Source organism: Notolabrus celidotus, chromosome 22 (assembly GCF_009762535.1).
Source record: "Notolabrus celidotus isolate fNotCel1 chromosome 22, fNotCel1.pri, whole genome shotgun sequence".
In the NCBI taxonomy this organism is placed as follows: domain Eukaryota; kingdom Metazoa; phylum Chordata; class Actinopteri; order Labriformes; family Labridae; genus Notolabrus; species Notolabrus celidotus.
The window spans coordinates 2359883-2478744 of record NC_048293.1 but is presented as its reverse complement, the minus strand read 5'-3'; the positions used below and the strand labels follow the sequence as shown (position 1 = coordinate 2478744).

Below are 118862 nucleotides of genomic sequence, written 5' to 3'. Positions count from 1 at the left end.
GGATCCACTATTTCCCGGGACCTGAGGTAGACCTCCCACATAGACACAATCAGGAAAAAGGCCCAGCAGAGGATGTACTTCCTGCGTCAGCTCAGGAAGTTCAACCTGCCCCAGGAGCTGCTGATCATGTTCTACACCTCCATCATCCAGTCTGTTCTGTGCACCTCCATCACTGTCTGGTTTGGATCTGCAACCAAACTAGACAAACACAGACTGCAGCGGACTATAAGGACTGCAGAAAAAATCATCGGTGTCGACCTGCCCCCCCATCCAGGACTTGTACCGGTCCAGGGCCAGGAAACGGGCAGGTAGCATCACCGCTGACCCCTCACACCCTGGACACAAATTCCTCAAACTCCTCCCCTCCGGCAGGCGCTACAGATCACTGTGCGCCAAAACAACCCGCCATAAGAACAGTTTCTTCCCCCAGGCTGTCACTCTGATGAACACTAAACCATAACAGTGTCATACCTGTCAGATAAATACTCTCTGTAAATATACATGTAGATACACAATGCAACAATGCTCCAAGCAGAATTCCATATTTCTATTTTTAAAATTATTTTAATTACTATTATTTTAATGTAAAAACCTCTGCAACTCACCACTGCACTTTATCATATTATTTTAGTCTGTACATATTAGTCAAGCCTATTTGTTGTTCTTTTGTATTTATAGTTGATGTTATTGTTATTATATTTTTTAATTTTTATTTTTATGCCTTATTCTTATGCCTTGTACAAAGAGAGCACAGTTTACCAAGTCAAATTCCTTGTGTGTTCAAGCATACCTGGCCAATAAAGCTGATTCTGATTCTGATTCTGATTCTGATTCTGATTCTGATTTTCACCAGCTTTAAGGCGTTTTTCGACTGCAGGAACTTTACCCCCGGTAGATAATCTCCCCCCTGAAAAGCCCCTGCTTGGGGGGTGGTACTTTTCAAAGGTCCTGGGACTTTCGGCTGAACATAACGGTGTTTGTGGAGTTTACACAGTTGTTGAAACACAGAGGGAGTTCCTGGGAATGCATACTAGTTTAGTTTTTATTAAGATTTCAAAATATTATCTAATATATATATTTTTTCCATACATCACTGACCACAGGAACTCTTGGTCGAAATGCACCTTTAGTCGTTTTTCTATAGCTTTTTTATGTGTTAGGTAGTACTGCCTGATGTATATCAAGTTCAAAGACCATGGTCTCTGTGCGTGAGGTAAATATGTCTGTCAAATTTGTATTTAAGTGAGCAAATAATTCAGATCATTTATAGTTAGCTGTTATAACTTTTTAAAACCGAGAAATCAGAGTTTTGGAGAAACAAGTTGAGCATTTATCCACTGAGATTCGTTTTTCCGACAGTACCTGAAGGGGCCATCGTTCACCGCTGTGTGGATGCAGATTTGAGACTCCGGAGGATGAGGAGCGGCGGGGACGCTGCTGCCTCAGCTCCGCCGTGAACAGACACATCCCCGCTGTCAGTGTGAGGAAACAGCCGCAGCCATGGCCTCTGACAGTAAGTAAAACCGTCTGCTCACCGTGTCAACGCATATTATGGTAATCTGCACAGTGTCAGTGCTAGAGATGGATGCACTGGTTTCTTCCTAGAGGTTTGGTTGACGGAGAGGGAGAGGATGTGCAGGCCAGTTTATTCTCTCTATACTCAGATATCTCCCTTTTTCCTAGTTTAATCTAAACATTGATATTTCAGGGTTTGGATCAGTCTCAAATCAAAGAAAAAAACACATTTCTTTAATATTGCTGCTTTGAGTACACTGTGTGGTAGCCTACTCACTGGAGAGTTGATAGTTGCCTCATCATGGCCACTTCATGGAAGGCTATTTTTACATCTCCTGCACCGAATTATGTGATACTCCAAAACGAGTAAAAATTCTATGCAAATCATTACAGTGGTGATGATGACACTACATCTTTTTTTAGTGAGCTGTTTCATAATATAGGTCTGCTGAGGGCAGGCTGCATTTAAAGAGACAGTTTTTATTTTGCAACAGTAAATTAGTTCAATGTCTACCACTCTGTATTCCAGTGAAGGAGGCTTTTACATATAAATACAAGATCTCTGAATGTAATGTAGTTCAACCCATCAGGTTTTTAATCATATTAGAACTTGTCTTTTTATTTTGTACATTTATTATGCAACAAACACACATTTTATGACTTTGATAGTAACTGTTCTGCTGTGATTCTCTGCTACATTGGCTGAAGACAGTGCTGAGAGTCCGGTTATACAGTGGATAGAAAAAGTCTCCACACCCCTGTTAAAATGTCAGGTTTTGTGATGTAAGAAAATGAGACCAAGATAAATCACGTCAGAACTTTTTCCATCTTTAATGTGAACTATAACGTGAACAATTCAATTGAATTTAAAAAATATATATTTTAGGCGAAGAATAAAAAAAAAAATAGAAAATATGGTTGCATAAGTGTACACACCCTTTAACTTATTACTTTTTGAAGCACCTTTTGATTTTATTTCAGCACTCTTTTTTTTTTGTAGTTTGTATTCTTCCCCCTAATAGATTTTAGATTTTTTTTCAGTTGAATTATTCACGTTATAGGCCACATTAAAGGTGGAAAAAGTTCTAACATGATTTATCTTGGTCTCATTTTTTTACATCACAAAACCTGGCATTTTAACAGGGGTGTGGAGACTTTTGCTATCCACTGTATGCTCTGTAAAAGAAAACGTTATCATATTGGAGTGTACTGTAAAACACAGGCTGTTACCTGTAGTTAGACAATAACAATGGTCTTGCATGTTTGAAGAGTGTGTTATGAAAGCTGATGGGTAACCAACAAATGAACTATATGGAGGAGTTTCCTAAAGCATGTGAATGTTTTTACTTCCTATCTTTCTTGACTCTTATCAACACCAATGAAACTATATGTAGAATTAATTATGCAAAGGCTGTCTTAATTCCTAAACTGGAATACCTTATATCTCTGCAGATTTCTAATGACATCAATCTTTATTTATATACCGCCTAAATCACAACAAATGTTATCTCAAGACAAGTCATACACTATGTTATATTATTAATAAAGACCCAACACCAAGACAGGATAAGATCCAGTCCCCTCTTACAGACAGGACTCAGTCTGATCTCATCTGAATCCACCATGAGCAGAGCACTTACAGCAGCAAGGACAAACTTCCTTTAACAGGCAGAAACCTCCAGCAGGACCAGACTAATGTTAGACACACATCTGCTGAGACCGAGTTGGGGTTGAAAAGAGGGATAGAGGAGATGAAAAGAAAGAGAGAGATGATAGTGGTGAGACGGATAGTAGTAGTTGTAGCCGCTGGCACATCAGCAGCTGAAGTCTAGAGCGTCCGCAGCCCCTGGACCCCTACAGCAGTGACTCATGTGCCTTTCCATTTCCTCAAATCAAAGAGTTAAACATTTTTCATGATCTATTTTCAAACCTGAATATCCTGAAAAAAAGTTTAAAAATAGTTTGCACACAGAAACGCTTTTGATCAGTAAAAGCCTGAGTCGTCCGCACACAATGATAGCTTTGTTCACCATCCCTAACTTTACTTTAACAGCCTGATTAAAGGACTGTTAAATGAAGACTACACAGACAATTAAAGGACTGTTAAATGAAGCCTACACAGACAATTAAAGGACCATTAAATGAAGACTACACAGACAATTAAAGGACTGTTAAATGAAGACTACACAGACAATTAAAGGACTGTTAAATGAAGCCTACACAGACAATTAAAGGACCATTAAATGAAGACTACACAGACAATTAAAGGACTGTTAAATGAAGACTACACAGACAATTAAAGGACTGTTAAATGAAGACTACACAGACAATTAAAGGACCATTAAATGAAGACTACACAGACAATTAAAGGACTGTTAAATGAAGACTACACAGACAATTAAAGGACCATTAAATGAAGACTACACAGACAATTAAAGGACCATTAAATGAAGACTACACAGACAATTAAAGGACTGTTAAATGAAGACTACACAGACAATTAAAGGACTGTTAAATGAAGACTACACAGACAATTAAAGGACTGTTAAATGAAGACTACACAGACAATTAAAGGACTGTTAAATGAAGACTACACAGACAATTAAAGGACCATTAAATAAAGACTACACAGACAATTAAAGGACTGTTAAATGAAGACTACACAGACAATTAAAGGACCATTAAATGAAGACTACACAGACAATTAAAGGACTGTTAAATGAAGACTACACAGACAATTAAAGGACTGTTAAATGAAGACTACACAGACAATTAAAGGACTGTTAAATGAAGACTACACAGACAAAGGGCATTATTGTTACACCATCTTTGACAAGAGCACAGACTGACAAAAATAATCTTAAGAATAGAAACAGGGTTTACTTGTCCATGCCAATACTTGTGCCCTCACTGCAACTAATATTCATATTTTTAAACTTTCCAATATTGAAGCCAATAAAATGAATATTGTAAAGGCTCATGAAAAGTCAACAATAAGTCAATAATACAGATTTTCTCTCTGTTTTTTCCTCCATATGTTTGTTTCTTATTATAACATTATTATTATTCTATAGTGGTTTATATATAATCATGTTTGACTACTACCTCATTTCTTTCTTAAGGTGTATCAAATTCAAAACAAACACACATAATTACACAAAACACATAGTGGTTTTGCGATTATAGATACATAGTAGTTGCATACATTACATAATGGTTTCATGATGACCGAGTCCTGGGGGGACAGGGCCTCTAGGGCGCGCCTGGAGCTATCACAGGGGGCTCAGCGGTTTTTGATGAAAATACACCTTTCTTCACTGCTAGAAAGTCTCCCTACATGGATAAAGTATGAAAAGATGAAGTATCAGTCTAGAACATGCCTCTTGTTTCTGACAGCTTCTGTAAGTTTCACTGTGTTAACATCACTATGGAGGTTATGTATAAACAAACTTATCTCTCTAATCCCGAAGCACACATGAGATCGTCACAACCCGTAACACCTGTTATCGCCTCTCTGTTGTTTATCAACCACAAGACCAACAGTTTGCGCCTTCTGACTCAAAAACCTCTACTGGATAACATGTCATATTGACACTTGAACCTTTCAGTTTCCCGCTAGAGTACAGGATGTTGGAGCTAGTGAAGTTTGTTGTACTCGTTCCAGTTGGATCTTTTTAACCTCCTCCTTAGACACTCCAAGTGGATGAATGCCCTCAGAAGGGGTCATCAGTAAGTTTCTTTTTCTCACATTTATATGGCAAAAAGTTATCTCAGGACTTCTACATCAAACCAAACCTAATTATCATAGTGCATTTTCATTTGTAGTTAGTGCATCATATTTGAAATATCATCATCTTACTTCAGGGACTTCTGTTTTAAAGTTTTGTTCCACTTCTTTAAAGGGGATCACTTAGAGAACAGCCTGTGAAGCTCAAAGACCCTGAAACTAATGCAGCTTAATTCAGCCAATTCACAATACGGCTCTTAAAACCACGTCTGAGGAAGAGGGAGATTTAACATTTTTAAGGCCAGACAAAGTCATTATCCCAAAATGTCAAAAGACAAGAAATGTCTGCACCATTAGTGTCAGTAGTGAAGTGTCTGGGGTGGGAGTGTCTTTAAATGTGTAAGATAAACAAAGTAGAGACAGGGAGTAAGAAACTAACGTCACTACATAACCAGAGGGGTCCCTGCAGGAGGAGAGAACGCTTGAGGGAAACAAAGACTAGGTTTTATAGACTGTGAACTAGGGATATGCACGTTTAGTTGTCCACTCCCTAGTCAGCACCAGGATAACCAGTCAGTTAAACCAATTACCATATTTATTATTGAAGGCCCACAATGCCTCCAATAATCAATAAATGGTTAATGGCTCCTATCAAAATGCTATAATGCTGTACTGCCTGTTTGCAAGCACAGATGACAGATGAAATCTTGTAGTACTAAGCAGTTTGTCAGTGTTTTGATCTAGAAAATGGGGATAAAGTTGTATGTAGGCTGTGTTTGGTTAAAGGTGACATGTCATGCTTTTTTCATCAATATATATTGGTCTAAGAGGTCCCCAAAACATGTCTTTAAAGTTTATGCTCAAAAAAACACTTTGAAATCAGATTTTGGTCTGCCTGAAAATCCCTCTTCTTCAGTCCTCCTCAGAACACTCTGTTTTCTCTCTGACCACGCCCCCTCAGGAAGTGGATGTGCCCTCGGCTCTCCAGCACGCTGATCTAATGTTTACATGTTGGCTGAATATACACGGCTGCTCAGAGATCACATTACTTCATCTGATCCAGAATCTGATCCTGATGGAGAGGCGCCTGTAGCAGGACCTTCCTGAAGGATTGGTCATAGATTTAGTGTTTCTTGTTGTTTTATTTATCAGTATGTCGACGTGTGTCTTGGTACACAGCTACGAACATATAGCTATGTGGCTATGCTAACTAGCGCTAGCACTTATCCATGATGAATAAAAATCATCCACAAGAGTAAGTAAAGAGTAAGGGAGTAAAACCGACCTCTAGCAGAAAGGCAGCAGGACCTTTCTGAAGGATTGGTCACAGATTTAGTGTTTCTTGTGTGTCTTGGTACACAGCTACAGCTATGAAGATGTAGCTATGTGGCTATGCTAATTAGCGCTAGCACTTATCCATGACAAATAAAAATCATCCACTAGATCTTCAAATCTGCAGATGTGGGGAGTAAAACCGACCTTTGTGTTTATTAAGACAGCCTACAACTAGCATGCCTCCCTCCTAAGCTCCTTGTTAGCACACATTTGTGCAGGTAATGAAAAACAGAGGGGGGATTCAGTATTATTTTATACAGTCTATGGGCTGAACAAGCTCCGAGCTCTGACTCCGTGACAGACCGGATATTGTTGTTACGTAACAAAAACACTGAAGTCTGAAACGGCTCGTTTCACACACATTTACAGAAAGGTGGAGAAATCAGAACAGGGGCAGAATGGATTCTTTTCATTCTCGGGGGGTTTGTAGACATGTCAGGGAAACATATTTCAGGTAGAGAACCATTAAAAAGTCCATTTTGCATGATATGTCACCTTTAAACATAAGTGTAACAACTTGAATGGGCAACGAACAAAATGCTTAGTCATGGGTCAGCAGTGCATAGTCACTGGTTAAAGGTCCCAAAAGTTGTATGTGATGTAAAACATTAGCTTGGATTTATTTACACACTGAGACAGAATCCACTAGTTGTGTCGCTTCTAATGTCAAATCCTTATTTGTTTTTCTAATGACGGAAACTGTGAGATCTCTTTGATCACATTAAATACCAGCAGAAAAACAACACAGAGACATGTGTCGCACACAGCTGGATGTAGCTTGTGCCACATTTTTACTTCACCTCTTAATCTGCTCTCCTGTTTTGCTGTCTAAAAATTGTCATGAAGTTAAAGATGTAGTACAGCATCAAAGAACTCCTCAGTGTGCACCTTTAAACAGTAGGAAGCATTGAGCTGTGTGTGTATGTGTGTGTGACGCGCTTCTTCTTCTTATGGCCTAGTTACAGACTGTTTCTATGTCTTATTCATGGCTCTCTCTCCTCCCCTCGTCTCTCTCAGACTGCCGGCTGACAAGCTGAGAGAAGCGAGCGCTCTCAATCGGGACTCGTGAGAAATATTTAATGCTGCTGTGTGTGTATCAGGAAATCGAAACAGGCTTGAAATCCATGTTTGTTCTAGTTAATACCGGCACTGGTGCCTATTGACGTGACTATGCTGCCTTTAATTCAGCCTGATGGGAATCCCAGATTCATCTCGCTTTCATTTTGTTCTCACAGCCGGTGAGAGTGGAGATTTCTCAGAGGGGTAGAGACTCAAAATTGCTGATGTAAAACAGCAGGTGAAGTTAATCATCGCCATTTAGTATTGTTCACAGGAGAACGTCCCTCTCACAAACAAGCTATTATCACAAGTTTTCATATCAGCAAACAGTTGCCTATTTACACATACAGTGAACTCAGATGAATATCACACATTATAAGAGTTTTATTTGCTCCATTTTGGTCTCTACCAGAACTTGAGCAACTGTCTTACTGTGTTGCTCTGTTTATGGTCGGGAGCAGGAAGTATACAGCTTGTTTGTCTGGGCTTACCATATGTAATCAATATTTTTACAATAACAATATATAAAAGGACACTGTGGAAACAGTGTGAGGGGTGTCGCTCATTGTGATGAGCATACAGAAAAGCTAAGAGCTAGGAACACCTCTGGTTCTTCCCAATGTCTGTAACATTGAGGAACAGTATAAAAGTATAAGAAAACACACTTCTAGTAATAATTCAGATTTGTTGATACGATACAGTACGATACGTTACATTACAACATGATAGAATACGTAACGCTACAGTACGATTCGATACAGTACGATACGATACAGTACGATACGATACAGTACGATAAGATACAGTACGATACGATACAGTACGATACGATACAGTACGATACAATTCAGTACGATACGACCCAGTACGATACGACCCAGTACGATACGATACAGTACGATACGATACAGTACGATACGATACAGTAAGATACGATACAGTACGATACGATACAGTACGATACGATACAGTACGATACGATACAGTACGCTACGATACAGTACGCTACGATACAGTACGATACAGTACGATACGATACAGTACGATACGATACAGTACGATACGATACAGTACGCTACGATACAGTACGATACAGTACGATACGATACAGTACGATACAGTACGCTATGATACAGTACGATACAGTACGATACGATACAGTACGCTACTATACAGTACGATATGATACAGTACGATACGATACAGTCCGATACGATACAGTATGATACGACACAGTACGCTACGATACAGTCCGATACGTTACAGTACGATACGTTACAGTACGATATGATACAGTACGATACTATATGGTACAATACTATACAATACGATACAGTACAATATGATACGGTACGACACAGTACAATACGATACAATACGCTACGATACAGTACGATACGATACAGTACGATATGATACGGTACGACACAGTACAATACGATACACTTTACTGTTCTCTGTCTAGGACTCAAGAGCTACAAACATCACAGACCATTTGGAAGCAGTGGCCCTTGGAAATTGTGTTGCTTAAAAAGATAGTTGGACATATTGGCGGTGATTCTGCCCTTACTTGAATGTTCACACTACAGACTTTATGGCATGTGTTTTAGTCATCTTTGTTTGTTTGAATGAAGACACATTTTGGACTTGTGAATGTTTGAAATTGTTGTTGTGTGTAATGTACATATATGCTTCCATAATATAGAGGCTTTCATTAAGGACTTGTCTTGATTAGAGGAACACAGTCTGGGTAGCACTGGTTGGGTCAGGTCAAATCTATTGTGTTTTGACACTATAATGGCCCTTTTCCACCGGCCCGTCTTAGCCCTACTCTACTCGACTTGGCTTGACTACTACTACTCGGTTTGTGTTGTGTTTCCACGGGTGCCGTACCTCGTGTCAGATACCAGTTTTTCGTACCTGCTCTGCTCTGGTTCCAAGAGAGCTGAGCCGATGTTAAAAGGTGACGTCGACAGACTGTCGGCCACTGATTGGTCAGAGAATGTCGTCACCGAAGAGTCATGAGCGCGACGCCCAACACAGGAATCAAACCCGCCATTGAAAAAAAATCAGAACAATGTCTGCACGCAAAGTTTCTCAGCCTGCGACAAAAAGGCCACAGACTGAGCAGCAAGTACACCATTGCCTCCATGTCCTCCATTGTTTGTGATTGTTGTGTTTGTGTCAAAATGACGTGAATACAGTTTCGTGCAGCTGTGTTATGACGACCCCGCCCACCGTGAGTCGGTACTCGGGCTGGTGGAAAAGGTACCCAAACCGAGTAGAGCCGAGCCGAGTCGAGTAGGGCTGGAACTGTGTAGTGGAAAAGGGCCATTAGACTCCTTTAAAATCATTTTCTTATTCCAGAGAATTATCATTTTGAAAATAAACGTTTAATATTAGCAGTTGCGTTCCTTATTGTCCCACACTGGACAATACAGCGGGTAACTTTCTCGCCTTCCTCTGTGTTGTTGTGTCTTGGTGGTATTCAGGAAGACGTCCGCCTCGCCCAGTGGGAGGCAGGAAAGCTGTGCTGATTGACGGGTCATACAGGACACAGAGCGGCTCAGAGCACAGGATCAGAGTTTCACTGGAAGAACTAGAAGTAGAGACTGAAGTTAGAGAGAGTTTAGGTGAGAGGTAAAGCTGGTTTTCTGCATGAGTTGGGATTCTTAATGTGCGGAGGGAAGAGGGGAGCGAAAACAGGACCATAGGGAAACAAAGGAAGGTGAGGACATGGCTGGAATACGAGGAACTAATGGGACCAAGTTAGCAGTTCAAGAAAACAGGACGACTGATAGAGATTGTAAGCTTTGAATTTTTCTGTTTTGTCGCTGAAAATCACGACATTCAAGGAGATTTGTTGTTTTGCAGACGACACTGTAAAAGCAAGTGTTAAAATTGGAACACATGCCTCAAATTGAGACTTCCATGTCTTTTTTTATGTCCATTAAACATCACTTTTGGTCCAGTAAGCACATCACTTTGATAGATTTAGAGTTTTGATGCTTAGACTTTTGGTCGATTGGCTTTGGCTCAGTCATAAAGGGAGTTGCATTCAAATTGGCAATTTGATCCCCGTCTCCTTCAGTCTGTATTGCTTTGTGTCCTGTTGGCAAGACACTGAACCCTTATTGCTCCCAAGGTGAAGCTACTGGTATGTGAGAATGTGGGATTGTGGTAAGTTCGATCTTGTTGGTAGATTATTAGTGTGAGAACTTGTGTGTAAAAGAGTGAATGTTTGGTGTCAAAAGACTGGAAAAGGTTATTTTTAAGTGTCGTTGTTTTACCATAACATTTAACATCTGTGTGAGAAAAGATCAAACAGAGAAAGTCCTACATAGCTTAGACACCATAGTCATAGATATACTCAATGTTAAGCCTTACTTTCGCGTATGCATCCGGCTGAGTCATAGTAAACATGATTGTAAATCTACATGACAAGGCACTTTGCATGTTATTGGAGGATACTGCATAATGCTCAGGCAGTATTCAACTACTGTGGGATGTCCATCACTATGACACTGGCCAAACCAAGCGGCCACCTCCGGTCTCAAAATATGAAGTCAGTGTGGAAGTGTTATAAACTGCAGTTCATCAAGCGTCCACTTGAGGCTGGCTGCAGAAACACCGGAAACCACATACACACCCATTCAAAAAAGACGATCTTTACAGCAGAAATAAACATGTTTACAGCCTGGATCAAAAAACGGCTTCAGTCTACGTCACTAATTTCTCTATCGGCACACACTGTACGGGGATTGAATTTATTTCTAACGTGACGGTTCAGAAGATATTAAACTTACGAGTTTTTGCCCAAATAAGGACATGACTGACTTGATTGACAGGCGGGAACACATAGCTGCTTGCGAGGAGGCTCAAACCCCGCCTCTTTACCTCACACTAAGTTTGGTTGAGTTCAGCATTTCCTATATGGCTCAGGAAAAGATGGGTGATGTCACGGATACTACGTCCATTATTTATACAGTCCATGGGCCAAACATTAACTCATCATTTAGGCCATGTTGCTATTTTAAATTAAAAGTAACAATAAACAGTAAAATAACAAATAAAAAAGAAATCTCAACCTGTCTGAGTAAGGAGCAAAATTATGGTTATGATTTTATAAAGTTGACTAAATTTGTGTTACTTTGCAAGAAGACCCCCAGAAACAGCAGGTCTGATCTTACATGTGTTATCCTCCAAAATTAAACATAAACATAAACATAAAAGCCTATTGAGGCTTTAACTGCACATTACTGCTCCCTTTAAACCTCCAGTTTCCTGCAACACAATGAAAAACAACACAACTATCGCTTTTATCTCTCCATCAGTGATGACACAGCAGGTGTTTTGGCACTTCAGCTCACATGATGAACAGTTGAAATGCAGCCTGCAACCAGCAGATGGCAGCTCAGCTTCAGTGTAGTAAGAGTATGTTTGTGGTGATAGAGCTACAGCTGCTCTTCCTCTGAGGAACATTTCTAAATTAATGTAAAGATTGTGGTGAGAATATTTCTAATATAATAGTCTAGATAGAGATGACATCAAATCAGCTTTGACACCAATCAAAATGCTTGTGACATGAACTGTAGTATGGAATAATTAAACACTTTGTGTCAGTGGTTAAATCTGTTTTATTGATAACAATCTTGACAAAGCAGGACTCTGTTAAGACACCAAGTTATTCCTGTAGCTGACAGAAATATGCAGCTAAGCATGAATATTCTACACATCAACAACAACCTGTCCTGATCTATCACAGATACAAATGGATAACTTACATTCAGTGTGAAAACTTCACTGCTTTACATGTACATTGTTTACACATACACAGATTTAAATAATGAAATCACAGTGCAGTAATGTTTCTTGATTTGTTTTTTAAGGTGAGATGCAAAAGTGTTATTTAGGGTGCATGTATGCATCATAGGCACCTCTCTGTGTACATTTTGTAAATAGTAAATGGCAGTTTTGATGCCTTGTTCTGGATGTTCTTTCTAAGTGGAACCAACTTGAATTTCATATTTATTCATCATTGTATTTATTTATCATCTCATCATCTCAACCCCGAGACACTCTTGTCTGTTTGGCCAATCAGGACGTACAGACAGGCAGTGCCATGGTAACATGAGACCTTCTTGCATGTGGGTGGGAAAAGGCACACTCATTATACCTTAAGAGAGCCACTGGGCTGTTTCCAGGGAAACTATGATTTTCAGGTGTGTGTGTGTGTGTGCGTTGTTGTTGTGTGTGTGTGTGTGTGTGTGTATTTGTGTGTGTGTGTGAGCATTAGCCTTGCGGTCAGTGAGTTTGAGTCAGACTGAAAAACCAATGTGCTGATGTTTCTGTGATGATTTGGCCTCACGTCCCGACAACAACAGCTCGGCTCTTGTTGTGTTAGTGCACCGAGGTCAGTAAACGTCACGTGTCAGCTCTGGAGTTCAGGGTGCTTTTAATAGAGATGGAGATAGAGTGGGGAGGCAGGCTTAGAAAGTAACATCAGTGTAATGTCAGCTGGATGAAGGCCATTCAAAAGCATTTTCATACATGACAGAAAAAAACCTCCCATAGAGTTGCAAAGTGAGAGAAGGGTCCTGAGATTGACAATGTTTATTCATGTCTTCCATAGAGGATCTCAGGTATCTGACAGATTGAGCACTTTCTTCAGCTTTTTAACGACAACAAACTCTCAGTTAGCATATCAGTGCAGCGGATGAATGGCAGAGTAAAAAAAGTGTCTTGTTCTATGATTAAGAAGCCAATTTCACAAACCAGTGGACACAAATATTTAACATATCACAAACACTACATGTCCTGAGATGAATTTCAACAGGACAACTCTGATCGTAGAACTTGTGTATATATATTGTAGTAATTGGAGCCATCTGTAAACTTACTTAAAAACAGATTTTTAGAAAATTTTGTTGGAATTTGTGTCCAAAGAATGTGTGGCAGTTTATTTTGCAGGCAGTCTGGAGGGCCTTACATTTATTTTTAATGACAGTGTACCTTTCAGAGTAACTAATTAAGTTTTTCATCATGTTGTCTCAACAAGAAGGGTATCTTACTGAGCCCATCATCCTGTTTTCTCCACTTTGTCAACATGTCTAGTGGCACTGCATCAAGTTTTTCCAGTATAAGGGTCCCTTGTGAAAAACTAAAATGTGTTTTCTCCACTGAAAGGGCACTTAATGGTAAATGCCACTTTATGTTTTCTCCACTGGAATCCCACTACAGGGACCTTCATCCTGTTTTCTCCATTTTATCAGCATGCACTACTGCAAGTTTTCTCCAATAGAGAACGACCTGTGGAAAATTGTAAGATCTTTTCTCCACTACATGGGCTCCCTACAGGGACCTTCATACTTCTCCATTTTATTGACATGCCTTGTGGAACTATAGCAAGTTTTCTCCACTGAAAGGGCACCCGGTAGAACATTTTAACATGTTTTCTCCACTGGTAGGACATCCTAATGGACACTCCTCCTGTTTTCTCCATTTTATTTGCGGCCTAGTCGCATTGCATCAAGTTTCTCCAATATAAGGAAGCCTTATGGACATTTTAAATGTGTTTTCTCCACTAGAAAGGCACCCTACATGGACCTTAATCCTGTGTTATCCATTTTATGGGCAGACTAGTGGAATTGCACAAAGTTTATCCAATATAAAGAAGACTCTTAGACATTTTTTTACATGTTTTCTGCACTGGTAGGGCACCCTACAGGGACCTTCATCCTGTTTTCTCCATTTTATCAGCATGCACTACAGCAAGTTTTCTCCAATAGAGAACGACCTGTGGAAAATTGTAAGATGTTTTCTCCACTACATGGGCTCCCTACAGGGACCTTCATACTTCTCCATTTTATCGACATGCCTTGTGGAACTATAGCAAGTTTTCTCCACTGAAAGGGCACCCAGTAGAACATTTTAACATGTTTTCTCCACTGGTAGGACATCCTAATGGACACTCCTCCTGTTTTCTCCATTTTATTTGCGGCCTAGTCGCATTGCATTCAAGTTTCTCCAATATAAGGAAGCCTTATGGACATTTTAAATGTGTTTTCTCCACTAGAAAGGCACCCTATATGGACCTTAATCCTGTGTTATCCATTTTATGGGCAGACTAGTGGAATTGCACAAAGTTTATCCAATATAAAGAAGACTCTTAGACATTTTTTTACATGTTTTCTGCACAGGTAGGGCACCCTACAGGAACTTTCATCCTGTTTTCTCCATTTTATCATCAGTCTAGGCACTTTGAGTTTTCTTCACTGCAAGGGCAACATAGATGGCACCAACAGAATGGCACTCAAGAGGGTACTTTGACAGCCCTACGGGGTCCTTTTATTGAGTTTTCTCCAATAGATGGTTGCTTTAAGGACGTCATCATGTTTACTCTACTAAAAGCACGACCCTACAGGGCTCTTCGTGGTATTTTCCATTTTATCAGCAGTCTAAAGGTCACTGTTTTAAGCTTTCTCCACTTCAAGTGCATCCTTGAGAAGACTTTCGTAACATATTTTGTTTGCAGCAGTTTTCTTCCAAAGTGGGAGCATCAGGGGAAGCAATTGCCCTACCGGACCTCTGAGTCCACCAATTCTTTTGACTCAAAACCAGAAATAACAGAAAAAAATGACATCAGGAAGAAGTCAGCTTCTTAACAATCAAACCCCTCTGAAAAGACTTATGTCATTGTTTTCGAGAGGGTTTTGTTTTTCACTCCCACAGGACACGAAACAAGCATTTTCAGATTTCTCTGTGGGAGTGGAAAATGCCTGGTACAGTGGGGATATAGACCTAAACAGAGAGGAGAAACAAAAAAATTGGCACGGACATGTTTTCGCTCGCATCTAAATTTATTACTACTACAGAGGGATAATCTGCCCGGATCCAACAGGCTTTTGAGTTTATTACACGGAGATTGGGGACAGATCAATCAGCTGTGTGGTATAGTAATAATCTACAGGCAAAAGGCCAGGACACACACACGCAAACACACACACACCCACACACAAACACACACACAGGCTTACAGTCCTGAAACTAATTACCCATATTAATGAATGACCTTACAGCGAACTAAGAGAGACAGCGGAGGCTCCTTTTATTCATCACTTTAAAAGGAAGAAGAAAAAAACTACAAAGCACCATATTCTTCCTTTTCAGGATCTCTTGTATCTCTCGTTAATGAGTGATAATAACGTGGCCTCTGCTGCCGCTGTGCCTTCTTCTTCTTCTTCATCTTCTTCTTCTTCTTTTTCTGTTTTTTTCTCATCTTAATCTACGCTCACATCAAAGTGCTCTCTTTTCCCCTGTGGCGCTTCTCACTTCAAAGCTGGGGTGGAAAAGTCAGCAGCTGCATAGTAATCAGGGGATAAGGATTTGGTATTCACACATACATACACACACACACACACACACACACACACACACACACACACACACACACACAAAACCTTTCACAACCAAGATTAGTGATTGTGAAATGTTTATGGTTTTCGATCTCTCCATCTCATTAGCCTGATCTGATGCCCCTGGTTGACTTCTGAGACTTAAATCCTTGTTTGCACATTAATTCAGTTTAGTTTGCATTTAATATATTTGCACATTCAACAAAATGTTTCATCAATAACCTCCATGCGTCCTTTTTTTCCTATCTCTAACTGATTCACTGATGGTGTAATACTGCAGAGAACTCACACTCCACAGAGAGTCTTTGGATATATTGTATCTAATGGATATTAATGAAAACATTCTTTTCTACAAGAAAAGTGAAACAATAAGGCTTAAAACTTTACATTTTCTGAAATTTCTGTTCAGTTTAGTTGATTTTGACACCAAAAACTCGTCCTCTGACTATTCAACACAATAGACTGTATTAAACCACGGAAAGAACAACTGCTGTTCTAAAGTGAAGCCAAAGCTGGAAGACCCCCATCCTGCTCCCTCCATTATAACCGATGGGACATGGGCTAAAGTAGAAAATTAAAATACTTGTAGAATACATTTTTAGCAAACATGCTTTCTGTCATATCAGTTTGAGTTTACTTTTACTTAGTTATTCAATGTATTAAAGAGGAATCATGATTGACAGCTCTTTTGACAAATGTAGGCTCCTGTAGGGATCTTTACCAGATTAGCAGAGTACAGGAGGAACACAGAGACAACGCTAAAACAAGAGTCATTGAACTCTCATTAACTGCGAGTGTCTGCTGTGTTCTTCTATAGACTAGACCCATCTGAAGTAGGGATGCACCGATCCTACTTTTTAGTTCCCGATACCGATATCGATACCTGGGCTTTGGTATCTGCTGATACCGATACTAGCTGATCCGATCCTGGTATTGAGTTAACAATCTCTATTCCTTAATGTGAGGATAGAATCATGTTTTGGCAACTTCAGGCTTTTCTGACTTGATGGTGAACTGTACCTGGGTTCCAAGTGCTAAACCAGAGGCTGGAATCCCTTAATTTCAAGGATCCGGAACAATTAAATCCAATAACTTGTCCGTTTTTTCACAGTCGGCTACAGCTGACGTAAACTTCCTCCTTTGGGCTTCCATTATATTTTTCAGCGCAACTGCCATCCGTGGAAACATTACCACTACACATGTTGCAAGTTTCTGGCGGAGTTGTTAGCAAAAGAAGCGTGACATGCACCTAAACTACAGAGTCTCTGTAGTTATCCTCCATCATACTCCGCCGGGCAAAAATGCACAGACTGGCCGGCACTGATGATGTAGTAGACGCTAGTGGTGCAACGGATCATCGTTGATCCGTGATCCGTACGGATGCCTCTCCACGGTTCGGCACGGACGTGGTCCGCAGATCGGTTGATGAGAAAAGTTGCGCGTGTTCACGTGATGACCGCATGTTCAATCCACACTCACTCGTCAAGCGCAGCTGTAGTCATGGCAAGTGAAGGAGCAGAGGAACTTGAAAACCCTCCTGCATCTTGTAAGTCACATGTATGTGAGCATTTTGGTTTCCCTGTGAAATACAGTGAATGCTGAATGTGCTTGAGCCACGTTATGAAACTCCGCTGCGCACCCACTAGACCAGAGGCCGTCAATACGCGGCCCGCGGGCCACACCTGGCCGCCTATTTGTGGCCCCCGAACTGTTACTCCTTCACTCTGTGTTTTGGTCGGGTCACCCCGTGTTTACCGGGACTTGTCTCCATGTCAACGATACGCAGACAGGCTGTTACTGGGTCACTTAGAGTCCACTGCTGCGAGTGCAATTTTTAACTTTCACTTTTGTTTCTGGAGCAGTTCACATATTGGCACTTTGCCAACTGTAGGACCCTAGAATGCATGAAAACGGTGTGTTCACAGTTTGCAGCTCAAAGAAAAGTGGACGGTGATAATCGGCAAATGAAAGAAGAATGGAGTGAAACTTTTGAAGTTCCTCTGCTCCTTCACTTACCATGCCATGAAATGCAGTGAATGAGGCAGGACTGGGCTCACAGATAGGTGCTTTGCACAAGCAGTACATTTTGAGTTGAATCTTGTTTTTATTTAATGGGCAAAAGTTTACAAGGGGTTTTACAAAATAAATGGAGGGACAAAGTTATATTTGTCTTATCTTCTTTTTTTTTTTTTTTTTTTTGCTGATCCGAAAAATGATCCAATCCGTGACTCAAAACCGTGATCCGATCCGAACCGTGAGTTCTTTGATCCGTTGCACCCCTAGTAGACGCACATGGCTGTTGTAAACACAGAAGAGCATAGAACTGAGATGAATAGATCTGCCATATGGATCGGCACTATATATCGGCCCTTTGTCACCGATACCGATCTAGCTTTTTGAGTCCGATCTAGCCGATATCCGATACCAGGATCGGATTGGTGCATCCCTAATCTGAAGAATCTTTAATGTGTTGTCACTAGCTTAAATGTTTGATTATAGGATGGGGTGTGACATCAGCCCTGCGGCTCCACCAATTAGATCCCTTCTGCACAAGCCATGACTCTAAAATCTGTCACCAGTGTAATATATCAGCCTCCATTATGGCAGTATTTTGGCTTCACTTCTCACAATGAGAGGCGATGAAGGCAAGCTGTCCATATTAACATCCTGTAAGGTGTTCAGAGGTTTATGATAAATATACTGTTCCCTATCATATCCCATATGTTTGTATTGCTGGTTATGTTGCCTTGTGCTCCTGTGATGGGCACTTCCTCGATTAGTACTACTATAGGATGGTTTTGTTGTGTGTTGTGTCGTAGAAAGACAAGCAAACAGGGGTTGATGCATTAGGAATGAGGTGCATCCATGTTTGTGTCCTGTGTGTGTTTATGTATGTGTGTGCAGCAGGTGTGAGGCCAGACATTTGACCCGGGGTTTCTTCCTGTCCATCTGCATGCAGACAGTAGGAGGCTCTGAGTCTCCAACACTGAGCTCAGTGTCTGTCTGTCGGAGCAGCTGAGAGGGAAACTCCAGTTTACAGCCTCACCCGAACACACCACCCAAACACTTACTGTTGCAGGGTGTTTATTTCAACAGGGTGTTTTTCCTCCCGACATTCAATTAGGGCATTTCTGACTCAGTCTGGAGAGACATGATCCACATTTTTCTCTGAAAAATGTTAAATTTTTAGTTTCACTCACTCATCTCACTTTTTGCTTTGATGTATTCAACCCCAGTTTGAAGCTTTAAGGGAAAAACAGCTAGCGGACCGGACTGTCAAGAAAAAAAACTCCCCAAACATTTATAGTGAAATAAAAATAACCATATAATCTTTCTATTCTGAATCCACATCCTGTATGAGGGAAATCAAACAATGTGTAGTGTTTCACTCATAGCATGTCAGCTTGTTAGAATGCTACTTTGCTCAAATTTGGCATGGGGGTATATTATCATCCCTTGACATTGCTGTGGCTTTGCATCTTTACACATCTAGCAGACAGGCTGACATTGGTATTTCTTTGGAGCAGTTTCTTTGACCGCCTGCCAAACTCTCACTCTACTTCAAGCTTTGATTTTGATTCCACTCCCTCTTAAAGGTGACATATCATGCAAAATTGACTTTTTAATGGTTCTTTACCTGAAATATGTTTCCCTGGCATGTCTACAAACCCCCCTGAGAATGAAAAAAATCCATTCTGCCCCTGTTCTGATTTCTCCACCTTTCTGTAAATGTGTGTGAAACGAGCCGTTTCAGACTTCAGTGTTTTTGTTACGTAACAACAATATCCGGTCTGTCACGGAGTCAGAGCTCGGAGCTTGTTCAGCCCATAGACTGTATAAAATAATACTGAATCCCTCCTCTGTTTTTCATTACCTGCACAAATGTGTGCTAACAAGGAGCTTAGGAGGGAGGCATGCTAGTTGTAGGCTGTCTTAATAAACACAGAGGTCGGTTTTACTCCCCACGCCTGCAGATTTGAAGATCTAGTGGATGATTTTTATTTATCATGGATAAGTGCTAGCGCTAGTTAGCATAGCCACATAGCTACATGTTCGTAGCTGTAGCTGTGTAGCAAGACACACGTCGACATACTGACAAATAAAACAACAAGAAACACAGAATCTGTGACCAATCCTTCAGAAAGGTCCTGCTGCAGGCGCCTCTCCGTCAGGATCAGATTCTGGATCAGATTCAGAGGGTTGAAGTAACGCGATCTCTGAGCAGCCGTGTATATTCAGCCAACATGTAAACATTAGATCAACGTGCTGGAGAGCCGAGGCCACACCCACTTCCTGAGGGGACGTGGTCAGAGGGAAAACAGAGTGTTCTGATGAGGACTGAAGAAGAGGGCTTTTCAGACATGCCAAAATCTGATTTTAAAGTGTTTTTTTGAGCATAAACTTTAAAGACATGTTTTGGGGACCTCTCAGACCAATATATATTGATGAAAAAAGCGTGATATGTCACCTTTAAAGCTGGGGTTGGTAGTCAGATTTAGATCAACTTTTTGTTCTACTGATTAAAATGATCTTTATGTCCTGATGGTAATCAATACATAATGTGTTCTTAAAAAAAGAGGTAAAAAAAAGCTGGTATCTACAGCCGGAGTAAACCTGGGAAAACACCAACCAATCCCTGCCACCAGGAGCCAAATTATGAAACCAATCAAATCCCGCCTTGCCGTTCTGCCCGCCTCCTGCATGTACATTTCCCCGGCGTGCACTCCTCCGAGTCCCCGTCCCCTGCCTCTGCTTCCCCTGACTCTACTCACTGCCCCTCTCACTCGACCTCGGGCCTGTCCCCTCTGACCCGATGAGGTGCTTTGCTCAGGACTGTAGTCCGGATCAGAGTCTAAAAAGCTCTCACCACGGGGGCTCAGACAAGCAAAAGAATTAGTAACATTTAGTAAGTCCTACAGAAAACATATATGTGCTGTAGCGTCCGTCCGGACGCTGTAGGGATGACGAGCTGATTGGTGAACACGTTGAGTTTTACTAACCGGTCACTGTCGACCGTGATCACGCCAACAACAAAACAACAATCAATGTTTGAATGAATGAAGAACTTCTCCTCTTGTCTCTCCTCTCTCCTGCTCGCTGTGAGTACTAACAGCAGCCATGTTTGTTTGTGTTTTTAACTTTCACTATGAGAATGTTTTGGTGATTTCTTACCGCTGAGTGAGACATGAGTTGACGTAGTGCAAAACACAAACCATGTGCTGAGGACTGGTTTGGAATCAGTCACCATCATATGGTCTTGAATCAGCTGCACTCGTGCATGTGAGCGTGGTCGTCGTTTTGGAGGAGATCTGAGCGGCTGTGAGGGGAGGGGTTAGATGGAGTCCTGAGGAAATGCTACATTCAAATTCACGCTAGTTTTCCGTGACTACCAACCCTAGCTTTGAATAACATGATTATTGACCTACTTCATGCCCTGCTTTCTTAGCTAACCTACTGTAGAGCTCAGTGCTTGCTTGGTTGTGTAAAGTGAGCATATCAGAGCTTGTTGTTAAAGAAAATAGTAACTGCTACTTGTAGTAATAACTATGATGACAATTCAGAAACCCAACAGTCTATACTGTAGTTCAGGACAGGGACTCAAGTCTGACTCAATCCGGGATTTTCAGAACTTGGGACTCAACTTTGACTGGAACACTCATGACTCCAACATGGACTTGGACCCAGACTCAGGTATTGACTGCATTAGGACTTGGATGATGCAAAGGAGGACTTGGATTTCTGTATTGATAAACCTTTTTAACTCTTTTGTTATTTTTCCCCAAGATGATCCCAGAAAAGTAAGTAAGATGTTAAAGTTAGCCCACTTAGACTGTTGATTAGCAAGCTAAAAGTAACGTAAGCATCTCAAGTGACAACAACTGGGTCTAAGATGTTTGGTTAGTTAGCATACTGATTGATATCGGTTGGGCTGCATGTATTTTTTAGGTTTGTTAGACACCTGCAGTGATCCCTGTTACGCAGATGACACCCAGCTCTACCTCACCACTAACCCCTCGTCCCCTCTCCCACCCACCTCCCTCACTGATTGCATCTCTGAAATAAAAACCTGGTTCACCCTAAATTTCCTTACATTAAACAGTAATAAAACCAAGGTTCTCCTCATTGGCACCAAATCCCCTCTATCCAAATCCAACAGCTTCTCCCTCACCATTGATAACTCCTCCGTCTCACCCTCCCCCCAGGTTAAGAGTCTGGGTGTCATCCTTGACAGCACATTATCCTTTCAATCACACATCAATAACATCACCCGGACTGCCTACTTCCACCTTCGTAACATCAATCGTCTTCGCCCCTCCCTCACCCCCCACACTGCCGCCATCCTTGTCCACAGCCTTGTCGCTTCCCGTCTGGACTACTGCAACTCTCTCCTCTTCGGCCTCCCTCACAAATCCCTCCATAAACTCCAACTGGTCCAGAATTCAGCTGCCCGTATCATCACCCGAACCCCCTCCATCCACCACATCACTCCTGTCCTCCAACAGCTCCACTGGCTCCCTGTTCAGTTCCGTATTCTTTCCCCCATTTCAAATCACAACTCAAAACACATCTGTGCAAAACCTCCTACTCCGTCTGACTCCAATTGCTCTGTCATTTTGTTATTGTTTCTATTTTTTCTTACCCCTTGTTAGTTTATATTGTTTTCATTTTTGACTCTGATTTTGTTTCCTTTAATGTAAATTCGTGTATGTATATATTTATATCTGTGCGGTGTCCTTGAGTGCAGAGAAAGGCGCCTTTAAATAAAATGTATTATTATTATTATTATTATCCCTGCAGCAGAAACAATGAGTGCATCTCCCATCAAGAGAGGCCCAATGCGTCATTTACACACAACGCACACAGATCAGGTCAGATACACTGACAGTGTTTTATCTGATATGTGTTTTCTACACATCCAAAATGTCTCACACAGCCATACAAGCTTTAAACAGTCAACAGTTTAGAGTCCATCTTATACATTTTCAGGTAACAGGGACTGAACTCAGATTCTCCTTTGGTTACTCAGACTAAGATTTATACTGATTCTTCTGTGGTGACTCTGACTCTGCTTTGACTTGGACACTGACTCAAGGTTGGGTGACTCAGCTACAACACTGCAAACAGTGAATGCCCTGCAGAGCTGAGAAAGAGCTGAAGGAGTCGAAACATGAGGTAAAATGAGGTGCAATGCATACTTCTCTTCTTTTACGTAATGCAAAGTCCTTATTGTTGATCTTAATATATTGATACATCTCCTTAATAGTTCCCATCTTAATAATAGATGGATTAGAAGCCAACACACAGCAGGAGGTAGTAGCTTATCCAGTTGGCAAATGTGACAAAATTGTTGCTTTTTCTGTGGAATGATGCACATTGATGCTGAAAATAGGACAATGCTGTATGTAGACTTGACAACATGAAGGTTCAGCCAGTTCATAGGTTTGCATAATGAAGACATGCTTGTTAGATTTGTTGCAAAGAGTGCTGGTTGTTTCTGCGTTCCATGAAACATGCTAAAATGAGCTTGTTTGCATGTCTGTGAGCTATGTTAGCTGTAATCTTTTAGTGCAGCTGCAGGTGACAGAAATAAGATCACAGTAGTTTTAGAAGTGTTTTGACATGAACAGAAGTGTCGGTCAAGTGGAAAATTAGATCTGACAGTGGTGCTACACGCAGTGGAATTCATCCTCTGGGTATAAATGATATCTGCACCAAATTTGTAGCAACACATCCCTCAAGTCATTCTGCTAGTGTGGGTAAAAACTGATTAAAAAGAACATCCCTTCAGGTCTGAACAGGAGCGCTTTCTCTGTCACTGCCGTCATAAGTGTGTAGGTGAGGAAAGAGGAGGCGGTGGTGATGTTATTTTTTTGAAGTGAACATGGACAGAGTTATAACCAGTGCAGAAGTGTTCCCATGCTGCATCTGCCATGTGTTAGCGCTTCCAGACATCTCACTATGTGGGAGTGATCGGCAGCTGAACATGAAGAAAGTGGCTTCGCCTGTCTGAACAAATATTCTGTCAGAGATATCAGTGTGTTTTAAAAGGAAGACACACCTAAAAAGCTGTATTTATGTATATTTCACAGTCTAAAGTTGGTGGACAAGGTGATTCTGAGAACATAGGTTGTCACCATGCAGATTGGTAAACAGTTTGTAGCCAGGATGGTATGAGTTCTGTGTTATTACCATCCTGTGACTCGTCAGTTCTCACTCTGAACTAATCAAATATGTCAGCTTAGTCTACGGCCCTAAGCTTCAGTATAGTCAATTTGGGACATGCTGGACTTTGTGGTCGTTACGAAATGTGCAACATCAAGTAAGACTTTAAATATAAAGCAGCACAACTACGGGTAATAGTTAAGAAACATTTGTTGTGTAAAATAAAGCTTATTGGAAAAGATCTTTCACTTTTTGTTCCTTTAGATGTGCATTAAACATCAACATGTGGTTGAAGTTGAAATTGATGTTCAAAGAAAAAATGTATGGTTAGGTTTACAAAAGAAGTTCATGGTTGGGGTTTAAAATGCAAGTTACATATCCAACGTAGGTTACATGTCCACACACGAACACAATCAACTAGTGCTGTATTTACTTTCAATGTTGGTAGAATATTGGAAATGAACCATGTAGAAATACAAACCCAGCTATTTGGAGCCTGTTGCAACAAGGGATGGACAATGATTTTCCAAGATTCGTTCACTTTTTAAAAATCGAAGACTTACTTTGAATATTTTCTCATTATAAAAGTACAATTTTTCCTTTTTCCGACGCTCGAGCGAAAGAGACAAGATGGGTCACCAACAGCTCTATTGGAGTCACCCTAGAAAATTCGGACAGGGATCCCGTTCCTGCCGGATATGCTCGCACAGACATGGTCTGATCCGTAAATACGGACTTAACATGTGCCGCCAGTGCTTCAGGCAGTACGCTAAAGACATCGGTTTCGTGAAGCTGGACTAAATGTCTGAACTTCCCAGATGGCTACAGGGACCTGTAGGATGCTGAAAAAGATGGGATCATTTGGCAAATAAATCTTTTTCTTTTGTCCAAAAAAATAAAAAATAAATAAAAAATAAAAATAAAAGTACAATTTTTCATCCTTTTTTCATCGCCTGGTTGTAATACGGTATTCCCACCAGATGGTGGCTTTAGAGCGTCTTAAAGCTGTTTGCTAACTGCATAAGCAAACAGGAGAAGAAGAATGCTACCTGCATTAAATAGCAAAAGAAGAAGAAAACATTGGCATTTTTTTCCGTTTCTGAATCTCACACTTCTACACATAAAGATCGAGTCAGCTGCTGTCAGGGCTGCTACTCGCAGCACCTCGGCCTGCTGCTGGTTAACGTGACTGGCGCCCAAACAGACCGTTAACGGAACAGGTGTGTGTGTGTGTATGTGTGTGTGTGGGGGAGGTTGATTATTCGAAGAATCGTCGAATTGATGCCAATGATTATCGAATAGTATTTTGGCTTGAAATGCCCATCACTAGTTGCAACACAGCTCAAATAATTCCTTTAAGATTTTGGTGTGGCACTTTGGGTGGACGTTTCGATGTCAAGTGGGGCCCAGGCCACTCTGGATCCGCCCCTGCTGCCTAGCCAAAATGACCTGACCCCATCCAGCTCTTTGAGTACACCACAATATAAATGAAGGTGCCTGCTTTGCATTATGGATGCAAACACAGGACCACTCAGACGACTACATGAGCGTGATTAAAGTCAGATGTTCCCTGACAAATCCACAGAGCTGCAGAGTAACATCAAGTTTCATGATCAAACATAGTTTCACACCACGCCACCACAACAGCCCATAATGACCATTGGTTGCTCGGTTGATTCCTGCCACTTGGTAACACGAGCTCTGGTCTCACTGCCTCCGCTCCGAGTGTGCATCACAGCTTGTTATCTTCATTTAATGTTTTTAAGAGCTAATTTAGGCAGATGAGGGTCCTTGTTAATTTGCAATTAAAGTCTCATGATTAATAAGCGTTTCAAATAATGAACCTGTGAAGGTCTCTAGATTAATTAAATGCATGTACATGTTTACATTGACAGCCCTGAGATGAACATCTAAGAGGTCAGCATGGACTGTTTGTTCAATTAATTACTGAAACTTGATCTCCTGACCCATCCGTTCTCCCCAGACTGCCACGCTTAGCAGACTTCCACTGTCACACTGTGTCACCTGACTTCAACCCAGCATTAAGAGGACAGCATACAGAAATGATGCCTGAGGGGTTCCCTTAGTGTCTTTGCTGTAGAGGTCGGTACAGTGGCCCTAAAGGCCAATAGTGATAAATATTTCAAAAGCGCAAAATAAATTTCACTTTACAAAATAAATTTCACTTTACAAAATAAATTTCACTTTACAAAATAAATTTCAGAGTCACAAAATACATTGTAACACTTGAAATGTTGCGCTAGCTCTGCTATGTATCCAGTGTAAACAGGAAATGATAAATGACTGATGCCGGACAGACTTGGGTTTAGCCAATCACAAACAAGTACCATGGTCCTACCCTTTCCAGTTTGTTGAAATGTATTTTGTGATCTCTAAAATGTATTTATGTTCTGGGAAATTTATTTTGTTAAGTGAAATTTATTTTGCACTTTTGAAATAATTATAACTATTGGCCTTCAGGGCCACCGTAGGTCGGGCCCCTGATGTTAATATTCAATCAATCAATCAATCAATCAATCAATCAAGCTTTATTTATAGAGCACCTTTCATACAAATCAAATGCAACCAAAAGTGCTTTACAGCGATTCAAAACAAGAAAGAAGCAGAAATGAAACAATGGCAAGACATATTAGGGGAAGATAATAATAATGATAACAATAGAAATAATAAGAATACAAATTAAAAATAAGAACAACATAAAATAAAATAGAGACTTATGCACACCAAAATAAAATATGTGTAATTAAAATAAGTTAAAGCATCAACATTAAGAATAAAAATAGTTAAAATAAATAGATTTAAAAGGTAAGGATAAGAGTTGAAAAATAAAACTAAGGCTAAAAATATCAATAAAACTGAGTAGATAAATAAAAATTAAATAAATGAATGAATAAATACATAAAAATAGAATAAGATAACAGTTCAAATTACTAAAATAATAAAGCAACATTTAAATCAATATTATAGTAAAAGGTAGGTAATAAAATTGTTAAACCCTACATAAAAGCCAGACTGAATAAATACGTTTTTAGTTTACGTTTAAAAGTCTCAATAAATGATATTGGATTAACACTGGTTGGTCATGCAGTGTTTTGGTCAATGGTTGTGCCATATTACCACTATAGCAAGTAGGGATGTACATTTTAAGTATTTTCCGGGATCGATTTTTGGAAATGTTAACGATCAATTATCGATTAATTGATTAAAAAAAAACATTATTATTCTTACGTCAAAAAAAAGAGCAAATACGTTGTCTTCCCCCTAAATTATATTTTCTACAGCAACAAAATGCATATAACTGACGGGATTGAATACGGGTACATGTTTGACACGCAGAATATCAACGAACAGGCTCATTCAAATATTCTACGCGGACATAATCTTATAAAGTGAAGGCTGAGACTACTAACAGAAAAGTACTTCAGACTCTCAGTGTCCAGTTTTCTGTCTACTCGTTCTTATTGAGAAAAATAAACATGTGTATTCGGTCAGGTGTCAGCCAGGAGCCCAATCGGGTCAGAATCAGTCCAGCTGCAGAAAAGCTCAGACGGATCTGATGTTGCTGCTCTGCAAACATAGCGTACCTGAATTTCCCACCTGTCTGTTGCCTTCGTATCCAAAGGTTAAAATGTCCTGTTTAAACCTGTCACTCTTCGTGCCCGTGTTGTTGTTGGCAGCAGTTTTGTATTGATCCTCTTTTAAAAAGCGCACGTGCAGACCTGACGCACAGCCGCAGCCGCCAGCTGAGCGTCTCCGCTGTGCGCAACACCTTTAACAGCTGATTCACATCCAAACATGCTTTAAACTTAAAACACCTCCCTGATAGATGAGTGTAATATGAGACCACATGATGTTTGTTCCACGTGATGGAAAATTGATAACAAAAATGCGTGTTTTGAGTAATTTCTTAACAATCAATTAATCGATAATCGATTAATTGTGGTCATCCCTAATAGCAAGGTTTTCCAGATATCCCAACAGTTATTGTACCGGACTATGAGTACTTGAAGATGCTCTCTGTTGTCTTTGGTAGATATTGTCCAGAACTTACGGGGATTTCTTGGCACTCTTCAGCAAACGCGAAGGAAGAGAGGTTACTGCTTCTATTTCAAAGGGTTCCAGGAGGCGTTATACATCTATTTTTATTGGTGTAGGTGGGTTTTCGTCTGCACCTTGTAATGCATGTTCTTCTCTCTATTATGTAAGATTTTATTACGAACACTGGTGCTTATGCCATTGGAGACAGAGTCATAAAATATAATGGAGTCTACTTCATGTAGTTAAGCAAATACAGCAGTATTGTTTCAGAACCCAGCTGCAGTCATTGCTTATCATTTTGTCACTACACACACACAAGTGTGTTCACTGTTGCTTGGCGGTGTAACTGGACTAATAAGCCACATCTTAACAAGGTGGGAGATTCTTTTCCTAAAAATGACAGAGAGAGGCAGCAGAGTGAAAAACAAAAGCCTGTGTATGAAATAAATAAAACATCTTCAAACACACACACACACACACACACACACACCTACGCTGTCGAGTCCTTCTTTTGGCGTCATCTCCCAGCAGGATGTGTACTCGTCTCCGTTTGCTCCCATTGATTTCGCTCCGCTCTCTGAAATGTTACCCTGGAAACGGGAGACGGCGACCTCCCGCTGTGCATTTCTGTTCATCTGTATTGAGTCTCAGCCGCTTCATTGAGTGCAGAGTAGTACGCCTTGTAGCACCTTCGCTCCCTTTTCATTTCTGCCTCTCCACATCAAGCTCTCCCTTCCTCCTCTTTTCCCCCCTTCAGTTCTTGTAACTCTATTTTTGTTTTCATTCATCTGTTTCCCGGCTACAACTCTACTCACTCCTCTCACTCTATTTTAGTCCAGATGTTTCTCTGGGTCTCTCATATCTTTGATTTCTCTGTTTATATCTCTCTCATTATTTCATCGATAACACTTGTCTCCACTGCCTCTTCCCCTCACTCAATTTTCTGTTTGGCTTCTCTTACTCTCTTTTGCTGTCGATCCCAAATTAACATTTCTTATAACTACATTGGAGGTAGCTTTGAGGACTTGTCTTGGCAGTTTTGCCATTCCAGTCACATACAAAGCAAAATTTTAATATAGTTTACAATATGTGAACCTGTCATCTCTAGTAGTTAGGTGAAGCCACCTTGATCAACAATGAGTGTGCAGATTCAGCTCTGCTCAGTATGTTCCTACCTGCTTGGGAGCTAATTCTAGCATGCCAGCTGTCGGTACATAGACTAATGTCAAATAACAAACAGCAGGAGCAGGTGAATACGTTTGCAGGTTTTTATACTACATTTGTATTGAAACCTTTAAACATCTTTAAAGTATCTTGGAGCTAGGGCGCCGTTGGTTTAGTGGTCTTCCCCTACTCTTTACTCCCCTCATTTCCTGTCTCTCCTCAGCTGTTCTATCCATTAAAAGGCAAAATTTAAAAAAAAACTGAATTTTAAAAAGTGATTTGGAGCTGCAGAGAAAAAGCAAGGCCCATATATGTACAAAGTGTAATTTATTTTTCGTTTTTCCTAACCAGAAACAAAGGGAGCTAAGTGAACAACATGCCAATCTGTCCTAATCTGAACCACAAACTAACTAGTTTAAAATAAACCTGAAAATCATTGTTACCCCGAAAACCAATGAATATGCTACGTTATAACCCAACTTATTCATTACATGATAGACTCAATGCAGTCCTCTTCAGAACTGACACATCCTCGGTTTAGTTGACCAATCTTGTAAACATCAGCGGGAAATCAACATCACAAACAGACTCAGTAGCAGCAATTGTTTCCCTTTCAAAGTCAGTCCTCCTACTATCCAATTATACCAATTAGTGGACTTATTTAAATCTGCAGCAGCAATGATGTCATCATTAGTGAGATGGCACATATTTTCTGATTTGTTTTATCATGCTCAATGTTGAGCTCACTCTAGTCTACTCACTATGAAGGGAGTAGGGGGTAGGGAATGAGTGTGGAAGTTTAAGGTGTTAGATAAAATAATATCAGGATGAACAATCGTTTTACTCTGACTCTGATGTTGATCAAAGCACCAAGGGTAACTCAAATACTAAAGTATCACTCATTCTGTCTGTGTGTATCACATGTACCATGCGTACTGTGTGTGCATGTGTGTGTGTGTGTGTGTGTGTGTGCGTGCATGTATCCAGACTGTCTGTTTGTGTGGTCTGATCAGTGTGTCATTGTGTGTCCCCTCTCCCTCTCCCTCCTCCTGCCAGTCACCCCAGAGGCCATTGGTTTCCTGTCCGCGGTGGGGGTCTTCATCGTGGCGTTGGCCGTCCTCTTCCTCTTCATCAACAAGAAGCTGTGTTTCTCGCGTGTTGGTGGACTGCCCTGTTTGGAGCAACATGCCCGCCGGAAGAAAGGACGTGTGGGAATCCGCCAGGGGCTCGGTGAGTGACCGACAAATATAGACTGTCCTCACTGAAATGACAAACGGATTTGTTTGTCTGATCATGGCAAACTCTGTATGTGGGTGGTCAGGGGTGGTGGATACAAATGCTGCTTCAAAAAATACATATTATGGTTGCATTTCCATAAATAAGACTACAGGAATCAATAATTACAAATCCAATTTTTAGCACTTTGACTTTTCAAGGCTAGCTGTACAAGTCTCTTTTAGCTTTTCAAATAAAGATATCAACAGAAAGGCCTACCTTACCCCATCAGAAATGCCAACCCTTCACTGTCATAACGGACTATCCCGCCTTGTCTGAATGCCCTACCCTGCTCCATCAAAAGGGTATACCTTCCCCCGTCACTCTGGCCTACAGTTCCCAAACAGCCTGACCCATTCCGGCCAGTCAGGATGCACAACCCTACCATTCTCTTCCAGAAAAATATGCCCTGCCCCGTCAGAATGGCCTACCTTGCGTGTCAGAATGTTCATACCCCGCTTGCACCATCAGCCTGGCTTACACTGGACTGTTAGAATGTCCTACCATGCACCATGAGAAAAGCCTGTACTCTCTCCTCAGAATGTCCTACCTGGCAACATGAGAAAAGCCTGTACTCTCTCCTCAGAATGTCCTACCATGCACCATGAGAAAAGCCTGTACTGCCTCCTCAGAATGTCCTACCTGGCACCATGAGAAAAGCCTGTACGCTCTCCTCAGAATGTCCTACCATGCACCATGAGAAAAGCCTGTACTGCCTCCTCAGAATGTCCTACCTGGCACCATGAGAAAAGCCTGTACTCTCTCCTCAGAATGTCCTACCTGGCACCATGAGAAAAGCTTGTACTGCCTCCTCAGAATGTCCTACCTGGCACCATGAGAAAAGCCTGTACTCTCTCCTAAGAATGTCCTACCATGCACCATGAGAAAAGCCTGTACTGCCTCCTCAGAATGTCCTACCTGCCACCATGAGAAAAGCCTGTACTGCCTCCTCAGAATGTCCTACCTGCCACCATGAGAAAAGCCTGTACTCTCTCCTCAGAATGTCCTACCATGCACCATGAGAAAAGCCTTTACTCTCTCCTCAGAATGTCCTACCATGCACCATGAGAAAAGCCTGTACGCTCTCCTCAGAATGTCCTACCTGGCACCATGAGAAAAGCCTGTACCCCCCCCCCCCCCCCCCCCCCCAAAGAGTGGCCTACTCGGCACCATGAGAAAAGCTTGTACTGCCCCTTCAGAATGGCCTATCCTGCTGCCTCAAGCTGCCCAATTATAATACCCTCTTCTGGCCTTCTCTGTCCTCTGAGATTGGCCTACCTTTCCTCCAAGAGCTGCCACCCTGCCCCATCAGAATGGTCTACCTTGATCCATCACAGTGGCCTACCCTACCCCATCAGAAGGGCCTGTCCTCACGTGTCAGCCTGGTCTACCCCTGCTTTTCAGACTGCCCTATCATGGCTGTTAGACTGGCCTACTTTGACCTGTCAGAATGGCCTACCCTGGCTAGTTCTAATGCCATTCTTGCCCCATCAGATTGGCCTACCCTGTCCCCTAATCATCCAGCACAACTTCTATTGTAAGATGGAATTATATAATATATAACTATGAGCAGCAGCTTTTAATCTCCACTAAACAAGAAACTCTAAATGTTTGGCTCAAAACCAAGCACTTTGATGTGATCCAGCAGAACTGTAGAAGTCTGTGTATTTCTGGTGTCTTGATCTTGAATGCTGTCGCTTTCTCGTCAAGGCTCACCCATTATATAAGCTGAACTATCTGAGTGGGAGAGAGGAGAGAGAAAAAGTATGTGACTCCTGTATGCATTACGACTCCAATTAAACTATTCAGTAACAGAGAGAGAACGTGGGTGAGCTTGTGTTTGTACAGTGGTTCAGGTGGGCGAGCATGTATGTAAGAGAGAAAGAGTCGAGTGAGTCAGCTGCATACTGCTACAAAGCCCTGCTGCTCTGCACAATAAAAATATTAACATTATACAACCTTGAAGGAAAATTCTGTGATGAGAAGAAAGTACAGAGAAACACGGAGAACCGGAAAAAGTCAGCTTACATTTTTTAAATCTTTTCATCACCAAGTGAAACTATTTCTTCCCTCCCTCTTGAAAAATATCCCTGACACTTGGAGCAAAGGTCGTCAAAGCTTCACAAAATGTGAAACTCAAGGGTGACATCATGTTTTGTATTTGCATGAGCAACTGCACAAAAGCACCAGGTTTACTGTTTCTGTGCTTAATGGCATTTTTTAATTAAGATGAGCAAATTAATTCTGGTGCAGACTTACCTCACTAATGACGAAAACCCCAACCTCAAGGCTAAACTAAATTTTAAGGCCACCTGGTTATATAATCTCCTAATTATTTAATAGCAAGTTGCAATAAGCGTGTTCCTAACTTGCTATCATTGCAACTTAAAGCATGCTTGAGGGAAATCTTCATCATCTTGGGAGATGTTACTATTCAGTCTGCTGTGACTGACATGAGAACAGTGAAACAAATCTAATGTCTTTGAGTGAAATACAGAGATGGATCCAAACCATGTTAGCGTAGAAGAAAGCTTGCTCTAAAGTAACAGCACCTCAACATCTAGGACATTTACAAGTGTTGTTTAAAGGTAAACATAAGTAACTAGTAATGCAAAAGGGTTGTTTGTTTTGGGACAAGAACAACTGGATGTTTGTCAGATATGTTGCATTCACAGCAAAGTTGTCAGATTAGGCATCAAAAATGATTTTTTTCAACCCCCATTTTAATGGCCTCAGTCAAAGCAAGAGTGACCACAATATTAGAAAAATTCATCTTTGACTTGAAAAAGTAGTTGACCCCAATACTGTGCTTTCTCCTTGGAATAAATGCAGATATTCCTCTTTCTGTTGCAGCAGTTTCACAGGGTATAGATATGACCTACTTGCCTGAATTGACAGGGTGCTCTTTATATTGAAAAATGATATCAAAGAACTAAAAACTACAGTCAAGAAATTTTGAGAGAGCGAGTGTGGGGGATGACATGCACCAAAACATGTCTAGACTGAGAATCAATCATACAACCATTAAGATGATGACTACAGCTTCTATACATAGGGCGCCCACTCCACCAACTGAGCCTAACCAGCACCCTAGCATTGTTTTTTTTAAAGAAGACATGCCAACAGCAGGATAGAATATCAGCTTCTACTTGTTAGTTAGTCTGACCTCCCTCTTTGCTTGTCATGTTATAAAAGAGTCACATCCACCAGGAGCACGGTTGGACCCAGGTGACTCAAACACTAAGCAAACAAAGTCCTGTTAGTTCCTCACCTGCAGCAGGTGGAGTCTCTGGTATTTCCAGTTAGTTTTCTGAACAAACAATACATCCTGTTGGAAGTCTCTCAATACAATCTACTGCTCTGAATCCTTTGGTGCTTCACAAGACAAGGTAGGGGCTCTTACTGCATGTGTTTTAACTAAAAGGTCATCCAAACAGCATGTTATAAATGTAGCTTTAACCTGGAAGCTGTTGGCCTGATTGTATGGCTGTGTTTTAACAAAGAAAGAAGAAAAGCTCATGTGTCAGTTTCACTAAATTAAAGTTTCTCTCTCTAAGTATTTCATAAAGTGACAGTGAAATCTAAATGACCCAGGAACTAAACTAAACATCATTGTTTGGAGTTGATAATCCTTTATATCTGGAATTATCTGAAGGCTTTAACAAAATATTTTTAAAGGAGAAGTACCATAGTTGGGGAAAATTCAACTCCATTTAAATTTGAATACCTTTTATTGAAGAATACCTCTAAATGGGAGTTTTTAAAAACATACTTATTCACTCATTGCTGTTCTGTCAGTGTTATTTTAGTTCTACAAAACTCAGTGTACTGTGTGTTTATGTAAACAGGCGTTCTTCAGTTGTCACTTTATGGGGCTGTGCAGGTGAATACATTGGTTGAAGATACTAACACCAACTTCATCATGGTTTTCCTTGGACTTACTGATAAATACAATGAAAAAATAATTTAATAATACAAATTTGTATATTTTGAAAAAAGTATATTGAATGTAACAACAAGAGAATAAACCAATCAAATGTTATCTTTTGCTACTCTACACTGAAATATGCCTCTGTAATAACTCACTATATAGACAAATGATCAAGACTTGTGTCATCATCAGCTGGAAGGTCAGATGATTCAGAGGAAAGGAGAGAGGGGGAAAAAACAAAAAAAGTGAGGGATTTTAAACACATAAGGGGCTGAGTGAAAGAAACGTTGACCAAATTGAAGAAAACAGACAAAGCAACCACAAATATAACATGGTATGGACTTTGGGAGTGTTTCAGGACTGGTTGAAGGAGAAGATATGTACATGTTATACTACTACATACAATGTTTTGACCTTATTGTCAATGAAAATGTGAGGTTTAATGTGATTTTTGTCTCACCCTGTTGGAATTCTATTTCACATAACCACCTGCTTACTGTGCAATATCCCTTACAAATCAACTTTTAAGGCAATGTTGCAACAGGCTGCTTGTATGTTCCTTTATAATTCAATGTAGCGCATTTTCTTTTGTTGCTACATTAAATTGGGACTATGGACAAGCATCTTATTTTTGCCACTTTGAAGATTTTAGGATTTATACAAGTACTCTGCTGCTCTGGTGTGTCAATTTTTGAAGCTAAAGCATATTAAACAGGCAAAATAATATCTTTTGGATACGTAAATGTTAATAAGGCAAGGCAGCTTTATTTGTATAGTGCATTTCATACACGAGGGCAACTCAATGTGCTTTACATTGAAACATTAAAAGCATTGGAGACATTCAGACAGGCATAAAATAACATAATTAAAATTACAAATATAATAAAACAGAAAAGAAAAGGAAAAATAGAAAAATATTAAAAATTACATCAAAATTTGAATTTATAGTGAGTTAAAATAGACAGGAGGGCAGTGTCAAATAAAAAAAGTCTTAATCTTTGATTTAAAAGAGGTGAGAGTTGGAGCAGACCTGCAGCTTTCAGGGAGTGTGTTCCAGATATGTGGTGCATAATGACTAAACGCTGCTTCACCATGTTTCATTCTGACTCTAGGGACTGAAAGCAGACCAGTACCTGATGACCTCAGAGGTTGAGGTGGTTCTTTAAGTAGCAGCAGATCAGCAATGTATTTTGGGCCTAAACCATTCAGTGCTTTATAAACCATCAGCAGGATTTTAAAGTCTATTCTCTGACAGACAGGAAGCCAGTGTAGAGATCTAAGAACTGGAGTGATGTGGTCTACTGTTCTGGTCCTTGTTAGGACTCGAGCAGCAGCATTCTGTATGAGCTGCAGCCGTCTGATGGACTTTTTAGGGAGTCCTGTAAAGACACCGTTACAGTAGTCTAGTCTGCTAAAGATAAATGCATGGAGGAGTTTTTCTGCATCCTGCTGAGACATAAGTCCTTTAATCCTTGATATATTCTTAAGGTGATAGTAGGCGGACTTTGTAATTGTCTTAATGTGGCTGCTGAAATTAAGGTCTGACTAGATGACTACACCAAGGTTTCTGGCTTGGTTTGAACATTTCATCTGTGCAGATTGAAGTAGTCAAGGCAGTTAAGATTGGTGGAGATAGAGTAATGTGTAATGTGCATGTGAACATGTATGTACACTACCAGTCAAAAGTTTGGACACACCTTCTCATTCAATGGTTTTTATTTATTTTAGACATTGTAGATTAATACTGAAGACCTCTGAACAACACAACTGATGGTCTCAAACACATTAAGAAGGCAAGTCATTCTACAAATGAACTCTTAACAAGGCTCATGTTCATTAGAAACCATTCCAGGAGACCACTTCATGAAGCAGACTGAGAGAATACCAAGAGTGTGCAAAGCTGTCATGAAGGAAAAAGGGGGCTACTTTACAGAATCTAAAATATAAAACAGATTCTGCTTTGTTTAACACTTTTTGGTTCATTCAATAATTCCATATATGTTCTTTCATAGTTTTGATGTCTTCAGTATTAATCTACAGTGTTTACAATCATTACAATAAATACAAACCCTTGAATGAGAAGGTGTTTCCAAACTTTTGACTTGTAGTGTTCGTGAATGTGCGTTTTTGCAATGTGATCACTGAGCACCACGACTCCATGCTGAGGTCTTCCGCCTATGAATAGCTCCAGAAGACAGAAGTTAACCGTCCAATCAGCCGTCGCCCGCCCACTCAGGCAACAGCTTCCAATTCTGTAGGTAACCATGGCGATCACACAGGTAGAGAGAGGGGTGACCTGCACTTTAGAGGACGTGCCGATCGCTCCACCAACGCATCACTCATTCAGCTGTTGCTATCTAATTATGGTCAAATAATGATGCGAGTGGAGTGACCCTGCTCTCTGCTAACACTAACAGCTTTCTTTTTTTTTTATCAGTTAGAGAAAGGCTGTGAGATAGACAGAGAGGGAGAGAGGCTTTACATTACTTCTGTTCTTGTTTGATTGATTTACATCTCACAAAGAACAGCTGTTGTTCAGACGTTATACACCTGAAAGTCCAGAAGAAATGAAGAGGTTATTATTTAGATAATGCATAGATGTTGTATTTTTTAGACTACAAGTTTTGGAAATTTGTGTCCTAACATGCTCTCCACCAGTCTTTCACATCACTGTCAGCAGACGTTACACTACTCTGAACACAAAAATTCAGCTCGGCGTTGTTCGATGGCTTGTCAGGTGATTGCCAGAGCAGCACTTCATAAGAGAAATGAGGTGTGTCTGTGTGGAAATGCAGCAGACACTGAAATAGACTTACTCCCACACATGTAGAGATGAAGCTGAAGTTGTCTCTAACTGTGTCCGGAGTCATTTATCATACTGTTTATTTATTCAGTCTGGCTTTTATGTAGGGTTTAACAATTCTATTACTTAGTTTTTACTATTATATTGATTTCAATCTTGTTTTATTATTTTATTAATTTTAACTGTTTATTTGATTTTTATTTATTAATGTATATATTTTTTTTAATTAACTCCTCAGTTTTCTTGATATTTTTAGCATTAATTTTATATTCAACTCTTGTCCTTACCCTTTTTTTATTTATTTGTTTTAACTATCTATATTCTTAGGATACATTTGATGCATTAACTTATTGTAATAACACATTTTATTGTTGTTGGTGTGCATTAGTCTCTATTTTAAAGTCTTTTTTTATATGTCTTGCCATCATTTTATTTTTGCTATACAAATAAAGCCTGATTGATTGATTGATTGATTGATTGATTGATTGACTGATTGATTGATTGATTGATTGATTGATTGATTGATTGATTGATTGATTGATTGATTGATTGATTGATTGATTGATTGATTGATTGATTGATTGATTGATTTCATGGTCATGTGCTGTGCAATGAAGTAAAGAAGCTCAACATACATAGCAATAGTAACTAAAGAGGGTGGGACTTAGAATTAGTATTTCAAGAATGAATAATGCATTAAGTTCAGTAGACTGTTTTTTGTGTGTGTTTGTTTCTTTAAATATGTGTTGAATCTCTTTACTTCCTTGTCTTCCTCTTTACTTCTTTCCTTTCTTCTCGCTTCCTTGTCCCCTCTCCTTTCTATTCCTCTCTTTCCTACCTAGTTTCATTCCCTATACTTTCCCCTCTTCTCTTCTCCTCTACTTTTGTCTCCTCTTCCTCGTTTCCTCTCCTTTCCTCCCCTGGCTTTTTTCTCCCAGTGTTTCCTCTTTGTCACCCCCTGCTCTCCCTGTGTTTACCCCCCTCCAGTGAACAGTTACGGCGACGATGAAGATGAAGTCAGCTCCTCTGACAGTGAAGACGAGGTCCTGAAGCAGTTTGAGATATCTGTCTCGCGCTCGCAGAGTTTCCGTGCGGCAGCCACACAAAGCAGCGAGCAGCAGCAGACCCATCAGACGCAGCTCACTGTGGGTCGGCGACACAAGTTCACCCGCCTGTCGGACCAGGAGGAGGGCAGCACTGAGCCGTCAGACTGTGAAGGTGGGCTGATTGTTCCTAAACACACAGTTTGACATCAGTGGGGGAAAATAAACAAATAAACAAGCACATTTACTCAAGTTTTTAACATGATAGGATTTCAATAGTTCAATGTTTCTTATTCACATGTTTAGAATTCCATTATTTTGCATTTTTAAAACAGTATAAAGTCCATATTAACAATGCAAAACCATTTTACCCTATACATTTGGGATTTGGGAATTAAATGAATGCTAAAAATAGAGCTAGAAGACAGCTCCTCTTCTCTGCCTGCTTTTGAGATGTGATGACATCAGTCTGATTAGCTGCCACTCTGGGCTTCTGTAACAACATGCTAGTTTCACATGGCTTTCACATTTTTTTGTTTGATTTTCTATCACATGGAACAAACATCATGTGGTCTCATATTTGGTTCAGCTATCAGGGAAGTGTTTTAAAGGTGACATATCATGCAAAAATCAACTTGTCAATGTCTACAAACCCCCCGAGAATGAAAAGAATCCATTCTGCCCCTGTTCTGATTTCTCCACCTTTCTGTAAATGTGTGTGAAACCAGCCGTTTCAGACTTCAGTGTTTTTGTTACGTAACAACAATATCCGGTCTGTCACGGAGTCAGAGCTCGGAGCTTGTTCAGCCCATAGACTGTATAAAATACAACTCAACTCCTCCTCCGTTTTTCATTCCCTGCACACATGTGTGCTAACAAGGAGCTTAGGAGGGAGGCATGCTAGTTGTAGGCTGTCTTAATAAACACAGAGGTCGGTTTTACTCCCCACGTCTGCAGATTTGAAGATCTAGTGGATGATTTTTATTTATCATGGAAAAGTGCTAGTGCTAGTTAGCATAGCCACATAGCTACATGTCGTAGCTGTAGCTGTAGCTGTGTACCAAGACACACGTCGACATACTGACAAATCAAACAACAAGAAACACTAAATCTGTGACCAATCCTTCAGAAAGGTCCTGCTGCCTTTCTGGTAGAGGTCGGTTTTACTCCCCACGTCTGCAGATTTGAAGATCTAGTGGATGATTTTTATTTATCATGGATAAGTGCTAGCGCTAGTTAGCATAGCCGCATAGCTACATGTTCGTAGCTGTGTACCAAGACACACGTCAACATACTGATAAATAAAACAACAAGAAACACTAAATCTGTGACCAATGGTTCAGAAAGGTCCTGCTGCAGGCGCCTCTCCGTCAGGATCAGATTCTGGATCAGATTCAGAGGGTTGAAGTAACGCAGGTCTGTGAGCAGCCGTGTATATTCAGCCAACAAGTAAACATTAGATCAACGTGCTGCAGAGCCGAGGCCACACCCACTTCCTGAGGGGGCGTGGTCAGAGAGAAAACAGAGTGTTCTGAGGAGGACTGAAGAAGAGGGTTTTTCAGGCAGACCAAAATCTGATTTCAAAGTGTTTTTTTGAGCATAAACTTTAAAGACATGTTTTGAGGACCTCTTAGACCAATATATATTGATGAAAAAAGCGTGATATGTCACCTTTAAGATTAAAGCATGTTTCGATGTGAATCAGCTGACTGAAGGAGACGCTCAGCTGGGGTCTGCGGCTGAGTGACAGGTCTCCACGAGCGCTTTTTATCTCCGCCACCGGACTGATTGTGACCTGGTTGTGCGCCTGGCTGACACCTGACCACGTTCACATGCTTATTTTTCTCAGTAAGAACGAGTAGACGGAAAACCAGACGCTGTGAGTCTGAAATATGTTTCTGTTCTGTTGCAGCAAATCCACATGTTGTAGTCTGAGCCTTCACTTTATATGACTGTATGTCTGCTGACATTATAAGCCTGCTCCACACGTTGATATTCAGCTTGTTTGAACACCTCAATACGATCTGTAGCTATTCAATACTGTCAGTAATATGCACTGTGTCGTGAAGGAACATTTGATTCAGGGGAAAAAACGCATTTGGCATTGTTTTTGACATGGAAAACGTTCAGGGTTTTTTTAATGATTAATCAATAATTAATCGTTAATATTTCCAAAGATCAATCACGGAAAATGCTTGAAATTTACATCCCTTATACATATCTATTATTTCTTCATACCATCTCCTCTGATAGATCACCTTTATTCATTTTCATTACAGCTACCAAACGCAGACAGACATGAGCGACCTGCCTGTTTAAATGAGCAGCAGGTTGGTGGGTGGTGGTGACATTGTTAGGTTGGGGTCACACTGTCTCAACCCTCTAATTCATTTTCCCTCTTTAACCAACATGTAAGCTTTGTAGCAACACACACACACACACACACACACACACACACACACACACACACACACACACACACACACACACACACACACAGAGGCGGATGACTCACTCACCTCAGCCTGTTGCCATGGTCAGCACTGTATGCAGCCGTTGATATAACAGTCAGATCGACCTTAATGAGGCTGAATTGGAGATAATTGCTATTGATTGGTCTCAGGTACAGCCTGTTCTCAGAGTGTTTGTGTCTCAGGAAAGAACAAGGTTTGATGGATTAGACAATATCCCCCTGTTAACACACAGTGTCTCTAAATGAGGTTTAGGTAACTTCTTTGAGACCTACTACAGTCAGTAAGAGGGTGCACCAGTGTGTCCTCTGTTCAATGGTTTCTCACCTATCCTGGATTAAAGACGGTTCTCAGTCTGGCCTCAATCTGTGATCATTTTGACATTATTTTAACATTTAGTCTTGTGGACAGAATCCTAAGATAATTTTTATTCTTAAGTTGTTTTTTGCGGCTGTTTGAAGACAAAAGCTATAGCTATGTAACAACATGCCGTATATGGAGTACAGTACTTAATAATTTGGGCACGAATTATTCCCTATTTTTTAGGGAATTTTCTTCTAAAATCAATCCATCTGAAGCATGTTTTTCTTCCTTTGTGTTTGTATCAAATTATGTGTTAACATCATAGACTGTATAAAATATGGATGTAGTATCTGTGACGTCACCCATCTGTTCCTGAGCGCTGTTTTGAAGACAATCGACGGCGGCAGCCATATTGGAAATGCGGAACTCAACCAGGCAGAGTGTGACATAAAGAGGCGGAGTTTGAGCCTCTTAGCCAACAGCTATGTGTTCCCGACCGGGAGTCAAGTCAGTCATGTCCTTATTTGGGCAAAAACTCATAATCTTAATATCTTCTGAATCATCGCGTTAGAAATAAATTCACCCCCGTACAGTGTGTGCTGATAGAGAGATTAGCTACGTAGAGCCAAGCCGTTTTTGAACCAGGCTGTAAACATGTTTATTTCTGCTGTAAAGATCGTCTTTTTTGAATTGGTGTGTATGTGGTTTCCAGTGTTTCTACAGCCAGCCTCAAGCGGATTCTCGATTAATTACAGTTTATAACACTTCAGCATGGGCTTCATATTTTGAGACCGGAGGTTGCCGCTTGGTTTACATCAACGTTCTGTGCTAAGAACATTGCTAGAATAAGCTTAGCATCATGTCTGAACCTATCTCTATCCAGAGACTGAAAGCCTCTGTGAGTTTGTATGTAATGAAAATTAGGTCAACATATTATTGACCTAGCCTTAATATTTTTGGTAGAAGTTCGGGGACCAATAGAGGACTTATCTAGGCCAACCATGGAGCGATCTGAGTGTATTATTATTGTCATTATAAACAGGCGAGGGCTGTTTTTGCTATATTTACTTTTAATTAATCTACTTCATTAAATTCATCAGTATATTCAAGATGATACACACTAGCCTCAATGGATAGCATATAGTCACATGTTATTTGACACCCATAACATGAACAAAACAAACACAACATGAATGAAAAGATGAACACAAGAAGGAGTTGGGTTACTGAGGCTGCTCTACAAACACACATTCATCACATACACTGTGCTTACATGGCAACCTCAAAACAGGGTCCATGTATTTAGATAAGAAGCTTCAATGTTGATCTTGTAATTGTTTTGAAAATATCTGGATTTCTAACAGTGAAGATGTTGAATCTCTTGTCAAATGAGAAATCTTTCCTTGCGGAAATTAAGATGAACAATCTATATGACCAACATTTCACAATGTCTAACATGTATGGTGGGAAATGGTTTGTTGACCTTCTATATCATTAATCCTTGAATAAGTGAACCAAAAGGTAAAAATCTCAGTTTTGATAGTGGAACAACCCACAACTTGGGGTTTTTTCTCCAAAAGCTAAAGAATCAGTCAATACTCAACTCAATTATTTAAATCAGACAACTGGGTCAAATTTTCTCTCACACTCCTCACCGAGTGAACAAAGGGCCTAATACTGACCTTCCTCCTCTGTTTCCTCCTCTCTGCAGAGATGGAGACTCAGAACCGACAAAGTTTCAAGGACCCGCTGACGGCAGCGGCAGAGGAGAGAGAGAGGGCGTCCTCGCTGGTTCTGGAAAAACCTGCAAGTCTGGAGGTGTTGGACGTGAGGGCCAGCCCCACCCCCAGTATGAGGCGGCAGGCAGCGGACGGCAGCGAAGAGACGGAAAAAGCACTTGAAAATGAGAAGAATGATGCCACGGACAGCTCCTCCACCTGGAGCCCAGAGGTACTGCAGAATTTAGAAACAGATACTCTGAACAATTTCAGGTGAATTCAGCTAGCCTTAAAGGTGTGTTTGCCCTAAAAACTTTCTTATACACTGATCAACGTCCAATCTGGCTTGTGTCTTCACTGATGAAATTTTGATGAAACAGTTATCCCACTGCACCAAGAAACCCAATGATATACCCGTTCATTCATAAGAAACAGCAATGATGAGTGGTTGAAGGAGCATAAAATAACGCAATTCCACTGTCTCAGATTCCATTCTTAGTTTCTTTTTGTTCCTAGTCTCAGTGCATCCAAATGTGAACCAAAAAAAATATAAAATCAGATATCAGAAATACTTTATTTATCCTGGTGGAGAAATTCAGTCATTACAGTTTCTCTATACACAATAAGTTAGAATATCAAATAATATTAAGAGAAGAAGTAATTAATGAGAAATAAATACAAATACAATGAAAATAATGATAATAAAAGTATGAACAGAAGACAGAATAAGCTCTGTATAAAATCAATAGACGGTTGAAGTCCCCAGAGTTCAGGAAGAGGGCACTCTGGTGGTCTGTCTGGAGATCAGGAAGAGGGCACTCTGGTGGTCTGTCTGGAGTCTGGCTATGGCAGCCTTGAGAGCGTTGGACGCAGTAGTCGGGTTGGCAGAGGGGGGATGTAAACAGCTACCAGTATGACATGTGAGATCTCCCTGTGCAGATAATATGGTTGGAGGCCCACAGCGCTCTCGCTGCTATCCCGGTCTGCCCGGACAGACTGGAAGCCGTTGATGGAGACGTTGTGATCGGTAATATCCTGATGCAGCCACGTGTCTGTGGAGCATAACGTGACTCCTGGCTAGTTCTTGTAGCTGGTCCATCTTATAAGCCAGAGATCTCACGTTGGCCATGATGAGAGAGGAGACACAGCTCCTATCTACTTTCCATAAACCTGATATAACACCACAAGAAAATAAATAGTTTCCTGCAATTCTCAAAGTTGATACATCAAAAAAAAACAAAAAAACATAGCTATCAAGCAAAGTTAGCCTGCTAATCGTGTTAGCTAGCAAACAAGTAGCAAGAAATTAAGCTTTTTCAGATGAAAAGCACTTGATATATATTCATTACTCTCAACCAGGCTTGTGTTTATAGTGTTAATGTTTATTTCAATTTGTTCTTGATGAAAACAAAACTTTAATGCGAGAATATAAGAAGCCCGCTAACATTGCTAGCCTAAAAATCAAGAAGATTATTAGATGCTAACAGTTCCTCTGGTTTGCTAGCAACACTGTAAAACATTATAGCCACTTCTTGAGGGGGCGTGGTCAGAAAGCTCATTCTCATTTAAAGGCACAGACACAGAAAACAGCCTGTTCTGAGCAGGGCTGAAGAAGAGGGTTTTTCAGGCAGACCAAAATCTGATTTCAAAGTGTTTTTATGAGCAATAAACTTTAAAGACATGTTTTGGGGACCTCTTAGACCAATATATGTTGATGAAAAAGAGCATGATATGTCACCTTTAAAATAGATTAGAAACAGTAATTCTCCTAGCTTATAAAGAAAAGTAAAAACAAATTAGTCAAGGTATTTTACCTTAAGAAAAACTTGAAATTTAAATTGAAACAACAGAGAAATGTGTGTTTGTTCAACTAGGTAAGACAAGTTTTATAACTGCAATACAACTATATCATTCATTGTTTTAACTAGCAGTATAAAGTTGAATCAATGAAATATCAAAAGTTAATTAACATACATAACTTAAACTACAATATTGTGACAAATAGTACATTATAGTTAAAACAACTTTTTTAACTTTAATTTTGGATTTAAGACAATGCTAGTTTTGAAGTTGAATGAACTTACATTTCCAAGTTAAACCAGTTTGAAATGTCTTACAGTGAAGCAGTGACCATCAGACCATCAATTTAAACCAAAAAAGCTTCAAAAACATAACTGAACATCTGGATTATAGAAATGCTTAACAATTTCGTGAATAAAATAATGTTTATGTTCTCAGTCTTTGCCCTCAGTTACTCAGTTACACTACTTTGAACCTGCTGGAAGGACTGAAAACCCTCCAGAGGAGGATGACTAATATGAAAAGCCACCATTAGCTATTTTCATCCCCGGTATTTTCAAATGTAAAAAAAAATAACTAAATGTGAACAAGAGGAAAATTGGGTGGTTTTTATTCAATTATGTTTCTCCTGACTGAAGCTTTTTTCTGCTTTTAGTTCCTGGAAATAAGCGTTCGCTCTCGGTAAAAGTGAAGGTTTTAAAAGTGGAAGTAAGAGCCTTGAATGATTGTTGTAGAATTAGTCAGGAAGCAGATGCTGTTTATAGATCAGTGGGATCGCAGCTGCCTCTGTAAATATCATAATGCTTTGCAGGTGTGCGAAGAAAAGTTTGTCAGCAGCAGATCACCAAAAACTTTCAAAAATCCAAGGAAGGGATTACTTAACAGGGTCAGTGAGGTGATGGTGGCCCTGCTGTTACCCATCATGCTTGGCAGAGGTATCATCATTACACGGCTTTAAGAGGATTATCACTCTGCCATGTTATCCTCTCAGGTTTGATTTGGAAGGGAAAAAAAACAAACACAACCCACCGAGGCCTCGAGGTTTTGTATAAATAGTTGATATTTCCTTCGCTCTCCACGCTGCGTTGGCTAACAAACAGAAGCTCATGAATAATAATCACTCTGAGTGTGTGTGTGTGTGTATAAACAGTGTGCATAAATAAGTGCATAGATCTACTCGACATGTATTTCTGTGTGAGTACGGTGTGTGTGTTTGTGCGTGTAGGAGAGTGGGAATGTAGATTCTAACAACCTCTCAGTCAGCAAATCACACTTTGAAATTTGGAGCAATCTGTGCAGTAAACACCTCCCACACACACACACACACACACACACTCACACACACATACACACACTAATGGAGACTCATAGTGCAATCCAGAAACGCTTCATAAATAAGAAATGAGTTTGGATTAGTGGAGCTACAGAAACGAGGGGAGAGCCATGTTGTAGCAGTTTATTTACAGTTATGTAACTGTTGTCATTGCTAATGTTTCAGCTTAATAAACACTACCGCTGATAATAATGCTTATGACAATAACGCTTTAATGAGTATCACAACGTGGTGTGCTTTTACAGGCTGTCACTATCTGGTTGTTGAAACACACGTTGGTATAGATTGACCCATATTTAGCAACATGAGTTATCAATACTCATGTTCACTTCAGTGATGTGGGAACAAACACATATAGTAACATAAGGATCCTTCGTGCTGTCTTTTGTTGTATTGTAAGAAGTGATTTTAATCAGTTATACAAAACCAGGTCCCAGTGAAAAGTACATCTTTTACAACAACTGGTGTGCATCACTTAATGTGCCCTTCCATGCTGTTTAAGCTGGTGACAGGTGTCAATTTAGTATGTCTCAGAATGGATCTGTGGGTATGCTATTCATTGTTGAGGAATTGTTGATACACATTTTGCACCGTGAACTTTGTGCATTGACTAGAGGGTTAGGATGTCAAGGTGCTGTCTTATGACAAAGAAGAATGTCCCAAATGTACACACACTATCATGTCTCTGATATGTCTGTAGGCCTCACGACTACCTTTTAAGTCTCCTTTACTACTGCCATGCTTCAACTATACAGATGTTGTTGTTTTTAGGTTGTATCAATATTACCAATGATAAAGGTACTAAGTCTGCACAGCATTACTACCAATGCGAATATGTCTTTTGCTAAATCCGGACACTACCACGAACACGTGTTGCAAAACGATATGAAATGATACGTAACAAAATGATACGTAAGGGAAAGATACGATATGATACGAAACGATGATACGATAAAATATGAAACTAAAAACAAAACAATTTGATGCGATAAGATATGAATCAGAATCAGAATCAGAATCAGAATCAGCTTTATTCGCCAAGTATGCTTGAACACACAAGGAATTTGACTTTAGTAAACTGTGCTCTCTTTGTACAAGGCAGAATAGGAATAAGAATAAGAACTACAATAAAAAATAAAATAAAAATATAATAACAATAACCTTAGCTATAAATACAAAGAAACAACAAATAGGCTTGACTAATATGTACAGGCTAAAATAATATGATAAAGTGCAGTGGTGAGTTGCAGAGGTAGAGACGCTACGAAACAATAAGATATTAAATGCTACGAAATGATAAGACATGAAATGAAACAATTTGAAACAATACAAAACAATACAAAACAATATGAAACAATATGAAACAATACGATACATAGATAAGATAATTAATAAAACCATACGATACGAAACTATATGATACAATGAGATGTGAAATCGTCTCATCGTATATACAATATATACAATGTGAAACGATACGATAAGAAATGATACGATACCAAACGAAAGGAAACAGTACGATATGAAGCGATACAATACCAAACGAAACGAAACGAAACGATACTAAACAAAACGAAATGAAGCTTATCAAAACTAAACAATACAATAAGATACGAAACAAGACAAAAGGAGTCATGAAAAACACTTTATTACCTTCATTGAGAATTTTTTCATTGACTTAAATGCTGCATACATGTAGCTACCATTACACTAGCACTGACAAAACCAAACAGCAACGTAATATTAACTACGAAAAAACAGAACTGCTTCTGCCTCATTAATACGACTACCACTGATACTATTTCCAACTGTGCAATAACGCCGTTTCTGTTACAATTTGCAACCAAAATAAAATCAACTACTCATACAATCTCTGTTACACGACTGTCAAACTGCATATAGGATAGTGGTTGGTTGATTTGCTGTTTGGATGCTTGTGAAGAACCTTGATTAATAAGTCAAGACTGGGTTGAGGTAATACTCAATATATATGTGATGGAAAAGCTAATGTCGTATCTTAACAGCCCGTGATGTGTAGATGTAGAATGAACCTCGTGACACTGGCCACTAGTAATCAGATTTATTACAATCAAACAGCATCAGCATCAGTAACAAGCTTGGAGGACGACCGGGCCAGATGAAGTCGCCTCTCTTCTGTCTCCACTGTCTGGCTTAAATACTATGAAGGTGTACTCAAATTAGAATGAGGGTGATCTTCAAACATGTACATATATGGACTCTTCAACACAAGTTTCAAGTTTGCTGCTATTTGACTCCTTTTTATGGACGCCTTGTTCTGAGCATTTACAAGGACATCAGCTGTTTACTGTCAACCATATATTTGCCTAGGTCAAAGGTGATCTTTTTTTAAGGCCCTTCCTAGAGACTTGTGGAGCTTACTATTGTAACTCATTCTTGTGGGTCCCTGGAATTATTTTAAACAACACAGAATAGCAACATATACTTAATCTTATGTGGTTGAATATCAGATACTTCACTAACTTTTTCTTTGAGACTGGAGGTGGATAGATTTAAAAGAATTTGGGAAAACTGGATGGAGTACATAAAACCAATTAGGTCAGATTTTATCTGAGATGTCAATTGTGGAAAAGAAACCCTAGTTCATAGCTACAGAAGTTGGAATGTTTTGTTTCTTTTGATTTTATTTATTTATTTATTTCATTTGACTTTTTACTATATTCGCTACACTGGTGTCATAGTAAAATTCTGTTCGTCGAACTGGCTAAAATACATGGCAGAATGTAATTAACCACTATGTCCTGGGCATCATTTTATTTGTGTACATGAAAAGGTACAGTCACTTTATTTTGATTTAAAGTAAAAGACTGAGGAAGTCTAGGAGTGTCATGTTTAAGTTAAAGATAATGCATTTGTAAAAGAAAATAGAAAAAAACACTCAGTCATTGTGTACCAACTGTATGTAGAGTATATGGTATAATGTTCAATAAAAAAAATAGAATAAAAAAAATAACATGTCAAAAATCCCCATCACTAATAGAACTAATGGTTAGTATTTGTTGCTCAGCTTGCAGGGGGACAAATAGTAAACATCCACAGCTGCAGCTCAGGTGAGAGTGTGCCTCTGTGTTTTCCTCTTTACGTGTAGACCTCCTGACCTGCACATTCAATAGACTCGAGCACGCTCATTATTTTATCTCCTCTGTGGTTACCATGTCGACGGCGACACTCAGCCTTGCTCTGTCAACACTCCACACAATCGATGTAGTGTTTGCACACTGGATGGGGGGCTAAAATTGGTTTCACTAAGGAGAAGAAGAGGAGGATTATTTCTCCTTTATGAGAGGGTTTCTCTCCTGAATGTTTGAAAAAAAAAAACCTTTCTGTAGTTCTGTCTTTAAGTTTATTCTATCAAGTGCCTTAAATTGTACTTTTGTATTATTTTGAGGTACAGGTACTTTCCTAAAGCATTACATTAATGCTTTTTATGCTTCCACTTCACTACATCACAAACTCTGTAGTTAATGACCTTTTCCTTTACGACTTCCCTTATGATGCACTTAGCAGATTCAGATCGGTGTTTTTATTTGTATTCATTAGTTAAGCTGTTAGACATAATAAAAGGCAAAGTTAGCTCCATCTTAAGCAGCTGCTACATAAAAACAAAGATTTGTGAGGCTACTTCCAGTTAGAAAATATTATTAAAATCAATAACCACCTGCTCACTACACATTATAACGCTTATTACCACACTACCATCTCAAACAACACAAGTTGGCACAAAATATTGTTCTGAAAATAATTTTATTTAATTTAAAAATATTGATTTATTCAGAAAAAAATAGCTCCTCAAATTCCATGGTTGGTAAATCTTCTATGGCAGCAGTATATTCCAGTCAGCGTACTTGGGGTTAAATTAACATTAAACTGAATATTTTCATTCGCATTGAAAATATTAGCCGGTTCATCTGTTATATATCATGTTAACCTGAACATATCCATTTATGGGAAAGTTTAGACAAGGCCAAGTACATATTGTTTACTATAGTTTGTTAGCTTGCTAGCTCCGTCTTCTTCAATTTGGTCAACATCTTTTTCATTCAGCTCCTTGTGTCTTTCAAACCACCCCTCACTGTTTCTGCTGTGTTACCTTTTTCTTTTTCCTTGATTTCGTTGGTGACTGGTCAGCCATTACCATAGACTGTATAAAAAAGGGAAGTTGTATCCCTGACATCACCCATCTGTTCCTGAGTGCTGTTTTGAAGCCAATTGTGTGAGGTAAAGAGGCAGGGTTTGAGCCTCCTCGCCAAAAGCTAGAGTGTTCCCACCTGTCAGTCAAGTCAGTCAGGTCCTTATATGGGCAAAACTCATAATCTTAATATCTTCTGAACCATCGTGTTTGAAAAAAAATTCATACCCCCACACATTGTATGCCAATAGAGAAATTAGCTACGTAGAGGCAAGCCATTTTTTTGAGCATGTTTATTTCTGCTGCAAAGATCGTCTTTTTTGAATTGGTGTGTATGTGGGTCCAGTGTTCCTGCAGCCAGCCTCAAGCTGATTATCGATGGATTGCAGTTTATAACACTTCCACATGGGCTTCATATTTTGAGACCGGAGGTTGCCGCTTGGCCGTTACCCACAGATATGAAAAAATATAATGTTTTGTTCACCGATTTAAAAATGCTAGCTTAAACTTTTTTTGCCACAGTGACAACAGGCAGAGGGAAATGTGCCAGATTCTTTTCATAGGTTGATTTAATTCAATTACACTTAATTTGATTTGATTTGACATGCAGGATCAGGCTGTTCCTGATAACATACTACTGTGGAAAAATACCACACTGTTGCTAAAGATCACTGGCCTATCAGAATCAAGTATTTAACACAGGCGGGTTATAAGGTTAAGTATCTATTGGCCAAGTAAAGTTTGCTAGTGTAATGTGAAACTGGCAGTGTTTGAATGCTACCATTAACTGTTGACTACCATTTGCTGATAATCTATGGAATTTATTGTTCATTCAAGTTCGGCTCATCGTCCCTGCGGACCTTCACTCTCAGTTGTCTTTCGATTGTTTACCAAAAGGAAGAATGGTTTGGACAGTTTGTCAGATTACTTAAACTTGACTTATTCAACAGAGAAAAATGTACGCATTGTGAAGATGATGTCTGGTCCTGGCTTTTTTGGTTTCATCATAGTTCAATTATTTCAAATTTTTCAAAGGTTTTAAATTAAAGGTGACATATCACGCTTTTTTCATCAACATATATTGGTCTAAGAAGTCCCCAAAACATGTCTTTAAAGTTTATGCTCAAAAAAACACTTTGAAATCAGATTTTGGTCTGCCTGAAAAACCCTCTTCTTCAGTCCTCCTAAGAACACTCTGTTTTCTCTCTGACCACGCCCCCTCAGGAAGTGGATGTGCCCTCGGCTGTCCGGCACGTTGATCTAATGTTTACATGTTGGCTGAATATACACGGCTGCTAATAGATCACGTTACTTCAACCCTCTGAATCTGATCCAGAATCTGATCCTGACGGAGAGGCGCCTGTAGCAGGACCTTTCTGAAGGATTGGTCATAGATTTAGTGTTTCTTGTTGTTTTATTTGTCAGTATGTCGACGTGTGTCTTGGTACACAGCTACGAACATGTAGCTATGTGGCTATGCTAACTAGCGCTAGCACATATCCATGATAAATAAAAATCATCCACTAGATCTTCAAATCTGCAGACGTGGGGAGTAAAACCGACCTCTACCAGAAAGGCAGCAGGACCTTTTATGAAGGATTGGTCACAGATTTAGTGTTTCTTGTTGTTTTATTTGTCAGTATGTAAACGTGTGTCTTGGTACACAGCTACATCTATGAACATGTAGCTATGTGGCTATGCTAATTAGCGCTAACACTTATCCATGATAAATAAAAATCATCCACTAGATCTTCAAATCTGCAGACGTGGGGAGTAAAACCGACCTTTGTGTTTATTAAGACAGCCTACAACTAGCATGCCTCCCTCCTAAGCTCCTTGTTAGCACACATTTGTGCAGGTAATGAAAAACGGAGGGGGGATTCAGTATTATTTTATACAGTCTATGGGCTGAACAAGCTCCGACCTCTGACTCCGTGACAGACCGGATATTGTTGTTACGTAACAAAAACACTGAAGTCTGAAACGGCTGGTTTCACACACATTTACAGAAAGGTGGAGAAATCAGAACAGGGGCAGAATGGATTCTTTTCTTTTTCGGGGGGTTTGTAGACATGCCAGGGACACATACTTCAGGTAGAGAACCATTAAAAAGTCCATTTTGCATGATATGTCACCTTTAAAGGTGTTTCTTTTTATTTTCCCTTCTTAGCAAGAGCATCCTCATCCTCCCCTCGATGAGGTCTCGTCTCAGCCAGCCAGCTCCTCCCCTCGACCTCCCATCTCTAAATGTGGAGACCTGGTCCTCTCTCTGGAGTACCGCCCCGACACGGAGAAGCTGCTGGTCACTGTGCTCGCTGCCCGGGACATCCCCGACAAGGCTCGCAGTGGTATGGACTCCTGGCAGGTGCACATGGTCCTGCTTCCCTCCAAAAAACAACGGCACAAGACGTCTGTTCAGAGAGGTTCACTGCCTCACTTCAACGAGACGTATCGCTTCTCCCGCGTGGATCCCTCTGACCTGCACATGTTGGCCATCAGGTTCAGGCTGTATGCGCTTGGAGGCAGGATGTCCCGGGAGAGGATGATGGGTGAGAAGGTGCTGCGTTTAGGCGGGCTCGACCCAGATGGAGGAACGATGGAGACGACGCTTGTTTTGGAGCCTCGCAGTAACCTCAAGGTGTCTTTGCTGCAGCCAAAAATATAACATTTACAATTTGTTTTTGAGCTACGGGGTCAGATTTGTCACCTTGAGTTTGTTTACTGCTGCCTCACAGTGTTTGTTCCTTTGTTTTTTTCAGAGCGTTGACTCCCAGCTGAGCCTGTCTGCTGTGTCTCAGAGTGACAGCGCTTCGTCCACTCAGTCTCTGACCCATGGTGGCGTTCCTGAGCTGCTGGTGGGCCTCTCCTACAACGCCACCACGGGGCGCATGTCTGTAGAGCTCATCAAGGGCAGCCACTTCAGAAACCTGGCCATCAACAGACCACCAGGTGTGTAATAAACCTCACACACAAAGAGACAAGCACTGAACTCAAACTCATTCAAAACACATGGGTATCATAGTTTAACTGATACTGTTTCACAAGTATTAGTAACTCAGAAATATACTGTATGGTAAGATCTGAATAATTCATACAGGATGATGTTTTTTATGTAAGACATTACAAAATGCCTCTTACTGAGCCCTCATGGGGCCAGCTGAGAGAAAAGCGGAATCCAGTTTCTGCAGTCGCCAAAATAAATGAAACACCATTGCACAAATGTTTCACACAGTTCACATATTTAACAAAAATAACATGGAAAAAACAACACTTAACAATACACATAAATCCAAAATAACATGTTAACCCCACTGAAGGTGACCTCACCTGTTGTAATTCTGCCACCTTCCCATAAAGTCATGTTCTTTAGTCCGAAACAAGGTGACTTGTCTTTTACCTTCTGATGACACCTAAGATGAAGCTATTCCACAGTTTTTTTTAACACGTATACTCTTATTTGACTTTAGAAAGTGATCTGCTCAGCTCCTGATTGCATTTAAACTGCTGTTTAAAGGTGACATATCACGCTTTTTTCATCAATATATATTGGTCTAAGAGGTCCCCAAAACATGTCTTTAAAGTTTATGCTCAAAAAAACACTTTAAAATCAGATTTTGGTCTGCCTGAAAACCCCTCTTCTTCAGTCCTCCTCAGAACACTCTGTTTTCCCTCTGACCACGCCCCCTCAGGAAGTGGGTGTGGCCTCGGCTGTCCAGCACGTTGATCTAATGTTTACATGTTGGCTGAATATACACGGCTGCTCAGAGATCACGTTACTTCAACCCTCTGAATCTGATCCAGAATCTGATCCTGACGGAGAGGCGCCTGCAGCAGGACCTTTCTGAAGGATTGGTCACAGATTTAGTGTTTCTTGTTGTTTTATTTGTCAGTATGTCGACGTGTGTCTTGGTACACAGCTACAGCTACAACATGTAGCTATGTAGCTATGCTAACTAGCGCTAGCACTTATCCATGGTAAATAAAAATCATCCACTAGATCTTCAAATCTGCAGACGTGGGGAGTAAAACCGACCTTTGTGTTTATTAAGACAGCCTACAACTAGCATGCCTCCCTCCTAAGCTCCTTGTTAGCACACATTTGTGCAGGGAATGAAAAACGGAGGGGGGATTCAGTATTATTTTATACAGTCTATGGGCTGAACAAGCTCCGAGCTCTGACTCCGTGACAGACCGGATATTGTTGTTACGTAACAAAAACACTGAAGTCTGAAACGGCTCGTTTCACACACATTTACAGAAAGGTGGAGAAATCAGAATAGGGGCAGAATGGATTTTTTTCATTCTCGGGGGTTTGTAGACATGCCAGGGAAACATATTTCAGGTAGAGAACCATTAAAAAGTCCACTTTGCATGATATGTCACCTTTAAAGCTGAGAGTTTATTTTTCATCAACAACAGGGCGTTGTCTGCGTAGAAGGATAAGCAATTCTTCTAAAACAACTGATGATCAGTCCTTGTTGTAGCACATAAAGGGAGAATAAAATGGGCCCTCATACCAATCCCTGTGGAACCCCACAAGACAAAAAAGCTGTGTCTGATTCAAAGTCCTCACATTATGTTGTATTTTTTAAACATAAAGAACATTTTGAGACAAATCCAGGAATTACTGCAAACCCACAATCATCAAAGAAAAGAAACATATTTTAACACCACATATTATTTAACAAAAGTTTAACATAAGGACATTTGAGATTGGGGGAGTACATTTGTAATATGAGAATAAAGTCAGTATTTTAGTCTGTGGTTAGCCTGTATTTTATGGCTTTATTCTCATAAATGTTTTTTCAACTTTTACTCACATAACTTGATTCCCAATAGTCAGCATCACAGGAAGAAAATGTAAAAGCTTAAATGTTGGATAATTGTGTTTTTATGTTCTTCTCACCTCCACCCTCTCCCCCCCTCTGGTGCAGACACCTATGGGCGTTTGACTCTGTTGAACTCAGTCGGTCAGGAGATCTCTCGCTGTAAGACATCTGTGCGACGCGGCCAGCCCAACCCCGTTTACAAGGAGACGTTCGTCTTCCAGGTGGCACTGTTTCAGCTGTCGGATGTCACCCTGCTGGTCTCCATCTACAACCGGCGCAGCATGAAGCGCAAAGAGATGGTGGGCTGGATCGCTCTGGGTATGAACAGCAGCGGAGAAGAGGAGCAGCTCCACTGGCAGGACATGAAGGATGGTCGAGGACAGCAGGTCTGCCGCTGGCATGTCCTGCTGGAGGCGTAACAATTGCAAGTTCTAGGTTTTTTCTTTTCAGGTGAATGGAAGTTTATTTAGTGCAGGAGAATGAAGAGCCTTGATTTGATCTTTGCACAGGATGATATGTGTGATTTTAAAGTCGATGGATTCAAGGACTTAGCTTTTTCTCCACTATTATCCCGTTTGTCTAAAGCTGCACCAACGTTAAGCCTGGCTGATATTTTTCTGAACATGGGGACAAAATCCATCTGCTTTTGGAGGCCACAACTTATAGTGAAATATTTTTGTTGATGAATCAGGAAGTAAATTAATGAAAAGGAGAAAGAAAGGCTTCAGTAAGGTTACATGAAATGATTTCAATGAATTTGGATTCACTCATGTGGCTGATTCAAGTCCACTACTGTGGCAGATAAAGATGAAGTATTTCATTGGCATGTAAAACCTTTCAAATCTGAAGGTTTCATGGAGAAACTCACTTCTCCTCTTCAATGAACAGCTTTGTAGAATGTCCTTCGGCCTCCACAAGGAGCTGAGAATCTGTCCTTCACTGTAAGCTCTTATCTGTAAAGCAGCTCTCTGTGAGACCATGCAGCTGCAGTTCTGATTGAAATGCTGTGTTAGAGAATACACACCAATTACAGGTGTGGTTCTGTGTTCTGTTATTTCTTAATCTTGCTCTTATTTTACTTATGGTCGAATCAATTGAGGTGCAAACAAACCACACAGAAAGACATATAATGACACAATATTCATCATTAGTTCCTCATAGAAACACTTGCAGGTTTGTCTGTAACTGAACACGAGATCTTTACTACACCTCATGCTCCTCCTCTTGCAACAAGTAACCACACTCCAACTTTTTTAAAGCTACAGTCCCCCTTATATGACAGTTACTTTGTAGTCATGTATCCTCTGATAATGTTATCGGACACTTAGGAAGACAATCTGAGTCTGTAAGAGACAAAAACAAGCTTCCTCACCGGACGTAAAGCTCACGTGATGAGCTTGAAGTTTGTGTCAATTTTTGGCGCCCCCTGTGGACAAACCTCGTCTGACCACTCAAAGCACTTTGACACTACTCATCACATTCACCTATTCACACCACAGCCACACTGATGCTAGAGGATGCTGTAGTAAGGGACCATCAGTATTAAACTAATCCCATTTACACGCACTCTCACTGTTGACTGTGTCACTGGGTTCAGGGTACTTTGGCATGTGGCAGCAGGAGCTTGGATCAAACCACCAGCCTTCCAATTAAGATACAACCCACTTTACCACTGAGCCACAGCTGTCCCTTATGTGTGCAAGTAGTGTTTGTAAAAAACAAAATTCCCTTATGCTTTCTTTAACAGTCAAAATGTAAAAATGTATAAATACAGTTGAATCAGCAGCGTGCTGATCATCACTTACTCTGACACCTAATCCGCGGCAGCAGTTTCTGGCATTAGAATAACCCTACAGAACCATACCACCTCTATCCTAATGGTATGGTTTGCTTTTGTAGATCATAAGGAGGCATGGGTATTAATTCCTACTGTTTCATAACCAGCTAAAAAAATCCTCACAGGAGCTTTAACTTTTTGACTTACACACCTAAACACATGAAAGTAGGATAAAATACAGGAAGTACCCTTTAAGTTTCAATGCGTTAAAAGTCAACATATCTACTAGCATGTGTCAAAAAACAAACTAATGCTAGACGAGGGACAAGTTTCCACTTGACGTTACCAGGTTGGGCTGCATGTGATAACACAATCTGCCACACCTCTTGTACAAACAGAAACACAAAAAATCGCAATTAAGATGAGTCAATTTGACATTTTCTACTCTTTTCTTCCAAAGGTTTTGTAGCGATATTGACCCAAAACGGTGACAATTACTGTGGACTCCTCCTGAACCTGTTACTAAAGCATCCCCCTTTACCTAAACCGAGGCAGACGCTTTTAACATTGATTATCTCCCAATCTGTGGGACATGTGTGAAAGTTAAATTCCAGAAAACGTCAGGGCCTGATGTCTGAAAGCAACAAACATGAGGTAATGGATGAGGTAATGTTACCACTGAGGGATCATGTGAGCATACGACACTGAGTACAGAAACAAACACGAGAGTAGAAGTGAAGATCTCTTATGATTCAAGGGGAGTAGGAAGGTGCCTCATTCATATTCAACACTCATTCATATTCTTCTGACACATGTGCTACTACAGGCAGGAAAACAGGCAGCTGGAGACTCTTAACCCCGTTGGGATGAGAGCTCCCCCCCCCTCCCTTCAGCCTCTTTGACACTGAATGATGTTATTTGGCCCCAGCTCCATCTCCTTCACAGGGCAAAGCTCATTTCAACACCCATCAACGCTGAGCTGAAAAGAGGCTTTAAATATCTCGCTGCAGCTGTTAATAACATGCAATGAATTACCCTGGAAGTGTGTGTTTTTTTTTCTCCGCTCTCTCTCTGCGGTTAATTGGTAGTTACAGCTGCAGATACAGTGTGATGACGGTAATGCTGCTGCTAATGCTCATCCTCTTCCAGTCGGAGCATCATTGAGTCACAAGGCTGCAGTTCAGTCCGGAGGGGGGATTATATTTGTTTGTGTCGACAGATACTGTAGCTCCAAACCCCTCAGGGGTTTACACACGAGAGCAGAGATGTGTTTATTTGAGCGTCTGTTTGTCTTTGGTTGGTTCTCTGCAGGCAGGTGACGACTAAGCCTCTTTAGAAATGTTGAATTGCAGCGCGGCTTGAAGAAAGAAATCGGAGGAAATGGCAAGAAAATGAGTCAGAAATGAAGGTTTATGGGTACAATGAGATGTAATTACTTTTGGAGAGTCATGCATAACAAATGAACTGGAGGCTGATGCTCAAATCCAAATTACATATTTGAATTAAAGGGTCAGTTCACCCAAATCACAAATTACCCTTTGATACACATCCCCAGGGGTACTGAGCAGTCCAGATTTTTGTATCTCTACCTTTAATACATGAATAACATTTCAGTTTTGCTCCTTAAGGCACATAGATGAAATCTTAATTTACATAATCCTCAGATGTCGCTGTTGACAGTTTTTTAGTTTGACCCCCTTTCTTAGGAATATCAAATATGGATCTGACTTTATGGGGTTTATAGAGGTTTATTTTGGAAGCCATGGTTTGAGGAAGATCATTGTTGATATTTGGTTGGACACAGCATGGTAACAGCAGCCCCAGTGTCAAATGTAGCCTTTTTTTTCCCTCCCTTGGGTCCACCTGAATAGGCATTGTTATTGTTATTTGTGTCAAATTAACAATGCCTCACCTGGTCCTAGTCTTTCTTTACAGTGACAACAGTCATTTTTCAGATGTTGCATGATAGGAAAACCTAGGGCAGTGCTGTACACCAGATTTTCTCACCAGAGGCATGAATCCTGATGCCTCTATAGGAGCTACAAAAGCAAACCAGAACATTAGAATAAAGACTGACTGCTGCTATGAAGTTGTTTGTCATGTCTGAAATTGCCGGGGGTTAGGTGCCAGCTGTAGTTATTGACTGAATGCTGCCAAAAACACCCTTTTTCACATTTTCTGTGCCATTTCCACCAAGTCAAAAATAGTAATAAAACGTAGTCATGTGCAGGACAAAATTAGCAAAGAGAAAACCAGTCCCACTTTGTCCACAGGGGGCGCCAAAATCAACAAAACCACAAGTTACTAACAGGAGCTTGAAGTAGAAAATATTGAAAACAGAGTAGAAAACAATTTTCCCTCCAATTTTGAGATATTATCATAGATATTTTAAGTTGTGTTCACAGTAAAGGGGCAATGTTTGTATCTGCTCAGTTGCATCAAATGGAAATGTTCTCTTTTTGCGTTTTAAGTTAATTTTCCTACATTTTCTCAGACATATTTTGCATCTTTGGAAAAGTCAGGAGCTCATGGATTTCATCAAGTACAAGTTTATAGAAGTTGAAAAAAGTTACTTTGTCATATAATTCCATTTGTTGTCCAAGGAACGAGAAATAATAATACAGATTAAGATTGCAAATAATACAAAGATGCTAAACACAAAACATTTTAATATCCAACACACCTGGCTCAATATGGTTAGTTTTTACCACTTACCCACCACAGTCACCACATTATACATAACAAATTCCATCTCTTCACTTTGAACCAAGTTTAACAAACTGAAGGTCACACACAAATGATCATGTTCGAGTGCTTTTAAAGAACGCACAGTTGATCCACCACGTCAGAGCCACTGTTCCTGTGAGAGCACAATGATTTATTACGTCGTGGAATGATTCAGGGAAGCTTTCAGCAGTGAAGACAAGGTCTTTAATTCAGAGATAAATAATATGTTGAAGGGCACAATTTAATGGATTCATTTCTATATATTTTAAGAGGAAATGTGCTGTAAATGCTGGATGTTTTGTTAACTGTGCAGATATGTAAAGATGACTACTTCAGGTAAAAATGGAGCATATGGTGAAGAATAGGAGTGCTGCAACTGGCTTGAAGTTAAATACGATTTCCTCTCAAGGTTTTAGATTTTGTTAAAGGTATCATATCACGCTTTTTTCATCAATATATATTGGTCTAAGAGGTCCTCAAAACATGTCTTTAAAGTTTATGCTCAAAAAAACACTTTGAAATCAGATTTTGGCATGCCTGAAAAACCCTCTTCTTCAGCCCTCCTCAGAACAGTCTGTTTTCCCTCTGACCACGCCCCCTCAGGAAGTGGATGTGCCTCGGCTCTCCAGCACGTTAATCTAATGTTTACATGTTGGCTGAATATACACGGCTGCTCAGAGATCACGTTACTTCAACCCTCTGAATCTGATCCAGAATCTGATCCTGACGGAGAGGCGCCTGTAGCAGGACCTTTCTGAAGGATTGGTCACAGATTTAGTGTTTCTTGTTGTTTTATTTGTCAGTATGTAGACGTGTGTCTTGGTACACAGCTACAGCTACGACATGTAGCTATGTAGCTATGCTAACTAGCGCTCGCACTTATCCATGATAAATAAAAATCATCCACCAAATCTTCAAATCTGCAGACGTGGGGAGTAAAACTGACCTTTGTGTTTATTAAGACAGCCTACAACTAGCATGCCTCCCTCCTAAGCTCCTTGTTAGCACACATTTGTGCAGGTAATGAAAAACGGGGGAGGGATTCAGTATTATTTTATACAGTCTATGGGCTGAACAAGCTCCGAGCTCTGACTCCGTGACAGACCGGATATTGTTGTTACGTAACAAAAACACTGAAGTCTGAAACGGCTGGTTTCACACACATTTACAGAAAGGTGGAGAAATCAGAACAGGGGCAGAATGGATTTTTTTCATTCTCGGGGGGTTTGTAGACATGCCAGGGAAACATATTTCAGGTAGAGAACCATTAAAAAGTCCATTTTGCATGATATGTCACCTTTAACGCTATTTCATTGTTGATTCTATTATTTTTTTCATAAATTTCCTCAAAAATTAAAACAATGGAAACTTCAAAGTCAAAGATGACTGTTTAGCCAGATAAGCCCATTTATTCAGTTTACCCACAAATTAATACTGTTGTTTAAATGATGGGCTACCACTGCAGGTTGTAAGCTTGTGAGCTTGGCATGCTAATATCAGCAGTATGTGCAGAGAGTCACATTGTTCAGCTAACTTTTCACTGTTTGGCTCTTTGTTTTTAGTTATAGAAAGGAGATAAATGCAATCTCAACCATTCCACTGTTTGGATTCTGTCTATAACATTAAAATCCCAAAGACAAGCTTTGGTATAGTTTGCTAGCTGAGAGAGGAAGGGGGCTAGCAAACAGTCAGTGTCTCATGTACAATACAACTGTGACAGCTAGCTAGCTGGAGCCTTCAGAAAACAGTCTATTTGGCTCTGTTTGGTGGGGTTGGAGTTCACTGAGATAAAACATAAACAATGGGAAGTTTTGTTGTAACAAAATGTATTGGCTGTGCATTTGAAATAGTGCATGATAAAACATGATCTTCCTGTAAGTGTAAATGATGTAAACGAACAGTCGTAGAGCAACCCAAGAAAATAACATTTAAATCATATTGTCGCATCTCAACTCTGGTCTTGACTCTCTACCATTACATTAAACTTTTGATCAGCAGACAGGTCTAAAGACTTGTGCCAAGACTTTCTATCAGCACTCCTATTCTACAGGCTTCACCAATGGCAGTGTGATAGTGACATGAACTATATTTACTGCACAAACTGATATATTTTATGCATGTTGAGTTGTTGTACAGAATCTATATTATCTATTCTATATTTTTTAAAATAGTAAATGTGTTCCTAAGTATATCCCAGGATTTTTATTATATTTGGACTAAACGTCTGCATGCTCAGTTGGAGATCCCTGGTTGTATTATGGATGTGAGACAATCAGATTGTGCTGCAGATGTATTATGGTTGTATATACTCTGATGAAGTGCCTGTAACATTTTGAGATGAAACATATCCACCATGACAAAGAGATGATCCATATTTGCATGAAGCCTTCTTGTTGTTCCCTGTGAATGCTGCTGTAGGACTGCATGCATGGAAGGTGACTACAGGGCAAGCCTCCAAATGTGAAGACCAGGACCAGGGCTGAAGTCCAAGTCAGACCACTTTAAGTTAATCAGGTTAAGTTTACACCAAGTGAACAATGGGTCAAAATCAAGAATGCATTAGAATGAATACAAACTATGTTCTTTTTCACTTTCACTGTAGAAACATACATGTTGTATAGATGGTTTGCCAAAATCTAGACTTTCTTTCAACCCTTATGAGCATGTCAAGCTTGTAAACTCTGAAATGTATAGTTTAAATCCATTATATCCATCGTCTACTTGCAATAACAAAAAAACCAAAACACCATCTCCTTGTGAATTTCTTGAAAACACTTACAGTCTCCAGATATTCTGAGATTTTCATCAATGAACAAAACAGAGAAGTCTGGGACGCCATCACCATCAGACTGTAGATATTTCACGGCTTGTATGGTCCGTAGCACTTCAGCCCTGGTCCAGGCCGTGCATGCTGAGCCCCAATGGCACCCAGAAAGCACTTTTTGTACCAAGTTTTGTCGTTGCCAATAAAACCCAGAAGATCCCTGCTGTGGGAACGTCTGTCTGCCATCTGTTTTCTTGAGTTTCTCTCCCCATCCTGAGCTCTGCTCAGATGTCTTAATTCTGAGAATGAGGCCATGTTTAACAACAAAAACAACAACACAGTTTATCCCCCCGTGATTAGTAGTACAGGTTTCCAGTTTGAAGCAGGAAATCACAGAGTGGAGGAGAGATTAAGGAAAGTATTTTGGGGTTTGTAAAGTATTTTGGGTGAGTTAATCCGGATCTTTGGTAACAGATGCTTTGGCTTTTTAAAATTAACCCACAAACATGGATTTACAGCTTGTTTTTGTTGCTGTTTATTAGCTGTATGCTATCAAGTATCACTTATCCATTACTCCCTCTTGAAGTAAACACTGGGCAGGAATGTTTGCAGTCTACCTTTTGATTCTACCCAGACACCAAAAAATAATAACACATTTCTCTCTCATATTTTAACATTGATTCACTGTAATGAGTCATTTGTGTTCGCAGTATAGTCCTGTAAAATATCATTGACAGAAATAATAGCAAAAGAATGGTAATCTTATTAAGTGTGATGTTATAAATGCTGTGTTTATCACCGTATTTATATAGCATGACAAAATCTGATATCACTTTTAAAGAGGGTACAGGTTAAAGCCAGATCCTTTTTGAAAGACTTTGGTTTTATCTTGTTCGTATGAAGCCCTGAAAGGACATGGTTAAATGATTTTTATTCTCTGTTTTCTCGAGATAACAAGTTAATTTCAGTTGTTTTCTCAAGATCTCAACTTATTTATCTCATTATCTCGAGAAAACAACGCTTGTTATGTGACCACTGGGTTGATTTTCAGATCGCCAGAAAATCCTCTTATAACGAGATAGTGGAGCTTGTTTTCTCGAGATGATTGGATAAATTATCCCGTTCTCATGAGAAGTCGAGATCTTGAGAAAACAACTATAATTAACTCGGTATCTTGAGAAAACTGAGAAAATAAAAAGTATTTAACCATGCTCTTTTAGGGCTTCCGTATGTTTGGTAGGACTTAGCATTTAAGTAAATTGATTTATTCCCCTGTCCCGTGTTGTAAGCTGCTGTAACAAAAGAATTTCCCCCAATGGGGGATCAAATAAAGTATATCTTATCTTATCTTATATCTTACATCTAATTTCGGATAAAAGCTTAAAACCTGAATGCACCATAACTGTTTTGTTTTTTTTTCTAGTCTCTGACAACGGTGGGAAAAGCTAACAAGCCAAATTGAATTTGATGAATATATTTTACCACTAAAATCTCTCTGAAAACTGTCCCAATAAATATTCAACTAGTCATAATGTAATGGTTTAAAGGGATATTTTAGTTTTTTTGAAGTGGGGTCGTATGAGTTACATTACACTAGTACTCCTGCTAGCCATGGCGGTGTATCCGTGCTCATGCAGTGGAAGAACACCGGTCTGCATGGTGCGTCCGAAAATAGTGCCAAAACAAAGGGGGTTTCTGGCGGCAAAGTCAAGAGCTGCAATTTTTTCTAGTAGAGCATGCAATTGCACCTTGATGAGTGCCTGGACCATATTTTCTTAACTTAAGCAAAAATATGCAAAAGAGGTGTCCCCGTCCGCAGAGAATTGTAGCCTAGCTTGCCTGCCGGTCCTCTGGGAATTTTCTCATTAAAGGGGAAGAGCTCTCAGGCACTCATTGTGGCTAACAGGAGAGCAATAGTGTAATGTAACTCATATGACCCCACTTCAAAAAAACTGAAATATCCCTTTAAGAACATGGTTTTTTAAAAAAAATGGTCAAATACTACACTATAATAAAAAATAGAGACACATGATAGCTTGATAACCTACAGAAAAAATTAGATTGAGGAAACGTCCTATTTTGAAATGTGAATCAATAAATGAAGTAACCTGAGAGGAAAAGTTTCAGTGTTTTGACTTTCTGTATTTAAATGTTCCCAAATCATCATTTGAGAGGAACAACATCTATCAGGAAGACGTTTCCCCGTCTGTTGCCATATCAAAGGTAACACGATCACACTGCAGGAGGAGATGAATGCAGGTAGACGAGGATTGATGCTGTAGCGTCATCGCCGTACTTTACTCAGTCTCCTAGCAACAGGAAACATCAGCCTCCGCGAGGACCAATGAGGGCGCGCGCGGAGAGGAGTGTGTTGTGTCTTGTTGCTGTGAACGAGATATTTTAGGAGGCTGGAGAGCAGAGAGTGTCTCACCCCGGAGGAGCGCAGAGGCTGTGTGTGTGTGTGTGTGTGTCTGCAGGAACCGAGGAGAGCTCTGACTTCACACCGAGCAGGAGCGTCGTTGAGTCGGTGTGAGGAGGGAGGAGGATATCCACGGAGAAAGAGGCTTTAGCTGGGATTTACTGACCCTGCTGCTGCTGCTGCTGCTGCTGGACAGAATCATTCAAGGTAAGACGCTTTGAGAGGTGTTTAACGGATTTATTAAATGTAGTTTGCATTTTAAATGAGAGCTAATCTTTCTTAGCTTTGCATTAGGAAGGTGTTTTTATTAACATGGAGAGAAAGGTGAGGGTTGTATTGAAAACTCATTTTCGGGGATAAAATACAGATAAAATATTAAATAAAACGAAAATATAATATAATGACATAAAATAAAGCACACTGGAAAAATAAAGACTTTTAAATAACAACATTTGAAAAATACAATGATTTTAATATATGTTGTTATTACTGTAGTGAAATATTTTGATACCCATAATATGAATGTCCTGGATTTCCATGTTAAGTGTTTATTGAGGAGATCAGGTCTACTGAGTCAGTGAGCTCTTTTAAATCCCTTCTTAAAACATACTTTTTTGATCCTCCATCTGAATTTTATTTTATTTTATTTCATTTTAAACATCTCAAGAAATATATTGTGTTTTTACTAACTGCCTGTTTTATTTTGCTGCCCATGAAGCACTTTGTAACTCAGTTTTGAAAAGTGCTCCAAATAAAAAAAATGTATTATTATTATTATTATTATTATTTATTTATGGACTGATACAGAAATAAAACAAACAGACCCCCATTGTATTACTGTATTACATTAAATTGCTAAAAAAAAAAAAAAAACGTATAAAAAGTTGATATTTTAGTGACAATATGCAAACTAGAAGTCTTGAATTAACATCATGTCAGTGATTCAAATCCAGTTGTTTTGCCCCATAAAATGTCACAAGTCATGCACATCCCTAACCAATCTTAATTTAATTTAATTTGGTTGTAATTCAGGGAATAAAGGGTTTATTCAGTCATGACCTCCTCCACAGACACTTTTCCTTTCAGTGGAAATCTTCGCTGCAGAGCAACATTTATAGCGAGTGTTGCATCCAAACACACACACTCTTCCCACGCAGCCTCCCTCTCTTCATGAATCCATCATCGTGCATCATTCTCCCACAGATGAAATATTCAGGCTGCAGTTCAATGTTAAAAACTGCGTGAGTCACTGCAGCAGCTTCAGGGGAGAGCCAGCGCCAATGTTGTGCAACGATAAACCTTCCCACTCTGTGTTTGTGATGAGGCGATTGATTGACTTGTGGTGTTTTAGATAACGTTCAATCTACGCACGCACTCAATATAACACACACATCACCTCACACACGAGGGACCCTCTCTTCTCTTCTCCTCTTCCTTCAATTCAAATCAGATTCATGCCCTTTAGTGCAACATCAGAGGGTCACATAAGGATATTATACAGCAGTGCATGTTTGTGTGTAATAGTATCAAATGAAATGCAGATGTGTGAGTAAAAATGACTAATTTTTAATGACATCACATTTGGTATAAGCAGAATAAATGACACTTCCTTGTTTGTCATATTAAGAATATTTCATCTTTCTTTTTGTTAAAATTGTCATTTCTAGGATGCTGTTTGTTAACTGTTTTGTTTAATTTGTTGTCTTCTTCTTTATATCTTTCCTCTGTGGTTATTTCTCCAGCTTGCAGGTGCACACAGAGTTATTTTTGATTGCATGATTACATGGTGTGTTGTTTACAGAAAGGGGGCTGCTGTCTGCTCCTGTGTAAACTGCCTGATGACGGCTTCACGCCAAAACATGTCGATGTGTTAAATACCATACGCCTTACATGGAAAATGAAAGAAGGATTATTTCAGTAATGCTTTAAAATGACATGAATTTGAATTATGTCTTCATTGTTCGGCGTTAAAATGATCCAGTGTCAAAGCGCACAGAGGCTGCACAGATTTAATGAAGGATGATGAAATTCAAGTTGAAGAGGATCAAATTCACACATCAAATCGTAGCTCTGCTGCTGCGACGGTCGCATCTTCTTCAAGGATTTGTTTGGTTTCTGCATTCATGCTCGGTTGTTTTGGTCCTCCTCGTCACCCTCCCCCTCCTCACTCATCTCTCTCTCTCTCTCTCTCTCTCTGTATTCCCCACAGGAGCCTGAGGGTGATGTGGAGGCTCAGATCAGCTCAGACACTCTGATTCAAACTCCGGTCATAGAGCTGAGCGCCGGCTGTGGAGCATCAGCAGCAGGTAGTCAGAGCCACTATCTGTTACAGCAATGACCTCACAGAGGGTTTCCACTAGACTGACTTTACTGTACTTTAGAGGATTTGTTGGCACCATTGGGACCTCATATGTTTCCATGGTGAGGTTTTAACCACCTTGGGGAAATACATCAAGCTGTCATCACACAATGACATGTTATCGGTTATCACTCAAAAGTCTGTCATGGGGTACATTCATGCACTAAAGCTGACAAATCCTACATCTTCTTCATCTCTAACTGTGTCAGTCTGATGTCTATTGTGAGGCAGTGTACAGTCGGTTCATCAGCGCTCCTTTTGTTGTATAGCTGATGCTGGCCAATAAGAGCAATATAAAGGGTTATGGTAGTGTAGGTGCTCTGTTATGAAACACCTCGACCTCTTGAACCTGCAGGTACAAGTCAAATTTCTCTCCACAGAGTCTGAATGCAATAAGGAGATACAAGCACAAGCCTAAAAAATTTAATGTTTGTCTGGTTTTATTTAATTCTGTTTTATCTGCTTAACTAATGGTTTAGTATAGTGAGCAGGGGTTATGCAAATTAGACTTCCAACATAGTGAGCAAGACCCAAGCGTCAACCTCCGGTCTAAAAATATGATTCCAATGCGGAAGTGCTAAAAACTGCAGTTCATCGAGTGTCCACTTGAGGCTGGCTCCAGAAGTACCGGAAACCACATACACACCCATTCAAAGAAGCCGATCTTTACAGCAGAAATAAACATGTTTACAGCCTGGTTCAAAAAACAAGTGTAGTCTGGATAGCTCATTTCTCGATCGGCACACACTGTAGGGGGGGTGTATTTTTTCATAACGTGGTCATTTTGAAGATATTGAGATTAGGAGTCTGACAGGCGGGAACACTGTAGCTGTTGGCTAGGAGGCTCAAAGCAGCAATATGGCTCCCATCGACGATTGGCCTCAAAACAGTGCTTCAGAAACAGATGGGTGACGTCACAGATACTACGTCCATATTTATACAGTCTATGGCAAGACCCCTAGGTGAAGCAGAGGGGTCCTGTTCCACCTGAAAACTTTAAACACTTTTGCTATTATCACTACCTTTAATGGGAAGCTAACATTTTTTGCCACAGTGTCAACAGGCAGAGTTGAAATGTGCCGACTCCTTTCAGTGGATTGCTTTGACGTGACGTGTGTGATCAGGTTGTCTTTGCGTCTCCACTTCAGAATGAATCACCATTAGACCAATCAGGATCGAGTATTAAATACAGTCAGTGATTAATAAGAAAGCTGTGTAATAATCATATTTACGTCTCTTTCTGCACTACTTTGTCATTTCAAAGTGCTGTCAAAATAAACACACCTTGTCTGAATCAAACATGTTTGTAAAACTGTATAAACCCCCATACATGACACAAAAGATGCCAAAGTACAGCTGAGGTGATCTGAAAGGCTACGTGATAATTCGTTGTGGGGTTATCAGTACAAGTGACACCTGTCACATTATGCAATCATGGGTTGATATGGATTATTCAGGGATTGGTGTGGATTACAGAAGCTTTTAAGGTAACCCTAAAAACCCTCATTAATCTTGTTTCACAGCTGACTCTCATTGTTTGTAGTTCATACCAAATGATCCACATAAAGCAGGAGAGTGGGCTTTTAAATCCTGTTTGTTCTCGTAAAACTGCTGTATCAAGCGCCAAGAGGGAATTGTCACTCTGACACCCCTCGGTGTATTTTTAGAGCAGTATAATAGGTGTTATGTGACAAAAAAAACACCAATTTGAAATCTTGTTACAGATTAATATTCTTCAGCAGCCTCATTTCAGAAATGTTGGTGTCCGTTTCAGCCCTCAGATTGTTATTGTTGATATGAAAAGCACCTTCAGTGAATGATAACCTCAGGGCAGCTCATCACCAGCTTCATTTCATAGTCAGTTGATCAAGTGGATCTTTCTTCAGGGTGATTACTGAATGATTCTTCTACTTATTCACTCATGAGGTCTTGAGAATCAGCTTTATTCGCCAAGTATGCTTGAACACACAAGGAATTTGACTTCAGTAAACTGTGCTCTCTTTGTACAAGGCATAAGAATAGGAATAAGAATAAGAACTACAATAAAAAATAAAATAAAAATATAATAACAATAACCTTAGCTATAAATACAAAGAAACAACAAATAGGCTTGACTAATATGTACAGGCTAAAATAATATGATAAAGTGCAGTGGTGAGTTGCAGAGGTAGTTTTACATTATAAAATAGAAGTTAAATAATACAAAAAATAGAAATATGGAATTCTGCTTTGAGAATTGTTGCATTGTGTATCTACATGTATATTTACAGAGAGTATTGATCTGACAGGTATGACACTGTTATGGTTTAGTGTTCATCAGAGTGACAGCCTGGGGGAAGAAACTGTTCTTATGGCGGGTTGTTTTGGCGCACAGTGATCTGTAGCGCCTGCCGGAGGGGAGGAGTTTGAAGAATATAAGGTGTTTTATTGTGTCCTTGTGCTTACTGTCATTGTTTTGAATCTCAGAAGAATCAATCATGATTTCTAAAATAGGTGTAGAGTAAGAATCAGTGTTTTGTTATCAAAATTATGGATTATTGTTTCAATCTCTGTGTTTTCCTCAGAAGCCCCTTCACTCTAAGAGAGACCAAACCATTCAACAACGTCGAAAGTTGCTTACTTCAAGAGGAAATATGCGGAGGAGGAGGATTTACACGGAGGCCTACATGGATATTTTCAAAAAGTAAAAACCTCTTCTCTTTATTTGTTTGTTCCTCTTCATTGTTTTACTCTCCAGATCGTGTCTGATTCACATGGGGACTAACTCGGTGTTCCTTCCTATCTACTCTCTCTTCAGTTATTTTTCACTCTCATGTTCCTATTTCCTTTTCGTCAATCCTGACCCTCACTAACTCCCACACTGATTCCTTTTTTTTTTTTAAAGAATGTATTCCTCTTTCTCTTTATCTGTTGTCCTTTGAGTCCTTCAGCTGCTTTAACAGCACACACCAGAGCTTCTAATAATAGGCCACTCTTTGTCTGCCTCTATGCAGATGAAACCTCTCTGTTCGTGTTAAGATGAAAAGAAACACCACTCAGTGATTAAACCAAACAGACAATTCAACAGCAGATGTGTATACTCAAAGGTTTTTCTCTCTTTATTGTTTGTTTCCTTCGAACCGGCTAATTAAGTTCCCCAGGTTGGTAGTCTCAGCCCACCCAGGCATGAAATTACTCAGACTGCCGATTAAGCTCTGTCGCTAGAGCTGGTGCTCCATGTACAGAGGCTACAATCCTCAACGCACTGGTCCCAGGAGTATTCAGTGCATGCTGTCTCTCTCAAGCTGTCCTACCTAATTAATTTTTTTTAAAATCAGTTAAAGCTAATAAAACAAATTAATGTATGTGAAGAAAGAGGACGAGGTGATAAAACAAGGGAATGATCATTAAGTTTTAGCCTGATTTAATCTGGAATATTAGCAAGACAATGACTAAAAAACAGCCTGGTTATGCTAGCAGAGCTCAATCGCTAGCATACTAGCTACTCTTACAGTCTTGTTCCTGTTCTTGAGCTAATTCATGTTCTCTGTTTTTCTTTAATCAGAAAAAAATACAGAGCAGCAACACAAGATTAGGTAGCATTGATAGTTTTCTAAAACTTAGCTAGCTTGCCCCACCTTCTTCCTGTCCACAGGGGGCGCCAAATCAGACAAAAGCAGAAAGTTCCTCACAAGAGCTTTAATTACAGCTGACATTAATTTCATAAAAACTGGTTTCATATAGATTCAAGGTTGTTGGACATAGAGTTTGCCTAAAGCCAAAAACATTAACATTTGTCTTGAGTCCTTTTTGAATTGATTCACCTTGAGATACGCATCATTTACACCCTAAAATGTTTTGGTTGTGTCATGGAAAAAACACAATTTAGTTACAAAATATATGTTTCACTTCTCGTGTCCTGGAGCTTTGATCCTGACACTTAATCTGATTCTACATACTAAAAAATATCACCTTACTCATTTGAAATTGCCCTTCTTCTATGTTCTTTTAATTGTCTGGTGTCAAGTAACCATTTAAGAGCACAAATTGATCCCTTGTCTTTGTTTTTGCTACCTGTAGCACCTGATACTGCAGGAGGACCGGGGCTGCATCCTGAAGCTGTCCCTGGAGAAGCTGAGGTTCCTGGAGGACCCGGAGGCCTACCTGCGGCGCTCCGTCCTCATCAACAACCTGCTTAGGAAGATCCACCATGAGGAGGAGGAGCTTGAGGCCGAAGAGGAGGAGGAGGAAGAAGAAGAAGATGACATAGAAATGGAAGAAGAGGAGGAGGAGGAGGATGTCATAGGAGAGAGGGGGCAGCGGCGGCTGTTGTACCCGGACCGGAAGAGGGTGAAGGTGCTGGTGATGGACTGCTGCTCTCCTGCGTTCAGTCTGGAGGAGCTGCAGCATTACCGACTGGTGCCCTGTTACCCGTCAGCCGGGTGCCTGTTCAGCCTGGGTACCTGCCCGGGCCTCGCCCCAAACCACCAGGTCCTTCTATACAACCTGGACGACAACGGGTGACTGTCCTGTCCTCACTGACATGCCTCTTCTCACAATTGGAGAATGAACATCAGCACTCGTTACAGGCATGCAGACTTGTTACGTCCCTGTTATTTCTCGAGGGACAGGTGTGGTAAGGGTCTGCTTTGCTCGTCGCTCGTGTGTAACCACCACTTGTCACGTTGCTGAGATGCAGTGGTGGATTCAGACTCTTAAAAACCCTGATTTTTTTTTCTGGTCCAGGATCAACAGGTTCTCTAAAGTTGATGTCAAATGCAAACTCTGTTGCAGCCTCACTGCCATTTATTATAAAGTTAAAGAACCTGGAGCAGGCAGGAATTTTTTGCTGTTGATGTCGTGTTATTGATTTTCACTGTTTTTTTGTTGCTCATGTGAATCGTGAGCATATTCAGGGATTTACAGACTGCAAGCTACTTTTGATGCACCTTGGCTTGCGTGGAGAATTTATGCTGATAAGCTTCTGTTATCTTTTTATGCTACTGTGTGATTTATGAAATATTCTGTGTAACATTCCCTGGACTGTGTGAACTGTCAAACTATCTTAAGACCTTACATTCTCTGAAAGTTATCAACTGCCTGTTTGAAGACTGTTTCTGTGTATTTGATGTCCTGTTCTCATTTAACACACTGGTTATTTCCATTTTATATCACTTTGCTGCCCTCTGCTGGTGGAAGAATTCACTCTGTGGTCAAATTTGATAATGCAAGTGAATGAGAAGATAAGTCCGCTTATTTCACATTTACAGGCTGCATATGAATATTGACAAATGGTTGGCAACACACTTTGATGCAACTGTGTGAGGATTGAAGCATTGATTATAGTATCTGTTTACAGCTATGACTCCTCCTGTTGTCATCCACAAATAGCGGCTGGTGTATAACGGATGACAGACAAGAGACACAAAAGATATAATGATGTGAAATATGTTTTCATAGGAGACATCGATGTTAAACTTAAAATGACCTCATATTTACAAATAACCATATCATAACACATTTGTTTACTGCTATAACGCCACATAGTAGTGGTTTATGGAAAGGGTAATAATCTTTCTTTCTTGTTTTCCCTTTTTAGCTACATAGTAAAATAAATAATGTTTTATTTTTGTGGTTTAAAAAGGGAAATTATCCTATTTTCATTCTCTTCGGCTATAAAAGTTAAAGCCAAATAATTTGTTTATTAATTAGTTTCAGTGATTTATACCTTTAAAGCTGAATTTCTGAGGGAAAAAATGTCTTGAAATTGGTCATGTATTCCTTTTGTTTCATATTTCTATTTATAATTGCAACTGCCATTATATCACAAGTACAAAGTACCTCTTATAAAACTGACTCATCTTGTTTATGACCAGTTAATTAATGACTCATGCTTTTTTTCCATGTGTCTCTCACTGTGTTTAATTGTTCAGTCTCTGTTCAGGAGCTCTAGCGGGTTTGAAAATGTGCATCTTGATAACAAACACTATGATGTTAAACAACAACAACAACAACAACAACAACATACTGCAGGCAACTATTAAAGAGAAGTTTGATATTTTAAACAAGATTTATATTTTGATGAAAATGCTTAATCCATATTTAAGAAAACTATTTTGAAAAAGGGCCATTCAACTTTTTTTCAGGTTATTGATTATCAATAAAGTATGTAAGGTGACAATTTATGGTGTGTTTGATGCATTTTGTCTATCTATCTATCTATCTATCTATCTATCTATCTATCTATCTATCTGTCTGTCTGTCTGTCTGTCTGTCTATCTACCTGTCTGTCTGTATGTCCATCTATCTGTCTGTCTGTCTGTCTGTCTGTCTATCTATCTGTCTGTCTGTCTGTCCATCTATCTGTCTGTCTATCTGTCTGTCTGTCTGTCTGTCCTTTCTCTCTCTCTCTCTCTCTCTCTCTCTCTCTCTCTCTCTCTCTCTCTCTCTCTCTCTCTCTTTTTCAATAGATGTTAATCGTGTCACAAAAATTGGCTACAGAGTAAGCGCGGTCACGTTACGTCGTGACGTTTTGAGATAGTCTTTTGAGCGTGCGCGCCGGAACTACTGTTGCCTTCAAGTGCTTCGTCCTAACTCGAACTGTAGAGGCTGATATCCTGAGTGTCTTCAATTGATTAAAAGACAGTTCTATTTTGGAGCAAAGTAAACATAGCAGTTAAAACAAAATGTTCTTTATGTTTCATTGAATGCCACTACTTTTTATAAACACTAGTTATATTTGTTTTCATCTTTGCATTCAATGCTTCAAAAAGATAAAAAATAAAATACATTAAATACAAAAGAAGAAGGTACAATGTAATTTCTCATAACGTATTTTATAAAATCAAAAGGTTTTACGCTTTACCCACACAGCAATGAAAAATATAAGATGTTGAAAAGCAGAGAGTTGTAAAAGGCTAAGTTAGAAGCCCATATGACTCTGTAGAAGTGACTATATACTAAAGTGGTCAGGTATAGATGCATTTACATAGAAGAGGATTAGGGCCACTGAAATTTTTCGTTTTTTATTCCGAGAAAAATGTCTGACTTTAATCTCAGAATTCTGACTTTTTTTCCTCAGAATTCTGACTTTTTTTCCTCAGAATTCTGACTTTTTTTCCTCAGAATTCTGACTTTTTTTCCTCAGAATTCTGACTTTTTTTCCTCAGAATTCTGACTTTTTTTCCTCAGAATTCTGACTTTAATCTCAGAATTCTGACTTTAATCTCAGAATTCTGACTTTATTCCACTGAAAAAAAAAAACTCCAACATATTTTATTATTATAATTATTATTAATCCGAGAAAAAAAAATCATAATTCTGACTTTAATCCACTGAAAAAAAAGGTCCAACATATTTTATTATTATTATTATTATTATTATTATTATTATTATTATTATTATTATTCCGAGAAAAAATGTCATAATTCTGCCTTTAGTCTCAGAATTCTGTCTTTCTCTCAGAATTCTGACTTTAATCTCAGAATTCTGACTTTTTTCTTAGAACAATAATAATATTAAATATATTTTGGACCTTAATTAATTAATTTTTTTCAGTGGCCCTAATCCTCTTCCGTACATTTATCTTAGTCTTATTTAATCACTCATATTTCATATAGTAAAAAGCTTAATCGTTGTTTTAACCTAATTAATGAACGAAGAGTAGCGTAATTTCCCACAGCCCATGAAGGCATCACAGAAGGCGCGCTCCCCAGTCTGCTCTGTGGATCTGTCAGTTGCAGAAAAACCACTCAGGTAGCGGGACGTTGAACGCATCTGGACACGGTCGAACCAGACCCGACCCGCTCAGTTTCTCCAGAACCTTCCCACTGAAAACTGCTTTTCAACAGTTGTGGAATAACCCTCCTCGTTGTCTGAACTTGTTTGAGTTTAAAAACGGTTCAGGGTCCACTTCTCAGTCTCTGCCATGATGCCCGGGATGGCTAGCTATCGTTAGCTATCAGAGAGCCTGTGCTCGTTGTTTCAGCCGTGTGTGAGCTTCACTAACCCGGATCAAACATGGAGAAGAGTAGCCGCTTTATGGAGCTGTTCCAGTACCTCCAGGACCCTCATCTTGTCGCTCGCTTCCAGGAGGTTTGTGGGGTACACGGGACTTTCTCTAGAAGCAGGGAACCGGACCGGACTCACTCGCACAATAACGGGGCTTGCCATCATCACATCCCCGGGGGGAGTGAGAGTGAAGACCCGGCCGACATGGGAGCTGGAGAAGGGGAGAAAGTGACAGGAGGAGATGTCCGGAAGAGGATTACTGGGTCTAGTGCTGTCCAGAACGGGGCAGCCGTGTCTGCATCCACGGCCGGGGGAGAGACTGTTGCAGTGGGGGGTCAGACCGGGCCGGACTCAGGTACCCCAGCGACCAGCACTGTGAAACCCCTCCGCAAGAACTCTCTTACAGGCGACGCAGGTCAGGAGTTCCTGATAGAAAACCGGTTCTTGTACTACATGTTCACTTTCGGAACCGAGCTGGGCAACGAGCTCTTCTATATCACCTTCTTCCCCTTCATCATGTGGAACATGGACGCCTTTGTAAGCAGGAGGCTCATCATGGTGTGGGTCTGGGTCATGTACCTGGGTCAGTGCACTAAGGATGTGATGGGGTGGTCTCGGCCCGCTTCCCCTCCTGTAGTCAAAGTGGAGATGTTTTATAACTCGGAGTACAGCATGCCGTCCACACACGCCATGTCGGGCACTGCCATCCCCTTCTCCCTCTTCTTCCTGACCTACGGCCGCTGGGAGGTACAGTACAAGCATCCTGTGTGCTCATGTTAAAGTGTTAACTGTATTAACTCCATCTGATCAGCAGCAGCACGAGAGAAGGAGAAGTTGGCATGAACTGCTTCCTCTTGATGTGCACGAGGGAAACTGAGAAAGTTCCTCTCGTGATGATTCATTGCATCATGTTCCTGTATGAGCAGCAAGAGGTGGAAATCAATCCCTGAGAGCTAAACATACACATGTTGACCTTTTGTAGGCTGTCTAACATGACATTTAAACTACAACCAAAGCCATTTAACTACAAATACCACATTACCTGTGTGATGTCCTCATGTCAGCTTCATTCAGGAAATATTGTTAAGAGAAATGCAACAATTTTCGGGGCTCTGGATTTCAGGGCTCTTATTTCAGTCCCAGAGTTACTGAAGACACACCAATTAGAAGAGTACATCCAACAGATTCCAAACTACAGCATCCAAGAGTCCATCAAATCTTCTGCAAAGCAAAAATCAACAAAATCTGAACAGTGCCTGTAAATCACTAAAGGATAAACTGGGAACCAAGTGAGAGAAAGCACTGAGTCACTGAAAGTTAGATGTTATAAATACATATTAAAGGTGTTGCATTAATAATTTAAAAGCACCAAAACACCAAAAGAAAAATTAAATATATGGGTGTAAATAATAAAAAATCTGAGGCTGGAGGAACACACATTACACACACACACACACACACACACACACACACACACACACAGACTGAGAAATGCACACACAGCACTTTTCTGCCCTGCAGGATTCTGACCCTACACCTTACCGCCGTCTTCCCCCAATTAGGCCCCAGTTACTACCTCTGAGGAAGGATCAGAGGCAGAGAGACTTTGCCCCACTGTTTCACCTCTCTTCGCATTACACATTGTAGACGGGGCACAACAGGGGAGGGAATACACGGCTTTGAAACAGCAATATATGAGAGACAATAGTTCTGTGCAGTCATTGTAGACAATGATATCATTGCAAACTGTCACAATGTCAGTGATGAAAAACTTCAATCTCTTAAATCTGTCCCAACACATACACTGCCTCACTTAAAGGTGACATATTCTGCTCTTTTTTCATCAAAATATATTGGTCTAAGAGGTCCCCAAAACATGTCTTTAAAGTTTATGCTCAAAAAAACACTTTAGAAATCAGATTTTGGTCTGCCTGTAAACCCCTCTTTTTCAGCCCTGCTCAGAACAGGCTGTTTTCTGTGTCTGTGCCTTTAAATGAGAATGAGCTCTCTGACCACGCCCCCTCAGGAAGTGGATGCGGCCTCGGCTCTCCAGCACGTTGATCTAATGTTTACATGTTGGCTGAATATACACGGCTGCTCACAGACCCGCGTTACTTCAACCCTCTGAATCTGATCCAGAATCTGATCCTGACAGAGAGGCGCCTGCAGCAGGACCTTTCTGAAGGATTGGTCACAGATTTAGTGTTTCATGTTGTTTTTATTTGTCAGTATGTAGACGTGTGTCTTGGTACACAGCTACGAACATGTAGCTATGTGGCTATGCTAACTAGCGACATACATGTAGCTATGTGGCTATGCTAACTAGCTCTAGCACTTTTCCATGAAAACTAAAAATCATCCACTAGATCTTCAAATCTGCAGACGTGGGGAGTAAAACCAACCTTTGTGTTTATTAAAGGTGACATATCACACTTTTTTCATCAATATATATTGGTCTAAGAGGTCCCCAAAACATGTCTTTAAAGTTTATGCTCAAAAAAACACTTTGAAATCAGATTTTGGTCTGCCTGAAAATCCCTCTTCTTCAGTCCTCCTCAGAACACTCTGTTTTCTCTCTGACCACGCCCCCTCAGGAAGTGGATGTGCCTCGGCTCTCCAGCACGTTGATCTAATGTTTACATGTTGGCTGAATATACACGGCTGCTCACAGACCCGCATCACTTCAACCCTCTGAATCTGATCCAGAATCTGATCCTGATGGAGAGGCGCCTGTAGCAGGACCTTTCTGAAGGATTGGTCACAGATTTAGTGTTTCTTGTTGTTTTATTTATCAGTATGTCGACGTGTGTCTTGGTACACAGCTACAGCTACGAACATGTAGCTATGTGGCTATGCTAACTAGCTCTAGCACTTTTCCATGAAAAATAAAAATCATCCACTAGATCTTCAAATCTGCAGACGTGGGGAGTAAAACTGACCTTTGTGTTTATTAAGACAGCCTACAACTAGCATGCCTCCCTCCTAAGCTCCTTGTTAGCACACGTGTGCAGGGAATGAAAAACGGAGGAGGAGTTGAGTTGTATTTTATACAGTCTATGGACTGAACAAGCTCTGAGCTCTGACTTCCTGTTACAGACCGGATGTCGTTGTGACGTATGAAAAACACTGAAGTCTGAAACGGCTGGTTTCACACACATTTACAGAAAGGTGGAGAAATCAGAACAGGGGCAGAATGGATTCTTTTCATTCTCGGGGGGTTTGTAGACATGCCAGGGACACATATTTCAGGTAGAGAACCATTAAAAAGTCCATTTTGCATGATATGTCACCTTTAATATATATTTGGTATAAACGTGTGTGGCATGTAAGATCTTCCTTATAATTGAAGGTTTTTAATGCCTTCCTTTTCCCACACATGTTCCACATTTGGTTTTAAATACAACATGAACACATGCAAACATGATAAGTGCCAACTCTTGATACAGGAGCACAGAGACTTTGCCCTGTGAAGTCAGTCCTCTGAAGCTGCGTCATTAACAATTAATGCTCGGCTGGCCGAGTGGATACAGTGACAGCAGCCATGGCAGCTGTACAGCTGTATGAGCACATTTGTTTACTGCTTGTAGTGAAATCAAGCTCACTGTGAACACAACAAGAGCAACGTCTGCAACCGGCCGACACTGCACCATGCTATTCACACAGAATGGGGAAAAATAGATTCATACTTTTCTTCAAGAAAATAACATTTTGGTGATATTTTTGCCAAATATGGCCAAATTAATTCTACCAGCTTCTTCTTTGTAAATGTTGGATTTGCCTTCTTTTTCCAGCACTAACAGCCTGACTCTAGCCAGAGATGAGGACATGTTTATGTGCTGTCACTCTCTTCTCCCATTGCTGGAAATGAAGTGATGTTGTATTATATTTCCAAATTGTCAAAGTTTGTTTTAAACTAAACATCACAAGTGCCAGTGCAAAGAGGATGATGTAACCATAAACCAGGATACAAGTTTTTATCATGTACATATGGATATGATTAACAAGGTTCTCTGTGTGCATGTAAACGCCACTATGATAACACCTTGATGGATAAGGCTCATAAAAGGGATTCCAAAGCCTGTGTAAATGCACTCATTGGCCCAATCTCAATGTCCTCCCTGAACCCTGAACCCTGAACAAATTCATGTCCGGACTTACGTTTATGATCCACCACGATGTAGTGCTCTAACAGGTGCGTTCACTACCCTTTCTTTAACTTAGGTATCTTAATACCCTCACATATTCCCCCTTCTGTTCTCCAGCATTGTTCATAAAGTTCATTAAGACTTACTGAAGTGCTCAAAGTCATTGGAATAACATGCATGCAGGAATTTTGTTTTCACAAGCCATTCTCAGTTGTTCCTTTTTTTTCACCTCCTCCTATTCACTCTGGAGGAACAACACTCCATTGTGTCGTAGTCTGTAAAAGCCAACAAGAAGGTCTGTGTAGTCCACTTCCATTGTCTTGCTGTGCATCCATCCACATAGAGAGGGATGAGATCAACAAACTGCAGGAAGTCCATTTGAGTTTCATGGATCTGAGAGGCCAGGGACAAACTCATCCAGTGTGAGGATGCTGCAGCTAGCTTAAAGGTGACATATCATGCAAAATCGACTTTTTAATGGTTCTCTACCTGAAATATGTGTCCCTGGCATGTCTACAAACCCCCCGAAAATGAAAAAAATCCATTCTGCCCCTGTTTTGATTTCTCCACCTTTCTGTAAATGTGTCTGTCACGGAGTCAGAGCTCAGAGCTTGTTCAGCCCATAGACTGTATAAAATAATACTGAATCCCCCCTCCGTTTTTCATTACCTGCACAAATGTGTGCTAACAAGGAGCTTAGGAGGGAGGCATGCTAGTTGTAGGCTGTCTTAATAAACACAAAGGTCGGTTTTACTCCCCACGTCTGCAGATTTGAAGATCTAGTGGATTTTTATTTGTCATGGAAAAGTGCTAGCGCTAGTTAGCATAGCTACATAGCTACATGTCGTAGCTTAAGCTGTAGCTGTGTACCAAGACACACGTCGACTACTGACATAAAACAAAAAGAAACACTAAATCTGTGAAAAATCGTTAAGAAAGGTCCCGCTGCCTTTCTGGTAGAGGTCGGTTTTACTCCCCACGTCTGCAGATTTGAAGATCTAGTGGATGATTTTTATTTATCATGGATAAGTGCTAGCGCTAGTTAGCATAGCCACATAGCTACATGTTTGTAGCTTTGTACCAAGACACACGTCGACATACTGATAAATAAAACGACAAGAAACACTAAATCTGTGACCAATCCTTCAGAAAGGTCCTGCTACAGGCGCCTCTCCGTCAGGATCAGATTCAGAGGGTTGAAGTAGCGTGGTCTGCTAGCAGCCGTGTATATTCAGCCAACATGTAAACATTAGATCAACGTGCTGGAGAGCTGAGGCCACATCCACTTCCTGAGGGGGCGTGGTCAGAGGGAAAACAGAGTGTTCTGAGGAGGACTGAAGAAGAGGGCTTTTCAGGCAGACCAAAATCTGATTTCAAAGTGTTTTTTTGAGCATAAACTTTAAAGACATGTTTTGGGGACCTCTTAGACCAATATCTATTGATGAAAAAAGCGTAATATGTCACCTTTAAGTCTTGGGAATTATGATCACTACTTTGCAGTTTAATAAAAAAGTCCTGAAGGAGCCTGCTGTGATTAACATTGTTGTTAGGCACTAAAGGGTGGAGCTCCTGTAGCTGTTTCTCATAATGCTGATTTATTCTCCTGTGGAAGTGGTGTGACGTGTCCCACCCAGTGCTTTGGTGTGAGAACACATCCCAGACTTTTGATAAGAGAGAAGCGTCAGATCCCTGCATTGTGTGTCTGTACTTTGTGGCTTGAATCACAGCAAGACAAGAGCAGAGGTGGGATTGATTTACAACACGGCACCTCCCCGCCTGTCTGCCGTAACAGATGATAAGAGAACCGACCCCTGTCCTTGGAGTGTGGGTCTCAAAGATAACACAGACTTATTGTCTGTCTTTCTGTACTCACCATGCTGAGTTTGAACTCACACGGGGATTGGAACATTTTAGAAACTGAGTCCAGAGAGTCGTTTATATCATGGTTAACGCTTAGAACAAACAATCTCTTAGCGCTGTCTTCAATTAGAAAGTGCTGACCTGCTTTGCCTGTTTATCTCTGCCGTGCTCTGCTGTTATCAATTTGGTAGAGAGCATGTTAAAGTGCATATATGATGAAATGACTGCAGCCGGTCACATTACATGAGGAGGTGATAGAGATGTGTTGAGGAGGTCACACGTGGAGGTGAAAGGTGTGCACTGTAGCAGGCTGACAAAAAAAAGACATGCAACTGACTTGAAATGAAAAGTTTTATGTTAGGATGTGAAATGTTTTTTAAAATTGTACCTAATGAAACATGCACCCTTTCTTTAGATTAGGGATGTCCCGATCCCGATCTCAACTATTGAATTGGAGCCGATCTGGGTGTTTTTTAATTGATCAGTTATCTGCATTTGAGTTGATCATCTAGGGGCCAAAAAAGCATGTCACCTGACAAATAGGAGTCATTGGTGAACTGTTCAGCTCTGTGTTTTGGAGTAAAGAGATGAGTTACGTAGTTTTTGTGCAGACTTAGCCGGTGTTTCTGGTGGCTGCTTCGACATGTTGTTTATTTCGGGAGGGGGCGGGTCAGTGTTTGTGAGGAGCTCATAGACTGTATAAATATGGATGTAGTATCCGTGACGTCACCCATCTGTTTCTGAAGAGATGTTTTGAGACCAATCGGCGGCGGCAGCCATATTGCTTCTGTGGAGCTAGTGTGACGTAAAGGGGCGGAGTATGAGCCTCCTAGCCAACGGCTACAGTGTTCCTGCAGTCAGCTGTGCCTCTCATTGGAAGACTAGTAATCTCATTATCTTTGAAATTGCCGCGTTGGAAAATAATTCCCCCCCCCCCTCACAGTGAGAGGACATCGAGAAAGGAGCTATCCAGTAGGGCTGAACCATTTTGGAAAATAATCTAATTGCATATTAAATCGCAATCGCAATATTAAGGAAAATAATCGCGATAATTTTTTCAAGGTCCTCTTCATGTATTTTTCAACAAACAGAAGCAATAAATCAGTCTATATTATAATTAACAATATCAGATGTATACACAAACTGTTCTTTCTCATAGGCTAGACTTATGTGTGAATGAATGAATGAATGAATGAATGAATTAATATATATGAAAATACAGTTTATTTATCTACTTGAATTACAGTTGTAAACTTACTGAATCCTTTGACTTGCAGTCTTGTAAGTGTTCACCACAACTACCTAACAACAATCTGCCAAACAAGTGTTTTCAGTTTAAAGCATGTTTGGATGTGAACCAGCTGACTGCACACAGAGGAGACACTCAGCTGGGGGCTGCGGCTGAGTGACAGGTCTCTTTTTTCTCCGCTGCCGGACTGATTCTGACCCGGTTGCGCTCCTGACTGACACCTGACCACGTAAACATGCTTATTTTTCTCAATAAGAACCAGTAGACAGAAAACTGCACACTGTGAGTCTAAAGTATGATTCTGTTCAGTTGTCCTGTTGCAGTAAATCCACATGTTGTCTGGGTCTTCACTGACTCTGTATCTGCGGAGATTATTTATGAGCCTGCTCCTCATGTTGATATTCAGAGTGTTGATTATTATTATTATTTTTTTTTAAAGTTATATTTTTGGGCCTTTTTGCCTTTATTACATAGGACAGCTGAAGAGAGACAGGAAGTATGGGAAGTAGAGAGTTTGGGGAGGACATGTAGGAAATGGTCGACCAGTCGGGAGTCGAACCGGCAACCCCTGCGATGAGGACTGTAGCCTCTGTATGTGGGGCGCCTAGACCACTAGGCCACCAGCGCCCCAGAGTGTTGATTATTTTGTACGCCTCAATATGATCGGTTCTTCTGTTGAGGCCATTTTTTAAAGACGTTAACAACAAAACAACAAATCAAAACTTAGCGTGTCTGAAGTTGTTTTCTTCATCCCCCGTTCACACGGGTCTATTTCTTCAGAGATTTTTGGCCGTCAGCAAACCAGCTGAAAGGTGCATTACCACCACCTACTGCATGCATGTCACATAAGGTTGTGTCTATGTACATGAAATATATATATATATTTTTTTAATTGCAGCCTTTGCAATTTGAAAATTGCATTCTATCACATTGCGATGTTGGTTTGAATTCGATTAATCATTCAGCTCTACTATCCAGACTACACTCGTCTTTTGAACCATGTTTATTTCTGCTGTAAAGATTTCCTTTTTCCCATTCATGTGTATGTGACTTCCTGTACTTCCGGAGCCAGCCTCAAGTGGATCCTCGATAAACTGCAGCTTATAACACTTCCGCATTGGACTCATATTTTTAGACCGGAGGTTGCCGCTTGGAGGAGATGCACGAATGAGCGGTCCCCGGAAACATTTCCCCAGACAAACGTTCCTTCTCCTCATGATGACAGTATTTCAGTCACATTATGTCAATTTCTGCGATATTCCACGTTTAACAGTAGATTCTGTTTTTATTGGCCAATTCTGCGATTCCTTGAACGCTGAAATCATAGGGCCCTACATTTTACATATAGAAATGCAACAGTGGAGGAGGCTTCCGAAGTGCTGTGGGGCTTTAAGAGCCGGTTATATTATGTAGCTGAAAGAAGGACAAAATAAAGGCCTGAGGATGAGCGTTATACCCCCTCTTTAACTCTGTCTACTGGAACCCTTTGTTGAATTCATCAATAGGGTGTTACTTCCATAATGTTTCTAGAAGTCGACAGGATTTAAAGTTTGAAATCAGGAAATACAAAACACCTCAAACGTTCATTGAAATCCGGGTGCATCCTCCACACCCCCTTACTGCTTGCCGTAGTTTCTCTGCAAGCTGTCCTGCAGAATATCTGCATCAGCTGACTCGTCTTAGCACAGCTGGAGTGTTTAGATTTGCGTGGGCCGGAGTCGGATGCTCCTCCCATCCCATCCCACCCTGACTCTCCTCTCCTCTCCTCTCCTCTCCTCTCCTCTCCTCTCACTCGGACAATAACCAGAGACAGATGTGTCACTATGGAAGATATTGGTGAGAGTGAAGTAAAGGAGGGGACGAGGGAGAGAAGAGAGCATTTCAAGGAGAGAGGAGGGAGGATTAAAGAAGATCAGAGATGAGAGGAGACTGGAGGACAAGAGACGTTGGATGCATATAGGTTAGGGGCAATGAGAGAAAAGGGGATTAATATAGAGAAGTGATTGAAGCAGAAGGATAAAAGAGGAGGAAATAGACTAGAGGGCCGAAGGGGAGATAAGAGGAGGGGGAATGTAAGTATGAGAGTAAGATGTAAAGGATATATTAGCAGCACTGAGGCCTGATCGTGTGAAATGACTTTTCACTCTGTTCTCCAGCAGAGCCAGCACAGAACACACTACAGTAAACAGGCTTTGTGTGAGACTTCCTCCCTGCTGCCCCACTCCTACGTGGGAACAGTGCAAACATGAGGGAGTTTAATAGCTCAGCGTTTCCTAACTCCAGCCCTGATTTTTACAGCGTGCTTACATTCACATAGTAGACTAAAAGCTCCTCTTGGTTCCATTCAAAGGAAGGAAAATAATGTTTGTGTTGTTGGCGTCAGGCTCGGACTGATCTAGAGATAAAGAATATTTATAGGATTTGCAGCTTTCACTACTTGGAGCAGCTTTTTTTTCGCAGACTTGGAAGTTTGGAGTAACATCATATTTGTTGCAGTGCAGCTGTTAGCAAAACATGACCGACAGATAGAAACGACTGATGTTTTTGCATGACAAACAAAACAGCAAGAAGACTGAACAAACTTACACAACACATGACAAACAGCAACAGCAAGGCTAACAGAGTCTACACTTCAAGGTGGCTGATAGCATGTCCACAATGTAGTGATGAGTGATTTAAGATACATTTAGAACTTCAGTGTCTTTCGGTAATTTATAAAGTTGATGTTCATGTAAAGAAACTTTAAGATTGTTGAAACAGGAAGCAGGAGTTTTGATTTGGGGAAAATAGGACAAATGATAGTTGAAACTTGGGGAGAAAAGAAGGGAAGGAAAAGAAAAGTTGTATTCAAGGTTGTCCAGGACAAGAGATGGAAAGTGAGTGACTGAGTGCACGTACTCAGGTCTGTGTCCACACAGATTTCCTAGACTGGCAAAAGTGACGCGTCTGTACGTCTGCAGACCAGGAACATCAGTGCCGTCTGAGCAGGTGTTTTCCACCGCAGGACTGATTGTGACCCGGTTTGCGCTCCAGACTGACATCCAACCATGTGGACATACTTTTTATTATCAATAAGAACAAGTAGAAAGAAAAGTGGACACTTTGAGTCTAAAATATTTTCCTCTTCAGTTTTTTTGTTGCAACAATTCCACTTTTAGTAGTTTGAGCCTCGCTCTAGCTTGCTCCACATGTTGATATTCAGTGTTGAATAATGTGTGTTCCTCTATGGAATACTGTCAGTTATATGCATTATGTTGCTGTGGAAATTATGATATAGGGAGAAAAATCTTTTTGGTATTGGAAAAAAAAAGTATGCTGTTTTTTTAACAATCGATAATGAATTATTAACATTTCCAAAGATTGATCAGAGAGAATAATTCAAAATTGCATCCCTAATTTACAACATATTTTATTTCTAAAGTATTTATTTATTTATTTATTTATGTATTTATTTATTTATTTATTTATTCATTTTCAATTTATTTATTTTTTATTTATTAATTATTTATTCATTTTATTTTTATGTATTTATTATTTGTTTTGGTTTATTATGTATTTATTCATTTTATTAATTCATGTATTTTTATTTATTAATTATTTATTCATTTTATTTTTATTCATTTGTTTTTTATGTATTTATTTTTATGTGCTATTTATTTATTTTATTTTTAGATATTGATTTTATCTATTTTATAACATAAGACTCTCAGGTACTGTATTTTTTTATTTATTTATTTTATTTATTTGTTTATTTCAACAGGGACAGTGTACTGCAATTTAAGTTGTACCAGAGTTAGCTAGCAGCTAATTTACATCTGTAGTCCCTGGGCAGGAGACAGAGGCGATGCCTCTGTTAAAAACAAATAGTTCATCATATAAACAGCTACACAATAATACATAACTACTATAACACAACAGGGATACATTTACATCAAAACTATCAACACAATGAGAAAATATAAATAGCTAAAAGCATTACACTATGATAGTCATTATATTTAAGTGTGATGAGGACATGATTGGGTTGATTTTAGCCATGATTTCATCCTGGACTTAAATTCAGCAAAGCTGCAGCACTCTCTGATTTTACTCAGTAATGAGTTATAAGAAGTTGTTGCTCTAATAGAGAGGGCTGATTTGCCAAATTCAGAAGATCTGTGGTGTATGACACAGTCACCTCTATTTCCTGTCCTAGTTGTTCTTCCTTTATCTTTACCCAGTAATATAATCTCTTTTAATGGGGGAGCAGCCAGACCATTTATCACTTTAAACACTAAACAAGCATCAGCAAAACCCTCAACATTTTCAAAAGTTAAGAGGTTATACTTCTGTATGATATTGCAGTAGTGATAACTTTTAGGCTTCTTGTCCAGTACCTTTAATATTTGCTTGTACAGTGATTTGATGGGAGCAAGTGTTGTTCTCCCAGCTTGTGACACAGTACGACAGATGGGAAAATATCATTGCATGCATGTATAGTTTTGCTGTATCAATTGGTAGCTGGTTTCGGATAAACCTGAAGGTCCTGAGATTAAGTCTCACAGTGTTACAGAGCTGTGGCTCAGTGGGTAGAGTCGGTCATCTATCAATCTGAAGGTTGGCAGTTCGATCCCAGCTCCGGCAGTCACATGCCGAAGTGTCCTTGAGCAAGACACTGAACCCCGAATTGCTCCCTCTGTTGTTCAGAGGTGTGTGAATGTGTACAAATGAGATTAGCTAACATTGATGGTCCCTCACTACATAGCAGCCTCTACCATCAGTGAGTGAATGGGTATGAATGGGTGAATGTGACGAGTAGTGTAAAAGCGCTTTGAGTGGTCAGACAGACTAGAAAAGCGCTATATAAGTACAAGTCCATCCCATCCATACTTCTGTATGATATTGCAGTAGTGATAACTTTTTGGCTTCTTGTCTAGTACCTTTAATGTTTGCTTGTACAGTGATTTGATGGGAGCAAGTGTTGTTTTCCCAGCTTGTGACCAGCTTGTGACACAGTACTACAGATGGGAAAATATCATTGCATGCATGTATAGTTTTGCTGAATCAATTGGTAGCTGGTTTTGGATAAACCTGAAGGTCCTGAGGTTAAGTCTCACAGTGTTGCAGAGCTTTTTCACATGTTTCTTAAAGGACAGCTGTGAGTCTAAGAGAATTCTGAGGTATTTGAATTGTGGAACTATCTGTAGCCGTTCACCTTTAACAGTGATATCAGGTTGAAATCCGTTTTTTCTTTCTATAAAATTCAGTCCCTCCAGGAAGTTGCGATTTCACGATCGCAACTATCAACGCAAATTCAACCAATCAGCGCGATTTTTTCGCGGCCTTGCAATTTTATACAATCACCGCAACTTTCCTGCAAATTTGACCAATTACCTCAATCTCAGCCCCTGCACGTCATCGGTTCTGTCATCGATTTGACTTCCTTGGAACATAAACGTAAGTCCTCACTTGATCAGCACTTTTCAACAACAAAACACGCACAGAGAACGGGTGAAAAGAGGAGACAGCAGGCAGGACAAGTGACCATGACAACGTTGTTATTTATAGATTGAGGGGCTCAGTGTTAGCTTGGTCTCTACCTGCAGCAGGTGTGCTTTATGAACCAGCTCTCCCCGCCTCCATACATCTGTCTCATCTTCATTGATGTTTTTTACCCCCGGTGTGTGTTAGTGACAAAGACACAACCGGGGGATGTCTGTTTACTATTTGATGTTTGACGTTGTTGCCGTGGTTACCATAAAAAGCTCTGCATCTACAGCTTGATTTAATCCAGTTTGGTGAAACATCAGACACATTCAGTAAGTTTTGATCAACTCCTAGTCATCAAAGATGCAGATTAATTTCCGAGTGCCGTGAACTGACTGTGCATCAGTCGCTGCGAGGTGCATTCAGGGACCGTCGTAAATGTGCAATATAGTCCTTTCATGGCATTTTACTGTCAGTGGCCACATCAAGAATGTTTTCTCAAAACAACTGTAATTTAGCATATTTACTTGCCCCTGAGATGTTATTGGGGGAAAAAAGAAAAAGAAAAAAATCGCAACTTTCACCGCAATTTTTTCAAAAAGCTGTCGCAAATTCAGGCTTTTTGGGACGCAACAATCTCAAAAAAATCCTGCGAAATCCTGGAGGGACTGAAAAGTATATACAAGCTGTTTTGCTCACATTAAGTCTGAGGCCAATCTGAGATTTTAGCCATTGCTGAGGTTAATTTGGCTGCCACTTCTTGCCTGTCCTTACCATGTGCGAAGATGACAGTGTCATCTGAGTACATTTGGGTTTCAACTTCAGGGCAGACACTCTATATACTTTTAATTTTGGTATTTTCTAGAAATTTTGCCAATAATAGTTGTTGACTTATACTTGCAGCTTAGTATATTTCTACTTATAACAGTGTGTACCTCAAGTAAAGGATTCCCTGTCAGTAAGTAATCCATAGACAGGTCGTGTTGATGCACATGATTATTGTGAGATGCTTTTAAACTTCACTGTTCAGGATATATGAAGATTCAAGTTTTTGAAGCGACCCCTTCATGTTGACACTTGTTGTAGTTTGTAGGTCCAATCTCCTAATACGAGTTTTAAGTATTCATAACTCTGGTTTGTGTGTAGTCTCAATCCCAATAACTTTACATGCCCACCCTGGGAGGTTTTTGGTGTGTATGTGTGTGCGCCTGTGTTTGTGTGTTTGCATCAACAGCATATTTTTTGTCAGGTTGCACACAGCAAACCCTGCACTGAGCCTAACAGTCAATAAGCAGTGTGCACAGAACCACAAGCCACACAAAAAACACACCACGTCCATAAAACTTTGCATGAGGCGGCCGCCGCAGCACCACAGCGGTCGCAGGCGCAATGCCAGAATGAGCGAGTATTTGAACACGGCCGTGGGACCCGCTGACAGCCTGACACAGACCGCGTTGGACCTTGATTGGAAAACATGTCCACAGATTGTCGACTCAGAGGAGGTCTCAGACATGAAGCTGTCGTTCCCTAAACGCAGCGTTGGTCAGGACACGCTGTGCAGTCTGTGTGTGACCCAGCTTCAAAGCTAATCCACAAACATAAAGACGCCTGTTTCTCAACCAAAACCTCCCTCTGCTCTGACCTCATTTTTCAGAGAGTTATAATTGACACTTTGAAGCCAAGCCTGCTGGTTGGAGGGACACCTGAAGGAGAGTCTCACAGGGGCGGTCTGACTGTAGCCAGGCGGCCACACTTCTCATCCAGCAGCAGTTTGTGAACAAATGTGTTACAGACTTCTTCCTCCTCTGGTCTGACACCAGGCCAGCTGTAGTGTGAAAAGGAGACTTTTGGATGCCAGGTTGTAAAGTCTGCCTTGTGCGTGTTTCAAACACGTGGGTTTCCTTTGTTCACAGCCGAGCTAAAACAGGCTACCTTTGGATCTGGTCTAACACCATATATTCATATGACTTAGTGCAGCAGTTTGCACTGATTAAAGTACAAGTAATCTAAGTCACATGAGGGAGAAGAGTCTGACTTTGGACACTTTAAGCTGTAGTGCAAAACCAGTCTGTTCTCCTTCCTCTTCTTCACGCTACACGCCAAGTGCATCTGATAAGAGAACAGCAGAATTGCTGAAATATTTATGAGGTCCTCTGACTCAAGGGCACGCACATTGGCCGACGATCATACCCACTACATTATAGCAACATACAGGATCATCGAGGCTTGCTATAAACTGAACACAGAACTGAACTGTGCGTTGCTGGATGTCAACCCCAGCACACGCCTGATTATCATTTTAAACTTTGAGTCTGAACAATAAACAAGCAGGGGTGTGTGATATATTCTCTGTGATGCAGAGACTCATTAACAGAAATGTTCTGACATTGCATAATGTGGGGCAAAGGGTAACTCAGTGCAGAGCAGATAAAGCTGAGAACACACAGAATATACTGAAGGGAAGTCCGGCTGAAGAAGGTCTTGATGGATGAACATGGTGCAAGTTACATACGTAAACATGAATACTTGGGACTCTAAAGAAAGACCAAACAGTCTATCACACAACTGGGGTCAACTGCTGGTTAATCTGCACTCCTTGCTAGCACAAAGAGTTTACACTGAAGTACATGCCCACATCCACATCCACGGCAAGGCATTGTTTTAGCTGCTGTATGAGGAAGTGGACGTCCTCTGTAGGCGAGGAATAGTGAGCTGAACCAAAGGGGAGGAGAGTGAAGGTGAAAGTTGACAATCATTATCCTCAAAAAGTGTGTGATGTGTAAAATGTGCAGCAGCTCAGCTTGCAGCCCCGACCAGATACAGAGCAACCATAGACTGTATAAATAATGGATGTAGTATCCGTGACGTCACCTATCTGTTCCTGAGCGCTGTTTTGAAGCCAGTCGTAAGCGGCAGCCATATTGGAAATGCTGAACTCAACATAACATCTGTCAAGCTAGTGTGAGGTAAAGAGGCGGGCTTTGAGCCTCCTCACCAACAGCTAGTGTTCCCGCCTGTCAATCAAGTCAGCTGTGCCTCTCATTGGAAGACTCGTAATCTTAATATCTTCAAAATTGACACAATGAAAAAATTCACCCCCGTACAGTGTGTGCCGATCAAGAAATGATCTATCCAGACTACACTCGTTTTTTGTACCAGGCTGTAAACATGTTTATTTCTGCTGTGAAGATCGGCTTTTTGAATTGGTGTGTATTAGGGGTGTGCCGATACATCGATTGTTGGATTCATCGCGATGCGACACGTGACGAATCAATTACGATTCATACATTTTCAAAAATGATTATTTTTCATATTAACTAAATGACAGGAACACAACCGCTGCTCATGGAACGAAAGTGAAAGTGGCAAATGCCGCCCGGACACCTGAAGGAACGGACCAGGTGAAAATAGCACCCATATGCTGTCATTAACAACCAGTGCTTTCTTGCTCTGATGCGGACGCTGGAACCCAGATACAAACTCCCAAGGCGAGATTATTTTGCCATATCATATGTCACGGTAACAGCGCACTTAATGCGTGAGTCGCGCAACGACTGGAAGCTGGTGAGTTATGTCCTCCAAACGAGAGTGATGACTGAGAGCCACACTTGTGCAAATGTAGCTGAGCTGTTGCAAAAAGTAGCAGAAAAATGGCAGATTAAGGACAAAGATTTGGTTTTAGTCACTGATAACGCCTCCAATATGGTTGTTGCTGCTCAGCTGGGAAACTTCCTCCATGTTAAATGTTATGCACACCCTCCCAAACTTGCCTCTCAGAAAGCACTCAAGGTGCCTGCTGTGTAAAAAAAAAGATAATGGACATACATTTGTTTGGTTACTTCAATTAATGGATACTGACAAATACAAATTTTTCTTAAAGGTGACATATCATGCAAAATTGACTTTTTAATGGTTCTCTACCTGAAATATGTGTCCCTGGCATGTCTACAAACCCCCCGAGAATGAAAAGAATCCATTCTGCCCCTGTTCTGATTTCTCCACCTTTCTGTAAATGTGTGTGAAACGAGCCGTTTCAGACTTCAGTGTTTTTGTTACGTAACAACAATTTCCGGTCTGTCATGGAGTCAGAGCTCGGAGCTTGTTCAGCCCATAGACTGTATAAAATAATACTGAATCCCCCCTCCGTTTTTCATAACCTGCACAAATGTGTGCTAACAAGGAGCTCAGGAGGGAGGCATGCTAGTTGTAGGCTGTCCTAATAAACACAAAGGTCGGTTTTACTCCCCACGTCTGCAGATTTGAAGATCTAGTGGATGATTTTTATTTATCATGGATAAGTGCTAGCGCTAGTTAGCATAGCTACATAGCTACATGTCGTAGCTGTAGCTGTGTACCAAGACACACGTCTACATACTGACAAATAAAACAACAAGAAACACAGAATCTGTGACCAATCCTTCAGAAAAGGTCCTGCTGCCTTTCTGGCACAGGTCGGTTTTCCTCCTCACGTCTGCAGATTTGAAGATCTAGTGGATGATTTTTATTTGTCATGGATAAGTGCTAGCGCTAATTAGCATAGCCACATAGCTACATGTTCATAGCTGTAGCTGTAGCTGTGTACCAAGACACACGTCGACATACTGACAAATAAAACAAGAAACACTAAATCTGTGACCAATCCTTCAGAAAAGTCCCGCTGCCTTTCTGGTAGAGGTCGGTTTTACTCCCCAGGCCTGCAGATTTGAAGATCTAGTGGAGGATTTTTATTTATCATGGATAAGTGCTAGCGCTAGTTAGCATAGCCACATAGCTGTGTACCAAGACACACGTCGACATACTGATAAATAAAACAACAAGAAACACTAAATCTGTGACCAATCCTTCAGAAAGGTCCTGCTGCAGGCGCCTCTCCGTCAGGATCAGATTCTGGATCAGATTCAGAGGGTTGAAGTAACGCGATCTCTGAGCAGCCGTGTATATTCAGCCAACATGTAAACATTAGATCAACGTGCTGGAGAGCCGAGGCCACATCCACTTCCTGAGGGGGCGTGGTCAGAGAGAAAACAGAGTGTTCTGAAGAGGACTGAAGAAGAGGGGTTTTCAGGCAGACCAAAATCTGATTTCAAAGTGTTTTTTTGAGCATAAACTTTAAAGACATGTTTTGGGGACCTCTTAGACCAATATATATTGATGATAAAAGCGTGATATGTCACCTTTAATGTCCAGGACAGCTGAAGAGAGACAGGAAATGTGGGGAGTAGAGAGTAGGGGGGAACATGTAGTAAATGGTCAAAGCTGGAATTGAACCTACGACCACTGCAGTGACGGTTATAGCCTCTGTACATGGGGCGCACCCTTAAACCACTAGGCATCTAGCCAATGGCATCCCTTTTTTTTTTACTGGTTTTGATACAATGCCATTTTTGTTTTGGTTAAGGGGACTCCTCTACATACAGATAATACCTTGTACTTAAGAAATCATCACACCAAAAAACAAACCAAGCTGTGTCAGGAGAAGCTCAGCTCCCAGCACCCTTTCACCACATATCCCTGAATATCATAACTGCTTCATGTTGTGTTCTTATCATCTTTACAACAATTGATATCACAACTTTAGTGCTTATCACTATACAATATTCTTTAGTTAACTTCATCAGAGCTGCATCAGTGATGTTTGTTAAAAATGCTACAAACTAAAAATCTACCTCATCAGTCTAATCTAACGTAATGTGTCGTCTCTTTCCTCCACAGTATCCATTTCCACTGGGCTTCACTTTAGCTCTCTGCTGGTGTCTTCTGGTGTGCGTCAGCCGAATCTACATGGGAATGCACTCTGTCCTGGTAAGTACACACACGCACACACACGCACACACGCACACACGCACACACGCACACACACAAACACACACACTATCTGATAGTGCCAGGTTTGCCACCTGCCAGTAAGGCACCATTCTGTTTGTTTGAACCTGATATCTGATATCTGGGACACAGTATCCGACTAGTCAACACCTCAGCTCCAGATCTAGGCTGGCGTCAGGTGCTGGTCTCGGCTACACAATCACCTGAGGGATTTCTGGACTTGTTTTATGTTTTTTCAAAGTACACCGCCAAAAACAACTTCACAACATGGACAAAAAAATTTGAAATGTGCCCAAAACAAATTTTGTAACTCTAAGCTTCCTTTGTTGTTTCATTAGTGTGGTGTGTTTAGCAGGCAGGGTGTGAAACGGGAAACCTTTTCCACCCATTGACATTAAGCAGGAGGTGGAATCTGAACCTAAGCCTGCAAACAATAGTTTTCCTGCATAAGGAATCTGGAGAAAACAGATCAAGTTGACAACCATCTGTCAGGCGCCTGCTCCACCTATCACCAGCTTTGGCTCTTTAGTTTGTACAAACCTATGTGCACCTCTGTGTTCCACCTACCGCCTTCCCCTTAAATCGTGTTATACAGTTGAAACCAGAAGTTTACATACACTGTATAAAAAGAGACATAGCCTTTTTTTCCTCACTGTCTGACATCAAATCAGACTAATCTGTTTTTTGTTTTAGGTCAGTTAGGATTGCCAAAATTATTTCTATTTGCTAAATGTCAGAATAATGCCAGAGAGAATTTATTAGAGATTTTAGTATTACTTTCTTCAAAGTCAAAAGTTTACATACATTAAGATTACTATTCCTTTAAACAATTTGGGAAAGCCCAGATGGCTTTGAAAGCATTTGCTAGGTTTATTGACAACAATTGAGTTAATTGGAGGCACACCTGTGGATGTATTTTAAAGGCACTACTCAAAACACACTGCTTCCTTGTGAGACATCATGGGAAAATCAAAAGAAATCAGCCAAGATATCAGGAAGAGAATTGTCGACCTCCACAACTCTGGTTTATCCTTGGGTACAGTTTCCAAATGCCTGAAGGTTCCATGTTCACCTTTACAAACAATCATATGCAAGTATAAACACCATGGGAATGTCCCGGCATCATACCGCTCAGGAAGGACACGGCTTCTGTGTTCCAGAGATGAACATCTATTGGTGTGAAATGTGTTAAATATTACATTTTCACAAAGTCTGCTGCTTCTGGACCAAATCCTGACTGATGTCAGTCCATTCTTGCATATTCAATGCTTGGAGTTTGTCAGAATTTGTGGGTTTTTGATTGTCCACCCGCCTCTTGAGGATTGACCACAAGTTCTCAATGGGATTAAGATCTGGGGAGTTTCCTGGCCAAGGGCCCAAAATCTTAATGTTTTGTTCCCCGAGCCTCTTTGTTATGACTTTTGCTTTATGGAAAGGTGCTCCATCATGCTGGAAAAGGCATTCTTCATCACCAAACTGCCCTTGGATGGTTGGGAGAAGTTGCTCTCGGAGGACGTTCTGGTACCATTCTTTATTCATGGCTGTGTTTTTAGGCAAGATTGTGAGAGAGCCCACTCCCTTGACCGAAAAGCAACCCCACACATGAATGGTCTCAGGATGCTTCACTGTTGGCAAGAGACAGGACTGATGGTAGCGCTCACCTCGTCTTCGCCGAACAAGCCTTCCTCCAGATGCCCCAAACAATGGGAAAGGGGATTCATCAGAGAAAATGACTTTACCCCAGTCCTCAGCAGTCCAGTCCCTGTACCTTCTGCAGAATATCAGTCTGTCCCTGATGTTTTTACTGGAGAGAAGTGGCTTCTTTGCTGCCCTCCTTGACACCAGGCCTTCCTCCAAAAGTCTTCGCCTCACTGTGTGTGCAGATGCACTCACACCTGCCTGCTGCCATTCCTGAGCAAGCTCTGCACTGGTGGTGGCCCGATCCCGCAGCTGTAACACCTTCAGGAGACGGTCCTGGCACTTGCTGGACTTTCTTTGGCGCCCTGGAGCCTGTTTGGCAACAATTGAACCTCTCTCCTTGAAGTTCTTGATAATTGGATAGACGGTTGACTGAGGTGCAATCTTACTCGCTGCTATAAACTTCCCTGTTAGGCCCTTTTTGTGCAATGCAATGATGGCTGCACGTGTTTCCTTGCAGGTAACCATGGCTAACGGATGAGGAACAATGGTGTCATGCACCATCTTCCTTTTAAAGTGTCCAGTCAATCAATCATGACAGATTGATCGCCAGTCTTGTCCTCATCAACACCCACACCTGTGTTAATGTGTGTGACACCTGTGTGTCATTGAAATGATGTTAGCTGGTCCTTTTGTGGCAGGGCTGAAATGCAGTGGAAATGTGTTTTTGGTGATAAAGTTCATTTTCAAGGCAAAGAGGGACTTTGCAATTAATTGCAGTTGAGCTGATCACTCCTCATAACATTCTGGAGTATATGCAAATTGCCATTATAAAAACTGAAACAGCAGACTTTTCGAAAATTAATAGTTGTGTCATTCTCAAAACTTTTGGCCATGACAGTACAGTCAAACAAGTTCTGCACTGACATGGGCTGTAAGGCCACTCAGCAAGGAAGAAGCCATTACTCAAAAAGCAACATAAAAAGGCCAGATTACAGTTTGAAAACGCACACAGGGACATACCTTTAATTTCTGGAGACATGTCCTGTGGTCTGATGAAATGAAAATGTAACTGTTCAACCATAATGACCATCGTTACATTTGGAGGAAAAAGGGGGAAGCTTGCAAGCCTGAGAACACCATCCCAACTGTGAAGTATGGGGGTGGCAGCATCATGTTGTGGGGGTGTTTTGCTGCAGGAGGGACTGCTGCACTTCACAAAATAGATGGCATCATGAAGAAAGAACATTATGTGGAAATATTGAAGCAACATCTCAAGACATCAGCCAGGAAGTTAAAGCTTGGGCACAAATGGGTCTTCCAAATGGACAATAACCCTAGCTATACTGCCAAAAATTCCAGCAAACTACTGTAAGAGGCTTGTGGAAGGTTACCCAAAATGTTTGACCCAAGTCAATCAATCAATCAATCAATCAATCAATCAATCAATCAATCAATCAATCAATCAATCAATCAATCTTTATTTGTATAGCGCCAAATCACAACAAACGTTATCTCAAGACGCTTTTACAAACATAGGAGGTCTAGACCACTCTATGTCAAATTATGAACAGAGACCCAACACCAAGACAGGGTAACACTCAGTCTGACCCCACCTTAATCCATCATGAGTATTGCACATCGCAGTATTTAGCTAGTTACAGTGGTGAGGAAAAACTTCCTTTTAACAGGCAGAAACCTCAGGCAGAACCAGACTCATGTTAGACAGCCATCATGCCTCGACCGAGTTGGATCTGGAAAGACAGATAGAGGGGAGTAAGAGAGAGAAGTGATAGTGATGAGACGAGTCGTAGAAGCTGTTGCCGCTGGAGTCCAGCACGTCCGTATCAGCTGGAGTCCAGATCGTCCACAGCAGGAGGACGTCATACAGTTTAAAAGCAATGCAACCAAATATTAGGGAAATGTATGTAAACTTTTGACTTTGAAGAAAGTAATACTAAAATCTCTAATAAATTCTCTCTGTCATTATTCTGACATTTAGCAAATAGAAATAATTTTGGCAATCCTAACTGACCTAAAACAAAAAACATTAGTCTGATTTGATGTCAGACAGTGAGAAAAAAAGGTTATGTCTCTTTTTATAGTGTATGTACACTTCTGGTTTCAACTGTAGGTTCACTTGGCTGTTAATTCTTCACATCCCTTTGTTACATGTGCAAAGACATTGAAGAAACTAGTTCATATGGAACAGAATGAGTTTCCACTGCACTGCCAACCCTTCCCACTTTCTATCTGTCACACATGTCTGATCAGAAATATGCATCATGTCCTCAGCATGCTCAGGCCTGTCTCTGTTACTACTCAATGCAGATGTTTGTTGCTAGGGAAATAAACAGCAGCAACGTACTGGAGAGACACTATCACGGCCTGCAAATACATGTCTTTGCACCTTTTGTCTGCCTCAGTTGTCCTACTGAACGCAGGGCTGTGGCTGGATGTGTTCACTGCTGTACAGTTCAGGTGCAGTCATGACACACAAACTGGAACACCTCTGGGAGGGTGCGTTTCCCCCTGTTACCTGCTGTTCCTCAAGAGTCTGAGTGGAGCTAGCTCTGCTATCATTAGCCACAATCTTTGACATTGTTTACCTGCAGACTGTTTGATCCTGTGTTTAACCCAAGCAGCAACCTGAAGCCGATGCAGAAGTGCTAAAAACTGCAGTTCATGCACTCTAGGCTGGCTGCAGAAACGCTGGAATCCACATACACACCCATTCAAAAGAGAGGATCTTTACAGCAGAAATAAACATGTTTACAGCCTGGTTCAAAAAAAGTTATAGATCTGAATAGCTCATTTCTGTCTCGGCACACACACAAGGGTGAATTTTTTTTATAACTTGTGGTTTTTGAAGATATTAAAATTACAAGTTTTTTCCAACGGTATGACTGATTGATTGACAGGTGGGCACCCTGTAGCTGTTAGCAAAGTTGCCAAAGGCCCGCCTCTTTACCTCAGACTAAGTTAGGTTGAATAGGAATGTAAGGATACACTCGACCCACGATTCCATTCGAATCCCGACTTTTGGTTCACGATATGATTCTCTAACGTTTTTCAAGAAAACTGAAAAAAAAAAAATTAAAAAAAGTTACTGCTTACACATAGTATGTGTGTCAAAATAGGCTTATCTCAGCGAGAGAAAGCCAAAAGTGACAAACAGATCACATGTATTATAATTTGCAGGAAAACATGAAATTTGTGAATTTTTCACTGAATAATATTGCAACGTGGTGCCATTCATGAGTTTTCACCTGTAATTGAAGAAAAAATCACTTTGCATTAAAGTTACTGCTTACACATAGTATGTGTGTCAAAATAGGCTTATCTCAGCGAGAGAAAGCCAAAAGTGACAAACAGATCACATGTATTATAATTTGCAGGAAAACATGAAATTTGTGAATTTTCACTGAATAATATTGCAACGTGGTGCCATTCATGAGTTTTCACCTGTAATTGAAGAAAAAATCACTTTGCATTAAAGAAAAAGAAAAAAAGAAAAAAAAAGAAGAAAGAAAGAAAACTGGATTGAACTCAAATTTTAAATAACTATTATTTTATTTATATTCTCAGACTATATGGACAGTTGCAATCTACATTTCTTCTCTTATATTTCTTTGTAAACAAAGTCATCCTTTTTTATTTTTAAGGTAACTCAAATAAAACCACTGCACACTTTTTTCAGCTTCTTGCAAAAAAACTAAAAATGAGCGTAGAAAAATACCTTGATGGAAAACTTCTGAACAATTCTAAAGAAATAGAAAGTGAACAATTCCCAAGTGAAAGTATGAAATATTCAAACAAATAAGGTCAATCTCTTTCAATAAACTTAAGTGCAGCTTAAGGTCCTGGCTTGGAATTTAAATGTTCTTCTTCATGAATATCAGGGAAAGACAAAATGCTGCCGTACCTCAGACTGTAAACACAAAGGTGCATCCTGACCTGCTCGGCCTTCACCTGCTGCCTCATTGTCTGTTACGCTCCACTCAGAGAGTGATGAGAGAGCAGAGCAAGAGACTTCATGATGCTGAACAAGCGGAGTGAAATGCAGATAGTGCCTTCTACTGTTTAAAAATAACATCGCAATGCAAATGTTGTTGCATCGATTTTGATCCACCCTTATTTGTATCCATTTTTTACCGTCTTGTGATATATCCTTACATCCCTAAGGTGGAATTTAGTTTTTCACTGGCTACGTTTACATGAGACTTTTAATTCCTCTTTAATTCAGAATTAAGATTAAATCCTCTTTAAAAAGATTAAAAATTACCATGTAAACACCTAATTCCGAATGAAAATGATAGTTCTGAATTAAACTTAATCCGATGTAAGTGTCTGGTTTATTCTGATTTTAAATCTGAATTGAATAATTCCCCGATCATGTATTCGTTCATTCCACTTTAAATTAATTCTGGTTGTTCTGCACATGCTCACTCCTTTGTCCTGTCGTGATGACACACATATTCTGCACTGGCGGGCTCATATTCCAGGCTGAGGTAGAGCAGCCGTTGCACTAACCGTTGGCTTTGATTCGCCAAAGTCCGGTCTTCCTCCTCCCTTCTGCGGTCCTCTATTTCTCTTCTCCTCCTCAGCTGATGAAAGTGAAGCAGTTTGTTTGTGTCCAGCTGCTTATTCAAAACTATAATCAAAATCAAAGTGAAAGTTGTACTGATTGTGTGGTCTTCCATGTTGTAACCGAAAATGAAAGAAGTCAGGAATTGGAGTCTGTTTTCTTCCAGTAAACGTAAATACGTCACGCCCGCCCCTGTCCAATCAGAACCCTTCTTAACCCCCAGACCTTAAGAGGAATCGAATAAAGACGATTAAATGTGTTTTCCATGTAAACCTCAATTCAGAATTACTATTTCCATGTAAACATGAAGGAGAAAACTTTAATTCCGAATTATTCAATTCTGAATAATGAATTCTGAATTAAAAAACATAATTTAAACGTAGCCAATATGGCACCCACCAATGATAGGCTTCAGACACAGATGTGTGACATCACAGATACTACGTCCATTTGTTATAGAGTTTATAGTTCATAGTTAAACCATATTAACATCATTGTACTTGATTTTGACTGTTTTCTGAGTGTTTTCTTACCTTTACTAGTCGGTTAGTCGGAATATACAATTCTGTTTAAACTACTAGGAAATTAGTTGCTTGGCGACTTCTAAAAAAATCTATCTCTAGGCTCCAGCAGCCTGTTGCACCAGCTGTGCTTAAGTTGTGTCCTAAATTAGGGTGTAAAGTCCTCACTAAACCATACGTTGAAACTAGTTAGTTTGTAACTTGTTGTGTCATTGTTTGGTGTCACCACAGAGACGTAAGGTTCATCTTAACTAGTAGACAGTAACGTCCAAACTAACCAAAACATTGTCGCAGATATAACGTTTACACTTCCAGCAGCCAATCAGAGGAAAGCACCAGTTTGGATGCATTGTTATCTTTCGTGCCTAATCTTCTCAGAACTGACCAACGGCTGAATCACACTAAAGTAATGATAACTACAGTCTAAATCCTTAATCTACAGTGTATATAATAAAAGTGACATTGAGTGGTACAATTATCAACTACAACATATGTTAATCACAGGAGGGCAAATCTTGTTCATCATATTTTTCCAAAGGATTTATTCTCTTGCGGATATCGCGTTGCAGACGTCATATAGCTTGGAGAACCCTCTGTATCTCCTCATCATCCCACTTTTCAAAACGACACGCCATGGCAGCAGATATACTGTACGGAGGACTTTACACCTACTAGGACCCAAGTGTAAGAATTAAGTTGTAACTTAGGCTGACGTTGGAACTATCTCAGCTGGTGCAACGCCCAAAACGTTAGTAGAGTGTAAACTCCATCCTAAATGAGAAATTACGTTCAAACTAGGCTAAGTTTGAACTTACGCACAGCTGGTGCAACAGGCTACTGAACTGTAATCCACAAACCAATGGCTCAAGTCATGTTGGCTCCGCCCACTTCTCATCCTTGTGTTTCAGTAATTAATCCAAAAAATAAAGTCTGTTACTGAAAGTTTGGGATTAAAACATTGGTCAAAATAAAATAATAAACAACTTACCTAATAAAATCTCCACCTTATTTAACAGACAGACCCCAAACAGTTCCTGCACAGACCCCGTAGGGACCTGGCTCTTGGTTGAAGACGGTCTCTTCAGACAGATTATCTCGGCTCATCTGACCTTAAATTATTCAACACTAAACCACACATGTGTACGTTGGCTCTTCTGTCCATGCGGCGCTCACATTAACCATCTTTTTGGGGTAATATCATTCACTGGGAAATTATCTCAGTGTTGATGCACTGTTGGGGCAAGAGTGTCTGTCGCCATGGCAACAGGCTCTATGGTTGCAGCTGTGTCAGAGGGATTGATGGATGTTGGTGTAGGAGCAGCAGACATTACAGTACCCTGCCTGGCCTACCTCCCAGACAAACTTTAGAAGGTTAATTCCACATCAGAGACGTCCTTTAAGGGCTTTTTGTGGCTGCCTGCAGGCGGTGTCGCGGTTCAGACCTTCACCTCAGGAACCAAAAGACACACATCGGTCCCCTCACAACTCCTCTTATCACACCAGAACTCTCCTGCTTTTAGAGGTGTGGCTAATGAACTCTTAATCTCCAAGAGGTGTGACCAACAACTCTCTTTAGATAAACACATCTGACCTAGAAACACTTTGAATATGATCGGTTTATTTGAGCAGTTAATTAGATTTACAACGAACAGTGAGTAAATTACAGGACCCAGACCTGAGTCATCCTGGGGAACTGAGCAACAACTCCAGGCACGCCTAATTTATCCTGGCATTCAACCAGATTCAAGTGCATCCCAGCAGTCACAACACCACAACTGTGAGCGGTGAAATCAGGCATCAGAATAGAAACCCCAGCACTGCGAAAGTCTGCAGAAACATGTCTGAATGAAGTCTTCACGGGAGGATGTAGCAGAGTCTAAAAATAAATGACCCGTGGATGCAGTCTTTGTCTGTTTACCAACAGCAGGGGATCATTTAACCACCTGTTTCCTTCCTACAAACTACTTTTACTTAGTCTACCTCCAAGTGTGCGCTCCACATGTCCCTTTCCTCCTCCTTGTCCTCCTCTTCCTCCCTGTCCCGTCTCTGCCTGCCACTCAAAGCAGCGGTGACCACTCGTGGTTCTGTCTGGACAAACTCATCCGCCTGGAACCAGAAAGTCCCTCTGTGTTCTCTAATGTTCTCTCCTCCTTGCACTTAATCTCCTAAAGATGTAAATAAAGTCTGTAACCATCGTAACCATTGCACTCACTTAGGTTACCAGTGATGTCACTTTATCTGTTGGATCTCAATAAAACCCAAAGTCTGATCCTCCCTGAAACGTCCCCTTAAGTCAGCTCTGAGACATCATATTTTTACCCTCTGCATTACACTTAATCCATGATAAGCTGCTTCTTTTAAGGCTTCAGTGAAACTATGTCATACTTTTAGTGAGTGTCCAAAACCCAAGATGTCTTTTTAAGTGGTGTGTCGGCATCACTGCATCAGCTGAGATAATCTCTCTGTGTTTTTCACAGTTTGAGAAAAAAATCTTCTACTTCACTTTGATATTTGGGACACTCAGAGAAATGTAGATCTCCACTCGACTTCAAACTAATCCACGAGGATGGATCTGTCAGATTTACTGAGCTTGGATCTTTTTTCTCTTTTTATTTATAGGAGTGAGTCACACAGTTTATCATCTAGGCACGACATATAATGTTTCTTTTCAAAATACCAGGCCTCCCTGAAATGTCACACATTTCAATGTGAGCTGGAGTTTGTGTTGAAGGGCTTACTCTTACAAAATCGCAAGTTTTAACATTTTCAGAGTTTTTTACATTTTTATGGGACATTATTTTGTTTTGTTTTATCCCAGAAATATTGAAAAGTGGAGCATGAAAAGCTTGTGTATTGTGTTCCTGTTATGATTTCAGGGATGTAATCAGGAAACAGGATGTCGTAATGGATTAAGTAACAAACAATTTCATCCTAATATATATCCCATGCCTTTGTTGACATTTTGTCAAGTTGATGCCATAAAACAAACGCAGAGTTAGCTATTAGCAGTTCCTGTTTGCAGTGTTAGTGCTGATGTTGATTATGACTGAAGAAGTTGGACATTGAAGAGTTAAAAATCATAGATAGTGGTAGAACTGGGGGACATTGAAAATTAGGTTAAGATATCAGTCAATATCAATAATAATAATAATAATAATAATAATAATATCAAATCATTATTTTATTTAAATTTAAAGGTGACATATTCTGCTCTTTTTCATCAATATATATTGGTCTAAGAGGTCCCCAAAACATGTCTTTAAAGTTTATGCTCAAAAAAACACTTTGAAATCAGATTTTGGCATGCCTGAAAAGCCTTCTTCTTCAGCCCTGCTCAGAACAGTCTGTTGACCACGCCCCCCAGGAAGTGGATGTGGCCTCGGCTGTCCAACAAGCTGATCTAATGTTTACATGTTGGCTGAATATACACGGCTGCTCACAGACCCGCGTTACTTCAACCCTCTGAATCTGATCCAGATTCTGATCCTGATGGAGAGGCGCCTGCAGCAGGACCTTTCTGAACCATTGGTCACAGATTCTGTGTTTCTTGTTGTTTTATTGGTCAGTATGTCGACGTGTGTCTTGGTACACAGCTATGAACATGTAGCTATGTGGCTATGCTAACTAGCGCTAGCACTTTTCCATGAAAACTAAAAATCCTCCACTAGATCTGCAGACGTGGGGAGTAAAACCGACCTTTGTGTTTATTAAGACAGCCTACAACTAGCATGCCTCCCTCCTAAGCTCCTTGTTAGCACACATGTGTGCAGGGAATGAAAAACGGAGGAGGGGTTGAGTTGTATTTTATACAGTCTATGGGCTGAACAAGCTCCAAGCTCTGACTTCCAGGCAGAATGGATTTTTTTCATTTTCGGGGGGTTTGTAGACATGCCAGGAAAACATATTTCAGGTAGAGAACCATTAAAAAGTCGATTTTGCATGATATGTCACCTTTTAAAGGCACATTTTTTGGTCCTGAGTAAAAGTTGAAAAACCCTGATGGTTTGATAGCTTGTGTCTGGGATTTAGTTTTCTGATGAGCTTCACAAATCCATCATTTTTGACAGTGCTAACAGGACGCAGGTCTATTGTGTAAGATGAGATTTTTGTGAAGTTTTACTTTGTAGATTCTTATTTTTCTGAGATAATTTGCATATTTTAAATGTACAGCAATGCTGTCTTCTTCTATCTAATGTTTTTGGCAACTAGTGTGTAAAGGTGTAATTACCATAGACTGTAAATAAAAATGGACAGCGTTGCTCCGCCTCTTCCTGTTGTACGGTTCTGAAGCCAAAAAATCCCTCTCCTGGCGCAGCCACTGTGCAGCCAGAGCCTGTGAAGCCACTGTAATAAGCTCCGCCCTACAGCGTGACGTCACAAGACGCTGTGTGTCCTTTGAAGTTTCACAACACGGCGGCTGTGAATCAAAGGAAACAGGAAGTAAAACCCCGTTTTTTAAACTCTAATAACTAACGAAGAAGAATCTTTTCAGGAAAAAGAGTCCTTGAACACAAAACAGTCAAATACTAACTACATATAACCACAGCATACGGATGTGAGAAACATTTGTACCACGTGTATTTATTTTTTAAAGTTTGACTGCTCCCCCATTCAAATGAATGGGGAGATGGATTTTTTTTACCTATACTGCAGCCAGCCACCAGGGGGCAGTCACACTGCTGAAAGCCTCACCACCAGGGTCGCGGTAATTACAGGTTTGAAAATATCTAATTTGTATCACGTGTTATATTTATATTGAGAAAAATTATATCACGATAATTATCATAATTGAATTATCATCCAGCCCTAGATAGTGGGGCGCCCAGGACCTAGTGGTCTTAAGGCGGATTTATACTTCTGCGTCTCCCTTACGCAGCAGGGGCTGACGTGGACATGAGCACCACATACTTGTGCGTCATTGTGTCCGTGACGCGCAACAATTCTCCTCCAAAACACTAGAGGGCAGTGCGGTCTCTCTGATAGTCGGTCGCCTGCTTCCAGCCCCGCTACGATCTCTGTTTACTTTTCCACAGAGATTCAGAGCGTGTTATGTTAATCTACAGCTGATACATGTTGCTGTTTATCATACAGACATGATTACATGAAGAATAGAGAGGAGGAGATCAAATACACGGCCGATGTGCGGCCGATGTCCGGGATCCCAGAAGTGATATAAATGCGGGAAACACAAGCCGGACCAGAGTGGACCAATCACAGGGTGATACAGCTATGTGTGTAGGCCTTGGCGAAGGTACGGGAGCTACGAGGACCCCAGGCGTAGGGTACGCCGTCGATTAGACGCAGAAGTATGAATCAGCCTTTAGCACACCCCATATACAGAGGCTAAAGTCCTCGTCACAGAGGTCGCTGGCTTGAATCCCAGCCGCAACCATTCGCTGCATGTCTTCCCTCACTCTACTCCCCCTGTTTCCTGTCTGTCTTCAGCTGTCCTATCAAATGAAGGTGAAAAAGCCCAAAAATATAACTTAAACAAAGATCATGGATAGCCTCATGCAAGTTCTGGAGTGGGAGGTTGCATTTGTCATATTTTTTCACAGCTAATTTCTTAAATTTATTTCATTTTTTTTATTAGTCAGAGAAAATTATACTTCAGGTAACTGCAGGTCACCATAGACAGCAGTTTAATGTTTTCTTCATCCAACACAGTGCACTCAGGAACCCAGCATATGCGTTGAGACCAGAGAGGGAAGGTCGTGTGAGATAGCTCTGCATGCAGACGGCTTGTTTCCACCTGATAACACAGCCTGCTGTCTGCTCTGTAGGCTGAACGCTCCGCTACAGTCAGGCCATGTGGAAACTGTTGCGTTTCAGGGAGTGGAGCATGAACACATGGTGAGCCATTAGCGGTCTGCTCTGCCTGGCCTGCCAGGTTCTTAATGTGCCCTGGAAATCATCACGCCCAATGAAACTACTTCCTCCTCCTTTGTTCTGCAGGAAGAGCTCAGACACAAAAAGCTGTTGTGCTACTGACGGTGTTTTTGACATCTACAAACCGTAGAGCTGATGGCTCACTTTGCAGCGTCACCTGAAGTTTTCATTTGTTCCTGATTTAAAGGGTTAATTTTTTTTTTTTTTTTCAAAGATCTGTTTATTTTATTTTTTAAACATTACATACAAAATGTAAACAATTAAAGCACGTGATGTTTTTTTTGTATAAGAAACACAATAAGCGAATGAACAAAAATACCAATCAATAATAATAAAAGATAATAATTTAAAATAAAGGATAAATAAATAAAAAGGAAATAAAAAATAGTGAAACTACAATAAGATGAAAAGGTTAATATTTTAAAAAGAAATAAATGGAAGAGGTAAAAAAAAAAACAATAGGAATAACAATAAAAAAGTTAAAAATAAAATGTATATATATATTTAAAAGAATTATAAAAAAATAAATACATCAATAAATAATTAGAATACCAAAAACAAACAGAAATACAATTTCAATGGTTAATATGACAGTTAAAAAGCTGGAATCAGAGTTTTGATTTTAATCACATTGAATGCATGGACTGAAACTAAATGGTGCATCTTTAACATCAACAGCCCTGATAAAAGTTGTTGTCATGAACGGCATGCAGGCTCCACATCCAGGGTTATCAGACCTGTTTCCACTCATGCTACAGTATATCCACTCGTTTATTTTCATTGTAGGGCTCTTCACATGAAAGCTTTTACCACATAACTTGTACCTTGTAGTTTCCTCCGTGCGCCCTGCTTGTCCCTTATCCTCTTGGGAAAATGTTGAGATCTTGTTCAGAGCTGCTTGTAGCGGTGTCAGCAGAGGAGAAAATTACAGACAGCTGAAAGCTTTTACTCACTGTGTGTGTGTGTGTTTGTGTGTGTGTGTGTCATTGAAAGAGAGAGAGCCGATAAGAGTTTGCAGCAGAGGTTGTGAGAAGATAAATCACAGTGAGAGGTTATCTCACTGCTGCGGAGTCCCCTTTGAACGCCTGGACAGTAAACCGTGTCCTTCCTGCTGATACGTGACGTCAGCTCTGAGGCCCTGGTACTTCAGCAGGGTTAATGACTGACTGTGAGAGAAGGGCTCACACTCACCTAAACGTGTATTTAAGCAGCCAGGTCAGTATTTAAACTGTAACAGGACCTTGGGTTTCTTCCAGTGTGGAAGTCAAAGTGGGCTAACCTGCCCTGCACGGCTGAAACCCTCTTGGTGATCGGCAGGTGGAGAGAGACTGGTGTAAATTTACAGTAACCCTCATCGATTTCTCCTCCAGGGAAAGCAGACACTGATAAAACATGTGCTGTCAGGCACTGAGGTAAAGTCAACACTGTACACCCCCGGGTCAGCCTAATGAGGGACTATTACAGGCTGATTTATTTAACCATGCTCTCAGCTACTGTGAACACACTTAATGAAACACTGCAGAGAGCTTTTAAACACACAGACATGCCTCTACATATCATGATAAATGGCTTTTTAGGGAGGTTTCTCCAACAGATGTATCCCATAAATCTTTACACCTGATAAAGGAAATATTCATAACAAAATGAGACACACTGGTGATTCACTAATCCACCTTCCTTCCTTCTGATAACACTGTCCTTTTTCCTTGAGTTAATAAGTAACCATATTTAATTAGGCAGTAATGATGATGAAATCAAAACAGTGTTGTTCCTGCTGTGTTTCAGATTTATGAGAGGATTAGGGCCACATCAAGGATGAAAAGAAAAACAAAGAGAGAGTACAACAGAGTGGTGCCAGAATGAAGCTGTACATTTACAATCATTAATCACAATCTTATCAATCTTATCGATCAAGCTGTATTTACATAGCACCTTTCATACAAAGCAAAGTCCTTTACTGTGATTAAAAACAAAGAAGAAAAAAGCAAAAGTGAAATAATGTTCAAAAATACTACATATAAACATCAGAACTTAATTTTGAAGTTGAGATTAGTGCACACCAAAGACAATACAATATTTGTAATTTAAACAATTAAAGGTGATAATTTAAAAAAATCTAAACCATCAAAATAAGAAGAATTGAAATAGTTAAAATAAATACAAAAGGGTTAAGGATAAGTGTTATGAGATAAAGATTTTATTTTATGAGGAAGAATTTTTAATCCCAGCACTTTAGAATGGTCTCTGTTTCTTCCACAGTCCCTTCAGACTCCTGGGGGATACGTCTGACTGTACTGTTCTGATTTACAAACAGAATAAGTAAATATATAGATATTTATAAAACCTATGCTCAAGTATTACTTCACAAAATGCTCCAAGTTCCTGATTTGAGCATAGGCTTCTTAAATCTTTTCTGACCTCCCCCTTTAAAGCTAGGGTTGGTAGTCTCGGAAAACTAGCATGAATTTGAATGTAGCTTTTCCTCAGGACTCTGTCTAACCCCTCCCCTCCTCCCTCGGAGCTCCTCCAAAACGACGCCCCCCCGCTCACATGAACGAGCGCCGCTGATTCTCGACCATATGATGGTGACTGATTCAAAACCGGTCCTCACCAAAACATTCTCATAGTGAAAGTTAAAAACACAAACAAACATGGCTGCTGTTAGCACTCACAACTGTCATGCTAGCATTATCCAGTTGTACTGGTGACACGATATCAGGAGAAAAGTTATAACACATATATAATACTGTAACAGCTCTACTGTTTGTTAAACCTGTTCAGTGTAGATGTTCTTAATTCCTACAGTGTTGACGGTCAGTGAAGGCATCAGGAGAGGTGTAGAGTGTGTGAGTGGGAGAGAGGAGAGACAAGAGGAGAAGTTTTTCATTCATTCAAACATTGATTGTTGTTTTGTTGGTTGGCGTGATCACGGCCGACAGTGACCGGTTATTAAAACTCAACATGTTCACCAATCGGCTCGTCATCACTACAGCGTCCGGACGGACGCTACAATAAATCTATATTTTCTGTAGGACTTACTGAACGTCATTAATTATTCTGCTTGTTGGTGAGAGCTTTTTAGACTCTGATCCGGACTACAGTCCTGAGCAAAGCACCTCATCAGGTCAGAGGGGACAGGCCCGAGGACGAGTGAGAGGGGCAGTCAGTAGAGTCAGGGGAAGTAGAGGCAGGAGACGGGGACTCGGAGGAGTGAACGCCGGGGAAATGTACGCGCAGGAGAAGGGCAGAACAGCTGGACGGGATTTGATTGGTTTAAAATTTGGGGAGCCAAAAATCGGTGATTGGTTGGTGTTTTCCCAGGTTTACTCCGGCTGTAGATAGCAGCTTTTTTTACGTCTTTTTTAGGAACACATCATGTATTGATTACCATCAGGACATAAAGATCATTTTAACCAGTATGACAAAAAGTGGATCTAAATCTGATTACCAACCCCAGCTTTAAGGTAACATAAAGTCTAACAATAGACAAAGATAATCACCTTGTTCTTATAAATGTATAACTTTATTCTCAATGTCAAATATTTATCTTCCATAATGTCGCCCTGATACTCTCGTACAAAACAGCTTTGTAAAATGTGCATCAAATATGTAAATCTAGCTTTTGGGAATTCAAAGGAGATTAAAGTTCCTTCATCATTAGGGTTAAAAGGTTTATACTACTAGCTTTAGATTTACTCATTAAAATTAGCTCAGTGGGGAAAAAAAACCTTGTGAGCTTAGTGTGGATCTGTAATGTCTGGCCACATGATCCTCTTAATGAGGTCAAAGAAATGAGTTTCCTATGATATTTAATGCAGAGAGGCCTTCGGGAAAATCGTATTATGTTTCTTATTAAATGTCACAGTGACAGTTATGCAGATGTTGTGACAGAAACTGTTAACTGAAAAAAGATGAAGTGTTTGCTAACAGAACATGCAGATATTTACACATTTCAGACACTTTCAACACCATTGAGGTTTCCATCAGTTCTTCAGAATACATTAAAATGACTTTAAAAACGACTAGATGGTCACCGATGAGATTGATCATTTCTGCATGGTCATTTTTAAAGCCTGTAGCTGCTGTGAGGGGGGTAGGTGTCAGACCGGATCATAGACAGCATACAGAAGGAACAGCCTGTCTTTAATTTTACAACAACGAAAATAATCCCAGCGAGTGAGGAATTTCACTGTTAAAGAAAGCAAGGGATGGAAAACGCCACTTAAATCATGTACGGACAAAATCTACAAAGATTTAAGGGGTACAACTTTGTCCACAGGGGGCGCCAAAACCAACACAAACAGAAAAATCCTCACAGGAGCTTTAAATGACTATCTTGTCACATTATAAAAAGAAGAAGATAGATAGATAGATAGATAGATAGATAGATAGATAGATAGATAGATAGATAGATAGATAGATAGATAGATAGACACGGGACACACATAAACACACCGGACACATATAAACACATCGGACATATATAAACACACCGGTCACATATAAACACACCGGACACATATAAACACACCGGACACATACAAACACACCGGACACATACAAACACACCGGACACATATAAACACACCGGACACGTATAAACACATTGGACACATATATACACATTGGACACATATACAGACAGGACACATGTATACGCACCGGACACAAATATACACACCGGACACATATAAACACACCGGACACATATAAACACACCGGACACATATAAACACACCGGACACATACAAACACACCGGACACATATAAACACACCGGACACATATAAACACATTGGACACATATATACACATTGGACACATATACAGACAGGACACATGTATACGCACCGGACACAAATAAACACATCGGACACATATAAACACACTGGACACATATAAACACACCGGACAGATATATACACACCGGACACATGTATACACACCGGACACATACAAACACACCGGACACATACAAACACACCGGACACATACAAACACACCGGACACATACAAACACACCGGACACATACAAACACACCGGACACATATGAACACACTGGACACATACGAACACACCGGACACATATAAACACACCGGACACATACAAACACACCGGACACATATAAACACACCGGACACATATAAACACATTGGACACATATATACACATTGGACACATATACAGACAGGACACATGTATACGCACCGGACACAAATAAACACATCGGACACATATAAACACACTGGACACATATAAACACACCGGACAGATATATACACACCGGACACATGTATACACACCGGACACATACAAACACACCGGACACATACAAACACACCGGACACATACAAACACACCGGACACATACGAACACACCGGACACATATAAACACACCGGACACATATATACACATCGGACAGATATATACGCACAGGACACATGTATACGCACTGGACACAAATATACACATCGGACACATATAAACACACCGGACACATATAAACACACCGGACACATATAAACACACCGGACACATATATACACACCGGACACATATATACACACCGGACACATATAAACACACCGGACACATAAACACACCGGACACATATATACACACCGGACACATATAAACACACCGGACACATATATACACACCGGACACATATAAACACACCGGACACATAAACACACCGGACACATATATACACACCGGACACATATAAACACACCGGACACATATATACACACCGGACACATAAACACACTGGACACATATATACACACCGGACACATATATACACACCGGACACATATAAACACACCGGACACATATAAACACACCGGACACATATAAACACATCAGACACATATAAACACACCGGACACATATATACACACCGGACACATATAAACACACCAGACACATATAAACACACCGGACACATATATACACACCGGACACATATAAACACACCGGACACACCGGACACATATAAACACACCGGACACATATAAACACACCAGACACATATAAACACACTGGACACATATAAACACATCAGACACATATAGATGCCCCTGGGGATCTATATCTGCGACCAGATGGGAGCAGTGTGAAAAATAAGTACACGTGCTACACATGTGTTTAATTTATGTTTCTGATCAGTTCAGCATAGCTTCCTCTTCTTCTCTTTGCCACATTCAGACCTGGATTGAAGAGCTTGAATCCACACATACAGCAAACGTTGCAGCAGGAAGCCAACTGTCAGTGTGTTCCTCGGGTCAGCAAACAAACGGGCGCGATAACCTTTGTGTGCAAGTCCATAGTTCATTGCCATTCTAAGATTTACTGATTTCCTTTTTCCTATCTGCACTTCCTTTATCCATATCAGCAAGAAAATGCAGCAAGAAATATTTTATCTGCTGAACACGAGTCCTTATCTGACAAGGATCATTATTCTAATGCAATATCCAGGAAGCTTTCTCACCGTTCTTTATAAACGTACTTGAACCTCACTTCATTAAATCACACTGGATGACAGCCAACGCAGTTTGAGACTACAAGACCTCTGAAGTGAATCAACTGTTGGCTGATAAGGTTCTTTGCATAAACTGTTTTCACCTCTGATGTCGGCTCAGTGGTGTACAAACTTTCCCAAACATCACATCTCAATGTTTTATTGTGCAGCAGTCTCATCTTGATGAAGCAGTGTGATTGTGATTTCTCCATACTGACCCTCTTCATCCCTCTGTTTTTCCTCCAGGACGTCATAGTCGGCTTCCTGTACAGCGCCCTCATCCTCCTCTTCTTCCTGCCTGCACTGGACACCATAGACGGCTTCAACCTGACCTGCCGCTACGCCCCGCTCATCATCATCTCCCTCCACCTGGGCCTGGGCCTCTTCTCGTTCACCCTGGACACCTGGAGCACCTCGAGGGGCGACACCGCTCAGATCCTGGGCACGGGCGCCGGCGTGGCTCTGGCCTCGCACGTCAACCACCTCCTGGGCCTGATGCCCGACCCGACACCGGACCAGCTCCCCTTCACCATGCCCGCTCTCAGCGCCGGGCTGGTGGGCGCAGCCTTGGTGCGGCTCTTTCTGGGCGTGTTGGTTCTGGTGGCGTCGCGGGCGCTGATGAAGGCGATCACCATCCCGCTGGTGTGCCGTTTGTTCAGGGTGCCGTGCGATGACGTTAGGAAAGCCAGACAGCACATGGAGGTGGAGCTGCCCTACCGCTACATCGTGTATGGCACAGTCGGCTTCAACGTGCTCTTCCTGGTCCCGCTGCTCTTCAGCTACACGCGGCTCTCCTGTTCACTGTAACTCACCTCCTGATCATCTGTTTTCAGATCAGAATCCTGTTCCTCAGCTCCCTGAGTGTGAACTAAAGTGAATTAAAGCCTAAACTTTCATCTGGCATGCTCTCAGTATTTCAGTTTCACTCGTCTGGTTCAGGTTGGGATCAGGAGAGATGATCCAGGAGCAGCAGACTGCTTCTAAAAGCTTCCATATCTGTCCCCTGAAGGATGGGATGTGTGCTAAAAGTAGCCTGGACTGTTATCAGTTCTACCTGTGGCGAATGATATCTCTCTGTTCTGCTTTTAAATGGATTTTAAATCAAATCAGACGGCTCATGTGATCTCAGGACACACTGTGACCGAGTCGAGCATCCACTCCTCCTTTACCAGCTTCACATTAAAGAGCAAAAAATAGATTTGAATAGCTGCCTCAGAAGGACTGAAAACACTGCTGATAAACCTGTGTCTCTGCATCCATACTTTAATCTGTGTTATGAAGAGTCCAGACAAAGAACCACACAAGTCACGCTTTGGAAGACTTCTATTTCCATGTGGGTCACTACTCAGTGCGTGGTTCTTTGTCAGAAAGCTTCCTAACACCAATATTTGATCTTCCTCTTGTCACTTCTTAAAGCAATAAGATGTTTATGATTTTCTGTGTTTATATTTCTGTGTTAGAGTCGATGCAAAGTGAGAACGCGTGGTCTTTCAGCCTGTGGAGTGGCACCCTGTGATTTGAAACCCCTGAACTTAAATACCTGTCTGATGTCTGGATCTGGAGTCGGATGATTTCGAGGCGTTCGCTGAGACATTCGTTCTCCCAAAGGGCTCTCTGCACTCTGTCAGCTCTGTTTACGTTTTCTGTCTCCATCCAGACGGATAGCGGTCTGTTCTCTGCTCTGAGATTGATTGCTTTTCCTGGGAGGAAGCAATGACCGGGCACATATTGTAAGATCTGGAAGGAAGGAGGCATTACTTTGTTTGGGAAATGCACAGAAAGATTTTGAATCCTTTATTTTAGGTCCTCAGTGCCGGTGAAGGGAGTCTGCCTACTTGGCTCTGTGTTTTTATCTTTTTTGTACACTGTAAGCTGACTTCCTTTTTGAGATGATCTCAATTGCACGCAACCACTTCCTGCTCAGAGGACAGTCTCATCTCCTCGTGTCAACAGGGAGGAGGCGAGGGAGATAACGCTGCTCTCAGGAGGGAAGGCACGTGGAGCACGAGGGGAGCAGGACGACAACACAGCTCAGGCTAAATCTTCATTTAAACTTCAAGTTTTGTAGCAATATTTTTCAACACTTTTTGAATCCATAAAGCTCAAATGTTGAGTTAGAATCTTTAAAATGTACAACCTCAGTAACAGCAGCATAAATAGAAGTGTCTCTGTAAGATCTCTGTAGTTGTTGTTGAGCTGTCTGAGTGAGGCGGAGATAACGCTTCACAAAAACAATGACTGATTCTTGATGTTTGTTTTTCTGAGGTTAAGAATGAGCTTAAATGATTGATGATACAGTGCAGATCTAGATCCCCTTTCACATCGGCACTCCTGACATTTTTGAGATCAGTTCAGGACATTCAGACATTCTCTGTCAGACTCACTCTCACAATTTGAAGTAGTCTATTTTGTTCATTTAAGGGAGGGGATCTGGGTAGCAGGTGCAAGAAGAGGCGTTGGAGGCAGTCCAACCTGGTTTATGATTCCAGGTCGGACTACCTCCAATGGCTACAAAACAGAACACACGTCGATCACCCTCCATGTTTGTTTATTTCCTGAAGTCACGTTAGATCACGTGAGATTCTGTGAGATTTCATCTATGGAATCGTAACCACAAACGTGTGATGGTAAAAATCAATCAGAACGATTCTTTCATGTGTGATCTCACACAGTTTTGATATCGGTAAGATCTTAAAGTTGTGTGATCAGTTTGAGTTTAAAGAAATTTTCAGGAGTTTGTGAAGTGGGCTCAGAATACGTAAATTTTTCCTTACATGAAACTTTGAAAAGCGAGTTAGCAGACCTTTTGACCGTTTTTTTTATTACTTTTATCTCTCTTATATCCGATGTCATCCTCTTTTTTTCATGACAAACATAAAAAAGTGGAACTAAGTTAGCAAACATGAACTAATGGACCAAAACCAGGTCCACAGATGTGACCTCAGATCCCCGAGCATCTCTAAGAGTGGACATCTGCTCAGAAACATTCATGGAGTGTCCTGAACATTTCCCTGAACCGCTCTCTTGGAGGTAACAAAGACTGAACATGTGGACATCAGCCTGACTGTTCATCACACATTCCTGCAGCAGTTGTGGGTGAAGTGCCTTGCTCAGCGCTGCCTTCTGCTGGTGACCTTTCACCTCTGAACTGAAGACCAACAATGTAAAAGACAAACGTTTTCTGAGTTCTGATTTGCCTCAGTGAGAGCGGAAGGCTCAGCAGGAAGCAGATTGGAACATGCTGACTTGTTGTATGTCGTTGCTCTTGTATACGGTACTGTCCTAAAATGAATGCACTGTTCCCAGAATGCACTGCCCCCCTCCCCAAAACCACCACCACCATCATTCGAGCCGGGTAGATTGGGTGAAACTGGTCCTGAGGATTGTGGGATACTGATAAAAAAGAACAGAGGGTTAGGACATTTTTTTACAACTTACCTGCAGTCAAATAAATATTCATATTTATGCTTTAAATTTTTTTTAAATACAATTATTTTAGGGCAGGTTTTTTGTTCTCTTCACTTTAAAAAGTTGCTTTAAAAGTTAAAAAATACTAAAATCAACTAAGAATTTGAATCATCAAATTTTGCTTTTTTTTTTATTACTTAGAGATCCAAGATTGTATCCTTACACAGTTTGATCATCTTGTAGGTTAGATTACCGTAAAGGATCAGAAGTAGTCCTTATCTGCTCCACGTGGTATCTAAAGAATCGCACATCAGTGGTTTTCCACTAATCCAGTTTTACAACTGGATTCTTATTTGACCACTGACTTAGGGCCTGTGTCCACTGACTTAGAGCCTGTGACCACTGACTTAGGGCCTGTGTCCACTGACTTAGGGCCTGTGTCCACTGACTTAGAGCTTGTGACCACTGACTTAGGGCCTGAGTCAACTGACTTAAAGCCTGTGACCACTGACTTAGGGCCTGTGACCACTGACTTAGGGCCTGTGACCACTGACTTAGGGCCTGTGACCACTGACTTAAAGCCTGTGACCACTGACTTAAAGCCTGTGACCACTGACTTAAAGCCTGTGACCACTGACGTAAAGCCTGTGACCACTGACTTAAGGCCTGTGACCACTGACTTAAAGCCTGTGGCCACTGACTTAAAGCCTGTGACCACTGACTTAGGGCCTGTGACCACTGACTTAAAGCTTGTGACCACTGACTTAAAGCCTGTGACCACTGACTTAAAGCCTGTGACCACTGACTTAAAGCCTGTGACCACTGACTTAGGGCCTGTGACCACTGACTTAGGGCCTGTGTCCTTCTGACTTAAAGCCTGTGACCACTGACTTAGGAACTGTGTCCTTCTGACTTAAAGCCTGTGACCACTGACTTAGGGCCTGTGTCCATCTGACTTAAAGCCTGTGACCACTGACTTAGGGCCTGTGTCCACTGGCAGCGTTTTTTTGTGCCTGTTTCCATACAGAACCATTACAGTTCAGCTCTGAGCATTGTCGGTGCAAAAACACCCCCAGTTTTTTTGTTGCTGCGCCCCCAGTGGAAATGGTTCATCTTTTGGAACACCGCCATCGTCAGTGTCACTTCTTCCTCAATGACTAATTCAAATCAAGAAGGAAGGGCGACTTCTAATATCAGCTTTTTCAAAAACCATTGCAGCTGTCTGAACGGAGGAGAAACTAACCACAGGCATTTTTTTTTAAACAGACTTAAAAAGTAACCATTTGAGGAAGCGGTGGTAAGAAACCAACGCTCTTAAAATTGAGGTTGTGGGCACTCTGTGTGCAAACACAGCGATAATGGACACGGGCCCTTTTTTTTTAAGATATATTTTTGGGCTTTTTTCGCCTTTATTGATAGGACAGCTGAAGAGAGACAGGAAATGTGGGGAGTACAGAATAGGGGAAAACATGCAGTAAATGGTTGACTGGCTGGGAGTCAAACTGGCGACCTCTGCGACGAGGACTATAGCCTCTATACGTGGGGCGCTTAGACCGCTAGGCCACCAGCCCCCCGGACACAGGCCCTTAATGTGATTTGGTTCTATTGATCACCTCACATTATGGCTCTTTATTTATAGACTGTGTCATCTGTCTTAACTGTTATGGTTGATTACAATCCGCACCACCTGCTCACATTGTATCAAAACCACTACAGCCCAGATGGAGCAGCTTGCTGGTTTCTCTCCTCTGCCCGGCTCGTTTCACTTCCTGTGGCCTTGCCTCTGCACGAGCATTTTTCTGTTTGTTGTCACGATGCTTTTGTCTTTGTCTCGTTGTGGTTTCCTCTCTGTGCCAGTGAAACAGGAAGTTTGTCTCTCTTTGCTTTGTCGATTTTGATTCAATAACTAACATTTCTTTAGATATTTTTGTGGAGTTCTGGTAATACAGAAAGTCTCCAATACCCCAACTGTTTCAGAGGGAGTCAAGAAAGCAGAGTACCTTTTCACGCACAGGCTGAAAACATCTCTTTATGTACGTGTAGCATGGAGAGAGAATTGCATCAGTCGTGGTTATTTGGTTCAAATCATGTAACTTCACTTCACATATCTTTAACCATTTCAGCAGACACCACAAAGCACACACTTTCACCTTGCTATACATGATGAGTAAATCAGTGACACTCAGGAGAAACTGTAAATGTTAAAAGACGTGTCAGCTGGATTTAACATCCCAGCAGGAGGACGTTTCCTCTATACGTGGAGGAACGATCAGAGTCACGAGATTGAACTTCCTGACTGATTACAACCCATTTATTTACAGTTCATCTGTGTCACTGTGTGTGTGTGTGTGTCTGTGTGTGTTAGACTGAACAGGAGGTGCTGGATTACAGGAAGATTTAATTTCATGTGTGATAACTTATATTGCTGTGCTGACACTGTCGACCACAGAGGGTTTTAATGTGTTCAGTGTGATGTCACATGATTACCACAGATAACCATGAACAGTTAGAACAAGTCTAAGGTCTGGTTTATACTGCAGCGTTGTAGCTATGCCAAAGTGGCTGTCGTTAGCACTACCTACATTTGCGTTTGAGTGCACGCAT

At 40.6% G+C, this 118862-nt stretch overlaps 2 protein-coding genes and 1 long non-coding RNA gene across 4 annotated transcripts; all 3 read left to right on the top strand.

The window, feature by feature from the left end:
* Positions 1–1360: 1360 nt before the first annotated feature.
* Positions 1361–60034, top strand: syt16 (synaptotagmin XVI). Of its 2 annotated transcripts, none has more exons than XM_034674300.1 (7): positions 1361–1513; positions 30424–30666; positions 38433–38663; positions 42974–43212; positions 52452–52919; positions 53041–53230; positions 55216–60034. In XM_034674300.1, exons 1-7 carry the CDS (start codon positions 1501–1503, stop codon positions 55527–55529), a joined length of 1698 nt encoding a protein of 565 aa, XP_034530191.1. In that variant the 5' UTR covers positions 1361–1500; the 3' UTR covers positions 55530–60034. The 2 variants fall into 2 exon arrangements, with proteins under 2 accessions (XP_034530191.1, XP_034530192.1); XM_034674301.1 differs by having other exon boundaries at positions 1403–1513; positions 30493–30666; positions 55216–59129.
* Positions 60035–64559: 4525 nt separating this feature from the next.
* On the top strand, positions 64560–73203 carry LOC117806380. The gene is made up of 4 exons (XR_004629658.1): positions 64560–65004; positions 67007–67103; positions 69721–69839; positions 71216–73203. It is a non-coding gene; the product is annotated as an uncharacterized LOC117806380 (long non-coding RNA).
* A 1638-nt stretch (positions 73204–74841) lies between these two features.
* Positions 74842–113751, top strand: sgpp1 (sphingosine-1-phosphate phosphatase 1). Its single transcript, XM_034675212.1, has 3 exons — positions 74842–75892; positions 93578–93667; positions 113097–113751. The coding sequence occupies exons 1-3, from the start codon at positions 75155–75157 to the stop codon at positions 113655–113657; spliced, it is 1389 nt and encodes a 462-aa protein (XP_034531103.1). The 5' UTR covers positions 74842–75154; the 3' UTR covers positions 113658–113751.
* Positions 113752–118862: the final 5111 nt, after the last annotated feature.

What these genes read in the sequence shown, in the direction of transcription:
- syt16 (XM_034674300.1), top strand. An exon ending in GGGAATCCGCCAGGGGCTCG is followed by an intron (nt 30,667 to 38,432) that starts GTGAGTGACCGA and finishes ACCCCCCTCCAG; the next exon opens with TGAACAGTTACGGCGACGAT. An exon ending in AGCCTCGCAGTAACCTCAAG is followed by an intron (nt 52,920 to 53,040) that starts GTGTCTTTGCTG and finishes TGTTTTTTTCAG; the next exon opens with AGCGTTGACTCCCAGCTGAG.
- sgpp1 (XM_034675212.1), top strand. Translation starts at nt 75,155, where the DNA reads ATGGAGAAGAGTAGCCGCTTTATGGAGCTGTTCCAGTACCTCCAGGAC. An exon ending in TGACCTACGGCCGCTGGGAG is followed by an intron (nt 75,893 to 93,577) that starts GTACAGTACAAG and finishes TTTCCTCCACAG; the next exon opens with TATCCATTTCCACTGGGCTT. An exon ending in TGGGAATGCACTCTGTCCTG is followed by an intron (nt 93,668 to 113,096) that starts GTAAGTACACAC and finishes TTTTTCCTCCAG; the next exon opens with GACGTCATAGTCGGCTTCCT.